Source organism: Petromyzon marinus, chromosome 3 (genome assembly GCF_048934315.1).
Source record: "Petromyzon marinus isolate PM22_M1 ecotype Great Lakes invasive population chromosome 3, UKy_Petmar_22M1.pri1.0, whole genome shotgun sequence".
NCBI lineage: Eukaryota > Metazoa > Chordata > Hyperoartia > Petromyzontiformes > Petromyzontidae > Petromyzon > Petromyzon marinus.
The window spans coordinates 21,110,191-21,236,769 of NC_133669.1; the positions used below are offsets into that span (position 1 = coordinate 21,110,191).

At 45.5% G+C, this 126,579-nt stretch overlaps 9 protein-coding genes and 1 long non-coding RNA gene across 29 annotated transcripts; 7 read left to right on the forward strand and 3 right to left on the reverse strand.

Annotated features, from left to right (window-relative positions):
• Positions 1-10,037: 10,037 nt before the first annotated feature.
• RPS9 (ribosomal protein S9) lies at positions 10,038-14,334 on the reverse strand. 2 transcript variants are annotated; one of them, XM_032978909.2, is made up of 5 exons: positions 14,253-14,334; positions 13,087-13,196; positions 12,472-12,594; positions 11,609-11,795; positions 10,038-10,332 (listed from the first exon to the last, which is right to left on the reverse strand). In XM_032978909.2, the coding sequence occupies exons 2-5, from the start codon at positions 13,181-13,183 to the stop codon at positions 10,155-10,157; spliced, it is 585 nt and encodes a 194-aa protein (XP_032834800.1). In that variant the 5' UTR covers positions 13,184-13,196; positions 14,253-14,334; the 3' UTR covers positions 10,038-10,154. The 2 variants fall into 2 exon arrangements, with proteins under 2 accessions (XP_032834800.1, XP_032834807.1); XM_032978916.2 differs by lacking the exon at positions 14,253-14,334 and adding an exon at positions 14,183-14,242.
• Positions 14,335-14,590: 256 nt separating this feature from the next.
• On the forward strand, positions 14,591-27,444 carry METTL22 (methyltransferase 22, Kin17 lysine). 7 transcript variants are annotated; one of them, XM_032978853.2, is made up of 13 exons: positions 14,591-14,687; positions 15,922-16,016; positions 17,082-17,137; positions 18,743-18,892; positions 19,142-19,507; positions 19,891-19,931; positions 20,239-20,383; positions 21,167-21,238; positions 22,324-22,389; positions 22,935-23,015; positions 23,750-23,852; positions 25,172-25,340; positions 26,721-27,444. In XM_032978853.2, the coding sequence occupies exons 2-13, from the start codon at positions 16,000-16,002 to the stop codon at positions 26,769-26,771; spliced, it is 1,317 nt and encodes a 438-aa protein (XP_032834744.2). In that variant the 5' UTR covers positions 14,591-14,687; positions 15,922-15,999; the 3' UTR covers positions 26,772-27,444. The 7 variants fall into 7 exon arrangements, with proteins under 7 accessions (XP_032834744.2, XP_032834781.2, XP_032834787.2 ...); XM_032978890.2 differs by having other exon boundaries at positions 17,085-17,137; XM_032978896.2 differs by having other exon boundaries at positions 14,642-14,723; positions 17,085-17,137.
• Positions 27,445-28,171: 727 nt separating this feature from the next.
• Positions 28,172-58,890, forward strand: LOC116957014 (mitochondrial Rho GTPase 1-like). Of its 3 annotated transcripts, XM_032978926.2 has the most exons (21): positions 28,172-28,730; positions 31,005-31,063; positions 32,450-32,531; positions 32,849-32,892; positions 33,921-33,974; positions 35,099-35,151; positions 35,819-35,927; positions 36,917-37,018; positions 38,106-38,204; positions 38,582-38,690; positions 39,532-39,652; positions 40,277-40,361; positions 40,724-40,869; positions 41,778-41,878; positions 45,814-45,944; positions 46,612-46,695; positions 47,855-47,977; positions 48,837-49,045; positions 51,404-51,526; positions 54,776-54,907; positions 56,379-58,890. In XM_032978926.2, exons 1-21 carry the CDS (start codon positions 28,688-28,690, stop codon positions 56,497-56,499), a joined length of 2,130 nt encoding a protein of 709 aa, XP_032834817.1. In that variant the 5' UTR covers positions 28,172-28,687; the 3' UTR covers positions 56,500-58,890. The 3 variants fall into 3 exon arrangements, with proteins under 3 accessions (XP_032834817.1, XP_032834826.1, XP_032834835.1); XM_032978935.2 differs by lacking the exon at positions 54,776-54,907 and having other exon boundaries at positions 28,176-28,730; XM_032978944.2 differs by lacking the exons at positions 51,404-51,526; positions 54,776-54,907 and having other exon boundaries at positions 28,178-28,730.
• Positions 58,891-60,857: 1,967 nt separating this feature from the next.
• ETFB (electron transfer flavoprotein subunit beta) lies at positions 60,858-71,061 on the forward strand. Of its 2 annotated transcripts, none has more exons than XM_032978962.2 (7): positions 60,858-60,992; positions 65,835-65,993; positions 67,097-67,255; positions 67,947-68,009; positions 68,529-68,687; positions 69,220-69,404; positions 70,821-71,061. In XM_032978962.2, exons 1-6 carry the CDS (start codon positions 60,939-60,941, stop codon positions 69,388-69,390), a joined length of 765 nt encoding a protein of 254 aa, XP_032834853.1. In that variant the 5' UTR covers positions 60,858-60,938; the 3' UTR covers positions 69,391-69,404; positions 70,821-71,061. The 2 variants fall into 2 exon arrangements, with proteins under 2 accessions (XP_032834853.1, XP_032834846.1); XM_032978955.2 differs by having other exon boundaries at positions 70,851-71,061.
• A 4,885-nt stretch (positions 71,062-75,946) lies between these two features.
• Positions 75,947-92,077, forward strand: USF2 (upstream transcription factor 2, c-fos interacting). Its single transcript, XM_032978973.2, has 10 exons — positions 75,947-77,307; positions 81,223-81,272; positions 81,830-81,948; positions 82,659-82,709; positions 86,515-86,563; positions 87,192-87,279; positions 88,643-88,701; positions 89,572-89,666; positions 89,903-90,031; positions 90,879-92,077. Exons 1-10 carry the CDS (start codon positions 77,273-77,275, stop codon positions 90,966-90,968), a joined length of 765 nt encoding a protein of 254 aa, XP_032834864.1. The 5' UTR covers positions 75,947-77,272; the 3' UTR covers positions 90,969-92,077.
• A 1,962-nt stretch (positions 92,078-94,039) lies between these two features.
• Positions 94,040-97,207, forward strand: LOC116957062 (uncharacterized). Its single transcript, XR_004405080.2, has 3 exons — positions 94,040-94,400; positions 94,979-95,056; positions 95,480-97,207. It is a non-coding gene; the product is annotated as an uncharacterized LOC116957062 (long non-coding RNA).
• On the reverse strand, positions 96,830-102,930 carry ANAPC13 (anaphase promoting complex subunit 13). Of its 3 annotated transcripts, none has more exons than XM_032979074.2 (4): positions 102,780-102,919; positions 102,395-102,498; positions 100,408-100,526; positions 96,830-98,393 (listed from the first exon to the last, which is right to left on the reverse strand). In XM_032979074.2, exons 3-4 carry the CDS (start codon positions 100,504-100,506, stop codon positions 98,265-98,267), a joined length of 228 nt encoding a protein of 75 aa, XP_032834965.1. In that variant the 5' UTR covers positions 100,507-100,526; positions 102,395-102,498; positions 102,780-102,919; the 3' UTR covers positions 96,830-98,264. The 3 variants fall into 3 exon arrangements, with proteins under 3 accessions (XP_032834965.1, XP_032834969.1, XP_032834958.1); XM_032979078.1 differs by having other exon boundaries at positions 102,395-102,489; positions 102,780-102,917; XM_032979067.2 differs by lacking the exon at positions 102,395-102,498 and having other exon boundaries at positions 102,780-102,930.
• An 83-nt stretch (positions 102,931-103,013) lies between these two features.
• LOC116957068 (muscleblind-like protein 1) lies at positions 103,014-109,797 on the forward strand. Of its 6 annotated transcripts, none has more exons than XM_032979032.2 (4): positions 103,014-103,161; positions 106,492-106,610; positions 107,239-107,559; positions 108,120-109,797. In XM_032979032.2, exons 3-4 carry the CDS (start codon positions 107,274-107,276, stop codon positions 109,172-109,174), a joined length of 1,341 nt encoding a protein of 446 aa, XP_032834923.1. In that variant the 5' UTR covers positions 103,014-103,161; positions 106,492-106,610; positions 107,239-107,273; the 3' UTR covers positions 109,175-109,797. The 6 variants fall into 6 exon arrangements, with proteins under 6 accessions (XP_032834923.1, XP_032834913.1, XP_032834884.1 ...); XM_032979022.2 differs by having other exon boundaries at positions 107,242-107,559; positions 108,117-109,797; XM_032978993.2 differs by having other exon boundaries at positions 103,015-103,161; positions 108,117-109,797.
• Positions 109,798-111,956: 2,159 nt separating this feature from the next.
• LOC116957093 (histone H2AX) lies at positions 111,957-114,180 on the forward strand. The gene has a single exon (XM_032979055.2). The coding sequence runs from the start codon at positions 112,071-112,073 to the stop codon at positions 112,494-112,496; it is 426 nt and encodes a 141-aa protein (XP_032834946.1). The 5' UTR covers positions 111,957-112,070; the 3' UTR covers positions 112,497-114,180.
• Positions 114,181-115,093: 913 nt separating this feature from the next.
• On the reverse strand, positions 115,094-121,329 carry LOC116957087 (uncharacterized). 3 transcript variants are annotated; one of them, XM_032979044.2, is made up of 7 exons: positions 120,824-121,329; positions 118,206-118,346; positions 117,719-117,841; positions 117,420-117,565; positions 116,651-116,812; positions 116,078-116,304; positions 115,094-115,957 (listed from the first exon to the last, which is right to left on the reverse strand). In XM_032979044.2, exons 1-7 carry the CDS (start codon positions 120,879-120,881, stop codon positions 115,879-115,881), a joined length of 936 nt encoding a protein of 311 aa, XP_032834935.1. In that variant the 5' UTR covers positions 120,882-121,329; the 3' UTR covers positions 115,094-115,878. The 3 variants fall into 3 exon arrangements, with proteins under 3 accessions (XP_032834935.1, XP_075908839.1, XP_075908843.1); XM_076052724.1 differs by lacking the exon at positions 118,206-118,346; XM_076052728.1 differs by lacking the exon at positions 116,651-116,812 and having other exon boundaries at positions 120,824-121,328.
• Positions 121,330-126,579: the final 5,250 nt, after the last annotated feature.

Sequence of the window (126,579 nt, forward strand, 5' to 3'; positions counted from 1 at the left end):
AGTACTTGGTGGCAAAGCCCTTGTTAGCAATCACAGAGGTCAGATGTTTCTTGTAGTTGGCCACCAAGTTTGCACACATCTCAGGAGGGATTTTGTCCCACTCCTCTTTGCAGATCTTCTCCAAGTCATTAAGGTTTCGGGGCTGACGTTTGGCAACTCGAACCTTCAGCTCCCTCCACAGATTTTCTATGGGATAAAGGTCTGGAGACTGGCTAGGCCACTCCAGGACCTTAATGTACTTCTTCTTGAGCCACTCCTTTGTTGCCTTGGCCGTGTTTTGGGTCATTGTCATGCTGGAATACCCATCCACGACCCATTTTCAATGCCCTGGCTGAGGGAAGGAGGTTCTCACCCAAGATTTGACGGTACATGGCCCCGTCCATCGTCCCTTTGATGCGGTGAAGTTGTCCTGTCCCCTGAGCAGAAAAACACCCCCAAAGCATAATGTTTCCACCTCCTTGTTTGACGGTGGGGATGGTGTTCTTGGGGTCATAGGCAGCATTCCTCCTCCTCCTCCTCCAAACACGGCGAGTTGAGTTGATGCCAAAGAGCTCCATTTTGGTCTCATCTGACCACAACACTTTCACCCAGTTGTCCTCTGAATCATTCAGATGTTCATTGGCAAACTTCAGACGGGCATGTATATGTGCTTTCTTGAGCAGGGGGATCTTACGGGCGCTACAGGATTTCAGTCCTTCACGGCGTAGTGTGTTACCGTTCTCATGATCATTGCAACTCCACGAGATGAGATCTTGCATGGAGCCCCAGGTCGAGGGAGATTGACAGTTCTTTTGTGTTTCTTCCATATGCGAATAATCGCACCAACTGTTGTCACCTTCTCACCAAGCTGCTTGGCAATGGTCTTGTAGCCCATTCCAGCCTTGTGTAGGTCTACAATCTTGTCCCTGACATCCTTGGAGAGCTCTTTGGTCTTGGCCATGGTGGAGAGTTTGGAATCTGATTGATTGATTGCTTCTGTGGACAGGTGTCTCTTATACAGGGATTCAGAGCACTCCCTTTAAGAGTGTGCTCCTAATCTCAGCTCGTTACCTGTATAAAAGACACCTGGGAGCCAGAAATCTTTCTGATTGAGAGGGGGTCAAAAAACGTATTTCCCTCATTAAAATGCAAATCAATTTATAACATTTTTGACATGCGTTTTTCTGGATTTTCTTGTTGTTATTCTGTCTCTCACTGTTCAAATAAACCTACCATTAAAATTATAGACTGATAATTTTGGGCAAACGTGCAAAATCAGCAGGGGATCAAATACCTTTTTCCCTCACTGTACAATTCGAGTACGACGCTTCGCTGGTGATTACGACAACCAGCTTCGCCAGGCGATTTGCCAGAATTGTGAATAAGTCTTCCTATTCCGGTATTAAATAGGGTAAAGGTGATGTCATCACATTTATATTCATGCGATCTAACGCAGAAAAAAAACCCTTTATGGATAATATTGATCGCGAAAGCCGACGTGTTAAGGAGGCGCTTATATATATTGCGTGCGCATCATGCAGCTGTAGCTACACATGATGTAGCCGTACATGCGTTGGGTGCATCTGTACCCGTGTTGGATTGTAACAGGAGCTGTGTGTTGAAGGCGGCTGCACGATGCTGTACACGTGTGAAGCGGTGGAGCAGCAGCAACAGCAGCAGCAGCTGCTGCGTGTATTCATCATAGCCCTTATCTACTTTTGATCTGCAGCTGTTTGACCGTTTTAAAGCAGAAATCCCACGTGATTGAGATGCTCATCTGTGTCTAATTTGGGTTGCCAGTGTGCCTGAACCCCTCCATACTAACCATCGACAACAACTGCCACGGTTTTAAATGAAACACCTAAGACCCTCCAGAAACCTCGCTCGGGAAATGCGGCTTACGGATGTCGCATCCCCACCTCGCGTGAACTAAAGGTCCTTTTGCCCAAAGGGTCGTGAACCGGTGTGCTGGTGCGCGCCTGTTACCCATATCTTTGGGGGCAAGGGTTGGTGGATCGCGTAGAGACTTGCGAAGCTCCCGAAACTGCATTGGCCCTTCAACCGCTTATTTCAACTCGCGCGACGTAGTTCCGTTCACTCGATCGCGTTATAACCAATTCGCATGCGCGTTATATATATCTAAAAAAAACAAATGTGTTCCCTAATACGTTCATCGCGTTTCGTCGAATTCGCGTTATGAAAACATCACGCTTTAGAGCAGTACAGACTGTACTCGGCAACCAACAGAACCGTGGACCGTATGACAACGACTCAATGCCCGATTCACAAACCGGAATGGGAGGCATCGTCGCACAAACGATGCGCTTCGCTACTCCTGGCGCAATCATTTGGCTCAACCACCTGGATGTAAAATTTTAGTTGTCGCTCTACATCAGGGGGTAGGCAACCAAAATAACAAGAAGTGCCATTTTAAAAAGAATTCGGTATAAAAATTCAACGTTCGAGAGCGGCAATTCAATGTGAATACGAGAGACGGTGGTCCTTAATTTTTTTTTTTAAAACGTCACGAAGGAATTCCTTAAAGGGCCGCAGGTTGCTGACCTCTGGTCAACATCAACCATACGAATAAGACTCATCAACTGTGTTATTAATTTTTTTATTTTAAATCGAGCCGGACAGTATAAGGAACTAAAACCCCCCATACAACCAAAACCCTAAATAATAATCGAACATTGACTTTAAATCGTGACAGTGCATCGAATCTCCTGGTGGTGGTGGTGGGATCGGGCGTGTGGAGGCCGAGGGGGACAGGTGTGCTAAAAGTGTTACTTGCCAATTTGTGGAACTCTCTTCGGCCCATCATTCCGTTAACAGTTGGGCAGATAAAGCTGCCCCACTCTCAAACATGCCACGTCGTTGCACGCCCACTCCAAGGTACTCACAAGGCTCGTGTGCGTGTGGTACCATGACACTCACAAGGCTCGTGTGTGTGGATACCAGGGCACTCACAAGGCTCGTGTGTGTGTGTGGCACCATGACACTGCTGCTGTTTGCTCCGAGCTAACAGAAATAACTAACTAGCTGCTGGGCCTGTCTGCCACGCTGAGATTTAAATAAATAAACGGAATACACAAATATCTGTCTCTCAACGTACACGGTAAAACATATCTTAGCCCCATTCGCTTGTGAGCCTTCTGGACAAAATGTTATTCAGCGGCATTTGTTTTTGGACCTTTTGAGGCTATTTGTTTACTTGTTGTGTCTCATCAGCAATCTGGCCTAGATAATGTTGGTTAAAGAGCACCTGGCGCCACGGTGGCAAGCTGTTATCTGCCTCGCCTGGTATACAGGAGGTCGCGGGTTGGATCCCGACCCTGACTATTGCTGCTGCTGTATATTTGGAGTTTGCGTGTCTCTCTCTCTCATCATCAACATCACGGTGGCTAGGAGATGTTAACTACCTCGCCTGGTATACAGCAGGTCGCGGGTTGGATCCCGACCCTGACGCCTGCTGCTGCTGTATATTTGGAGTTTGCGTGTGTCTCTCTCCCCGTGGTCGTGTGGATTTTTATCCGGGTCCTCTTGGTTTTCTCCTCTCCATTTAGAAACACGCCTTTAGATTATTTGGCTGCTATAAATGCCCACGTGATGAGCCACTTCGTTGAGCTATCATTTGTGGTCAGGTCGCCTCTGAAAAAGAGCTACTGTATGTAGATCAGTGGGCCTTACCTGGTGAAATAAATAGTAGAAGGAGTATATAAGCTCATGGACTATTAAATATGGAATTGGCTAAACATTTCAATGTGAGAATGTTCTTTAAAAGCGAGTCTTAAGACTCGTAGGTTGCCAGGTACATAATTGGTGCTGTTGTTATGTGGAGAGAGATGGAGGTATCTCTGTTTATTAATGTTTGTCCACGTAATTATTAAAATTATTTGGCTTTTCACAATTATCATCTGCTGTATGACGAGGAGACCATCGAGACAGCATCTCTATTGTAAACGACACCTGGGGTGCAATGTAAAAAATACAACTCTTGTCAGGATATAAAAACAAACAATTCAGCCATAATGATTTTCGAAGGTTATATAAAACAATTATTGGCGAAATAATGTGCAAAATTAAACATTAAAGCACCGTATAAGTACCGTATACTTTTCCCACGATTACATGTTGGGAGTTGGTGTGCTCTCTAACACCTGGATTTAATGATGTCACTCCAATCGCAAAATGCTTTCGTGTTGAAAGTTCGTACCCATCAAACGTATCTGTCAGCAACCCCTTTATAAGGCTTGGGTCCTCAGTCAAATAGCTTAATGTTTATAGGCACACGCCCCACTGGCTCTTCCAGCTGCAGTTATGCCCTCCAGTATAACTGTAGGTAAATTGGACGATGAGCTTCAGTAACCTTCAACATATTAAAAATATATTTTTATATCACTGCACACGTCTTTTTAGGCTACAGACTAAACCATGGCTGCGTGATGGACATCAGAGGGAAGATCAGTAAAAAAAATTGTTGTACTGTACTTCTATGCTCCGACATCTATGCCTTCTCCAACCCACGCCAGGCAGCGTGACGGACCTACACGACGTGGTGAGGCCCCCATCCAAGCCGTGGATTGGCAGGAGGCACCTGTGCATGCAGCCATCTAAAACCGACTCGCGAACAACCGAGAGGTGTCCAGAGCTTGTCGTACATCACGGCAACGAATAAATGCATTCGTTAAACAACATACGCGTGGGGATTACGTACGCGCCTCGGCTGCAGTATCGCCGAGCACCCCCTCCTCCTCCCCCGAGGGCTGATGCCACTGCGGGTGCGAGTGTGAGTAACGTGCAAAAGGGTAATTGTGCGAAGGGCTTGTCTGCATTCCAGGCGCGACGCGGCATGTCCTCCCCATGGCACTCGAGCCACCACGAGCTGCCTCGTTCAGTTCGCATCAGCCCTGGGCTTTGAGAAACGCGGAAATACAGACAAGCATTGTCGCAACACAAAGGTTTTCCTATAGATGGACTGACCCCTGCCATATCAAATAGAATTTACAAATTTAATCATCCGCCCCCCCCTCCCCCCTCCCCGAATGTGATAAGTTGGCAAGACCCTCCTGAAAATGAGTCGTGAGACTCGGTGAGGCTTTTCTGGGTAAACAGCTGTGAAGACTCTGCTTCCCTTCACGGACAAGACCGCCTCAGCTGTACTTAATTCGGCCCACTTGGTTTCACTAATCAAGGACATATCACTGGCCCCGGATGATTTACTTGTCAGTTTCGATGTTGTCTTTCTCTCCACCAAGGTACCCGTACCTGATACTATTGCAATAATTGGTACTTTCTACAAACAGAATGAAGGTAAATTTTTATTTAAAGCGTTCGTGACTGCAGGGATTCATATTCCTGGTTCTTTCGGTAAAGTCACGTAGAAGGGAAACAATAAAATAATTTAAAAATATAAAACAATAAAATTATCACGACGTTTCGACTGCAACAATAAGAATGAAGGTACCCCAATGGGCTCTCCCCTATCACCAGTGGTAGCGAACATTTTCATGGAGAAATTTGAGACAGATGCCATCCAGACATACACCCGACGTCCTTCCTTGTGGAAGAGATACGTAGATGACACGTTCGTCATCTGTCCACGTGGCCGGATGGCACTACACAGATTTCTCAACCACATCAATTCCATACACCCATCTATCAAATTCACCATGGAAGTTGAAAATGATTGCAAGCTACCATTCCTGGATGTTTTGATCGAGAAGAGACCTGATGGCTCGTTGGGACACTGTCTATAGGAAAGCCACCCACACGGATGCCTATCTAAAGCCTGACTCCCACCACCATCCAGCCCAGAATAATTCCCTCATCAAAACACTACACCATCTCCAACCAGCACCACCTAGCCAGTGAGCTTGAACATGTATGCCAGGCTCTCAGGAGGAATGGATATTCTGACCGCACAATCCGCAAAGCTGCATCCCCAACCATGGGTAGAGAACCATCTGAGGACTCAATCAAAACCATCACCTTAACCATACATACAGTGAGGGAAAAAAGTATTTGATCCCGTGCTGATTTTGTACGTTTGCCCACTGACAAAGAAATGATCAGGCTATAATTTTAATGTTAGTTTTATTTGAAGTGAGAGACAGAATGACAACAACAAAATCCAGAAAAACGCATGTCAAAAATGTTATAAATGTATTTGCATTTTAATGAGGGAAATAAGTATTTAACCCCCTTTCAATCAGAAAGATTTCTGGCTCCCAGGTGTCTTTTATACAGGTGACGAGCTGAGATTAGGAGCACACTCTTAAAGGGAGTGCTCCTAATCTCAGCTTGTTACCTGTATAAGAGACACCTGTCCACAGAAGCAATCAATCAATCAGATTCCAAACTCTCCACCATGGCCAAGACCAAAGAGCTCTCCAAGGATGTCAGGGACAAGATTGTAGACCTACACAAGGCTGGAATGGGCTACATGACCATTGCCAAGCAGCTTGGTGAGAAGGTGACAACAGTTGGTGCGATTATTCGCAAATGGAAGAAACACAAAAGAACTGTAAATCTCCCTCGGCCTGGGGCTCCATGCAAGATCTCACCTCGTGGAGTTGCAATGATCATGAGAACGGTGAGGAATCAGCCCAGAACTGCACGGGAGGATCTTGTCAATGATCTCAAGGCAGCTGTGACCATAGTCACCAAGAAAACAATTGGTAACACACTACGCCGTGAAGGACTGAAATCCTGCAGCGCCCGCAAGGTCCCCCTGCTCAAGAAAGCACATATACATGCCCGTCTGAAGTTTGCCAATGAACATCTGAATGATTCAGAGGACAACTGGGTGAAAGTGTTGTGGTCAGATGAGACCAAAATGGAGGTCTTTGACATCAACTCAACTCGCCGTGTTTGGAGGAGGAGGACTGCTGCCTATGACCATAAGAACACCATCCCCACCGTCAAACATGGAGGTGGAAACATTATGCTTTTGGGGGTGTTTTTCTGCTAAGGGGACAGGACAACTTCACCACATCAAAGGGACGATGGATGGGGCCATGTACCGTTAAATCTTGGGTGAGAACCTCCTTCCCTCAGCCAGGGCATTGAAAATGGGACGTGGATGGGCATTCCAGCATGACAATGATCCAAACACACACGGCCAAGGCAACAAAGGAGTGGCTCAAGAAGAAGTACATTAAGGTCCTGGAGTGGCCTAGCCAGTCTCCAGACCTTAATCCCATAGAAAATCTGTGGAGGGAGCTAAAGGTTCGTGTGGCCAAACGTCAGCCTCGAAACCTTAATGACTTGGAGAAGATCTGCAAAGAGGAGTGGGACAAAATCCCTCCTGAGATGTGTGCAAACCTGTTGGCCAACTACAAGAAACGTCTGACCTCTGTGATTGCCAACAAGGGTTTTGCCACCAAGTACTAAGTTATGTTTTGCAGAGGGGTCAAATACTTATTTCCCTCATTAAAATGCAAATCAATTTATAACATTTTTGACATGCGTTTTTCTGGATTTTTTTTGTTGTTATTCTGTCTCTCACTGTTCAAATAAACCTACCATTAAAATTATAGACTGATAATTTCTTTGTCAGTGGGCAAACGTACAAAATCATCAGGGGATCAAATACTTGTTTCTCTCACTGTAGCAGGGGTCACCAAAAGGATTTCCAAAATCTTAAACAAACTCAAGATCCAAGTTCGGTTCAATACAGTACAGAAAATCCGTGATTTGATCCCATCGGTGAAGGATGCGATTCCCGACATGCAGTGTTCTGGTGTCTATAAACTGAGTTGTGTCTGCGGCAGCAGTTATATTGGTGAAACGAAGCGACGTGTCTCAGACCGGGTTCGCGAACACAAAGCGGATTTAAAACACGGCAGAACCAACTCCTCGGCGGTGGCGGATCATTGTTTCAATGCTGTGGGCACACATGACATTGGTTTCTCCGAGACCAAGGTGCTCTGCAAACCCTCGGGTCACCATTAGAGATTTGTTCATGATGCCATCCAGATATACAAACACAGACAAAACTTCAATCGAGAAGATGGATTCAGATTGAGCAATCATTGGAAGGATGTGATAAATCGCGTCAAGTTTTAACTATTATTTTCACTCGCCCACCTGGTTGTCGTCGTCCGATGACATGTACGACAAGTCCATTTACTTGCTAATTTCTCTAGCCCCACCCGTTCCTGCACACCACAAATCCTTCCCTCCTCTCCACTGTGAACTCCGACAGCCAAACTCCCCCCCCCCCACCTCCCGTACCTATATAAAGCCACAACAGATCTTTTTTTCTCACCTGAAGACGGACGGTTGTGTTGCGACCGAAACGTCGGGTTTTCTTTTTTAAATTATTTTTTCTATCTACGTGACTTAACCGAAAGAACCAGAGAGAGTAAGCATATTCATACTAAACTAATTACAAATTGGGCGTATATATGTCCATAAATGTGGAGCTTGGCCAGGTGGTGGTCGCAGCACATGCACATCTGTGAAATTCCCTCCGTCCTTCGGCGTTGAGGTTATCATCTCTGGACTTGCTAGGGTTTGGCAGTACAGCAAGTGGATGAATTGCCATCTATATTCCATCTGTGCGGGGATTTAATTCCCCCCCCCGGCACTAGTTTTCTTCCCACACGTCTAAACACTCAGGGAGTTGAACAAAAATCCCAATAAAGGCAATTGTTGGCACTGCTTTTGTGCGTTGTATTTTTTTCTTACCCCTGGACTAAAACTGCCAGTAGACATGGGTGATACTTTTTTATATAAAATATTTTTTGTTATTCCACATCCTCCCTCACATCAAACATTGTAACATCCTGATGTTCTGGACGATATTACCATGGATATCAACGTTTCAAGCACACCGGACTCATGAGAGCAGTCGGGGGGGGATGACACTTTTGATGTCCATAACAGTAAATTATTAATTTACAGCACCGTCAATGCACTGCTGGATCAAGGCCACCCCACAGTCGGTCCCCGGGGTTGTTTACCATACGTTGCCGTGCTGGTAACTGTAGGTTGGGGAAAAGTGGGGGCCCAGGTATGACTCACCACTTACGTGAGCCACAGTCGGGAATCGAATATCAGGTCGCTGCGTTCACAACAAAACCATGCTAACCACATTGTCACCACTCCTTTACTTGACCAGGTGATTTCCTGTTGAGGTTGTTGGAGACGGGGAAACCAACTATTCTTCCCCAATTGTGGCTTAATAACCCTGGAATATTTCAGTTTCAATTTATTTGGTATAGTCCTGAGAGCCATTCGGCTATTGAATCGGGTGCAACCGCAACAAAAAACATCTTAAACTGACTGTGGTGGCAAGGCAAGGATTGGGGTCAAAGAGTAGAGCCCTGGACCTGCCCTTGTATATACTTGCATGATCAGTACTGGAGAAACAAACGGCAGGGCAGTGTTGCCCACCGCACTCGCTGATGAGAATGTATCCACATTAGGTGTCAAGTATATATCGCTCAAGGACCATCAACTGCTGTATAAAGCCCTTCCCCACTTCATTGCCATCTCTAATGGCAATCTCACTCTTTCCTTTTGGGTGTTCTCCTTTAATTGCCACTTAAGTACCAGTCTGGTCCATACATGTGAGCAGCCATCATCTCACAACTGTTAAGTTTATAATCGTTCAGTTCTGCAATCCCTACATTAAGTGACATTGGTTAACGGGTTTTTGGTAAACGTTTCACCTCCCATAGGACCCTCATGGTTTTCACGGTATGCATGCCGTTATGCACCGTAGTGCCAATTTCGGCCAATCAGAGCGCTCGTAAATGGGCTGAACATGCCTCAGCTAATCAGCGATGCCCAATTGAGGGTTCAGACCTCGACTGGCTGTTTTACATATTCTGTTTTGGCAGTGGAACAGCTCTCTTGCAGACTCGTATAATTCCTATATACGAGTTATTTCAGTTAACAGTAATTTTCAATGGATTAAAACCCTTAATCGAGGGACTACTATACACTTTTCAGTTTTTCCACATCGTCTGTTTCTGATAAACGTCATTGCTTGGTAGGAATGGACATTTCACACTGTCAAGTCAAACAAGCACAAAGGAACGCGAGCGTGTAATTTGACAGTTTATTGTCGAAGATTTCACGAGACAACAGGCTGACCCCACCCCATCCCCTGATCAGTGCATGCCACACCGCCAATAGAGAAGTGGCAGGTGGTACCATCTCTTTTAATCCTCCTCCTCCTCATCCGCGCCACCAGAGCCACCCTGGCCCTTCTTCATGTTCTTTCTCTTGACGCGGCCAGGACGGCCGCCACCGTACGGCGAGCGCAGGGAGAAGTCGATGTGCTTCTGCGAGTCCAGGCGCACCATGTACGACGGGATGTTCACAACCTGCTTGCGCACACTGTGGTGGTGGGTGGGGCACGGTCAACGGCACAGACAACATGGGGTGAGAAATGCCGGTTGCTGTGTAACACCGAAAATTCAAGTGACAGTCGTGCGACAAATAATTAGGGGGTGGGGGGGGGGCAATGTCGCTTCGTTGAGGATTGCTGCTGGGGTAGAAAGGTTAGAAAGGTAAAAAGGGATTTTTATTTTTACCCAACATGTTTTAGGCAAATAGCCACAAGTCTAAGCTGCCCAATAGGTGGTGGTAAAACAAAGCAGGTTGCAGACCTAATTTTTTTTTTATCTTTTCACTTAATATTCTGGCAGTCAGGGCTTTGGAACAATGAGTCTGAATGGTCATCTATACTGGATGACTCTGACCAAAGACATTTTAATAATACAATTCCTGGACTGACTGTTCAGGGCGAGTTGCATAAACACCTTAAAGTCATGTTTTCTGTTGCTTTACTTTAAATAACAAACTGAAGGGTTTTGCACAACAGGCAAAATGTTTACAGTGGCTTGTGACGATAACTTAATAAGGACTCTTTGGTTCTATTGGGTAAAGTCATGTAGGTGAAAATAAATTTATAAAAAATAATCTATTTTCACCTACGTGACTTTACCCAATAGAACCAAAGAGTATGGATCCTAGCAGTCACGAAAGCTTTAAATCTAGAACTTAATAATGAGTTGCTTGGCCAATATAGATCAATACTGTTTAACACTTAGGCTTTCGCGACCAATATAATCCAGAGGTTTTTGGGTAAAAAGAACGTGACAACCCTTACTAGTTGGCTGTGTCGGATGGTGGCGGGTTTTAATGACACATATTTACACGCTCTAACCCAAAAACCTCTAATATGAATATTTAAATACTTAAACTCAGCCCAAAATTAAGGAGCTTTCACATCAGAAATGCAGCCAGACTGTCTCGGGCTGATCGCCAAGGAGTTTTAATCTTGGTAAGTGAATGACATTAAAATGTCCAGTCAAGTCAATCAATACAGTATGCCAATTTAGTGATGCCACTCATTTTAAATCGTCAATGACAAATAATAAAAATTGCACCTTGAGACAAACATCTACACAAGCTAATTGGCGCTGGGGTGCATTTTTCTTTGAGCGTGCATTATCAGATTTGGTAACAAATACTCACTCCGCGGCGGTGTCATTGCCCTGCCTCCTTGTCAAAGCGGGCCACGAGGCTTCGCGAAAAACGCGCAAGGTATACGACATGCGTCGAATTGACCTTGCCGAACTCGTCAGTCACAGGTGGGCCGTCCCCTCACCGGATGTGGCGCTGGCGAATGAGCACGCGGGCATGGTGGATCGACTTGGCCAGGCCCAGCTTGAACACCTGCGTCTGCAGCCGACGCTCGAGGAAGTCCTCGATCTTCAGGCCGAGCACGTAATCGAGCTTCATCTTGGACTCGTCCAGCACTCCGATGCGCACGAGGCGACGCAGCAGGGCGTTACCTGTGATTGGCACGGGTGCAACACAAGGTGGAATTATATTGAGCCTAAATGCAGCCGTATCTCAAAGATTCTGTACACAAAGGGTATGTAGAAATAATATTACGTAAGGGCAGACCACACACATTAGGATCAACATTTGGCAAGACAGCAGTCCAGAACGTTTAAAAGCTCTGAATGCACCACCAATAAGCGGGTGTCTCACGTGAATGGTGGGTGATGTGCATATCCGTTAGTGACCCTGTCAGATGGGGAAATCCTACACTTCTATGGCAGGGATCAGTGTCTCCATAGAACACCTATTGCTCAGCACTCGTAACTAACCAAAATATGCAACCATGAGTCCAAGAGACCCAGAATGGTGTGTCTTTGGATCAGAATAGATCAGAGCACTATAAAATGACTTTAGGACTGCTTACTAGGATTAAACTCTGCTCAAGGGAAATGGGGGTGACTTAAGTTGCTCCCATACCACTGCATCTGATGTAAGCAACTTCACCACAAATGGTGTTTCGAACGATAACCAAAGTTGTCAAAATACCATTTGTTAAGTCCTCGCCAATCAAACATTCCACATCCAAATCTTTATTGAAACGGGGGGGGGGGGGTAGCTGGAACTTTTGAGGAACCCCCAGTGTAGAGGGGGACGTCGTTTTAGGGTCCACGGGGAGGGGCTCACCCTCGAACAGGCGCCTCGGGTCCTTCTCGTCGAGCGTGAGCAGATCGCGGGCGGCCTTGCGGATCTTGGCCAGGGTGAACTTGACACGCCACACCTCGCGCTTGTTCCTCAGCCCATACTCGCCTGTGCACACACGTAGGCAATGCAATAAGAGGATTAAAGCGCCTCTTAAGTCTATTACCCACAACCCATCATGCCCAGTCTTAACAGAATTAAAGCTCAGCAGCGCTGAGCCTGGAGATAGTGCTTGGATCAGTGAGCACCTCGCACAAACACGTTTATCGCCGACCATCGTGTAGAAGTATGCTGTCGTAATTTGCCGACCCGCCCATACTGGACATCTGTGAAAAAGAGCTTCTTAGCTCATCGGATTCCACCAGTCTAAATAAAGACTACGATGGTCAAATTAAGCCCACAAAGCCCTAATCCAGCAGTGGATGAACAAAACCGCTGTACATCGACTAAAAGGCATGTTTCTTCTGAACATTTTGCACTAACGCGGGTTCATACGAATCGCGAGACACTGGGAGTTGAGGCGAAGAAACGTGAGAAAGTGTGCAAGAGATAATAAGACGATGCTCGCCAGGTATCACGGCGGCCTTGCCGCTTGCTTACCGATGAGCTTAAGCTCCTGGTCCAAGCGAGACTTCTCGAATGGACGGCGAGGAGTGACGTAGGTCTTACTGCACACCCACGACTTGGCCACCGGCATTGTGGCTCAAGTTCTGGAAAAGAACGAAACAGCACGTCGCTTAAGTTGTAAGATACGTAAACATGCATGTGCAGGATTGTATATGCACTCCAGCGCCCTGGAACGTTGACACATACGCAAAACGAAAGCGACCGGAAAAACATTAACCCATGCCGTTTTAAAAATACATTATTAAAGCATTACTGCCGTGAAATTGACGGCCCCGGGATTACACAGTTGAGATTCGTTCAAGTTACGTTACAGTTGTGGCGTTTAGTGGTGCCACCGTTCACTAGGGGTTAGCATCGGTACCGCTGCACGGTAAGGAATCCCCATAAACACATGGCTTCACAAACAGCAACCACCGTGAGAACATGCGGGCGGTCTTAATGCATCGACTGCAGCCGCGTCGAATGATTTCACAACGCCGAGACAAAAACTGCAGCTCGTGATAGAGAACTGTATTAAGTGCCAGTCGAATCAGTTATTCTCCTATAAGAATGTAAATGCGACTATAATCAAGTCACGAAGTAAACGTGGAAGGGCCTTGAGAATATTGTAATAACGCGTCCCCCCCCCCCCCCCCCCCAATAAAGTTTTCTTAAACCGTCTACTCATCCCTTAATTCAGCTCCGGAGCATCTCGATATGTAATGGCTACACAATTACTGTTGATATCACTCTCGGCTCAACGCTCTGCGATTCACAAAAACCCTTGCAGCGGCATACATAACTTGCCAGTTCCATCCCGCGTTTAAATTACAATTTATATCGCCCGACAACATAACTTCGTAACAACAATAGTTATTTTAGCCCTTTGATAACGAATTAAAAGAACATTCACACAATCTCGCAACTCGCAAGCCACGTGTCCCGCGCAAGGCCTTAAAGCCTTAGGCCTACCCGCCTCTACACTCTCAAATAGGCGAACGCAACAAACCCCCTAAAACCAAAACACTCTGGCGGCTCTCTTATTCGGCCGGCAACTTTTGCTTTTACACTAACAAGCGTTCGAACGTGCATTTTGTTTAAAAATTGCGATTATCACGAGCCTCCACCGCGAGCCGCAAAAAAGCCGCCTGCAGCCTCACCGAGACACCCGGAGAGAAAGGAGTCACTTCCGGCGACGCACCGATTATATCGCTCCGCCACCGCGCGCACGCCCCCCCCCACCACTCCAAAGGGACGAGACCGCATCACCGCCTCGTCTAACGTAGCCATGAGCAAAGGGATTGCGTGGGGGGAGGGGGGTGGGTGCGGAATCGTCTGCGTCCGCAGCCAAGAAATAATCCGATACAACATTCGCACTTGCGCTTATTCGTTATTAGACGTATCGTTCTCAAATGGGGAGGAAAAAAATGTGATACTTAATTGACTCATTTTTCTATGTGCACATAACGGTGTTTGAGATTGTTCTTGAAGTGGTTATTGTCGAGAGGGTGCTGGGGGGGGAGGAGCTTATCTTGATTCCGTTCCGGTTGAAAGGTCACGGGGGAGGAGTCGGCGAGTACAGTGCGGTGCACGCTGTAAGTCTGGCTGCGGCGCGCGTGCGTCCGTGAGTCGTAAGAGCGTTGATTTCATAGTCTGTCAACCCACACGTGTTTAACCACGTATTCTTGTTCAGGGGAACCTCTATTATGGATGATGTTGGTCGCGAAAGCCTACGTGTTTAATGTGTACAGGGGAATTTAGTTTTGAGGTCAGTACGGCGTACAGTCGTTTCAATACGGGCACACACAAATGTGCCTTGTGTGTTTCTCCCTTGCTATGGGACTTTGTAGGATGAACGTTGAGATTTATAAGGGGCACACTGGGTGACCAATAATGTCTGAATTGGTCTGTGATAAGGTAGGGCACTGCGCAGGGGTTGACAGGTTTGCGAATTTTTTTTTTGCCAGGAAGGAGAAACACTGCGATCGTGAAAACTTTTGAAAGTGTCACACGTCCGCTTATTTAGACTTCTGGTGAGGGTTATTGTGACGAGAGGACGGGCAACACCACCCCCGCAACCCTGCAACTTCGGGTTTCGTATCTTACAGCACTGATTCAATCAACCCCCGAGCATGGCCCTGTGGAAACAAATTACTTGACTCGTTTAGCTTACATTTAGCCGTGCACTTTGCCAAGCGTGGCGTGGAGGTAGCACCGCCGTGCATAACAGGCGTCACAGGCTACGAGGTGGTGACCAGTGCAAGATCCATAGCTGTGCTGTTACTGTACTGTACCTCCATGCTCCCGCGTCTATGCGCCCTTCTTTCGTATCGCACACCTGTCAACCCGCACGGTTTTTACCCCCGTATTCTGGTGCAGGGAATTTTAGAGTTTTCAGGTCCATACGGCGTACAGCCGTTTCAATACGGACAACAACACAATGTTTGTCTATTTGTGTTTCTTGCGATGGGGACTTCGTAGGCAGGCACTGATGAGGGGTTGACAGGTTTGTCGTATGGCCGATGTAAATGCAGAGCAACGACTACACGCTCACATTCAGGTGGTCAAGCCAGATACCCGGTTCACAAGTAGTGGTATCTCCGTGTTTGTGGTTTGTTGTCCCCACACCCCCCCCCACTCCCGCATCTCCGATTAGCGCAGTTGTTCACGTAGGGTGCGAAAGAAGTTCAACACGCAGTACGTTTATTTTTAAGCACCGTGGATTATACCAACGCAGAGCATCTGCTGCGTTCCTGTGAACGTTGCATGCTTCGTGGATTTGCTGGCTTCTGGCTGGTGCAGCCGAGTGCCGTGTCGCATTTTGCACAGGGGGATGAGTGAGGAATCCCGGTGGCATGGATGGCGTCGTGAAGCAGCGGTGAAGCACGGTGCTTGAGGACTGAACACATGAACGCACCTCGTGGGTCAGTGACCACTTGCAACCTCCACCGCCGCTAGTTTCATCTCACTGCCAGCGCTCGTTAAACGAGCGGTGGTTGGCGCGCTGTCCCGTGAACCCAACTGGACGGAGTTAGATTCCTGCTGACGATAACAGTGGCCAGGGATATCTGAAACCAGTCGCTTTCGTGGTGCAGAACGAAACGAGTCTTGAATCGAACGGGGAGCACAATTTGTCTTCTTGAACTACTTCTGGGTGAATTGTTACAATACTTTTTTTTGTACTTAATTTAAAGTGTCACTTCATCATTAGACCTCCTTTGCCAGTACCAAAATGTAATAATAGGGGTTTTTCCCCTTTTTTTGGCAACAAAACTGAAACCTTTCTTATAAGGATTCATGTCTGCATTAACCACAATACCTGCAGTCAAAATGCAAACAAAAACCATACTATGATAATATATGCATTGTCCTTGAAACTGATTGGTCCACACCAAGGGACGGCTTTCTTTTGAGCCTCGACCCAATTGGTGCTCGACCTTTTGGCGTCATCTGTTCGAGCACCAATTGGGTCGAGGCTCAAAAGAAAGCCGTCCCTTGGTGTGGACCAATCAGTTTCAAGGACAATGCATATATTATCATAGTATGTTTTTTGTTTGCATTTTGACTGCAGGTATTGTGGTTAATGCAGACATGAATCCTCGTAAAAAGGTTTCAGTTTTGTTGCCAGAAAAGAGGGGAAAAACCCTATTATTATATTAAAGTGTCACTCTTAAAGCCAGGACATTGTTGCTGAGAGTATTTTTTCATGACAATAAGATAGATGGGCTGATCTCTCATCGGCAATTAATTTCGTTTAATATATACTACTTCAAGTGAGCAATATAATGTTGTGTGGAAGTAGCCAGCAAAACAGTAATAAAATATTGACAATCATAAGTCAAGGAAATCTCAGATGTCTAGATTACACAACACCTCTAAGGGATGTTTAAGCATGGCGTGCGATGTTTGCACATATTAACTGCTCGTGTGATGGCAATGCTGCGCGTTTGTGAAACGTTTTCCCCTTCTACTTTATGATGTTATTACAGCAGAGCCTTGAATTTGGAGAAACTTAACAACGATGAAGAAGTTTCACAATCCAAGGGTAATCGCCTACTTTAAACAAAACCCAAGAAATGTTCTTCATTTCTTTTACTCTCTTGGCTTTTTCTTTTCAAATTTGCAACTTACTTTTCCTTCCCCCACGAACATCCGTAGCTCTCTCCATTGTGACTCCACTAGGCTGCTCTTCTGCTCATTTTTTTCAATGTTCTTTGGTTTCATAAATGTGATTCTGATGTTACTCTGTCACCATATCTTGCCCTGTGCCATGCATTTGCCTTTTTTAATTTGAAGTTCTTTGTATCAATGTATCCTGGCTACAGCCACATCACACAGAGGTTCAGCAACCCACATTTGTCGAATGTCCCTTTGTCCCACTTCCCCTGATTCCTCGATGCATATACTAACAACCTTACATATCTGAAGAAAAAGCTTTAGCAAATGCAATGAAAAATATACTTAAACAAAATGAGAGTAATCGATGATGTGTTGGCAATAAACTTTAGTCACTTTTACCAAGTTTTAATCACCTGAGCAATATTAAATCATTGCAGAAGTTGCACACCTTGACAAAGCTGCTCAAACACTTTGCTTTGGTGATTTGCTGCACTGTTGGTGATTGAGACATTTCGCCAAAAATCAGTCAAAATGCTGCATTCGCAGATACATTCATCAGATCCTATTGTGATATACCACAGGCAATTATAGCCTTGAAGCGTCCGTCACCTCTAGCCGATCTCTCTACATTACTGAACCCACAAACATCTATTGAGCTTAAATTGGCTTGAAAAGTATGGGTCACCTTCAAATGCCAGTACTGTAGGTGTTTGGTTCGTTTGTGGAATTCTGCTCCCCTGTGGTCAACAATTGACACATTGCAAAACATGACGGCAGGGGGCGCTGTAACTTTTTGAATGACCGTCTCCATACACTGCGGACTACATTTTAATTTTACCATTTCTATTACAACGTGACTGACCACTCTTTCCATCGGTCCGTTAATTTTATTTGCTAAAGCTGCCGTACCTTTCCAGAATGTACAGCTCTTTTGTCAATCCACTGTTGGATGAGGCCCCACCCCCTTCACCATACCTGTGCAGGTCGTGGGAGATTATTTTGCCAACTACACCACGCTGGTCAGTGCGGGTTGGTAAATGTGGGGAGCATAGATCTGGCAATGTAGTACAGTACAATCATGTATTTCGCTGAATTGCCCTCCTTTGTGCACCACATTTCTTTAGAACTGCTTTTTGTGTTTAGTTGTCCTTACCCGCAGTTCCGATTATCACAGTTGACTACGTACGGTGTGAAAGAAGTTCAACATGCATACACCCAGCTCTGCATCTTACAGCACTTTTTTATACTAGCTGGCCTCCAATCCGAGCACAATCCAGACTCAAACCTGCTTAATCTCCTAAATCTGAGGAGATCAAGCACATTCCATGTGAATTGACCACAAACTATACCCCTTCATCATTACAAATGTACAGATGTACATAGCAAAAACGTTGGAGTTTTTTTTTTAACATTAGAATAGAATGCTTGTAAAACACATTGTAAATGTTTATTCCAAGCATCAGCGTGCGAGTGTGAGTGACCTCGGCGCTTGTGTCTGTGGTGCCCCTAACTCGGCCCCTGTCCCTGTCAGATGAGGACGCCTCGCAAGCTTCGACTGACTCCGCCGCCACCACCATGGACACTATCGTCTTCCGCAGTGATCTGGTTCTCTCAGACATCCACGTGCTCATGCCCAGCAGTAGGCGACTCATGGTGCGGCTGAACGCCGTCGGACAGCCTGGTCAGTGTGGCAGCAGTGGCGGTGGTGGTTGTGATGGTGGCGTTGGGATTTTGAGGTGGTGGAGGAGGAGGCTATGGTATGTGTGTTGCTGTTAGTGTCGCACACAGCATCGTACAACTTGTGTGACAGAGTACCGATCCAGTAATATTTAATCGTCGCTCCTTCCCGTATTTCGAAATGAAATGTTGGGAGTATTCACTCATATCGTGCGCGTTCGCGTATTCACACATTGAATAATTCACTTGGCAGTTTACGTGTCCAAGTACAAGATTCTGTGGGGCACTGCCCATGAAGATGGCTGCTTCCCACCACCGACATCAAGCATCTGCTCGGACGACAGCGCTACCATTCCCTCCCAAGCGTGTGAAGAGTGGCGAAGCGAGACGCCCAGTGGTGCCAGCGACGCCAGTGGCCTGCTGGACGAGGACGGAGACCTCCTGGTTGCCCGGAAGCCCCGTGACTCAGCCAGTGTTGTTGGCGAAAGGGCTGGCCGTGCCAATGATCGGCCGCTGAGTCACCCTGTGCTGTTGAGCCAGGCGGAACGCTGGACAGACGAGGAGGCGGATGAGGAGGATGATGAGGAGGGGCAGACTGCCAGTGATACACTGCGAATAGGTATGGTCCCAAAGATCGTTAGACGTCAAGACTATAGTGTTACCGTTATTGGCAGCATCCTTAGCTTAATATAAAATTTGAGAATCACCCATGCCTGAGATGTATTATACTCCATCACAACTGATTGTGAATGATACAATAATAGACAAGGGCATTCTTCCCCATACGAAAATTAAATGAAAATATATCTTCCAAGAATTTGGGACCAATTTTTATAATGTCTCCTTAAATCCTGCTCGAAAACATTGGTTCATAAGGCCCATTGAGTTATACATGGTGAACCAGACCCTCGGATGTTTATTGTTTTATTTAGCATGGCTCAGTTAAAGTACACTATAATCACTGTTTCATTGCTCTTGATATGTTTTCATTCTGCTACACAGAACACACGATGGGAACATGTCTGGATGATGTTGGAAAGCAGGTACATACTTCTCACGAAAATTCTCCTACGAACTTTGTCTGCGGCATTGATAGTGTATCCTCCCCTATTTTTAGCTGCGGGGACATAAATGCCACATTGTGTCTCAAATTAATTTATCAAGGTAACTTTGTCTTCAACGGTAAACACAAAGACACGATGACAAAGAGGGGAACAACGGTGATTCCTCCATTCTGAGTAAATATTCAGATTTCTGACTAAGATTCTGACTTAGACAATAATGTGCGAGTCACCCTTGTTCCCCCCCACCTCCTGTCCCCTCACCACCTGCCCGGCCTTTGCCCTGCAGGTATGGCGCGGCGCCTTCCTGCTCGGCGATTACCTCCTCCAGCACCGGCGTGAGTTCTGCGGGGTCACGGCACTCGAGTTGGGCGCAGGCACCGGCGCCACCAGCATTGTGGCCGCCACATTCGCCCGCACCGTCTACTGCACAGGTCCAAGTTTCCATGCCGCACCGCACTGCACCGCCACGCTGGGACTCGCGTGGCCTCTGACCGTCCATAAGATGACGGATCGTCCAGGGGAGTGCTGGTGGCCATGATGAATGAACCACGGTTATTGGTCGTTTAAAGGTGCACTGATACACACGTGCGAGAATCTGTTCCTTCCAAATGACCTGCGCACGTAATGCTATTGTCATATTAAGGGTGATCGGATTTAGAAATCTGCACGAACAAAACGGAGAAAATTACAAAAAATACAAATGAGTTGTAACGTGGCTGACAACTACTGTCTTGTGATTTGTGTTTAGAGAGTCTGCATGTGTTCCATATGGCCCATATACACACTGTGGTCGATGATGTGGTGCCTGCATAATGTAGTACAGCAAGTAGGTTTATATTAGTTTATCTTCGTAAAATTAATTCAGAGTGTTTACATTTGTGTGTGTATATATATGAGTGGATTTTCACTCGGCACATTAAATATACTCAGCAGGGAACTGGCCAAATAACCCAATGTATGCCTCCTAAAAAGTATCTTGAAATCTCTGTAAAACTTTCCTGGATAAAGATTTTCAATTTTGCTGTATATATATAAAATGCAATATAAAATGTAAATTACAATTGTGCATGAGCACATTCGCCCCAACATCAGCGTTTATATTTAACTAACTATAATTGTGTGCATATGTGCAGCACACCTATACACTTTCTTGCCAAATGTGCCTGTCAATCTCTGAGTGCATACGTTTACAATCAATCTCCGTGTTCATCTAGATGTTGGTGATGATCTTTTGGACAATTGCCAACGGAATGTCAATGCAAACAAGCATTTGTACATGCGCCCTGGTAAGCACATTCAATGTGTGTGTGTGTATGTACGTATGGGGAGTGGTAGTGTAGCAGTTAGTGCACTGTGCTACGAACTTGGCTACCCGAATTCGAATCCTGCTCACGGCCACCACCACCAGTGAGGATTATCTGAACCGGTACTGGGCCTTCCCTAGGTCAACTCAGCCTCAAATGCGTTTCTGGTGCGGTGTGTAAACATCGCCACTCGGGAGACAAAGGTGGCCGGGCATGGTGCTGGCCACCCACCCCCTTGTGTACCGTGCTGGCCTTCATAAGTGCTCTCTAACAGCACCTGCCCTAAAACTATGAAGGCTATACAGGGAATCTTTGTGTTTGCACACATATATACACGCGTGTTTACATGTGTATATATATACACACACAAAGTATATATATACACACACACACCTAGTTTAACATGTAGTCTTTCGCGACCAATATTATCCGTAGGTTTTTTTGGGTGAGATCACGTAAATATAAATGTGTCGTTAAAACCGCCACCACCCGACTACCTGTTAAGTGTTTATATATACAGATAGTCCCCGAGTTACGATGGTCCGACTTACGATATTTCGATCTTACGATGGCGATGGCAATACGACAAAATTGTATGTATGATACGTAGTATTAGCGATTTCATTTTAGGGTTACCACGATATGATACGTTCAATGCATGTAAAACGTTTTTATAGCAGATAGGATTGTTTCCTGAAAAAAACTTTCTATTAAAGTGCAGTTCATATAGGTAGGTTAAGAATTTACCTTGTTTTTTTTACTTAAAATTTTACTGTGCAATACAGTATTGTAATTAATAAATACATGCAGTACATAGTTTATACAGTACGGTACTGTAAATTGCTCTGTTTTGCTAAATTATCACCATTTAAGACTCCTGGGTAGGCTAGGCCATCTTCGACTTACGATATTTTTGACTTACGATGGGGTCGTCGTAATGCATCTCCATCGTAAGTAGAGGACTACCTGTACACCTAACCTGGCACATTTATTATGCGGCATTTGGAGCTTTGTTTTGTTTGTGTCTGTCTGTGTGTTTGTGTGTTCATCCTTATTTAAAATCATAGATGGAGAGGAGGGAGGAGAGGTGAAAGTTAGGACATTGGATTGGCTCAAAAATGACTTTTGTACAGGTAAGTGAAGTTTCATATATATGTAATTATTTAAACAGCCTTTTAAAAATAGTCCGTTGTCAATTGAAAAAAAATGTATTTCCCTTGCAAAGGCATAATAAGGCAATTCAGTAATGGCACATGCAGATTTGTAGACACTTCATCAGTTTATCACCGCACTCAAACAAGAGCTGGCCTGTGCTGTCTGTTGGTCGTCTGGATCCATAATTGGCATTTACACATTTCTATGGTGAAGGCAGTTCTCGATCGGACTACAACCGTTGTCGAGCTTCCAAAACGAAGTGCTTTAACCTCACCAGATCATGTTCATTTAATCAACCTTGGATGAATTGTGATGGCGATAAAGATGATGAAGCTGATTCGACTCTTGCTGGGATTTGAACTTGGGTTTGGAGCCCTTCTACTCCACCAACTAATATACATCCAGACATTGAAAAAACATTACAACCCAAAATATCAAAAGATAAGATTTTGAGAATTCTCAACGTGGCTTGTCTGAAGCGCCATGTACATCTGAAGCTCTGCGTACATCTGTCATCTTGCAGACTCTGAGTGCCGCTTTTCCTGGACAGAGGAAGAGGTGGCACATCTGCACGACAACGCCACCGTGCTTCTCGCGGCCGACGGTAAATACATTTTTATGAAATACATTTTTATCATCGGCCACTTTGTAGAATCAAAGTCACGGTGATTACAACGCAGGCACATTAGGGGAGCCGCAGTTCTATTAAAAATACCTCGGCATTGCGTTCATCACTTGCATCTTATTTAGCCAAGCAAGTCAAAAGTCAGAAATCTTCCTGTTCAAACGAGTGTCAGGGAGTTATCATTCACTGGTGGTCCTTGAACTAGTGGTGGAAACTCCACATTATTGTGGTGGAGGATGGTTTATCCATTGTTTTCCTTCTACAAATTGGCGGTCATTTTATTGACCCTGAAGGAATGATGAACCGATTGGATCCACAAATAGGATATAAACTCGCCATCTTCCAATGGAGAGTGGAGCACTTTGACCGTAATGCCACCTCCAAGCAGTGGTCTTCCAAGTTCCGCCGCGCATGTGGAATGTCTTCCCTCAAGCTTCCACGGGCACGCATTACCGCAGGCATCTTCGGGAGATGGTGCGATCTTCAGGAGATGAAGCAATGCCCGTAGCAGTGCGCGATGAAAGCTTGAGAGAAGAAATGCTTAACACGCGGTCTAACCTGGAAGACCACACTTGGATTGCAAGTGGCTGTGAAAACTACGTACCATAATGCCACTTCCTCAGACATGTTATATCAGGATATTTGTACAAATACACTGTACAGTATATGTATTTTAATCTGTTGATTAATCGCATGTTTGTGCCTGTGTGTAGTTTGCTATGACGATGAGCTCACTGATGGGCTGTTTAGAACTGTCTTCCGCATCATGAACAACCTTCGCAGCACCAGCTCCCTCTACATCGCCATAGAGAAACGGTAATGACATAATCTTACCATTTTTGATTGTTCTCCCACCCAGCAGAAGCTATGTTACAATTTTGTTGAGGTTACACTGTGGGCAGTGCAGCAAAACAAATCCATTGTTGTACTGTACTGCTATTCTACCTGCCTTCAAGTACTATACTAAAATATTATTTTCAGCATAAATTGTCAACCAGAAGTATCATTATTTTGTTTTACATCTTTCACATTATAGTTGAAAATGTGTAAACTACTTCCGTTGGAATGAAACATATAATCGTCGTCAATAACACTGCCTTATACACGAAAATATATAACATAAATATACAGCGCTTTGTCAGTCAATCCACTGCTGGATGAAGGCATCCCCACGATGTATCAGTTATGGTTGTTGTTTAACCGTACTTCACTTTGCTGGTCAGTGTGGGTTGGTGAAGGAGAGGGTGTCCAGGACTGGTTCAGATATCAATCGCTACTGCTATTAGCCTTGGCCAAGAATCGAACTCAGGTTGCTGGGTTAATAGCACAGTGCACTATCAACTGAGCCACTGCACCACCCCCAAATAAAATAGATAGTATCGTAAAATATATCACAGCCTTCTTTGGTTCTTTCGGTAAAGTCACATAGAATGAGAATAAAATAATAAATTGATAAAATAAAATAACACAATAATATGCTCACGACGTTTCGGCCACAACACAAGCGGCCTTCATCAGGTGAAGGGACGAGACTGTCTGGAGGACAGCGCTGGAGTGACTTTACCGAAAGAACCAAAGAAGATGAATCCTTGCAGTCAGGAAAGCTTTAAATCGAAATATCACAGCCTGCTATATTTATGATCTGCTATAAAGCAGCGTTAATGATAATGGTCGTGTGGTGTTTTCAGTCGATGCTTGTACTTGACTGCAAAAAGAGTTCTTAAAGTTATATTGGAATTATCAAGTAAGAGGCAACTGTTAATATGTATGTATCTTGAAATTATGTTGCACCATACGTAGCCAACCGTGATAATCGGAGGTGCGGGGGAAGGACAACAAACTAAACACAAAAAGCAGTTCTTAAGAAATTAGTTTTTAATCTAGATTTAAAAGTACATAGCTCCAGTGGCTTCCAAATACTGGAAGGAAGAGCATTCCAGACGGCCACAGCGCACGATGCGGTGACTGTCTTTGTCTGCTGTTTAACCAAATGCCGCTGCTGCGAAGATGATTAAGAGTTTGCGTGATGGCTTATGCTCCTTGTTATCGCACTCCAAATGACAAACACGTGGACACTAAAGTAATGGGAGTTTTATTGTGTACCTGACGTCAAGAATCGTTTTCGTGCCACACAGCTACAATTTCACATTGCGTGCGCTGGCTGTGACCTGCGACGCGTACGACCACTTCCGCACGTGCCTCGCCGGGCTGGCCGGCATGGAGGGCGAGCGCAGGGTGTTCACCGTGCAGTCGGTGTCTACGGACTTCGCGCAGTCCATCCTGTACGACCGCGTGGAGCAGCTGGTGAGGGCGCGTCCCTTGGCAATACATACACCAAGGAGGGCGTGGCTTCTCCATGTGCCCGCAATGGCACAAGGCATAAGCGTACTAAGGAGAAGCTGAGGTACTCATGTAGTCCAAGGGGCGCTGGATATGTGAAGAAAATATGGGTGCATCAAATATCAACTAAAATTAAAATATATTCTTAGCTCTTGATTTAAAGCTTTCGTGACTGCAGTAATTCATATTCTTAGCTCTTTCGGTAAAGCCACGTTGAAGGGAAACAATAAAATAATAAAATATGTGACTTTACCGAAAGAGCTAAGAATATGAATTACTGCAGCCACGAAAGCTTTCAATCAAAATGTTAAATTAAAAAACTCAGAAAAAACTAATTTACATCAACATCCAATGAATCTCTCTCTTGTCTACATCTCTTTTGTCTCATCTAACTGCAATTTTTTCCAACAATTATCTTATCTCACTACAGCCACTGTATATCAGTTCCACATTCGGCAACCTCAGTAAACATTTCTAAATTATGCTAAGACATCTGGTATCAATTTGAAGGGTGATTATCTGTAATCCTATAATACATGTCCTCTTTACGGAATAAATATCTTTGTCACGCATGAAACCGAATGCACCATCACCATGTCATTGCAGATGGAAAAGTTTGAGTACGTCTGTCACCGCGGTATACTATGATAATTTCTCCCTTATTAAGATAGGTGGAAAAGAATTCCTATCTGAATCCCATTCCTAATTGTTTGGTACACCTAAATTCAAGTGAAAAGCCATTTCTTGATTCCATTATTGATTGTCCGTATCTTTTAAATTGTCTGAAATGTATGGCCAACATTTTGGAATTGCCCAGCGTTTTGTTTCCGTCCATTATGAATGCAGAGATTCATGGAAGCCACGTTGGCAGATGGTGTGTTGTTGGTAATCGTTTGCTGCAAGGTCTACCTGGTCAAATGGAACTAAAAATAACACAACTTTTTCGGATGCTTTTGTGTTTATAGTTATGCGTATAATTTCATTAAACTCTTAAAATGTAAATAAACATTAAAAAATCAGTCACTTTCACACAACTTATGAGTTATCCAAACAATCCCAAAGCAGGACATGAGTCTCAGTGATGCTTTCCTGAATAATTAAAGTTATCTTTAAAATTTACTGCTTTCATTATTTTTATTTTGTTAATTAGGACATGTGCTTTGTTTTAACAAACATTTTCCTACCTATAATTCCCACATGCCCCAAGCCTCCTACATTTTTGCTAGCTTAGGTCTTACCATGCACACATATTGTCTCAATGGGCCCTCACCCGTCTTTAATGGAGGTAACTCTATCCATCCTATCGAACACCAGTAATGCAATATCTTTGTGCTGTTTCTACAGGAGCTTTGGAAGGTCACAGCCACTGATCTTGCCCAGTCTTCTCAGCACTGATGGGCGGAGAGCAGAATTCGTCTTCGAAAATGCCTCTCGCCTTACGTGCATGTGTACACATCCGGAAGACTGAAAGCCTTGTGTTGTGATAACATCTGATTTTACTCGAAGTTAACAAACACAGGCATCTACAGACGCTCAACATAGACAGGGATGTGAGGAATAAACATACATCCAAAAATTAAGAGCGGGTCAAATCTAAGTCCAGTATATACTGGAAATGTGAAACTTCTATCACGAGCTCAGGCCTGCCAAAGGAGATTGGCACTACCCACAGCTGATTTGAGTATGGGAACACATTGACTTCTTTCTAGAAAGATACATGTCTTCAGCCTATGTGGACGTTAACCTTTGGATTTATTTTATTCGTTTTGCTGTGATTTTAGGAAGTAAAGAAATGGGGGAAAACTGGATCATTAATAATGTTGACAATGTGTGGTGTGTCTAAGCAATTAGCATTTAAACTTTTAAATGTTTTATTTTGGAAGCATGAATATTTTAGGTTTTTGTTTTTGGAATCTTCCAGTTGAGTGTTTGCATCTTTTTTTTTAATCATATCATGGAGGATTTATGCACGACTGTATATACCTATCCTACGCTTCAACGTGGCCGACAAGTTCTGTACAATGAAAAGCATTTATGCAAGACATTGTTATAAATATTAAAAGATCAATTGTCTGATTGAGTGATATCTTAACACGACATTGTTCATGATCACAAAAAATGGGAAATGAAACGGTACTTCTGTAAACAAAAAATGTATACTCACGAATTATCTCACAATATCATTCATGTATATTGAATCGTGAAAGCTGTGATTTTGCAATAATACAGATTAATGGCTCTTCGTAATGCCTAACATTTGTTTAGAGTTTGTTTAACATTTACTATCATCTCCTAACGTGTGAGAGTGCGTTGTTCGGGGCCCACGGCTAACAGCGCTCAACACTGACGTTAGCCGTGAGTGCGTTGATTGGGGCCCACGGCTAACATCAACACACGCCACTGACGTTAGCTGTGAGTTCGTTTGCCTGCGACGCACGGCAAACGATCATCGGCGCTCTCTCCGCCGATGAAATTCGCCGTGGCCCGCAAACCCACCTGGCACCCGACGATCCACGTGCGCCACCACCACGTGCGCCACCACCACGTGCGCCACCACCACGTGCGCCACCACCACGTGCGCCACCACCACGTGCGCCACCACCACGTGCGCCACCACCACGTGCGCCACCACCACCACGTGCGTCACCACCACCCACCACTCCGCCACCACCACGTGCGCCACCACCACGTGCACCACCACCACGTGCACCACCACCACTCCGCCACCACCACCCACCACGCCGCCACCACCACGTGCACCACCATCCACCACGCCGCCACCCACCACGCCGCCACCACCACCACGTGCACCACCACCACGTGCCCGCCAGCGCCTCTAGTGGGCCGCCCTTGCCCGGCTCGCCCGTCCGCCCGCTCACCACCGGCAAACCCCGAGCCCTTGAACGGAGGCAATCTGGCGAAACGACAAGATTCTCAAAACCGCGATGTCGCCACAGTCGCACTCTTCGTGAATTGTACTTCAGCCTGCGCCGTATATATATTTTTTAAACTGAAGTTTTCCCAACGAATCTTTGAAGGTTTGGAGTCAAGCCACCGCCGTGGTGGGAAAAGCGGCTGACGGTCTCCGCCGCCGCCTGCCGGGATAGGCGCGCCCCAGGGCGGCCGAGCTTCTAGCCGAGGCGCGGTGTGCAACGCCGCCTGGGGCCTAGCGGCTCGACCTTGGGTCCGTCAAGTTGGCGTTCTTGAAGCACATGCAGTCTGATTTCTGTTGAAAGGGTTGGCGGCGGGGCTGAGGAGGTTGGGGAGGAGCGGGTTGGTTTTGGGAGAATTCGACAGAATCGACGTTTAACATGGGCGTGAGGAAAGACGTGAGGATCCTGCTGCTGGGAGAACGTGAGTTACTGAAATGTTGGCCGGAGTGGTCGATGGGCCTTTTATGTTTGTTATGTCAAGTGTCGCCTGCCCGGCCTGACCTCTCTGCGTTTGGAGGAGTGTTTTAGAACGAACACATTTACGCTTGCATTCAGTATATCCTGCATCTATTAAGGTCGAGAGCGGCGACTCCTCTTAAGCGCGGCTTTTTTTGTGACTATGGAGAGAGTGGATGAACGGAGCGACGGCGGCGGCGGCTTGCTTGATGACAGTGATGCATTGAGGAGGTCGAAGGTGGCTAAAAGAGTGTGATGGGTGAAGATGTTGACGGGTTTGAATGTGGAATCGTAGTTCGGTGTCCTTCCACCGCACCTGCGATCAGCACGGGTGGCTACGTGTACGGTGCGAAAGAAGGTCAAAGTGCCTATCATCGTTACCACCACCACCACAACCACCACAACTTTTGAGGAGCGGTGGGGTTTTCGTAATCATCACCGTTTCTTGTTGGTGGGGGGGGGAGTGGTGAAGATGTGTGATGAGATGATAGGTAGATTCACAGTTGCATACCGTGTCAACCCAGACGGTTTAACCCCGTATTCTTGTACAGGGAAATGTGAGTGTTTTCAGGTCCATACGGCTTACTACAGCCGTTTCAATAATGGCAACGTTTAGTTTTTGTCTATTTGTGTTTTCCCCTTGTGATGGGACTTTTTTTAGGATGAACGTTGAATGTTTATAAGGGGCACGGGGTGACCAATAATGTCTAAATTGATCTGTAATAAGGTGAAGGGAATTAATAAGGGGTTGTTAACCAGTATGCGGTTATCCCATTGTGAGGAGAGGCTATTTGTGGATTCGTAAAAACCTCGGCATTTCTTGTTGAGGAGTTGTAAAGATGCGTAACGTTTAGGTTGAAGGTGAATTCCTAGTAATCTCGTACTTTTCGTTCAGTTGTTTGGTAGCGGTGGTGCGTAAATGAGTTCAAGTTGAGTTTAGACGAGCAGTTCAATAATCTCAGTTTATTATTCTTTAAGTTTCAGTTTATTTATTTTGGTATAGCCCTGTGAGCCATTCGGCTCTTGAATCGGGTGCAACCACAACAAGCAAACAAACAAAAACACGTTGTGTTGCTTGATTGTCTAATCTGCATTTTGACGCGTGATGATTATTGTTTTTATTTTTGGCCGAATGTGGATTCCTAATCGGCCCTGTGTCTTGTTAAATGGTGATGTTAGGTGATCGTTCATGTTGGAGGTGAAGGTTTAATCCGGATTCTTTTTTAGTAAAAAAAATATCACGTTGCATGATTAATTTGTCAGGCAAATGGTCACTTACTAGTTCAGTAATGCCAGCTTCGTGTTGAATAGTGATATTGAGAAGTGATTAATTGGATGAGGCTTAAGGTGGCTGTTAATCAGCCTGGCTTTTTGCACAGAGAGCTATGACCAATCATCCAGGATGCACCCGATCCCTTCCGTTTCCAGAAACCAAGTAGAATTGAGGCCTTAACAGTGCTTGGATGGGCAGACCAACCCAACGTGACACGGGTTGTAGGCTGCTGCGGAGCTGTGTTGAGGACAGCAGAGGATAGTGCAGCAACATCTTTAGTTTTACCGACCTTCTATGCTCCCACATCTATCTATCCTCGTCCTTCAACCCGTACTGACCGACACGGTGAAGTATGGCTCAATAACCCCCCACAACCTTGCAGAGGTTTGGGGGGAGGCCCCTTGTACACCAGCAGGTTAACAAAGAGGGTTGGCTGTATCTGTTCACGCGCGCGTTTAGAGTGATGAACCAACAAGGCTGAGAGCCCTGCTTCCCATGTGAGGAGCGGCGATGTTGAGTGATGGTTCATTGAGTGATGATGCTGGTGCCTTGAATGACTGAGAGTGTTGTACAGAGCTGGGATCACTCTTGTCGTACCAGGGTCGACACGAACGATGACACACGTTGCACTTTGGGTTGTCCATGCGATGCCCGCTGTGATATATGCGGTCGTGTTCCATTGTATGTACAGTATTTTGAAACAAACTTGAGCCGGATAATGTCACACTGTTCGATATGCAAACTTCCCTTTACGGTGATATTGCAGTCACCCACAGGGAAGACAGCTCTGGCCATTGCAGTATATTTCGGGCGTCAACGTGGGTTTGATCACCATTATCTTATGTTCTGTTGGTACTGTACAAAGTTATTGTTGTCGCCTCCGTGGTTTTTATGTGTTTTCTGTCACCTTTCCTTGTCCCTATGAACGCCTTGTCAAAAACCGACTTCTGTGCACCGATGCCCCAGCCAAGGTGGGGAAGACCTCCCTGATTATGACCCTTGTCAGCGAGGAGTTCCCAGAAGAGGTGAGACCTCAATTGACGGGTGGCGTTTAATTTCCACCGCTTAAGCTCGCAAAGTGCTTTGCTCAAGGTCATAAGATACATCTTGTTATTGTAGTTCACGCGATAAAACTTGAAACTATTTGTACGTCTCCTGTTACATAACATTACTCATGTTACTGCCGCTCGGTTTATTCAACCAACCATGTGAAGTCTTTGTTAAACATGGGTACACATTTTTTTGCATGTCGTTATGCTTAGGAGTTTATTATGTACTGGACAATGTACAGTAGTTAGTACTTTCAATCGTATTTATTGGGTTACGATGCATTTGTGCTGTATTTTGTGGATTTTTTTACGACAATGCTACTCCAAGGAAAATAATGGATGAGCAATTTATGAACGACCTCTGGTCTAACACTGTTTGCAACGAGGCTCTTCAGAAAGCTGTCTCTGGTGTGGACCAATCAGTTTCAAAGACAATGCACATACTGTCAGAGCATGTTTTTTTGTTTGCATGTTCACCACAAGTATATGTGGTTAATGTAGACGTGATTCCTTGCAAAAAGGTTTCAGTTTGGTATTTTAACATCTTAACACCTGTTTTATTGCCAGAAAGGGGAAAACACTATTAACAGTGCGTACTGATATTTAGTGTGAATCATTTGGAGAGGTGAAATAGTTTGTAAATTAGTTATTGGTTAAAATGTTCATTTCAAAAATATTATGCAGATTTTTTCTAGTTGTAGAATGCAGTCTTCGGTTAACATGAGTTGCAAATTTCCAACCACACAGTGTGGCTGAAGTGACCCATTCAGTACAGATCTCTGTCCAGGGTCTATTATATTGGCTGCTTTAGTGTTGACCAAGTCTACTTTATCTTGTGCAATAAGAATAAGCTATAAGCGGAGACATTCTAATTTGCTCGCTTATTAATTATGATAAAATATTTATCTTAGTGACTAGTCGTACTTAATCATGACTTTAACTATATTCCTGTGGAGAGACTAGTTTAGACCTTAGAATGTGGAATTGCCACCACTGGCTCAGGACGGCCAATGGAGATGATTGACATATAATACTCTCTTAAGTATTGAGACAGTCCTTTGTGCAGTATATGAATATTGGTTGCCATGAGTACGCATCGAGAGGTGGGCCATAAATCAAGGCTTAATTTCAGTTCGGTCTGTCTGGGTTGGTGAGCCAGAATATATTTCTGCACCCAACACACCATATCCAGTGTACCTCTTGTTATGGCTGTGGCTACTAGTCCCGTGCCTACTCGACTATACCAGCGATCCAGAAAATGTTTAACATGCCTACTCCATTTACCCACGACCCCGAAAATATTCAGCTGGAAATTATACCCTGGCTGGTGCTGTGTGTCGTACGTGATCACGTGTTGCGCAGGTGCCTCATCGAGCGGAGGAGATCACAATACCAGCAGACGTCACGCCGGAAAAGGTCCCCACGCACATTGTGGACTACTCGGGTATGACGGAGTGAATTGACGGAACGTTTTGCACACAGCAAAGAGAAAAAGGCTGAGGGACGGAAGATGAGAAGGCTGGAAAGGAAAAGTGGAAGATGGTGGGGGAACAAAGTTTGAAATATGAGGAAGGAATGGAATAGGAAACGGTGGAAGATGAAGTGACAGGGAGAGAGGGAGTATGGGAGTGTGCGAGAGGGAGAGCATGTACTCTAACCTTTAAACAGAATCAATGTTTATTGTGCAGATTGATGGAAGCATCAATTAGTAAAATGGCGTTGGCCACAAATTGACACGCGTTTGACGCTTACTCTTTACAGACATCGAACAGACTGATGAAGAACTACAGGAGGAGATTCTCCGGGTGAGTGTATTTTTTTGAACTTGCAAGGGAAACCTGTATAAAGCCACATTCAATATATACGTGCACATTGGCTGACACACTTGTCTTCTAGATCTGGGAAATAGGCTCACAAATTAAATGTGTCCTCCTGCCGCAAAGCCATTGAGTATCCTCAAAGCTGTTCCCATGTTTCCTGACTTTCTATAAATATTTGTAGTCAGCTGCTCAATGTCGCACTCCCACACGTTAACTTGGAAAGGGCGGGCAGTGCATTTATTAAACGGGGTGTGGCCAAATACTGTACGGAATTACATTGTGCACGCCGGGGGGTCATAGAGACTTCGCTAAGTTGTACACCGTAAAGTGCTGACAATTGTCCACAAAAGCAAGCAGAACAGGATTGTTTTTGTCAAAGTTCCTTTTTTTCTATTTCAGCAAATTTTTGGTTAAATATAATCTTGTCAAGGGGGTTTCTTTAGTAAAAACAAAGAATTAACCCCTTAGCCTCTGTGCCATCCAGATTAGCATGTCCTAGTGGGATTTGTTTAAAAAAAGTCAATTGTTGCTTTTATCACATACATTTCGTGGGTTAAAAAAACATTTTTTAAAATATTTGTGAGCCTGCAGCTAAATCTTTTCTAGCTGTTTAATGAGCAAATCGCATTAAGTACTTTATTTAGACAGATTAGACTCCAACTTACTGCTGCATTAATCCCACCAAGCTGTGGCCTTTTCCCAAGATTAAATCAAACATTGGCAACGTGCTTCTTTTTAAACATGATATTTAACCGCTGGGTGAAATAACATTCTAGCAATGCAGACCGTAAATATGGAAGTGCTCGCTCCTCTTCTGCCTTCGGCACAGGTTTATTTTTAGCAACTGACTTGAGTTGAATCTTGATTTGAAGCTTTCGTGACTGCAGGAATCCATACTCTTTGGTTCTTTCGGTAAAGTCACGTAGGTATTTAATTTAATTTTTCTACCTACGTGACTTTACCGAAAGAACCAAAGAGTATGAATTGAGTTGATTGCCTCTCTCCGCTTCTAGGCTCACGTGGTGTGCGTGGTCTATGCAGTGGATGACCAAGATTCCATTGAGAAGGTGAATGCCAGCTGTGGAAATTGTGCTAATAATATTGATTTATTATTGTGAACTTGGTGAAACTGGGCTTCAACGAGATGTACGCATGTTACCCTTACCAATTAGCCATGAGCCGCAAAATCCGTGAACATGTGTTTTTTTGCCTTTCTGGCACAAATCTTCCACTGAAAGCTCCATCATGTGAATACTCAACATAAAATTTGAAAATTCTAAACAATGAGATAAATATATGCATATTTGCCTACTATCTATAGTTGTTTAAAAGTTGTGGCTGTGAGTTAGTTGTATGCAAGTGCAAAGAGATGCGTTGTTGAGTTATAGCTTGAATGTAGTAATGGAGTCGAGTGTGCATATTGCTTCAGGGAGGTTCTTCAAGAGGTGTGGTGCTGCAAATGAGAAAGATCTGTCCCCCTGTGGTTTTGTGTTTGGTTTATGGTGGTTGGAGGAGTGTTTGGGTTGAGGAGCAAAGTGATCTGTTGTAAATAAATAACGATGGTTCACTCACAACCAATTTCTTTGTCCACAACAGAGTGAGGTTATATTTGTCTACGGCAACCTATAATCATTGCACTGTTATGCATCTAAAATTAGTGTTTGCAATGGTAAAGTTAAAGCAACTTGAGCTGCCTCGAGAGTGGAAAGATGCTTTACTCAAGTGACTTCATAAGTAGTTGGATAATGTGAACGTTTATTTTGAATCGAGGCAACGTTTCTTTTTAAACTAAACAGTTTATTGTGTTCATATTCTTGATTCTTTCGGTAAAGTCACGTAGAAGGGAAATAATAAAAATAAAACAATAAAATTCTCACGACGTTTCAATTGCAACAAAAGCAATCATCAGTGTGTTGCAATCAAAACGTCGTGAGAAATTAATTGTTTTATTTTTATTATTTCCCTTCTACGTGACTTTACCGAAAGAACCAAGAGAATGAATCCCTGCAGTCACGAAAGCTTTAAATCGAAACTTTATTGTGTTACTTATATTCCATGGATAGGTATGCAGCTATTAGTACTGTTGTGTGTTTTGCGCATCAACGACAAACATAGTTGCGATTCAGACTCGGTGGGGAATCTGCAGACCTCAGTTTCTTCCACAAGACTACTGAAAATCTCTGTGTTGCAGATCACGAGCAAGTGGGTGCCGCTGATAAACGAAACCGTCGGCAAAGATGGAAGGTACCCACCACTGCATTAGGGCCACATCTTTATTGACTCTTCGTTGAGGCTTAATTTTATAAAATTATGAACTGATTTAATCACCTTGCTATCCACTTTGAAGGTGCAACGTGAGATCGGGGGTATTGCAATCGATAGGTTGCGAGTTCAAATCATCCCAAGAAGGCCGCTAAGATAATTACCAATTTGAAGGGAAGTCAACAGCATTCGTGCTATGGATAGACTGGTCCTTGGAAAAGGAATATATAATTTCCACCACTGGCTCAGGACTGTAAATTTGTAAATGAGTGCAGCATCTTTCTCGGTGAAGTGGATTTTTTTATTACTTTTGTTGATTTTTTTTATAACTTGCAATTTTAGTGACTGGCCAATGTTTTGCTTTTTGTAGACTGCTCATGTGAGGTATGTCTCGTGTCGATGGGAGTTTTTTTGCATTGCTGGGTCCTGTTAACACAATCGGAGGTTCGTGCTACAGGTCATGGGCCAGTGGGTGGTTTGTGATGGTGTTTCTGTTTTGGTGGTGCCAAGTGTTGGTAGTGTTTAAATGTTGGTAGGAGGTCAGTGTTGTGGATGTGTGTTGGTGTGCATATGTTGGTTTGTGATGATGTTCATACATTGGTAAAAGGTTTTTATGTGGAGGCATGATGAGGTTGTCACGTGCATGCAGGATACCCATAATCCTAGTGGGCAACAAGACGGACTTGGTGGAGCAGAGCTCAATGGAGGCCATTCTTCCCATCATGAACCAGTACTCCGACATTGAAGCATGTGTGGAGGTACGGACCGCCATCCTTTACCTGGGTTCTTCAGCTGGTGGTCTGTGGGCCAGATGTGAACTGGGAAGGCTTTCAGATACAGATTAGTGAGATGAAAGAAAAGCAAACAAGAAATAGAGATGGGAGAGCTGGAGGCGTGATGTTAGCAGTTGCATGTTTGAACTTTGAGACGTCACAACACCGCGTGACGCCATAATATGCGTACACGTAACGTAAGATGTCATGTGGCTCACTACACGTGCATCAATCGCATGTGCATGAATCGATGTTTTCCCATCTGTCAAATTTGCATGTAATCGGTTCACATCTCCTGGCAGGCACTTAAGGCTTGACCAGTCACCACATACTCTTTGGTTCTATTCGGTAAAGTCACGTAGGTACAAAATAAAACAACAAAAAATCACGACGTTTCGGCCACAACACAAGCGGCCTTCATCAGGTGAAGGGATCGGGCTGTCTCGAGGACAGCGCTGGAGTGGAACAAAGCCACGCGGAAACACCAGCTGTGTTCCACTCCAGCGCTGTCCTCGAGACAGCCTGATCCCTTCACCTGATGAAGGCCGCTTGTGTTGTGGCCGAAACGTCGTGATTTTTTGTTGTTTTATTTTTTACCTACGTGACTTTACCGAATAGAACCAAAGAGTATGGATCCTTGCAGTCACGAAAGCTTTAAATCTAGAAAAGTCACCACATGGTTGAAAAACAATCAATTCAATTTCAATAAAATCACGTCTCTGAAGCTCGATTATTTATTGAATTGCAAGAAGAAGTGGTGAATTGTTAAACTAATTTCTTTAAATAACTACTTTTTGTGTTGAGTTTTTTGTCCTTCCCTCACACCTCCGATTAGCACGGTTGGCTATATACGGTGCGAAAGAAGTTCAACATGCATACGTACACATACGTCACACCTCTTAATCGTGACGCCCTAGTCAAGCAGAGCACATGCGTTGACTGACAGCTGACCGACCGCCTGGCGCATGTTGCAGTGTTCGGCACGGGTGCTGCGCAACATCTCGGAGGTTTTCTACTATGCCCAGAAGGCGGTGCTGCATCCCACGGGGCCCCTGTACTCGCCGGAGGAGAAACAGGTCCAGTGCCGTGCCCACTCAAATATCCGAGCTCCCCACACCCACAGATCCACGCTCTGCAACACTAGATGCGCCTTTGCAGTAGAGACATAATAATTCATCATCCACAACCCTTTTTCGATTCACTGCTGGACGAAGGTTTCCTCACACCATGTCAGACGTGGGAGCTATTTGAACATAGTTCGTCGCACTGGTCAGTGTGGGTCGGTGAAAAATTTGTGCCCAGAACCGGTGAAGATATTACTTTAGACATCGCCGGGAATCAGTCTCATATTGCCAGGTTCAAAGGACAGTGCACGAAAACCACTTAACTACTGCTCCACAGTGCAACCAAATACCCCCACATAAATTACACTCCCCTGTTACCTGCATAATATGTGAACACTGGGTGTTTTGTATTATTTGTCACTTATTTTTAAAGCGCAGTTGTGGAAAATTCAATATAGGGGCCTCTTCTTTGATTTTCCATGGAAAGTTTATTGCATTTCATTTTTTGTTTGTTTAAATTTGTGGTTTCAGACTTTTGCCAATGATAGTCCATTTGTGCTATTGGCATCTTGGCTCAGATTGAAGGACATTTCAAGTTCAGATCCACCTACATACTGTCAGGCCAAACATGGCGTTGCTGAGCAAAACTGAAGTGACATCAGCTATCCTTTAGCAGTCTGTCTCAGTCTCCACACTGCTGCTTCTTCGTATGAGCTCAAGAGTGAACACTTTTCTTTGAGCTTACCCACCTGTTAAAATCAACGCCTGCAATGTGCTCAGTTATTTCTGATCTGGCACGGACCATAAACCCGTTACCCTTGAGAGCCAGTTTTAAATATCAAAATCTAACCCACTCTCTCAGCGGTGCTGGTTGAGTGTTATTGGCGCTGTCATTACACATCCAGCTATTCATTTGTATGCTCATATTTTCTATCCCTTGTAGTCTGTGACCACTGCGACAAATCTGGCTTCTGCTCTAGCTGCCTCAATGCTTTGCCATCCCTAAGTTGCTATGGTCATTTGTTTGTTAACAAATTTAAAAGTGTTTTGTTAGTTGCGATGATTTGTGAATGATGTGTGTGTGTGTGCGCATCTGCAGCTGAGGCCGGGGTGTGTGAAGGCTCTCACCCGAATCTTCAGGATCTCGGACCAGGACAACGATGGGCTGCTCAATGACACGGAGATCAACTACTTCCAGGTCAGAGGGTGTTGTTGTGTCCAGCACATAGGTCGGCACTTCAAATGAACTCCTCCTTTAAGTGACAGTTAGTAGTTGCACATTTAAAAGGCCGTTTCTTAATTCCTAAAAATGAGGTTAAAGAGTAGGACGTCACTCGAAGGAACGATGGCGTTGGAGTCAAGACTAATGACAAGAGTTGCAGCTACGGAGCAACGAAATCATTTGGTATGTAGGTGCTCGGTGGGTTGTTGTATCACTCGACCATGGGAAATGGTGTACACTTGGGTAATCCTTCATCTGGCAGTGGATTGATAATGGCTGATGATGATGTGAATCAAGCGGTGATTCCTGGCTCACTTGCTGCGCTTCACTTGTGCTGCGTTACGCGCTTACAGAAAACCTGCTACAAGTCGCCCCTGGCTCCCCATACGCTGGAGGACGTCAAGAACGTGGTGAGGAAGAACACGACCAACGGCGTGCTGGGTGGCGCCCTCACCTTGGAAGGTGAGGCGTCCCCCGTTTGTTCTTAACAGTCGCGCACCAGCGCACCCTTCACCATCTAAACAATAACTTCATGCCGCTTTCATTCCTTTATTGGGCTCTCATTCAGCAAATGTTAAAAACGCCGCACCTTGTACCAGTTTGGTTTGTGTCTCTGCTTATGTGTTTATGTCTGTGTGTGTAAAGTCTATTAGCACTCCCAAATAACTACCTGAGTTTGATTTTAGGCCACAAATATCATGATTGTAAAATTGTTTCTGTGTATAGTTTTTGGCTTACATGAGGTCAGTTCAGTCATAAATGAGTGATTGAATCAGCATTATGATTAAATTCAGCATGGAACCGGTGCTGGTGTGATCTCATTAATGTACCATAATGACCTTAGTAATAGTTCAGAATCGAAATCTTTATTTATCCTGGTGGAATCTGATAAGCTATGAATCTCTTTTTCCCAGATGTCTAGTAGTTGTTTGCTACCAGCATGTTATGACTCATTTGGTAGAGAATCACGGATCCCAGTCGTTCGACCACGGGATCAGATCCCAGTCAGTCTACTGAGCCTCAATGTCATCATCACCATCGTCTTATGCAAATACTACTCCCCACCATAAAAATGATGCCTTTAATCGCTGGCTCAGGATCATCAATGATTATGAGCACCATCCAGCACTCATTCAAGCAAGAGACCAATTTTACTTCCGAACAGCACTTGCCCTAACAGTCTTATCAGAGCTACAAATAGAGGGGGGACCGTTGTGTTTTTGTGCGGTTATTGCGAACGTGAATGATTCACCGCTCCCTGCCTCTCGTGTCCGGTTCCGTGTCGCATGCCGCTCACCACCAGGCTTCCTGTTCCTGCACACGCTGTTTGTGCAGCGCGGGCGGCACGAGACGACATGGACGGCGCTGCGCCGCTTCGGATACGACGAGGGCCTGGATCTCACTGATGAGTACCTCTACCCGTCGTGAGTGGCCTGCTGAGCCCGCTGCCACCGGGGTGCCGGAGTGGGAGGGGGGGCAGGGCAGGTGGGGGGGGGGGGGCGGTGAGGTGGCGCTGAAAGTTGCTTTTGCAGAAATCTCGTCGAAAATTATTTATATTTAAGCCGAAGTCTTCAACCTAGATTTTATGGTGGGCTGCAACAAGAACTGGCATGTGCTGGTGGGCTACGTGACGTCATGTAATGTAATGTTTGCGCATGTGACCATTAATCAGTGCATCTTGTTAGCAGCTCTCTTTCCTGTTTATCTCGCTTCTGTCTCACTCATCTTAATTTCTCTATAGTTCGGCGTACCATACCTCTCAGTAGGCCACTCCAAGTGCCTTCTGGCCCACGGGCTGCCTGTTGAAGAATCCTCGTTTAAAGACACAATCCAAGAAAAACCCTAACAACTCACTCGTTAAATATGAACGAAAGCCATGTGTCCTGGGATGTCCAACACAAGCGTTGTTAATTAAAGGCATGGTCAAGCACCCTGCCATAGCAGTATAGTGGCAAGACTGCAGTTATGTTGTGTTAAAAATGGACGTCACATTGACGTCACGGTGATTTAATCGTGTCTGGTCTGGTGTCCTCTTTGACCTCGCGCAGGCTCAAGGTTCCTTCCGACTGCACGACCGAGCTCAACCACCACGCCTACAACTTTCTGCAGAGGATCTTTGAAAAGCATGACCTGGTTAGAATGGCACTCCACTTGCCTGCCTTCCATGTGGCATCTGCGTATAGTCTGCATACGTGCGTGCCTATTGAATAGCCATCGCTTGGGCAGGCTGTGCTGTGAGAGCGTGATTGACTCGCAGTTGCAAGTTCTGTGAGTTTGTCGATTGTGGGGGGTCATCTCGGCCAATCTTCCCACTGTAGTTGATCAAATGCATCATGCACACAGTTGAATGAAAGGCATTTTAAAAGTGATTACTTTCTGTCATTCGGTGGTAGAGACAGCTTGTTAGTGGATTGGAAACTGTCAATGTTTTCTTGTTTAACTTCATGATTTTTTGTTTTTTGTATTTATTTCCTGCCCGGTGTGTACGTTGAAAGGACCGCGACGGGGCGTTGAGCCTGGAGGAGCTGAAGGAGCTGTTCGGAGTGTTTCCCTACATGCCCTGGGGGCCCGACGTCAATCACACGGTGCTCACCAACGAGCGAGGATGGATCACCCAGCAGGGATACCTGGCGCAGTGGACGTAAGTGCCCGGCACTCCTGGGGTCGGTTAATTAATCAATAAATTCGTTGATCGATCATCTCATTAAAAAACTACAAGGATGGTGAGGGAGTCGTTCTGCAGGATCAAGCACTCTACTATCAACCTGGTTTGCCCAAGTTTGATTGCCGCCTATTACTAACAGTGCAAGTGATATCTGAGGCAGTGCTGCCACCCCTCCCTTTTACACAACCCGCACTGACTATTGTGGCAAAGTATGGTCTCGCAAACACCCATAACCCATACGGTATGTAGAGGTCTTCATTCAGTATGGTTTGACAAAGGACTTTTTTTCCTGCAAAGAAGTTGAATCGACACCCTAACATGCACAGCTTAACGATGCATGGGCTTGAGGTTACTGAACAAAGACCCTTCAAGTGTGACCTGCAAACACATTTAATGTCCACAACGCGTGTGATAATGCATTTCCCCGTTAGAGATGCATTTAGCATGAATATTGTACATCTTAAATTACTATTATACATTACATCACCCTCGGAGAATGCCAGGTAAAGGTTTCCAGCTTGTTTCTTATCAAATACAGATTTCCACAGGGAAATCTAGAGCAGAAGATAATGCATACTCTGGTTATTTCGGTAAAGTCACGTAGGTAGAAGAAAAAATTCTGACTTTACCGAAAGTACCAAAGAGTATGGATTCCTGCAGTCACGAAAGCTTCAAATCAAGATCAGAAGAGAATGCTTCATTGTGTACTTTCGATACCAGCAGCCGAATTAGAATACACAACTACATGCATTGGAAAACACAATTACAAAACGAGATGATTTTGTCGAGGCTAAGAGGCAGGGCTGTGAAAGTGGGATCGGTGTGACATTAGAGTTATCTCGTTCTGTCCTCCTTCCCTCGTCATCGCGTTGTTTCATGTGCAGGCTCACGGCGTACCTAGACGTGCACCGATGCCTCGAGTATCTGGGACACCTGGGGTACCCGCTCCTCGCCGACCAGCCCTCCCAGGCCTCGGCAATCACAGGTGACCCGACCCTTAACCGTCAACCGCAATCCATCAACTTTTCTTAACATTTACAGTTAACACCTTAACCCTTCCTTGACGATTAATCCTCGGAACTCATCGATGAATTGTCACGATTCAGTTAAAGAATTGTTCCTTGGTTGTCTCGGTTTTATCGTTTATTTTTTAACGTTTCTCGATCTTTCTGCCTCGTTTGTACAATTTTGTCGTCTCCCTTAACATTAGCATCTTATTGACATATTTTGCATGTGTAAATTATTAGTTTTCACGCACATAACTTGTTGCAAATCACAAGAAACGATTTTAATCGACGAGCCGATAAATCGTCACATCCCTAACTTACAAATGACACTTCACCTGCGCAACTCCCACTCTTAGCGCTTACAACGTTAAACTCTACACGCCGCACTCTCATCATCCCTTAAACATCATGGCCATTAAGTAGGGCCTTCGAAGTCAGGTGGTGTGGACTGTGTTGTGCTTGCGTGACCTTGACAAATTAGAGGCAGTGATGTGTTCGAAGTGTGTGGTGGTGGTGGCGGTGGCCTCAGCACAATGTACGTATGTACGTATGTTGAATTTATTTCGCACCGTACATAGCCAACCATGCTAATCGGAGGTGCGCAGGGGGGAAGGACAACAAACTAAATACAAAAGCAGTTCTAGAGAAATGAGGTTTCAATATACAGTAAAACCTTGGATTGCGAGTAACTTGGTCTGCGAGTGTTTTGCAAGATGAGCAAAATTTTTAAATAAATATTAATTTGATAAACGAGCGAGGTCTTGCAATACGAGTAGTACGTATACGCTTTGCCTGCCGAGCGTCACGTGATCACAACTGATATACGAGTGTCTTCTTTGGTTCTTTCGGTAAAGTCACGTAGAATGAGAATAAAATAATAAATTGATAAAATAAAATAACAATAATATTCTCACGACGTTTCGGCCACAACACAAGCGGCCTTCATCAGGTGAAGGGAGCGAGACTGTCTGGTAGGACAGCGCTGGAGTGAGAGAGCCACGTTCAGATCACGGCTTTTAAGCTGTGTGAGAGGAACAAAGAGCCTTGACGAAGGAATTAGCATAAAATTTAGCATTGAAAAGGCTGAATGATTAGCTTGTGACTGGTCACAGAAATAGCTATGTTAAAAGTTAAAGCATACACATCCGCAGAGGCACCCATTGTTAAAAGGAATTAGCATAGAATTTAGCATTGAAATAGCTAAATTAAGGCATTCGCTTGTAACTGCTACAGAAATAGTTACGTTGAAGTCAGAGCATACACATTCACCGAGGCACTTAGTACAAATCAAAACAGGAGAATTTAGCATTGAAATAACTAGGCGAATTTAGCATGGAAATAACTGGGTGATTTGCTAGTGATTGGTCACAGAAATGACTACAAATCTGAGCTATTCACAGTACTATATAGTGAACCACTAAAAACTAAAATATAAATTACCTTCATGTTATCAATAAACTCTATATTCTCCAATCAGCTAAGCTACCAACCATAAGTCGTTATATAACACAATGCTATATGGCGAAAAAATGGGTGGATTCTTACCCTCAAATTTCCGTACCACGGATAGCTACGGGCCCCGTTCAGACGGACGAGTTCGTCCATGGTCGGAACAGAGGAGGGGGAGAGAGACAGCTGCGAAGCCCTAGTATACTCCATGTTGTAAACCATACCATTAACCGTGGTGTGAGAGGTATTAAGAGGCAATGCTGGCGAAAGAGCTGCGGTCTGAAGGTCATCGTAAAATTACAATTAATTAAGAACAGAAATGATTTAACACATCTTTCCAGTGGTTACTGAGCCTGAATCCATCTTCTCGGTTGAAATTGTCTCTGTGCTTGTATATGTGAATGGCCTCATGAACGAATCTCTCATGGTAGCCAGTTGGTTTGCAAAGAACCTCCGTCTTGGAGAAGTCAATGTCATGTGAGCCCACTGAATTGTAACAGTGATCTGCCACGGCAGAGGAGTTCGTCTTACCGTGTTTCAAGTCTGCTTTATGTTCGCGGATGCGATCCGAGATATGTCTTTTGGTTTCTCCAATGTAGCTACTACCACAGAGGCACTTTAGTTTGTAAATCACAAGAAAACGATTTTAATCGACGAGCCGATAAATCGTCACATCCCTAACTTACAAATGACACTTCACCTGCGCAACTCCCACTCTTAGCGCTTACAACGTTAAACTCTACACGCCGCACTCTCATCATCCCTTAAACATCATGGCCATTAAGTAGGGCCTTCGAAGTCAGGTGGTGTGGACTGTGTTGTGCTTTTACAAACTAAAGTGCCTCTGTGGTAGTAGCTACATTGGAGAAACCAAAAGACATATCTCGGATCGCATCCGCGAACATAAAGCAGACTTGAAACACGGTAAGACGAACTCCTCTGCCGTGGCAGATCACTGTTACAATTCAGTGGGCTCACATGACATTGACTTCTCCAAGACGGAGGTTCTTTGCAAACCAACTGGCTACCATGAGAGATTCGTTCATGAGGCCATTCACATATACAAGCACAGAGACAATTTCAACCGAGAAGATGGATTCAGGCTCAGTAACCACTGGAAAGATGTGTTAAATCATTTCTGTTCTTAATTAATTGTAATTTTACGATGACCTTCAGACCGCAGCTCTTTCGCCAGCATTGCCTCTTAATACCTCTCACACCACGGTTAATGGTATGGTTTACAACATGGAGTATACTAGGGCTTCGCAGCTGTCTCTCTCCCCCTCCTCTGTTCCGACCATGGACGAACTCGTCCGTCTGAACGGGGCCCGTAGCTATCCGTGGTACGGAAATTTGAGGGTAAGAATCCACCCATTTTTTCGCCATATAGCATTGTGTTATATAACGACTTATGGTTGGTAGCTTAGCTGATTGGAGAATATAGAGTTTATTGATAACATGAAGGTAATTTATATTTTAGTTTTTAGTGGTTCACTATATAGTACTGTGAATAGCTCAGATTTGTAGTCATTTCTGTGACCAATCACTAGCAAATCACCCAGTTATTTCCATGCTAAATTCGCCTAGTTATTTCAATGCTAAATTCTCCTGTTTTGATTTGTACTAAGTGCCTCGGTGAATGTGTATGCTCTGACTTCAACGTAACTATTTCTGTAGCAGTTACAAGCGAATGCCTTAATTTAGCTATTTCAATGCTAAATTCTATGCTAATTCCTTTTAACAATGGGTGTCTCTGCGGATGTGTATGCTTTAACTTTTAACATAGCTATTTCTGTGACCAGTCACAAGCTAATCATTCAGCCTTTTCAATGCTAAATTTTATGCTAATTCCTTCGTCAAGGCTCTTTGTTCCTCTCACACAGCTTAAAAGCCGTGATCTGAACGTGGCTCTCTCACTCCAGCGCTGTCCTACCAGACAGTCTCGCTCCCTTCACCTGATGAAGGCCGCTTGTGTTGTGGCCGAAACGTCGTGAGAATATTATTGTTATTTTATTTTATCAATTTATTATTTTATTCTCATTCTACGTGACTTTACCGAAAGAACCAAAGAAGATGAATCATTGCAGTCACGAAAGCTTTAAATCGAAATTTAATGATATACGAGTGCTTTGATATACGAGTGCTTTGGATTACAAACACGTTTCCGGAACGAATTATGCTCGCAATCCAAGGTTTTACTGTACATTTGAAAGTGCATAGCTCCAGTGGCTTCCTGATATCGGAAGGAAGAGCGTTTCAGTCGGCCGCAGAAGCATGTCCGAGCGCGCGATGCAGAGTATGTATGTTGAACTTCTTTTGCACCGTACGTAGGCAGCCGTGCTTATCGGAGCAGTGACCGTCTTTGTTTGACGGTTAGCCAAAAGCCGACCCTGCGAGGGTGATCGGAGGTTGCGTGATGAATTCGCCGAGATGACCCGTCCGCCTTGTCGCGCTCGCACTGCAGTGACGCGAGACAAGAAGCTGGATCTGATGAAGAAGCAAACGCAGCGGAACGCGTTCCTGTGCAACGTTTTCGGCGTGCGAGGAGCTGGAAAGAGTGCGTTCCTGCAAGCCTTCCTGGGGAAGAACCTGTCCGTAAGTATTCGTCGATCTGTAAACGTTTCACGATTATTGAAGTCGTAGGAATGTAAAGGAAATATTTAGTTTGGTCGTTTTTTTCACCGCTGAATTCTCCGTATAATAATAGTCCCCTCACTTGGCATGCAACGATCCACCAATTTATTGGTTGAATTTTTTTGTTTTATGCTAGCGATACGTGCAATGAAGTGTGCCTGTAAGAATCTGTTATTTGATATGTATGTGAATTATATGTACATTAAGAATAGCGTTGCGAGCAACATTTTACCAGAATGGTAAACACGAGACAAAAAATTTCAATTAAAATTAATCGTGACCCTGAGTTGTGACAGTTCATAGTGTAGCTGTTTGTGTGAATCGCCGCAGGGCTTGTATGATTGTATGTTGAACTTCTTTCACACCACCGTACATAGCCAACCATGCTAATCAGAGGTGCGGGAGAAGGACAGCAAAACCAAACACAAAAAGCAGCTCAATCCCCATGCCCAGCTGAGCGGTGCGTTGGGCACCATTCTTCTGCAATGGCAGTGCTGACCCAATGGGCAGAATGCAAATTTTTGTAAGGCGAGGGGCCGCCGTCTCACATCACAGGACGATCACCGTTGATGTCTTGCGTTAGCGTGCGCAAAAAACCCAGTCGGCGAATCCCGCCTTTGTCGTTCAGAGGCAGAAGCGAATCCGGGAAGAGCACCGGTCGCTGTACGCCATCAACGCCCTCTCCATCTACGGACACGACAAGTACCTGCTGGTGGGTGTGACTCGGTCAGCCTCGTTTCAATCGCCGTCTGTCCGCTGCCCCCTTATTTTTCCGCAATGATGGGGGTGTGATGATATTATCGGTTGCTTTTAATCTTTTTTCATATGGTTGATGTAGATGCAGAGCAACGGCTACAATTTCACATTCGGGTGGTCAAGCGAGATAACCGCGTTGGGAGCAGCGGAGTGCATCAACGTGATGTCTCCTTCGAATTTTTGGATCGGGCATTGCGATATTGTTTGGTCTGTTCTGGATGACCACAGTCGCACACACTGGAGAGTTTTTTAATTTTCCATTTGTGCATCAGGTATCTGCATCTGCCATGGTATGTGCGGATGCAATTTAGGGTGGACCATGTGCTTTGTGGAAGATCAAATCCAGGGATCTTCTGCTTTTCATAAACTGCCCGTGAAACGGTCACAACAAACCCGAACTCAATTTCTACCAAATTTGGATGATCAGTAGCCTTAAGTGGCATTTTCATTAAACCAAAATCGATTTCAAGAAATCAGTAGTAAATCCTATTGATGCCACCATATCTTATCATCACTTGCTTCTGCTCGGTGTCGTAAAAGCGATAGCCAATTGGCAAGGTCAACAAAAGAAGCAAAATATATTTGACTTGGTCCTATACCTTCCTGTCTACTGTGCCCATCTTTATTTCTACCTCTGTGTGCCTGTTTACCCATTCCCCTATGTGACCAGAGGGGAATGGGCGGTACGGTGACAAGATGTTAACTACCTCGCCCGGTATACAGGAGGTCGTGGGTTTGTTCCCGACGCCTGTATATTTAGATTAATACGTAGGCTTTCGTGACCAATAAAATCAATAATCCAGGTTTTTTGAGTTAGCTTGCGATCGAACCAATTTGTCTCCTTGGAAGCGTGGATTTTTTGCCGAGTCTTCCAGTTTCTCCCTCCACATTTTAGAATCAATGTACGTTTAGAGTGTTTGGCTGCTATAAATTTACACGCGATAATCCACTTCGTTGAGCTATCATTTGTGGTCAGGTCGCATTCTGAAAGAGAGCTATATAGTTCAGTGGGCCTTGTCTTGTAAATTAAAAATAGTTTAAATAGTTTAGTTTTAGTTATCTGCCTGTGCGCCTCGTCTCAATGTCATCCTGTGCTTCCTGCCGCCGCCGCTCAGATGCATGAAATCGACACGGACTCAGAGTTCCTGGCATCGGGCGACGTGCGCTGCGATGTCGCCTGCCTCCTCTACAACGTGGACGATCCCCACTCCTTCGAGTACTGTGCTCGCATCTTCAAGGTTGCCCGCACCGCATGAGCCGTGTCAGCCAGCGACGTGGCCGAGTGTGTTTTCCTGTTCGCCGCTTGTTGCAGAGGTTTCGTGGTTAAGAGGCCCAGCGGGCCTGTGCCCCTGGTTGATGCACTTGCGGGTGTGTTTAGTTTAGATACACCGCCACCTGCTTCGCGGTGGACGAGAAAAAGATCCCGCGACGTTCATCACGGATGCCACATGTGTGCGCGGGCACCACCGTCCACAAATTTGACAAATTTGGAAGTTTACTCCCAAATTACTTATCTTGGTAGCAAAAAAAAGTGTCAGAATCAGACTATTTATGAACACTGGAGGAATCCTATGAGCTATAAAACAGTTTTTAACAGATGTCCAGTAACATTGCCGCCTACTAGCAAACAATACTTGTTTGTGAAACTTAACGCCTTTATGATATCCTTGCGCTATGAGAACGGCACAAATACCAGATGTACCAAATTTAAATGAGTAAACCAGAACGCCACTTTTGTCTGATGTTTTTGACGATACGTTCAGTGAAACTGTGCTCATCTTAAATGTCTCCGTTAAGCTCAATTTGGGAATTCGTTAACATTGTGGTGAATGTAGCGCCTCTCTATTGGCTACCGGGATCCCTTGATCCCATAACGTACAGCATACAGACTGCGAAAACACTCCTTTATAACGCTGCCCATTTGATTAATGCCATCGTGAGCATAAAAAATTAATATAAATTGGATGAAGCGATTCACCTTTCTGTTCCTACTGTTTGGCACTTGCCTTCCGACTCAGCTCGCACGCTCACCGCCTTCTTCCTCATCTGCCCGTACGCACACACACCCACATGCACTCACACATCCACCGTGGTCAGCAACACTTCCTGGACAGCCGCGTGCCGTGCGTGGTGGTGGCCACAAAGTCGGACCTCGGCGCCGTCAAGCAGCTGCACGGGCTGAGCCCCGCCGAGTTCTGCCGCAAGCACCGGCTGCCGCTGCCGGCGCCCTTCACGCCCGGCGTCGGTGACGCCGAAACCCCATGCCGCGACATCTTCCTCAAGCTGCTCACGGTCGCCATCTACCCGTGCGTAGCGTCTGGCTAGCTTGTTGGCACCATGACCCTGTGGGGGGAAAGGGGAGGGGGGGGTTGGAGGGTAGAGGTGTGGTTTGACAGCACTTTAATTAGCACGTTTGGCTACGCTCGGTGCGAAAGAAGTTCAACATATCTACATACAGCACTGTGGAGGCAGCGAAGGTTGGTGGGTCATGCAAATGTTGGGAAGTTCCGTTACTGCGGGCGTCATGAGAATGTATGGAAAACGTGCGGACTAATATTATCTGTCCATTCTCTACGGGAGACAGTGTCACTTCCCTCACTTGTGTGGGTTTCCCCCGGGTGCTTCAGTTTTTTTGCCGCATGTAAACACTCATTAATTGGCTGATAACACCTTCATATGTAGAGGGTCGCAGAGCTTTGAGGTGGGGAGGAAATTTGGCGCACCGGCTCACTACTTGTCGGTGGTTCCTCGTGCCTCTGAGTCGTTTTCTCAATTCGAGAGCTCGCGAATACCGTGCGCGTTACAAATTGGTGCAGCGGAGGTCTGTGGTCCTGGTGTTTTGGTGGTTATTAAAAAAAAATCACGTTTGCTAGGTGAACATTATTCATTGCTATTAACGTTGATCAGGAGTGTGTGAACTGTCCAACTAGTGGGGAGACATGAGAAGCCTAACGTACTTGCGTTTTTCTTTCCATTAAGTTTTTATTGTAACAAGAACACAGGCCCGTTTCAACACTCTAACGTACTTATTTTTAATTCACTAACACGTTGATAAAACCTGTTATAAACAAAACTGAAAAGGTACTTTTTTTTCTGAGAAGGAATTGAAGGTGGTAAATATCGTACGTTATGTACGGTTTTGGTTATGTTGGTAATGTTGAACGATTCTCTAAGTCGATGCCCCTAGGACTTTAATGCAAAGGTGGTGACGTGGTGGCGAGGTGTTATCTTCCCCACCTGGTACGCAGGAGGTCGTGGGTTCGATCCTGACCCTGACTCCTTGTTCTCCCCGTGGTCACGTGGATTTTTCTGCAGGTCCTCTTGTTTTTCTCTTCACATTGAGAAAATTGCAATTGGATTATTTGGCTGCGACTATAAATTCCCACATATGATAAACTATATCGATGAGCTATCAAGTTTTGATTTAAAGCTTTCGTGACTGCAATGATTCATCTTCTTTGGTTCTTTCGGTAAAGTCACGTAGAATGAGAATAAAATAATAAATTGATAAAATAAAATAACACAATAATATTCTCACGACGTTTCAGCGCTGTCCTACCAGACAGTCTCGTCCCTTCACCTGATGAAGGCCGCTTGTGTTGTGGCCGAAACGTCGTGAGAATATTATTGTGTTATTTTATTTTATCAATTTATTATTTTATTCTCATTCTACGTGACTTTACCGAAAGAACCAAAGAAGGAGCTATCAAGTGTCGCCAGGTCTCCTCTGAAAAAGAGCTCATCGCTCAGTGGGCTTTTTGTGTTTATTTAGTTCAGTTAGTTGAGTGTGAGAAGCCAGTGGGAATTCGAGTAAAGTCATTGGTGACAGGTTACAAGTTACTGTGCTGTGTGAGGAGAGAAAAATCGCTGTCCTGTAATGTAGCAACTGCACCGTTAAGTGAGAGCAGATGGCCAAGAGTGAACACAGAGTAATACAATCCGGAGGTAGAAATAAGGCACATGGTTCTTGCGAACAGCAGCCGTGATCGTAGCTGCAGCAAAGAGAGACAGAGAATATGGATGAACGCTGGGATAGTGGCTTCAGTGAATTTGTAAATAGTTCTCCATTCGATAGACAGCTGTACACAGGATTCTGTCTGATTGATCCGGGAATGTTTGTAGAGCTCCATCAGACATTTAACAAAAGTCCAGATCTGACATCACGATTCTGTATTTAATCTTCAAACGTGCGTCAATGGTTGATGTGGTGTTTGGGGAAAGTACTGCGATGTGGTGTTGATGACCCAGGTTTTGAGTTGTGACCATGATGCATAAGACAAGTGGCCGTTTGGTATCTGAACATGGTGTGGGTCACCATCACCCCTGGGTGGTGCAGCGGTGTGTCAGGATGAACCGAATTTGCCCCGACATACCACAAGGTTAATCAACAGTCTCTTGCCTTTTTTTAAACTTACTTTCTTACTTCCTGTGATCTCGTAAAGCGGTCGTGCGTTCCTTATCAATGTTTTTACTGTTTTACTTTGGTTAAAACTGGGTTTTCATGTTTTCATGGTTATAGATCAGAACTTCACTTGGTTTAACACCTTGACTGCTGCCCAAGAATTTCGACATTTCCCCAGAAGCCAACAACTTTTTCCTCCTCTTCTCTGTGTGGGAGCGCGTGCATTTTTGTCTTTTGGTTTTGTCGTTGTGTCTTCCTGCAGCCACTCCCAGTTAGACTGCCTGTGTAACTGCAACAAGTGTACACTCTGCGTGTGTCAAAACCTGCTGGGCTCGGCCCTGCTACGCGGCCTCCGGAGCCGCCTCGTCGCCTCCCTGCGCTCCAGGTCCTCCCTGCACCTGCCCGCTCTACTCGCCCTTCTCTCGCTCTCCCTCCTCCTCCACGCGCACGCACGGCCGCTGCATCCGTGACGCTGCTGCCCTCCTCCTTCTCGTGCCCCCCCCCCCTTCACCCCACTAAATCTTCGCGGTTGCCCCTCACTAAGTAATTAGGCATGTGTGCAATTGATCGATTAAAACTAAACAAAAACTTTTTATTTTACCAGGAAAGGCCCACCGAGCTTATATGGCTCTTTTTCGGAAGTGACCTGGCCACAAATTTATAGCGCAACGAATTAGCTTATGTGGAAATTTAGTGCAGCCAAATATTCTAAACGCATGTTTATAAACGAGGAGGGAAAAATCCGGAGGACCCAGAGAAGCATGCAAACTCCATATATACATGTGTTGGGGTCGGGATCGAACCCACGATCTGTATACCAGGCGAGGGCGTTAACATCTTGCCACCGTGGTGCCTTAAACTCGATTCTTTTGGTCACGATAGATGTATTGAACGATAGGTTGTGTGAATCGATTTTTTTAGTGGTTCATGAAATGCATATGCAAGTTCCATGCTACTATACCGATTGGCTATTAAAATGAACACGACAGAGAGAGACTGACGGTGCAAGTGAGATTTAAAAATGAATGTTATTGAATAGAATTGTGACCCTCAAAGTTTAACAATTCATGTATCATCGGCAAGTGAGGCGCTGAATTGTTACATGCCTAGGAGGGACATAACGTCGCCTTGGTTAAAATGGAATGTTATGCTCGTTTTACGTGTACTGAATTATCCGCTTAAAAATCGATGGTATCAAATTCACATCCTGTATGTTTGTGGTTTTTCTACAACTATAGAATAATTTAGATTCATACCACAATTGCGCTGTAGATTCACACCACTGCAGACACTATTTATACCGCTATATATTCCACATATTTAGCAAGAGGAAACGTTTGTTATTTTTGAGAATTGAATTGTGAATCTGATTTGTGACGATTCGTAGAATAGTGGAGGGGTGCAGCGTTACATCCCTAACTTCTCATCACTGCCTCTTATCTCAATTTCTCATCAGCATCCTTGTCCCATTTTCTTCTTAATCTCACACTCTGTGATTATTAACGAGTTCTGCTTATCTGACGATGTCATTCATCGCTTCCGTAGTGTGTCCTCTATCAAATTCCTGCTCATATATGTAGTCAAGAAGAATCACGTGACAGTCGATCTCTATAATGCCGCATACTTTTAACACTTTAATTGTTTTTCTGTTAACCCATTCCCCACCCTCCCCCCACCCTAAACCTCTCGGATATTCCACTGAGCCTCATTTATGTCAGCCAAACATTCAATGTCCTGCCCATATTGGTGATGACGTTGCTGGGACGTGGCTGTGAAAAACTACTTCTGTGGCGAACGTGGGATGCGGCGATCACAAGCGAGAGCGCTCTCGCTCAGCCGTGCAAGCGGCTGTCAACGTGGAGTGAGTGTGTAGACCGCGTTGCTCCGGAGACCGATGGCCTCATTGGAGCACTGAAACCGAACCTGAAGTCTGGGTTAAAATCCAGCTCTCTCTCAATTATTGCCAAAGCGACTTGTTGCGTCGAGCGAGTTTGATGGTTCCAGCGTGGTCACCCAACTCTGCATGTGTGTTTTTTAAACGTAAGCCTATTCTGGAGTACACTGGGAGTGCACTCTGGAATAGTGTAAACAGGAAGGCTTCTTCGCAATTCTGGCTGATCGCCTGATGAAGCTGGTTGTTGTAATCACCAGTGAAACATCGTACTCGATTTGTAAATGTTCTGGGTTTACTCTCCAACACACCGGTGTGCTGAAGTAGTAACTAATTGGCACATTTTGTTCATGTCACAAAACTTACTAAGTAACTGTGTCGGGTGGTGGCGGATTTAACGACACGTTTATATTTACGCGATCTAACCTAAAAAAACCTTTATTATCGTTTCATGGTGTATCTTCCGTGTCCATTGAGCAATACGACAAAGTGAGTTCACGTGCATGATTACGTCACTGCACATAGATCTGTGTTTATGTATGAATGCTTAAAGTTTGTGGAAACCAAAATAAGATAAAGGTAGAAAAAAAACAGGCAACAGTTACTCTGCAGTTGTGTTAAATTGGTCCGATGTTTGTTAGATTTCTCCACTTTGACCACTATATAAACATGGTTGCGAGTGCTTCGGCTCTCCCCTATCTGCCACTGTTTATTCTTTTCTTTGCCCTTTGTGTCCCCTCTCCTCCGTGTGTCATCAGGCCACTCGTCTCCGCGCATTTCCTCCGGGTTGCTCTCTGCCTCTTTCTGTTGCACATCGCTACGCTCTGTCGTTAAGTGCGAACCGCGCAGGAACCCTAAGCAGCTGTTCTTTCCTCCCCATTCCCCGCGCCCTCCATCGTTGCAGACCCGATGGGGGGCAGGTGTTACACGTGGAAGGATTTTGGTTCTTATCAGACGTAGACTGGCGGCTGTAGATCTTCTGTGGATCAGTAGATGGACGTAGCTCTGGTTTGTCACGAGGGTTGAGCGTCGTGCATTCTGTTTTCTAGCACGGCGAGTTCTCTGTCAATGCTTGGTCATTATCTGTAGATGAACCCTTTTTTCCACCTGTAAAGCTTACCACATGTTGCTTGGAGCCAGCTTAATGTTGCTTGGCAACCTATGGACTTGGGCAACCAATGTTATTTTGACACACCAGGAAAAAACCTCATTGAAATTAATTGGCCGTGTGCATTGATAGGAAAATTATATGCCAACGATGTTTATAACGTTTTGACCTGGTTGCTGAGGGCCATAAGGCAGCAGAAGGCAGCAGGATCTATTAAGAGTTGTTGGAAATATTCACAACGCTTGTTGACCGAGCTGTCGTTCCAGTCTCCGTGCTCTGTGATCTGAACGCAGCTCGGCCCATCAACAACAAGATGACCATTTTAATTTGCAGTTGACTTGAATACAAATGTCACATTTAATGAATGAAAGCCCCCATCGTGTTACAATTAAATCGTTGATTAACACTGAGTGAGAGCTAAATTAAGGCATGCCACTGTTCGGGGAGAGACCGGGCTTAGCGTGTTACCGGAATCACTTTTGTGGGTTACTGGACCTTTCCAAACCCACCCCTTGGCCACCGCCTCTCCCGTACCTACCCTGACCCCCTACCTTTCCCCTCGCCCCTCCCCAAACTAAAACGCCCGAGCTGACCCGGTCGTCTCACCGTGTGGTGCGCGCCGTCACGCCGCCAAGGTTGTGGGATTGTCTGGAGGAGCTGGGAGTGATAGTGCTGTCCAGCGGGGAGCGGCGAGGCCCCCCGCACCAGGTGCACGCTGTCGCGCTAGGTGAGGGGAGCGCCTTCTTGGGAGTGTCACTCCCTCGAAGGTAACCCTCGCCCCCCCGTTCATCAACTCCCCCCCCCCCCCCCAAGCCTCACCTCTCACCCCAACCACAGCCCATTTCCTCACTTCTACACCCCCAATCCCGATCACACCGCCTGCCACATTGTCTAGGGCACGGGAAGGGGTTGGTGTCTCTTGAGCACGTTTGTCAGTTGGATGATCACTGAATGAATTAATTGGGTTGAAATTTAACTGCTGCTACGGACGAATCACTGGATCCACTGTGTGCGTGGAGAGAGTTGGAATAGTGGTAGAGGTCTCGGTGATCTGGGCTCAATTCCTTGCCATAATTCACAACCTGAACTTTGCTCGGTTGGCCTTAGATTGAATCCGCTTTACGTGAGTACCTCGAATTATGGTGGTATAGTGTCCTCCCGTATGCCAAACATTTATGAACGAAATTTCTCAAACATAAAAAAATCAAGGCCCACTCAAGAGTCTTGAGGCTTTCCTGGCCAAATAAAAGGCATTGTTTATTATGATTGTTGTTCCTCTTTAACTATGATAGACAAATACCGTGGTGTTGGTGCTACTATCTCTTAAATCCATGCTAGCATAAACATTCTCACGAAGAACAGTTGTCCTGGTCGTCTAAACAGCTAAAGAGGCACATTTTTACATTTATAGAGAGTGCTAAGCAATATCAATGAGATGCTTGCAGCTTTTGTGTGTACTTGCACTTTGATGTTCCACCGTTTTTCTCACGTTTTCCGCTTTGTTTTCTTGCTTGTGTTGCCGCTTCTTATTTAATGTCTGTGAGGTTTGTTAAATGTATTTTTTTAATTGTTGGAAATAACAGTCAATATTGTTGCTCAGCTAAATTCATTGAGCTCGTGTGTGTGTGTGCAGGGTTGGACTAACTAATAATGAGTCTGTGAACAGAAGGGTACTTTAACTATTAGGCCCCATCCATGTGAAGGTCCTGCTCTGCATTTCGTTTCAAGCATCAGACCCTTCCTGTGCTGGAGCCTCCCCAGTGCCTTTATGTTTCCTTACATTTGGAAGCAAGCAATAGTCACATCCCAGTCACTCGTGATTCTCCAAAAAATTGGTTTTGCACTTAATTTGGCTATATTCCACCTCTGCGAATTACAATATTGGTTAGACTGCCATAAGGTAATCATTACTGTCAGTGGCAGCGCGGATTGGAAAGTGTTGTAGCCGAAGCTGTTTAACAAAGGTCACTTGAATAGGTCTCATAGGTAGCTCTTTGGTATCCACTTCCCCGGGCCATTCTCTAACAGAAAATGTTGCTCTGCTCTGGGATAGATAAGACGAGATTAAAGTAGGAAAATATATAGCCAGGATTAGCTACTCTCTGTTTTATGGTCTGCCTTGTGTCCTGGTTTCTGGCCCAGCACAATTATGGTCTGCTTACAACTAGTCATGAAAAAAGGGCATGCCCATAAGCTAATCTGTGGGCGTGCACATCTGGATGCGTTTTTGTGACGCAGGCACTGGCAAGAGTGCGAGGCGCGGGGCTCGTCCGTGTGGCTTCGCGCCAGCATCGGGGCCGCCATGATCGCGCTGCTCGGCCTGGGTGTTTACCGCGCGCTCGTGCGGACGCAGCGGTGACCAGCGAGCGCTGTGAACACCGCCGGGCGCCCCCCCCTCCACCACACCCTCACCCCCACCACCATGGACCCACTGCGGTCGTAGTTCCGCGAGACACGACCAGAGGCACCTTGGAGGGAGTCTGGACGAGCATCGCCCAATGTCTGGAGTCCTCGTAACCGACGTTACTACACTTACGCTGATGGAAAGTGGGGTCGGGGGGGGATGCACAAAACGACCCCCAGCATGAGTGGGACAAGGACGACAACAGCAAGAAGTGCCTGTGCTTCACAAGTGTCCAAGGGAACAAGCTTAGCTCCGTGGCCCTCTTGGTAAAGTTGGTCACCGTTGTCGGCGGGTAATGGAAGTTTAAACGACCTAATAGGTTTTCTTTATTGCCTGACGTGCTCGTCCCCATCGATTTGTATATTCAGTGATGAGCACGGGGACTTGAGAAAATGCCAAGAGGTTTGGAAGTGGTCTCACCTACAAGGTGCGTGACTGAATGTTGCCCATATCGCACAGGAAATCCGTGAAGAGTGAGTGCCTCGATTGATGAACCCTCTGGTGTCAAGCGAACGAGCATGATAAATTAACTTAAAACGAATGTTAAATTTTTCTTCCGTACATTTTCATTTTAAACGTTACTCTGGAAATCCCTTGTGTTATTTTTGTTGTAAAATGCATTTCTCTATTTCGCCACAAGTGGTCTCTCCTCACTTGATGTGGCATATATTGCACTGTAATGGAAGTGCTTTAAGACATCGTTACTGATTATGCTTTTTAGTGACGCCACACCGTGAAAAATGAAACGTCCATCGACTCGAGTTGCTTACGATTATAGCGTGTTGTGTTCGAGGGACACGTTTGTGTGCATTTCGAACGACGAAGGCTTCCGTTAGGGAGCTGCGATGAAGACATGCTGCAGTCAGGCAGGCGGTTGCTAGCAGTGGAGAATTGTTTACGTTTGCTGGTAGTGCACTAATGGTCAAAGCATATTTTATTTTTATTTGAAGATGCCAAAGTCACTTTTTAAGATATTTATGTTCACAACAGGAGTGCATTTCTTCAAATAACTTTAAAACCACACCACTGATTGGAGGTTGATTTGTGTTTGCGTGCCAGAAAATTGTAATTGGCATGGGTGAAAATAATAATCGGGTTGCTTGGCACATAATAATTTTTAGTTTAGCATTTTCTTCACTTGAAATGAAGTCTTTAACAGCAATAATCCCCCTGATACCTCAACACACTAGTGTTGTCTCATTGTGTACACAGGGCACCACTGAGAGAGGGGTGGTTCTCTCTGGTACTGCACAGCTTTACACTGCTACAGATTTGGAAGTATGGCAAAACCACAACTAAGATGAAATCGAGGCTGGAATTGAGGGTAATGTCCTTCGTCAAGCGATGGGCTACACGGAGTACCGATTTGACAACTGCTGAGTGAGCGATTCAGTCTTGAGCTTGAGCAGCTGATGCTCATTCTCTCTTGCTTGCCATGCTCACGTGGTTGGCCAAAATATGATAATTGTGAGTGCAATGGCCCACCCTACGGTCGGTCACGATAATTTATTTTGAATACAAACGATGTCCTACATTATAATGTTTGGTGTGCTGCCCGAGCAAACAAACTAAATATCGAGTAACTTCATTTTACTCAGCCGCAGGTGATTTATTTGAAACACTAATCACGTGTATTTATACTTTTTTTTCAACGAACTATACACCGCTTCTGTTTTACACTCACATTTCACAACCAGAGACATCTTTGAAAGAGTGAGAGGTTGAGGCCATGCCAGGCATGTAGATATATATCGGTGGTGGCTGTAAAATATTTATCCGGCGCTGTGGCTCAGCGGTAGTGCTATCGGCTCGCACTCGCAAAGATGCGAGTTTAAATTCTGGTTGGAGCTTGGCTCGGCCCATCATTATCCATCCAGGGTCGATAAAAAGAGTACCACTGTGGGGAGGTCAACAGTGGTTGTCCTATGGATAGACTCGCCCCCACCATAGGAACATGGAATTTCCACCACTGACTCAGGGCTGTAAATGAGAGGTGAGCACCACCTCATTGCTCATTTGAGCAAGAATCACTTTGACTTTGATCACTGGTGACTGTCAAATATCTACCTACAAATTTAAGTACAGTGTTTGGTCTTTTTATGTTGAAGGGTGTTCTAATCACTTTACAGTTATTTGTGGACTTCCCACACAAGTGTGACGCAGATCTTTCATTTTATATTTCTCTGCGAAGAAAAAAAAGTTTCACCTCAGTAATGTATCTGCATTTATTTGAGTATTTCTTGAAATATTATGTATGCTGTAAGATATTCTCACAGATTTTGGTGTGTATTGTTTTTGTCTGGAAAGCCGTCACAACACATCAATAAAAATATATATGTAAACAAATCAATAGCTGTCCCTGAATCACAATTTAACCTGACCCACGCCTGTTTTTGTAAATGGTCGGTACGTTTTCTCACTCGTAAGGGCAGTTTCATAGATTTTTGTTTTCATTTTTTGTTCGTATTTTTTTTTTAATCCAGGACAAAGAGCACTAAAAACGAATCGGCGTTCTGATGGGTCACGCTAAGCGAGGTCGGTCTATATATGTAGAGTACGGGTGGGGTCTCGCCGTCTGTGTATTTGGAGTTTGCGTGTTTCTCTCCCCGTGGTCGCGTGGGGGGTTTTATTTTTTCCCCCGTCCTCCGGTATTTCCCTCCACATTTAGAAACATCCATTTATATTATAATAATAGGGGTTTCCCCTTTTTTTCTGGCAACAAAACTGAAACCTTTTTTTACGAGGATTCATGTCACTGCATTAACCACAATACCTGCAGTCAAAATGCAAACAAAAACCATACTATGATAATATATGCATTGTCCTTGAAGCTGATTGGTCCACACCAAGGGACGGCTTTCTTTTGAGCCTCGACCCAATTGGTGCTCGACCTTTTGGTGTCAGCTGGTCGAGCACCAATTGGGTCGAGGCTCAAAACAAAGCCGTCCCTTGGTGTGGACCAATCAGTTTCAAGGACAATGCATATATTATCATAGTATGTTTTTTGTTTGCATTTTGACTGCAGGTATTGTGGTTAATGCAGACATGAATCCTTGTAAAAAAGTTTCAGTTTTGTTGCCAGAAAAAAGGGGAAAAAACCCCTATTATTACATTTTGGTACTGGCAAAGGAGGTCTAATGGATGCATTTATATTATTTTGCTGCTGTAAATATCCACATGATATGCCACTTTGTTGTTGAGCTATCATTTGTGTCCAGGTCGCTTCTGAAAAATAAGTTAATAGTTCAGTGGGCTTTGCCTGATAGGATAAAAAATTGTTATGTTTTATCTGTACAGTATATTTTAAACATTCTGACCCGCCCCCTACTGGACATCTGTAACAAAAATAGCTTTATAGCTCATCGGATTCATCCAGTAAAAATAAATACAATGACTCCTCTACTTACAAACGAGTTATATTCCAGAAGTCCGGAAGTTCATTTGTTCAACTTTACTGCTGTCGATTCCAAACGTGTTTTACAGCATGTACACTAAACACGGGGAATGGCTTTAAAAGTTGTATAATCGCCTGTAGATGTAGATGCCACTGGTTCTTCACGTTCTGCAAATGTAGATGACACTGGTTCTTTATTTTTACATTATGAGACCTCCTTTGCCAGTAACAAGATATAGGAATAGGTTTTACCCTTTTAACTGGCACAAAAACTGACACCTTTATTCAAGGCATCATGTTTGCAATAACCACAACACAAGTAGTCAAAATGCAAACAAAAAAGACAACTCTGATAATAATAATAGAGCCTAGTCTCGGGTGTGGACCAATCAAATTCAAGGACAGTGCATATTATTATCAGAGTTGTCTTTTTTGTTTGCATTTTGACTGCTTGTGTTGTGGTTATTGCAAACATGATGCCTTGAATAAAGGTGTAAGTTTTTGTGCCAGTTAAAAGGGTAAAACCTATTCCTATAACTGGTTCTTTATGTTCTGCCGAGGCAGAAATGCTGGGTAATGACACCGAACAACCACCGCCATCTATTGCGCGGCGGATGAACTTACGACTCTCGGTGCCCCGGACATACAAATGGCCTTAACGTAGCAGGTTTGTTCGTATCTCTGAAAGCTCGCAAGTCGGACGTTCGTAAGTAGAGGAGTCCCCGCATTCCGATCGTCTCAGCGTATTGGGCGAGGGGGGGTGGAGGGGGTCGGTGGGTGGAGGGGGTCGGTGGGTGGAGGGGGTCGGTGGGTGGAGGGGGTCGGTGGGTGGAGGGGGTCGGTGGGTGGAGGGGGTCGGTGGGTGGAGGGGGTCGGTGGGTGGAGGGGGTCGGTGGGTGGAGGGGGTCGGTGGGTGGAGGGGGGCGTGTCTATAACAGGAAGTGACGTAACTGGGTCAAAGTCCGCACGCGCTGCTGTCAGGAGGAGCGGCAACTTCGTCATGGCGTTGCGCGTCCTGGTCGGGGTGAAGAGAGTCATTGACTACGCCGTCAAGGTACCCGGCGGGACTTTTGACGCGGTGGCGTTTCCGCCCCCTCCCCCCGCCGCTCTCCAGGCGAGAGGAGCCGCGGAGACCAAGAGGAGGAGGGGAGGGTGTCGAGGTCGAATCATGGTTGGGGGATCTCGGGGTGTGTGTGGGGGGGTAGGGGAGACGCGGCTACCCCACTTTGCCCAGAAGACCGGCACGTCCCCTGACCTTCACTGCGGGCCCGGGCTGGAGAGGGAGAAACCCGGGAGGGCCCCGACCCAGACCCACGAGAGGATAGGATCGGAGCCCGAGGATACCCCTAGGGTCATGATCTCAACCCCTCCCTGGACTGTTGGCTCTTCTCCGGTCTTACCCAGGGTCCTGATCCCTCTTCTGAGGGTTGTATGGTTTTTTTGGTGTTTAGGTCCCTCTCCTATCTAGCTCAATCCCAGCTTTGGGTTTCTGGTTCATAGTATTGTATGAAGGTACCGGGTCTCTCCTCAGCTTTCTAGTTTCTCTCCTGACCATGGTCTGAGGGCCCTCCAAAGGTCATAGGGGCTGCCCGCTGTCTCTATGGCCCCGGGATTCCGAGGTTGACCCTCACCTGCGGGAGTTGTCTAGCGTCACCTGAATCCGAATGATGTATTTATACTCAAGGAATCCGATGAGCCGTAAAGCTCTTTTTTTCACATGTCCAGTCGGGACTGGTCCGGAATGTAACAACAACAAACAAGGCAAAAAAAAACCCCACGATAGGAGTTCAAAGTATAGGACAGGTAAACAAATCACGAATAAATATACTATTCAAATAAAGCGAAACTGTTATATATTACTCGGTGAAAGCCCACTTAGCGATTAGCTTATTTGTCAGAAATGATAGCTCTACGAAGTGGCTTATCACGTGGAAATGTCTAGAAGCGAAATAATCGAAACAATCGAAACGCGCGTTTATAAATGTGGAGGGGAAAACAGGAGGAGGACTCGTGCCGGGCAGCGGTGGATATGGGGATGATCGGTGGTATCCACACGAAGGTTGTGTGTGGAAGGGTTGTGTGTGGAAGGATTGTTTGTTGAGACAGAGTGATTGTTACGTACGGCATTGTCAATGGGTACGTGTGGGGGGGAGGGGAGCGGTAGTGCATGGGGGATGTTAGCGCGCTGCGCTACGAACCCGCCGATCCGAGTTTGATTCCCGCTCACGGCCACCAACACCGGTGACGATTATCTGAAACGGTCCTGGGCCTCCCCTCGGTCGACTCGGCCTCAAATGAGTACCTGGTGCGGTGTGTAAAAACATCGCCACTGAGGAGACAAAGGCGGTCGGGCGTGGTGTTGGCCAACCACCCCCCACCCCCTCGTGTACCATGCCGGCCTTCATAGGTGATCGCAAACAGCACTTGCCCCAACAGTCTGTAAAGGCTATATTGTATGTGGAAATTCGTTTTATGAGCGCGAGAGTGTGTGTGTGACTACTGTATATGTTTGTGAATGAGAGTTCAGAGAGCAAGTGTGCGTGTGTGAGGGCATGCGAGTGTGTATGAGAATGCGAGAGTGAGTATTAATGCGAGAGTTTATAAATGGTTCGTGCACTACGCGAGCCAGAGCCAACATCAGTGGCGAGTTTTATCAGCAACAACCAACCCTAACAAAGTGGTGGTGATGTCACCACGACGGTTGTGCCAGGCTATGTGCACTTTAAGGCCATGTGAAGTTGTCGAAGGCCCGTTGGTAGGCGGAGGTCGCAGGACAGACCCAGGTGCCATGGGTTGACTGACCGAGATCACTGGAAGATGCATTAGCCGTGCCCCCTAGGTTTTATCAGAACCTGTTCTGAGGCTCACTTAGGTCGACTCAGCCTTAAATAAGTACCTGGTGCGGGGTGGAAGCACTGATAAAACAATAAAATCAGCCCGCCGTGGTTCTGGCCACACCGACCTCTAAATAAGTGCTTACCAGCAGCATTCGTCTCAACAGTTTTTTTAAGGCTAAACGTGCAATATGGGGTTTGTTGGCCCTGCCGCTGCACAAAAGTGGTTAAAAAAAGCAAATATAATATATGGAGCTAAATGTGCCACATCACGCAATGCTGTACTAAATAGATATATTATTCGTTTCGACCCTTTGAGTCACATCAGAAGCAACCATTACTCGATTTCCGACATACTGTACTTCTCGGACACTTTAAAATTCATATATTTGTGAAGTGGCGTTTTGGGAATATTATTCTCAACCAATGAGAACTGTCATGCTGATAGAAGTAAGTTGTCCACCCATCTTGGTTAGGGATAATTGCTCAGAAAATACCATGGCATTCAGATGTACTCAGGCAATTTTCATCAACGCTGAGATGATGATGCATTCTGTTTTATGTGCATGCAAAACCATCGACTCATTCCAGAAACGAGCCGTACCTTCTAAAATATAGTTTCCTTATAAATAACATCACACATGTAGGACTATGGTTACTTTAAAACTGACTGAAGTTGCGTAATTTGTCTAACTGCCCATCTCTGGATCACGTTCCTGCACTTGGCACTGGTAGCAACTACGTACTGGGTAGCTGGCGAGGACAAGAGTTGCCAGGCCTAGAGGACACGACAGGGGCAGCAGCGCACACTGTTTGAGAGCTGCTGCATCCGCGCTGCACCTGCTGAATCGTAGATGCCATTATCGGCATTTTAACGTCGAACCTGGCTGAGGCTCACTTAGGTCGACTCAGCCTTAAATAAGTACCTGGTGTGGGGTGGAAGCACTGATAAAACAATAAAATCAGCCCGCCGTGGTTCTGGCCACACCGACCTCTAAATAAGTGCTTACCAGCAGCATTCGTCTCAACAGTTTTTTTAAGGCTAAACGTGCAATATGGGGTTTGTTGGCCCTGCCGCTGTACAAAAGTGGTTAAAAAAAGCAAATATAATATATGGAGCTAAATGTGCCACATCACGCAATGCTGTACTAAATAGATATATTATTCGTTTCGACCCTTTGAGTCACATCAGAAGCAACCATTACTCGATTTCCGACATACTGTACTTCTCGGACACTTTAAAATTCATATATTTGTGAAGTGGCGTTTTGGGAATATTATTCTCAACCAATGAGAACTGTCATGCTGATAGAAGTAAGTTGTCCACCCATCTTGGTTAGGGATAATTGCTCAGAAAATACCATGGCATTCAGATGTACTCAGGCAATTTTCATCAACGCTGAGATGATGATGCATTCTGTTTTATGTGCATGCAAAACCATCGACTCATTCCAGAAACGAGCCGTACCTTCTAAAATATAGTTTCCTTATAAATAACATCACACATGTAGGACTATGGTTACTTTAAAACTGACTGAAGTTGCGTAATTTGTCTAACTGCCCATCTCTGGATCACGTTCCTGCACTTGGCACTGGTAGCAACTACGTACTGGGTAGCTGGCGAGGACAAGAGTTGCCAGGCCTAGAGGACACGACAGGGGCAGCAGCGCACACTGTTTGAGAGCTGCTGCATCCGCGCTGCACCTGCTGAATCGTAGATGCCATTATCGGCATTTTAACGTCGAACCTGGCTTGCTAAACTTGTCACTATACCTGTCAATGTGGTCATGTTTCAATGAAAGTATTAACTTAATGTCTGGGCATTTACAATCTATGTTGAACTTTTTTCGCACTGTACTTAGGCAACCGTGCTAATCGGTGTTAGGGACGGACAACAAACTAAAATTTCAGTGCTGATGCTTCACCATGCACGGGGCCACCTTCATTCGTTCACTGTTGTAGTTTTTTCATGCAAAGTAAGTCACCGCATGTTGTAATCATTCTCGTGATGATTTGCAATTATGGATACTTAAATTGTGGTGGAGCATGAGGATTGGTGTCGGAGAGAATCTTGAATCACCTTGTTGTATTGGGTATCTGCGTACAGATCACAGGCGCTGAGCATATGCTCTTAAGTAAATGCGACCTATTTACGGTGTGCTGTTTAAACCCTGCCTTAGGTCAGCTGCCGTTTATAAACATGAACACAAATACTATTAACATGGAAATCCAGTGAGTGTATACCCTATCTTCCCCTCTATAACTCGAATCTTCCTTTCACTTGTGAGTTTACAAAAAAACAACACAAGTAAAAAATACAATTTATCGGGGGGAAAAACATTAATCTTTAAAGAATATTCTACAATCAGGTGCAAAAGCTAAGGGGCCATCCATTTAGTACGTACGCAAAAATCTGTCATAACCTGACCCCTGCCCACCTCCATGTACGCACCCGTACTTTTTACACCCCCACCTGCGTATGTACGCTTGACACACCCCCCCGCCCCCCCGAATCCTATAGAACGACCGATATTTAATCCACGCAGAAACGATCAAGGATTAATAATATTAACGTGTTTAAACAAACAGATGGTCCACCGCCGGACTATCTAACTCATTTGAAGGCCAATGTAGACAAATATCGAGGCTTCATTCCCCCCTCCCCCCTCCATGCGTACGTACTAAATGGATGGCCCTAATGTAGCAATCCTGAAGTGGAATTGTCAGCTTTGACGTTAATCCAGCTGATGAAAATCATGACGATTGCTGCACAGTTAGTGCGACTCCTATGAAAGGTTTTGGGCTAAAGGGCCTTCACAGCTTCATCCTACAACAGCTGTGGTGGCCATTTTCGGTTTGTCGCGATACGTGTTTTGAGTTGCAAAATTCAAACATTGGTGTTTAACTTATGTCTATTTAGCATATTTTCCAAATATCCGTTGTACTTACCACATACTACATTTGTCGGTCATTTATAACCATTAGTGGGCCCTGTCAATGATGAGTGGCCGGTGTGGACCCTCTATAAGCCGTGTGTGCAACCTGCTGCCACGCTTCGCCAGATCCGCGTGAAGCCCGACAAGACCGGCGTGGTGACAGATGGCGTGAAGCACTCCATGAACCCATTCTGCGAGATCGCCATGGAGGAGGCCGTCCGCCTCAAGGAGAAGAAATTGGCCAAGGAGATCGTGGCCGTGAGCTGTGGTCCCCAGCAGTGCCAGGTACGGAAGCCGCGATGGTGCCGCCAACCCCCACCCCACATGCGGTCGTGACACATGCACTTCGCAGGGGATGCAAGTGCTGTGAACGCCGAAGCTTAAAAGCTAACAGTGGAACGGGACCCTTCCGATACAACAGGAACAGGGGTATGGTCAGTGAGAGGGATAGTAACAATGGCGGGCTGCTGATTGGTTAGGAGTAGGGTTATACTGGTAGGAACCTCCTGGTTACACCAGCCCACAGGGGATTATTGTGTATGTCCGTTGTGCATCCAAAAATGGGAGGGGTGGGGCTGGGTGGAGAGGGGAGGGTCGGGAGGGGCTGGGTGGGGAGGGGAGGGTAGGGAGGGGCTGGATGGGGTGGGGCTGGGTGGGGAGGGGCTGGGTGGGGAGGGTGGGGAGGGGCTGGGTGGGGAGGGGCTGGTCACTCCGTGGTGCCCTTATAAAACTCAACTTTTAACCTAGTCACGCCGGCTTGTGCCCGCCCTCACAGTCAAACATATTTGCGGAATACACCACGCCGCCGTTGACCCTGGCCATTGACCGAGCAACCCAACGTTCCTACCAGCTCCCTCCGCAGGAATGTGTTAGTAAATGAGAGAGTTAGTACTTGTCGCCGATTCGCTGGTTCATACGGGTTCGGGGTAGGGCTTGCGATTTGTTGGCGAGCGTGCTGTTTGCTCCCCCTCCACAGTGGAACATATTATCTGTTCATTTTGTGGATGCTTTTCGATTTTGGTGTTGATATTGTTTTTGGTGGTGGATGAAAACCTTGGAAAAAGGCTTCATGGTTTGGTGGAAATTATACATTAACTCATGCAATGTAAGATTCGTGCTCTCGACCGGCGCAGCTCCTCTTTCCGAGTGTAATCCACTACTAAATGAAAGCCTCCTCATGCCATGGGGGTTGACCATACTCCACTACCCTAGTCAGCGTGGATCGGTAAACGAGGCCTGAAGGGTCAGTTCAGACAATTCGCCGCTGACGTTAGCCATAGCCGTGAATGAAACTCGTTGCTGGGCTCAATTTCCGCTCCTCCGCTGCGCTCTTACCAGGCGAACTGGGTTTAATAGGCGACGCCGGGTTGCGCGTGCGAGTTGCCCAGGAGACGATTCGCACGGCGTTGGCCATGGGCGCCGACCGGGGCATCCACGTGAACGTGTCGGGCAAGGAGTACGAGGCCATGGGGCCCCTGCAGGTCTCCAAGATCTTGGCGGCGCTCGCCAAAAAGGAGGACGTCAATCTCGTGATCCTCGGTAAACAGGTGCGTGGAGGCGGCATGAGGTAGGATGATGGAGTGGCTTGCGTTCATTGTACCTGTGTGGCGGTCGTACAGGAGTTTGAAGTGAAACATTGCAGCGCTCTTGTATTCTGTCTGCGGAGGTCGGATATATCACTTGTCAGTTGCAACCTAAAGTGATAAATTCTACGTGTTTAAAAAAATAAACGTACAGTCCAAAGTCAATTGAACTGCTGGATGAACGTTTCTCCGCACTGTTGGTTGCAGCAGTCCATTGACCATACTTGACCAGTCGTTACCGATGGGAGTGATAGCAGGAATCAAACTCATTTTTCTTGCACTAAACACTGCGCAACTGCTCCACCCCCCATTCCCCCTCCACTGTTTGTTTCATAAAAGTGAATTGTGTAATGTTTAAAATAAGTGTATAATTGCACAATTTACTTTTGTCTATTAATTAAAATCCATACCAACGGAGTTTTGTTATCTCAAGTGATACACCTAAAGTTTGGCCTCCTCAAATGGTGCCAGTTTTTGCTGTGCTCCATGGTCTAAAAATGTTGTCGCTGCTGTTGATGGAAGATCCGTGGTGGTGTTGCATGAGTTGTGTATTATGTAATATGGCCGCGGGAAGAGCTGTTATACTGGTGTTAAGTCATTTGTGTGTTTATGGAATTCAGTCGCTCAAGTCAGCATAATCGTGTCTGCTCCACAGGCTATTGACGACGACTGTAATGAGACAGGTCAGATGACTGCAGCTCTGTTGGACTGGCCTCAGGTACTGCAACCTCGATGTCGCGTCAGTGCTGTCTCTGAGTGCATGTCATTAATTAACAAAAATGTGATAACATTACATTATATGCATACCTACATTTTATATTTTCCACCAATTTTTTTTTTAATTTATGCAATGTTATCAAACTGTTTTGAAACAGTAATGATGTTGGGATTTCAAGTCTCTCTGAAGAGATGAGAACAAAGGAAAGATGATAGTAACCAGTTAGAATGTTTAATTTCCCTGGTGAATCGATTAATTGTCGTGATTCAGGGTCCCACTTTGATAAAAAAAAATATTCTATTTCACACTGAAGAATGCCTGCACCTCGAGTAGCTGCAGTGGTAACCCAATACACTTGTTAAATTATGGGTGCATTACAAATGCAAGTAGATGTTGGTTGTTACGTACAGCTTATTATACGGATAAACACTCAGTCAATTCGTGTACTGTGAGCTTAATTAATCAGTCGTTCCACCCTCGCCGTAACCCCAGCACCCATGTTGCTCTTGCTATCTGCAGGGCACGTTTGCGTCTGAAATCCACCTGGAGGGTGACAAGCTGAAGGTAGTACGCGAGATTGACGGTGGGCTGGAGACGATCGTGATCAACATGCCGGCGGTGATCACAGCGGACCTGAGGCTCAACGAACCGCGCTACGCCACCCTGCCCAACATCATGGTAATCTCGCTCTGGCGAAAGCAACCTGCTGAGGCCTGCCATCATTATACTGCTTCTTGTCAGTTTCAATTGTAAAATAGTGAAATAGGCAGATGATTCACCGCCCCATCACCACCCACTCCACGTGATTCAATAAATTGTCGTGATTGGCGGTTTAAAATAATTTATCCTTTTTTATCTGTCTTTACTGTCTCGTTTGTATTATTTCTTATGGTTTGGTCTCATCAGTTTTGTTCACTCTTCTAAATGTAACATGAGAATATCATTTTTGTAAATTCTACTCGATTGGATGTGCTCATCTTGAGTGGAACAACCACTTTTAGTCTATTAATCAATAAATCGTTATATACCTACTGTAAAACATAAAAAAAAACCCATTGCTTACAAATGAGAACATACGACTTCGCGAAGAAAATTTAGTTTTAGCGTAGGCTGTGGTTCCCGAGGATTTTAACCTCAGAACTAACGTGTACTAAATTGGCATTCAGAAGCAATCCTTAAACGTATCTCTGGCTTTTTCCCGTGCTCACAGAAAGCGAAAAAGAAGAAGATTGACATGGTCACCCCGAAGGATCTAGGTGTGGACATGGCATCGCGGGTGGAAATTTTGTCCGTAGAGGACCCACCCCAGCGGCAGGCCGGCATCAAGGTGGAGACCACCGAGCAGCTGGTGGCCAAGCTGCGAGAAATCGGACGGATATGAGCGACGACGCCATGGTTTGTCGCACTTCATACCCTCCACACACCGCTGTCCCTGTATGTAACCTCTGCAACTGCAGTGGGATTTTCATAGTTTGGTTCGGTTACTTTATTTGACATAAGAGTGGAAAGCCTTTTGAGATGGAATGGTGTCCACGCTCATCCATTGTGTTATTTTGAAACGGGACTCGTGTCAACTTGCTAGGATTTTGTAAATGGTATGCTGAATAACCAGCACCCAGGGCCAGTAAACCAAAACTGATTGTCAGAGGTACATGAATTGGGAATTTTGACCTTGGCCGTGGGCCCCTTGTTGTGTAGACAAGGTGAGAATGGTTAAGCAATATAGGTGGCTGTTATTGACAGAATGCCACCGCCCCCAAAAATATCACATTGTGAGTGAAATCCCAATCCGTTGTCTATTTGCATTTGATAAAATTGGTTCAATATTTTAGGACATTAATAGTGGTTGTCTTATGGAGATACTGGTTTTGTCATAGGTATGTGACATTTAAGCCACTTTCTCAGGGCCACCAATGAACTTTAATATGGTTCACAGAACTTTTATTATCATTTTGAGGTGCATGTCTCTTTTTCAAGGAATGTTACGATAAATTACATGATTGAAATGTCTTAAATACCCGTTCTTTCCTGGTTAATATTTTAAATCATTACAAGTACAATTTACTTTTGACCAGAACTTACATTAGCGATTTAATTTAACCTGTATGTCAAGCAACAATTTGTGCAGGCACTTCGCTTGGCAGGTAATAGGTCATATCACATTGTTGAATCATTGCAGTCTCATCTTGGATCTAATCTACTGTCACTTCATAGCTTGAGTGTTTTTCCATCAATTGTGCAGGTCATTGATAAAATTGTGACGTTTAAATAAAATAAAAATTATCATTTTCAATATGCATTTAGTAATGTGCCTCAGATGTTTTGGCTTGGATTTGTTTTTCTCTATAAGGAATTTAAATAAATCCGTGAATGAACAGATGTCAGGACCATCTTTGCCATTGACTTGGATTTTAAAGGTGCCACGTTTTTATGACTTAGTTCAGAATAAATCGTGTTATTACCATAACGCACTTTGTAGAGTAATTTTCTCACATTTAAATTAGCACATCATTTATTGGTTGTCCAATATTTTTTTGTATTTGTTTGTCCCAGTCTACCTTGCTAAAGCAGTACTGTTCCTCAAATGGGTCCCCCCAATTGGTTATAAACAGGAAGGCACTCATCAGGGGAAAAGACCCAAAAGAGTTTAAGGTACTGTATATAATTCCAAATGCTTTGTCGTCGTTTCCTTGCCACAAATTTCCAACTAATATATTTCTTTTTTTCAGGAGCCAGTATTGTCAATATTGCTCAACATTTAATGACCCTAGTACCCATTGGCGGGTGTTTTTTTTCTGCTGTGCCCAACAGAAATGTTGAACGTTGTCCTCTGCTTGACAGGAGCGATGGCGAGTGCTTACCAACACACGGACTGAGGATCCGATTCCCACAGCAGCTGTTTGGGGCTACTGGGCCTAAAACGTGCCTTGGCTCCAGCAGACACTAAGCAACCACCCACAGTGCTGTTAGTCACTTTGGTTTTTTTGTGGTCTGATGCCATTATTTGTAATCGGATGTTGTCATTTAGACAAATAAAGTTGATGCGATAATATACCCTGCATTGGATTCACAGTCCATATGAATCTTTATTAGCATTGAGCGTATATCTACCGCACAGTTGAATCATATAGAATGGTTTACGTTCCCCTTTTGTGCATTGATTGCCACTCATACTCATTTGCACCATTAGTTTTCCTCGATTGGCAGCGTATAAGTTAAAATCTCTGCCAAATTACAATCCAGTACTCTACATTAAAGCCACCAAATGGGCTACTCTGGCATGTTTCAGCTGTTCCTTTTCATTTGAGTTGAGTGTGCACATTGCTCTTGATTTGTTCGAGCATATCAAGATGACGAGACACAAAAACCCTTCATCGTTAAGTTCACTTGCATAACCAAAAGCCGATGCTCAAAATGTTCGCGCAGTGTTACTTTTGCCAAAATATTCCATGAATAACAAAGATCTCTCAATATTTCTTATCATCTGCAACATACGTTGCAATCTATGTTTAGCGTTGCCATTATCCTTGAGTTTATATTAAAATGCAACGTGTTTAAAGATCACAAATGTGTATCTTTTTAGTACTGACCAACTTGAAGCATGTAACTCGTAACAGCTCTCAGTAACAAATATTCGGATACCAGCACCCTTCTTGCCCAGCAAGTGATGAGAGCCTTTTAAGATGTGACATTTTTTGTCAATGAAACAAAATGCCTTTCACATTTTTGACTGGTAGCATCTACACAGCATTTTTAGGCAAGGGCTTCAGATGTGATGCATTTTAAGATAGGCCCTCCATCTTTTAGCCAGCAAAAAACATCGTGTCTGTTTCATTATATCAAAACATTTTGTCAATCTCCCATGTGTTTTCAGTTTGCTGTTTAAATGCTGTTGGAAAACATTGGTTCAGACTCAATAATTTTAAAATAGAGTTTGACTGCTTTGCATCATCCTTTATTTACCACAGCATCGCATAATAAATTACGTGCAATGTCGTGGAATATTCTGAAACAAGAATGCAAGTGGATTTTCTCCTGAACAGTGCGAGGTAAAAATGTGGTCATGCTGGCAAAAATCACGAGGACTTTGACAGTGATATAGCCTCCGCACCCACCACCAAACCTTTCAGCCACCACCGCTTATCCAGTCCCTGAAGGCAGCCAGTGAATTGTTGGCAAAGTGTATTGTGTTGGTGGTGTCAGGCTAATTTCCAGTTCGGATTGGGAGTTGTAACCATTAAGCTGGTTTACCTTACAGATCATTTGTATACGTTAATTTTGTAGAGGCTATGCTCCCAACGTGAGATCCCTACTGCGGGCTGAGGACTAACAATTATTGGGAGTTAATTAGCAGCATGAGGTACAATTTAGTAGTTAAAATTTAGTAGTTAAAAAACAGTAATTTGGTCGTGTTGTTGACTAAACTACATACAATTATCACAAGGGGAGGGGGGGTAAAAAAAAACATACCCATCGCGGGAGCATTCTGTAAAATTGTTCGTGAGATGCATGCGTGGTTTAAACTCGAATTGTCATGATGTAACCCTGTTGCCGAATTGGTGCGAAGAGGCGAGAGTTTGAGGCTGACCTGTCGCATTCCTCACAAAGAGGGAACTGTAACAAAGTGGAACATTTCACTTAAAGAGTGTTTAAATGCAATCATGTACGGTGACCTTAAACACTTAGGTTCTGTACTCGGTTTACCTCTTTGAAAAGGCAGAGAGAAAATCCATTCGAAGTGCTTTGTGTTAGGCAGACCATACGATTGTGAACTCGAACCTGAAGAGAATGAATGCGTCAATCATACCCGTCAACCCCTTATCAGTGCCCTCGCCTTATTACAGACCAATTCAGACCTTATTGGTCACCCCGTGCCCCCTTATAAATCTTCCAACATTCATCCTACAAAGTCCCATTACAATGGGAAAAAAAACACAAAGTTTTTGCCCGTATTGAAACGGCTGTCCGCCGTGTGGACCTGAGAACGCAATTTCCCCTCTACAACAATACGGTAAAACCGAATGCGTTGACAGGTATGGGATAATCCGTGGATTAAAATATAAGAGAATTGAAAAACGCATTTCAAATAATCTGCGGGAAAACCGACGACGACAAAACCTCGACTCGAGTGGCCGCATTCGTGCAGGCGATCACACAACCACCGTCTTTGCTTCGTGAGGGAATTCCACACCTGGGTCGACAGACGCAACCTTAAAGAAGAAAATAAAAGCAGCCGTAGATTGTGAGTGGTCTGTACATTTTAATGAACAGTTAACGATTAAGGCGATAACTCGTACCAGAGGTATTTTTTCCCGCGCTTTCTCATTCCGGACGTCCCCCAGTTTTTTTGTTGTTAAGGACTGTACAGTTATTCCAAGGCTTTTGTTCGTTATCGTCAATTGCGTTTCACTCTTTAGATACGCGCCGTTAATATCTCAAAAACAAATGTAACATTTGTTTTGTTTTAATTCTCTCCCGGGGGCCTTGTTGCGCAGTGCGCGCGGGGTGCACGGCGCAGCCCGCCGAGCCGCATCACCGCCCCCGCCGAGCCGCATCACCGCCCCCCAGCGCCATTTGCGTCTCGCGGCCGCGCTCGTTGGACTTCCGTAACGCCGTCAAACTGACTAACGCGACCGCGAACAGGTCCAGAGTGAATTTGAGCGCTTGATGATGATTCTTCTTCGCCGGCGAAATTATACGGAGCATATATGTTTGTGTGGTTTTTAAAAAATATATATTTCTCCCGAGAGAAATAAACGCTGGCTTTAAGCGCGCGCGCGCGGGCCTTCGGGGAAAAGCAAACGAAACGCGTGCGCGGAGACAAAATAGTCCGCGCGTTGACGGCGAGCAGAAAAACGCGGAGCGGATTCTTGTAACTGGAGCCAGAAATCTTAGGACTGGAGCAAGAAATCCTTAATATACCAGGTCAAAGACAATATAATCACTTCTCGCTGCATACTCTTTGGTTCTATTGGGTAAAGTCACGTAGCTAAAAAATAAAATAACAAAAATCACTCGCTGCATGTCGGTCTCCGTAAAATAAGAAGTTTTTTTGTCTTTTTTAACACATCCCATCAGCTTGTATACACAAATGCTCGTGAAATGATGCACCCCCAGAAGGGCACAATGTGGGGAGACGGGTTACTGCGGATAAATCGGTTACCAGTTTTTAAATCGTTTTTCATATGTCATATGTTTGTGTTGATTAGCATAAATAACAATTTGCGTTTTTAAAAATACATTTATAAATGCATATACGACCATAAGAACACCGTTATGTCTACGTAAATAAAACATTGTAAGCGCATCGCATTGTTCCCAGTAGACGTGTAAGATTGGGAGCTAATAATGTTGTTGGCTCAGCGTTTACTAGGGGGTCGGCTTTAACAGATCAACATTTCTCGAACCTGAAAATCCACAAGTGTGAATTATACATCTATCCTGGATTACAAAATATGTGCTGAGACAACGGAGGTCTGTTTCCTTCGTTGTTGGATACCCAACATCGCACGTCGAGTTATTTTTGTTAAAGTTTGGGGTGCGTATAAATTAATAATAATTTTTAAAACTACGGGTAATCCTCGCATTGAATGCCACCCTGCTATTTTATTTATACAACCCCCCCCCCATAACCTTTGGTTATTTCGGTAAAGTCACGTTGGTAGAAAAAGAAAATAAAACAAAAATTATATATCACGACGTTTCGATCGCAACACAAGCGGTCGTCCTCGGGCAAATCATCCAGCAGTGGAAACTGCTGAACCAGCGAGAGAGCTGTGACAACAAGAGGTTATTTATGTGGCGATGGGCAAGCAAGCGGGGTCTGAGCTGGAAAGCCCGAGGACGACCGCTTGTGTTGCGATCGAAACGTCGTGATCTATAATTTTTGTTTTATTACAATTTTTCTACCTACGTGACTTTACCGAAAGAACCAAAGAGTATGGATTCCTGCAGTCACGAAAGTTTCAAATCAAGATTGACCCCCCCTCCCCATACTCTACCCTCTAAATTAGGGGTCCTTAACCTGGGACGCACGCATCCCCTGGTGGTGCCAGATGCCCTCTCTGGGGGTCCCCAGTCATGGCCAGACTTTGTTTATCTTCTTTGTTCTTTCGGTAAAGTCACGTAGAATGAGAATAAAACGATAAGACAAAATAAGACAATAAAATTCTCACGACGTTTCGACCACGACACAAGTAGCCTTCTTCGGGTGAAGGAACAGAACTGTCGGGACGACAGCGCTTCAAATGATTTTGTTTAACAACGTAAATAATCGACCACACAAATTAAGCACGGGCCACGTAAGTTTAATAAAATCCGATGTATTTATTAGCGTTATACAATTATTTTACGATTGAGAATTGCAAGGTTGCAGTAAAGGTTTAAGAACCACCGCTCTAAATTGAACGCAAGATAATACTTGACAATCATGGGGACACTGTTGCGTTCTTAAATAACATCGTTGTGACCTTAAAATGAACAAAAATATAATATGCGACGTTTCGGGACATCTCTTCTTCATAACACATCAAATGTGCAATAAAAAGACAAGTGTCCGAAACGCCACCTAATTGCATCGATTTTTTTGTTCCCTTTAAAGTCCACGGTGTGTTTATAATTGCACGAAAAAAAATCGGAACAAGTTTTTTTTTTCCTTTAAACAATTGTCATCTGTGTTGAACCTATACAAATGTACTTGCTTTCAATACAAATAGCCTCGTCTCACGCAAAACCGTCAACATCAAAAAAATTCAATCCATTCCGTCGCGCGGAACACAAAACGAAAACTCCCGCTCCGCACTTTCCCTCTCACCACGCCACCCCTCCCCGACCGCCCTCGCGGAGAAGCCGGGGGAGGGGACGGCGATCGACGGCGGTAGCGGCGGCGGCAGCGACGCCAGTGGCGGGGAGGAGGAAGGGGAAGGGAGAAGGCAGCAGGGAGCAGGAGGGAGGAGGAGGAAGGAGGAGGAAGGGGGTCCGCGCGTCGTCGTCGTCTCCCCGCCCCTCCTCACGTGGCCATATTGGCGCTGGTGGTGGTGGCGGGCGGGCGTCTCCGCTCACATGACCCCGTGTTGTGTCCGCGTGATCAACGCCGCGAGGAGGAACGCGATTCAAAAGCCCGGCCCGGGCCGGGGCCGCGCGGGACGGGGCCGCCTACCCCCGTGGCTCGCCGCTAACAACAACAACGCCGCCGCTGCCGCCTCCTCCTCCTCCTCTCTTCCACCGCCTCTGTGACCGCGACCAGCGGCAGTCCTTCTTCTCCCCTCCAAGCATCCCCGACCACCAGCCTTCTCACCGAGCTTGGCGCGACAGACGCGCGCCGCGGTGCTGGCTTGCGCGTTAGCCCGCGTGCGCTTCTCTCTACCCCCGACCCCGACCCACGGACTCGGCCTCACCTTGCTCCCGTCTCACCTGGCCTCGTCTTACCCCCGACCTGGCCCTCTTTTTACCCTCACCTCGGCTTCCCCTTTCCCCCCCCTGATTGCCCGTCGCCGGCTTTCACCTGACCTGCCTTGAGGGATTACATTTGGCCTGACATAATTTACCCAGTGACCTAATTTACTCCGGCCTCGTTCGCTTTGTGACGTTTGTGCTTTGCTGTCTGACCTCCTCCCCCCCCACAACCACCCCTGCTAACCTTGTTCTGCTCGACACAGTCTCGGCTGCTGTGACCCTGTCAAGTCACCCTTGCCCGCCGCTACTTACCCCTGACTAACCTCAACCCGCTCTATTTTTTCTTACCCCGCTCTCCCTTCCCCCCCCCACCAAACCTATAAGCTCTATAAATTTACCCCACTGTAACCCTATCCCCGTTCTTCGCCGTCCTTTAAAACGCCAATCCCGAACCCGACGTCGCCCGTCGCGACTCGGGCCTTGCCCGGCCCCGACTCGCGCGGCCCCGACTCGGCTACCGGCCGCCTGCCCGGCCCGGGACCTTCTCCCCTAGCCCGCCTCAGGGCCACCAAATTCGTCGCTACCCGCACCGTCACCTCGACCCGGACCTCGGGAGTACTTTACTCGGGGCCCTCCTGTCAGCAGGGCCCAACCCGCAGCACCGGCCTCGCCTGGACGCCCTACCCGGCACACGCGGGCTACGTGCCCGGCTTGTCTACCCCCTACCCTTACACCTCTCGCTATCACAACAACAAAAAACTCCTCCAACCCTCCCTTAACCGACCCTAACCGGGCCCGGCGCGGCCCGGCGCCGTTAGACCGGGCCTTCTCCTTTTCAAAGTCGATATTTGCCGGGGCTCCGGAGCCGCATGGAGATGTTGGAGCAAGGCATGGAGGCGAGCGGGTGAGTGAGAGCCGCGAGTGGGCGCCTCCTCCCACAGCGAGAGGCGAGGAGCACGTGTGTGCGTGATGACTGCGGTGTGTGGCCACACAAACCACGGGGTTTTAGGGGGGAGGCTGAGTGACGGCGCAATATATTATGGGCTAACGGTACAGCGTACAGACGCGCACATACACCGATGGGGTACGCGTTAAATAGATCTTGGCGTGGGTTTACGGGACAGGTTTTGGCTAATGTCAATCTGCTGAGAGTCTTATTGGTTTGGGAAATGCTCGACTCGCCTGTAATCAAATATTAAACCACTGCGTAAACCATGGCTGGCCCTTGTGCAGACTTGGTCTTCAGTATATGCTGCAGTCGTAATACCTACCTAAAGATATCCAACAGAGATAAATTGCGAAAGATTAATTATCTACATTTGCCAAAAATGTATACCAACATTTGCTCCAGAGATACGCTGGGGAAATATCTACACAGATTCTCTCCAGAGATATTTCGAGAAAAGTATACTGCAGTGTAGGGAATAGACTACAGGGTTATCCCTGCAAATAGATACGCCAGGGATATCTTACATGAACCCTATAGGTATATGATTACACACTAATTATAAACTACCTGCCTACACTGTACAGTTCTACTGTGGATGTGACTAGAGAATAAACTGGAGAAAATAAACCCCATGGGTACATCTCTCTTGACTCAAGGGACACATTACAGGGATGCCCACTGGATTATTCTATATATACAGGGCTGTCGGAATGGACAAACTGCCGGAGCCGTCTCTTGAGTGAATGCTTTGCATGAATAAACTAGGCATAGCACGGCATCTGACAAGGTCGTGAGCTTGGTTAGTGTTCGGATTGATGATCATGTATAACATATTTCATAGGCAATAGGGCTATGTAGTGTGCAGCAGAGGGCAGTGCGGCAAAACCCACGTGTACGTCTATGCTTCCACGTCTGTGCTCTCAGCAATAACCAGTATGGTGAAATAATCCCCCCATGATCTGCATGGTGTGAGGCACTCGTCCAGCATTGGTTTGACAGGGCTATGTTATGTAGATCTGCATAGGTGAACTGACATGTGTGCATTCGAGGCTATAACCGTCACGTTTTGGCCAATGGATATAGCCACACTAAGCAGCCACGACCATTATTATGTGTTTGGCAAATGCACGACTTGTCTGTAACCAAAGATTAAACATCAAACCTCTATGCAGCCTTGCGGCCTTTGTGCAGACTTGGTCTGTAATTGTGCTGCTCAACTGATAAGCACACAGTATGTGCATACATTTTATATACAAACACACACTTGGCACTAAATTACATGTGAAATGTTTAACAGACTAGTCCTATCTGAGAGTCTGACTTATTAATTTCGAGCTTAGTTGATTGTTTAAAAGCCCTGTTGGCCTCACTGCTTTGCTGCAATGAAGAGATGGTGTTCCAGCGACATTGTAATGATATTGATTTCTGCCTTGGCCAAACACATGGGTAGTTTATGTAAATCGGCCTTGACTTCTAAACCCAACTCCATCATCACAATAATCCTGACCCAAACAAGGTAGGCCCATACCCTGACTAAAGTAATTTAAATCCTAATATTATTAATAGTCAATGGATTTACGTTAAAACCACATCACATCAATCTCCCACGTGTAGTTGAGCACTTACTGTTTTTTAGGGCTTGGCGATATAACATTTCTTCTGCCTGCATGTACCTAGTGGATTAATGATATGTTTCTTCATGAGATGTTTAAGCGTAATGTTTGTTGAAGTTTATATTTGTGACTGCGTTTATTGTGATATTTAAATAGCAGTACTGTGCAAAAAAATCTACTCTTCGATAAACTCATGAATGACCTTTTTTATGTAAACGAGTGGATTCCAAATCCGTATTGGAATCTCATGAAAAGGGAGGCATTTCGAGGTTATAGTCATCATTGGTGACGTGCACTTGGAAATTCCTGCCGTGTTAGAGGTGGATGGCTGGCTTTGGCACTAATAAGGTGGCATTGTTAGGACATGGCAGATCTTGAGACTCCTTAATTATACCCAAAATGCAATTAGGATCCCACGAGTTGCTAGCTTAATGGTCCCCCCCCATCACCAATGACTGCTTAAAAAAGCACCTAACATTTTTTTGCAGATCAGTCGGGCCCATCTGTGAGGGTTCATTAAAAACATAGGCACGAATCTAACCCCTAGTTTACCTAGTGGTACATTTAGCAAATGAGTTGTCCCTTGAAGGATGTCATGGTTATGGCCCATAAGTGTCACTGCTGGCTTATTACAGAAGAAGTACAGAAGTTTATTTCCCCGAGTAAAACCCATTGAGCTAAGAAGCGATTTTTTAAGGGCAACGCAAAGTGAAAAATTCCCGTGTTATTGTTGAGATTCCCAAATAATAAAATGGCTTTGTAAGAAGTTCTCGAATACAAATGGAATTGTTTTTTGTTGGTATATAATTGGTGCAGAATGGAAAACTAGAACAACAAAAAAGCCTGATAGGCTTTGCGTGCAAACTCCGCAGACCAAGCTGTTAACCCCCTCGGTCACATCACCACAGTCCACCGTGTTGGTCAAACTGTAGAGCCATGCCAAAAGCAACAGGAGTGTTGTTTTGGTTATGGATTTTTCCTGACAACTCTTATCGCCCGCTTTATGCCTAGTACTAGCAGCAAGCCTATAGGACCGCCTATCCAAAACTTTGCTTAGTGGTGTCTGATGATCAATGTTTGCCGATACGGTCGGTTGTTACTTCTTAAAGAAGGGGTGAGAGGGTAGAGCTTAGCGGTCAAGTTGGCATGATTTGGTAGCACCTTGGATCCCGTTATATTCATCTTTTTGTAGACGTTTTATCCAAGTTTACATAAATGTTTCCACCGAGAAGACTTCACAACTCATCTTCACGCTTGCCCAGCCTCAGTAGGAGAATTTTTTTTGCAGAAACAGCTGCTGCAGACATTTTTTACATATTTCAGAAATGTACGCTTTGACTTCACTCTCAAGTGGTCAACTTTTGCAAAATATTTTATTGGAATTCCAACTTCTGCAATGTGGCTCACTGCTTCGGTGATTTTGTTTTGCAGCGTTAAGGGATGCTGGCTGAATATGAACTGTCAGGATTGACAAATCTGGGTTCCACAGGAAGTGACCAATGTTGAATCCACCCGGCCATAACTTGAAGCGTTACTCTTGGCATTGTCTCTCCTTTTTATTATGTTTTTATTTAAATTGCCCGTATTTCTCTATAATTGCCACTGACTTGGCACGTTGAGCTCTTGGGTATGTTCACATTACATTGCATGTAAAACTGCCGCATTGTTAAAAAAGAGAAAGATACACATTTACAAATTCGCTCAACGACGTGTCACGACACACAAAACTTCGAAAAAAAATATGACATTAAAAATATAAATGTGACATTCGTCCTAGTTTCTGGAATACACGATGTTCTCTGGCACAACTATTACAATTTGAATGTACAGAACAGACGTGTATGGATAAAATAAATACAAAGTTGAACGAGTTTTGGGTGTCTGCATGGCAAGTGAATTTATGAGATTTGAAGTCACATGATTGCAACATCTTCCAGTCTGCAATGCAGCCCCTGGCGACTTCGATAGCGTCACATGGCACGGCTTTGGGAAGCTGCTGTTTACCACATTACTTAAAGCGTGCGTAGTTTTTCAGAAACTGTATTTTCTTCGTGAGTGAGTGGCGACAGTTTTGAAACAAATGAAACGTTTAAAATTGAGTTTAAAGCGCAAGCTGTTTCTTGATGAAGTATTCGTGTAAATGGGACGTCATTTTTATTCTATGTGAAATCTACGGTAACTCGCTGTGGGAAGATGTTGATGGCAATTCTGGTGAGATTGTGTGGTGGTTGGTGACTTGTGTTACATGTTTTTGCAGTCAGGAGAAAAGTCACGACGGAGACGAAGGATCTTTGCAAATGCAGGAGGGTAAGGCTTCTCTGGTTTACCTAACGTCTCTGCATGACTGAAATAATGCTGCATGCACGAAAAACGTGACTCAACTTTCCGTGCAAATCACGAAGAGTGTTTGTGTTGCAGCTAAATAGTCGATTGAAGCCACGATTGAAGTGTGCACATGTTGTGGTGGGAGGGTGGGGGTTTGCAATTCCCACGAGACTGCTGTGGTCCCTAAACGTTCAGGTCGACCCTGACCTTGAGCTCAAGGATTTAGGCAAGCAGGGTGGGGGGGGGAGTGAGCACATGCAACGACACTACTCGTTCTGTGGGTGGCAGAGGTGGTGATCCATCATTACTTGGCACAGTAGGGGGCATAGGTGGTGCATCGGCCAGTCATCTCAGCCAAGCCATGGCACCTGGGTCTGTCTCGTGACCTGCCAGTGGGCGACACTTCACGTGGCGTTGAAGGGCACATACCGAGGCAAAAGCGGCGTGGTGACGTCACCGCCACTTAGTGGCGAATGGCGGCGGCTGTTGCTGTTGTTGGTGGTGCATCATCTGATGGGCATGTGCGTGGACGAGCGCAGGAGACGGATCGGGCGCCGACGATCATACGGCTGTGGCGATCGCGAGTGTGCAACAGGCCACTGCGTTCAACGACCCCAGCATACAGTACCAGTTCCGCACTGAGAGCAGCGATGGCCAGGTGAGGGGCGCGCGTCCACGCGTGCACGCTGCGTGTTTAGTTGTGTACAGGTGCAGCCCTTTGATCCATCCACTGCTGGACGAGGGCCTCCCCACCGCTTACGGGGCATGGGAGTTAATTTGACCGTACTTCACCAAGCTAATCAGTGCGGGTTAGTGAAGGTGAGCAGTAAAGACAGAGTTTAGATGCACAATATCACAATGGATGTTGCTGCACTGCTCTCTGCTGCTCGGAACTTAAACAGCAATGCAGCCACCTATGACCGCCTGGAGTTTTGAGTCATACAACGTATAAATGTTATCTGCCGCTAATTTTCAACTTCGCTTTATATCCGTGGTGGTGGTGAATTTGAATGTTTCGTGTTAATAGTAGTTTTGGTCTTGTTTCCAGAAATATACAATAGTCATGGTTTACATAAAGGACAGTAAACCAATTTTGTTGAACTGCTTTTGCACAACCTGTTAATGTAAAACCAATTAATTTTTCAAAACTTTGAAAATTATAACCAATCGCATCGGTCAATGATGTTGCAGTAAATAATTAACATTTCTTACTCAAAACACTAAGCAACCCGAAGTGTGAAAGGCGAAGCAAGCGTTATGAAGTATCAAATGAAACGTGAAAGCATTTTTAAACCCAAATAGTTTGCTGCGTTCGCTGTATCGCACGTGACAATTTGCGTTGGCGCTTTTCCGCTTTGACGTTCGCAGGTGACGTACCGTGTGGTGCAGGTAGACAGCCAAGGGGAGGGCCAGACGACGGTAAGTTGGCTCTGGCAGAGCTGAGACACGCGGACACACACACGCGGTGGAGTGAATCTCGTGCCCTTGGTTATAGGGGCCGTTTTGATCGGAAGCATTTCCATGTTTAACACCGGTGTGTGTGTGTGTATACACTTGAGCAATTTTAACATTTGCAAAGGGATTACAAGGGACGTGTCGATTCACCTGTTGAGGACTGGCTTATCAGGGATTGGTGATTCTACAGATTCTAGATTTGAAGCTTTCGTGACTGCAAGGATCCATACTGTTTGGTTTTATTCGGTAAAATCACGTAGGTAAAAAATAAAATAACAAAAAATCTCGACGTTTTGGCCACAACACAAGTGGCCTTCATCAGGTGAAGGGACCGGACTGTCCAGAGGACAGCGCTGGAGTGAACACAGCCAAGCCCAGACCGCGTCCTTTAAGCTGTGTGGGAGGAAACACAGCGCCTTGACAAAGGAGTTCCGCATAAAAATTAGCATTTAATTGGCGGATTCTGCATGATGCACGACGACGAAGAGGGAACATGTTCAGACCGGCGAGGGGGCAGGGGGAGTTTACGTAATGTTGGTGTGAAGGGAAAATAAGCAGCTGCGGAAGTTTGGGATACCACTACTTGAAAAAATATACTGTACCATTGAAAATTAGTTTAATGTTTGGTTTGATTTAGAACATCGTTCCAGTGATTGCTTAATTTGAAACCATCCTCTCGGATTTTGTGTACTGTATTAAACCGGACCAGGATCTTGTGTTTGTTTAGAATTTTGGAGATCTTTTTAGTAACGCCTGCTATGTATGGTAGTGTGATGGTTTTAATCGGAGTATCAAGTGGTTGTTTCTGTATGGAGGGAGAAACAGCTTGGCGGATGGTACGGTCAGAGTATCCGTTCCTCTTGAGGGCCAGATGTACGTGTTTTAATTCACTGGCCAGGTGGTGTTGGTCCGAAATGCAATGAGCCCTGTGGTATAACGTTTTGATGAGATAATTCTTTTAAGTCGGGTGGTGGTGGGAATCAGGTTTCAAGTAGGAATCTGTGTGGGTGGGTTTCCTGTAGACAGAATGTCCCAATGAGCCATCAGGTCTCCTCTCAAACAAAACATCCAAGAATGGCAGCCTGCCATCTTTCTCCACTTCCATGGTGAATTTGATGGCGGGGTGTCTGGAATTGATGTGGTCTAGGAAAAGGTTGAAAGCTGGGAGGCCATGTGGCCAAATGACGAAAGTATCGTCTACATATCTCTTCCACAGGGAAGGTCTGAGGGCGGAAGTCTGGATGGCGTCTGATTCAAATTTCTCCATGAAAACATTGGCTATCACTGGTGACAAGGGAGAACCCATGGGGGTACCCTCATTTTGTTTGTAAAAGGTGCCATTCCAAGTAAAGTAGGTGTTGGTGAGGCAGTGCCTAACCAGCGCAGGTGTATCGGGGTCTAGTCCATGTTGGACCAAATTTTCAATTATTTCAATGGTATCAGGTACTGGGACCTTGGTGAACAGACAGACCACATCGAAGCTGACAAGGATATCGTCAGGGGACAGTACAACGTCTTTGACCATAGAGAGCAATTTGGGTGAGTTAAGTACTGCTGAGGTGGTCTTGCCAGTGAAAGGCAGCAAGGTATCTGACAGAAAACGGGCTAGCCTGTAGGTAGGGGAGTTGATTGTGGATACGATGGGTCGTAGTGGGGTGCCTTCTTTATGAATCTTGGGAAGACCATAGAATCTAGGGGGTCTTGCAGCAGAAGGTTTTAGGGAGGGACGTTTAGTTCATCACAAGTTCGACCTCACCAACACCTACTTTACTTGGATTGGCACCTTTTACAAACAAAATGAGGGTACCCCCATGGGTTCCCCCTTGTCACCAGTGATAGCCAATGTTTTCATGGAGAAATTTGAATCAGACACCATCCAGACTTCCGCCCTCAGACCTTCCCTGTGGAAGAGATATGTAGACGATACTTTTGTCAGTTGGTCACATGGCCTCCCAGCTTTTAACCTTTTCCTAGACCACATCAATTCCAGACACCCCGCCATCAAATTCACCATGGAAGATGGCAAGCTGCCATTCTTGGATGTTTTGTTTGAGAGGAGACCTGATGGCTCATTGGGACATTCTGTCTACAGGAAACCCACCCACACAGATTCCTACTTGAAACCTGATTCCCACCACCACCCGATTCAAAATAATTATCTCTTCAAAACGTTATACCACAGGGCTCATTGCATTTCGGACCAACACCACCTGGTCAGTGAATTAAAACACGTACATCTGGCCCTCAAGAGGAACGGATACTATGACCGTACCATCCGCCAAGCTGTTTCTCCCTCCATACAGAAACAACCACTTGATACTCTGATCAAAACCATAACACTACCATACATAGCAGGCGTTACTAAAAAGATCTCCAAAATTCTAAACAAACACAAGATCCTGGTCCGGTTCAATACAGTACACAAAATCCGTGACCTGATCCCATCCGTAAAGGATGTCATTCCTGACTTACAGTACCCCGGGGTTTACAAATTGAGCTGCACCTGTGGTCACTGCTATATCGGGGAGACGAAACGACATATCTCTGACCGAATTCGCGAGCACAAATCAGATTTGAAACACGGCAGAACGAATTCTTCTGCCGTAGCTGATCACTGTTACAACGCTGTGGGTGATCACAATATAGTTTTCTCCGATACCAAGGTTCTCTGCAAACCTACCGGTTTTTATCAGAGATTTGTCCACGAGGGAATTCAGATTTACAAACACAGACACAATTTCAACCGAGAGGATGGTTTCAAATTAAGCAATCACTGGAACGATGTTCTAAATCAAACCAAACATTAAACTAATTTTCAATGGTACAGTATATTTTTTCAAGTAGTGGTATCCCAAACTTCCGCAGCTGCTTATTTTCCCTTCACACCAACACTATGTGAACTTCCCCTGCCCCCTCGCCGGTCTGAACATGTTCCCTCTTCGTCGTCGTGCATGATGCAGAATCCGCCAATTAAATGCAAATTTGTATGCGGAACTCCTTTGTCAAGGCGCTCTGTTTCCTCCCACACAGCTTAAAGGACGCGGTCTGGGCTTCGCTGTGTTCACTCCAGTGCTGTCCTCTGGACAGTCCGGTCCCTTCACCTGATGAAGGCCACTTGTGTTGTGGCCGAAACGTCGTGATTTTTTGTTATTTTATTTTTTTTACCTACCTGACTTTACCGAATAAAACCAAAGAGTATGATTCTACAGATGTCGCAAAGTGATGCATTTTAATGGTTACTTTGTTATACATAGGGACAAGATAGGTAATTGTTATGGTAACAGTTCAATATAAGCAAAACGGAATTAAGAAAGCAAAAATGGTATGAAGCAATAATGGCATAAATGAAACTATTAAAAGTAATTATGTTATTATTAACCGCAATTTTCAAAAGAGTATCTTTCTTCAGTGAACCTTATAGTGGAACTCCAGCTGTAATTTAATATGTAATCCGTTTATATATACTTATAAAACCAAAGTCTGTGTGTGTGTTGGTATGGATGTAGCACAATTGTGGGTGTGTGTGCACGTGTAATAGATGTGTGGCTTTGTACACTGCATGGGTTGGAATCCCGTGCAGGTAATTTACACACGTTCGCATGTGTGTAAATCGTCTTGGAATGCGGTCGCATTTAGATACCGCATTGGTTAATTTTTGTTGTGTGCGTACGTAGCATGCGGCGCGCGTGTATTTGCGTGGATCAATTGAAAGCTGCCTGCCCCTTCGTGCGAGGCGTTGTCGTAACAGTTGTGCCCTCTCTCCCTGCAGGCCGTGATCCAGAGTCCCTTCGGTGGAGCCGGCAGCCCAGCCTCCGATGGTATCGTGCACTTGGCTTTTCCATTGTCTTGAGACGTTACTTGCTCACGCTTCCCTGTATCAACATGTTCATGTAAACATTGTGCCCTTGTTTAGGAAGTGCATTAAGAGTGCAGTCCTGTATCAGGTCACTGTCTGATGAAGGCCTCTTCATGTGGCATCTGTCACAGGGGTTTTTGAAAATACTTAACCAAGCTGGTCAGTGTGGGTTTGATTAATTGAGTGCCAAGACCATTTCAGATGACTCTCGTCACTTATGTTAGTTGACAGAATGAGGAACGCACGGTTAAGAGAACAAAATGGGAAGTGGACATTGAAAAGTAAGTTGACTTGGGCAATTTCCATCACTAGGGTAGGATGATGGCCGATGGACGAGATTGGTTATAGAATGCAAGCCAAAAGAGAGTGTAGGCCTTAGAGGAGAACCACCGTGGAGAGGCATCGATGAGATCAGCTCATGTGCAGGAGCGAGATGGATTATTGCATCGCAGGACCACGAGGGATGGCGACGTCGTGGGGAGGCCTTCAACCAGCAGTGGATCGATAATTTTAATGGATGTTGGATGATTCGAGAACAGTGCCATGAAGGCTGTTTATGCTTTGTTTAACAAACCTTGTTTCTGTTTAAGGCCAATTCTACGTGATGATGGCACCGCAGGATGTTCTGCAGGGAGGGGCTCAAAGACCCATCGCTCCCCGTACTCACCCATACACCCCGTACGAGTCTCACTTCTCACATATGTGCGCATCAGGCCGATTGTCGAAGAGCCCCCATGTTAATTGTAACAGTTAACTGGTGGTATATATTTATTGCTGATATGTACAGAAGTCACGATTGGAATTACACTTCAGAACTCTTAAACCGTTTTTCGTATGGCGACGTTATCCGCCGCGATGGCGAGATGTTCACTACCTCGCCTGGTACAGAGGAGGTACCCCACACTTGTGGCTTTTATGTACATTTTCTCTTAGACATGTATCTTCTTTTGATTTAAAGCTTTCGTGACTGCAGGGATTCATATTCTTGGTACTTTCGGTAAAGTCACGTAGAAGTGAAACAATAAAATAATAAAAAATAAAACAATAAAATTCTCACGACGTTTCGACTGCAACACAAGCAATCATCATCAGGTGTGAAAACCACAGCACTAATTTTTTTTCACATTTTCTTGCTGTGGTTTTCACACCTGATGATGGTTGCTTGTGTTGGTTGCAGTCGAAACGTGATAATTTTATTGTTTTATATTTTTTACTATTTGATTGTTTCCCTTCTACGTGACTTTACTGAAAGAACCAAGAATATGTATCTTCTTGTGCATTATTACAGGTATTTTTTTATAGAACCCCTCAAATAGAAAATTACACTCACGAAGCTACAAAAATTGAATTGCGTGCAAAGCAATGCTGACTTGTTAGCTGATCTCCACGCCGCACAGAAACATCACGCGTTGGGCAGTCCCAGTTTTGTGCTGCACGGTAACTCCTGTGGCATTGAATTGTGCATTGCAGAATTTTTTTTTTTACTTTTTACATGGATTTATATTTTTTAAACATAAAAAAATATATAAATTGGTAATTTTCTTTATGAAAATAATGGAGCTTTATTATGAAAACATGTTAACAATTTTACTACTATATTTTACCAGGAAAGGTCCACTGAGCTACATAGCTCTTTTTTAGCAGCGACCTGGCCACAAATCATAGCCCAATAAAGTGGCTTATTACATGGAAATTTATAGCAGCCAAATACTCTAAACGCATATTTCTAAATGTGGAGGGAAAAACCGGAGGACCTGGACAAAAATCCACGCCACCACTGGTAGAGAGACATAAAAACTATAAATTTACAGGTCAGGGTCGGGATCGAACCCACAACCTCCTGCATACCAGGCAAGGGAGTTAACATCTCGCCACCGCTGCGTCCCAGATACACCGGGGGCACCCCACCCCTGGTTTAGCCCGGTATTTAGGGGATACGCCATCATGATGTGTAAATATAAGTGCCGTCGCTGCAAGCAGAGCCCGGCTCTATATTCGTCTATTAATGGACTTTACTTACTGTGGATTGCTTCACTTTCAGGAAGCTCGAGGGGCCACGCACACCCAGGGATGAGCGGCGGCGAGCGCAACACAATGAAGGTGCCCGTCCCACCTCGCTCCAACCAGGCATCACAACAGCCTTTCTTTTTCTCCACCACCCACTCATTCACCCAACCAATCGGCCAGCCACCATAGCAGTCAGAAACCAGATGATTCACCAGAAAACCAGGCCGCTTGTCCCTGATCCAGTTATATATTTAAATAACATGTAGTTCTTTTACTCCTTCTGGTGATCCACTACTGAACGAAGGACACGCCGTGTCAGTCTTTGGGGTTGTTTGACCATACATCACCATACTGGTCCGTGTGAGTTTGCAAACACGGGATACATTCAGGAATCGCTAGCTGTCGATGTTAGCCGTAAGCCAGTAATTAAACTTTGGTCGCTTTGTTCATAGTGCAGTGCGCTGACCACTGTTACTATGCCAACCCCATTTTTGTGCAGTTTAAGAATGATATTTATAATTGTGCATTGGTTGTTAAAGCATTGGTAAGTAATGTTTGTATCCCACAATCGATAGTCACCTTTGTAGAGCACAGCTTGTATTCCACAGTGTTGGTGTATGACCAATAGTCTTCAAGATTGCAATCATCATGTGTGCAGATGAGAAAGTTATTTACTCTGATTCTGTCTGCCTGGCAAGCTCTGATATGGGCTCAAGTAAAAACCTGTACTTACAAATGTTTTTGTTCAATAAATGGTCGTTGGGCTAAGAGCATCAGACTGTTTTAGAATGTAGGATTTACATCAAGTGTGGGAAATCGAACCCATTTTCTCAATAGTCATAGCTCCCTGTTTCTATGCAGGAAATCTAAGTTTTTTGACCAACTCGACAACTGGTGTTGAGAATATTCACATCACTTGCATTCTGCGAACGTCCAATATTTAATTTGTTTGTCTTTTTACAGTGGAGAGGCGAAGAAGAGACAAAATCAATAACTGGATCGTAGAACTTTCCAAGTACATCCCTGATTGCGCCAATGACCACACGAAGTCCGTACAGGTAGAATTTCCAAACCCAGCACCGTCTTTCATTCCCATTTTTTCCTTCCGTTACAAACCAGCGGCGCTCTCGCAATACGAGTGGCGCCATGGGAGGTTTTGCAGCGTGACTGTAAAATCGTGCGATTGGTGGCACTTTTTACCCCGGCAAACGTAATCGACGCTCAGGCGAGCGCGCGAATTGGAGAGCCTATCGCCGTGACTGATATTCCGGCTCCGCTACGTGCAAACCCACAGAGCAAGGGTGGAGTCCTGTCAAAGGCGTGCGAGTACATACAAGAGCTGCGGCAGACGAACCAGCGCATGGAGGAGGAGCTCAAGGAGGCCGAGAGGACTCAGTTGGAGCACGAGCTGCTGATGCAACAGGTTGGGCAGAAGTTTGCGCATCGAGCTTCTGCATGCATGGGGGGTGTGTGCGTGTACAACCAGAGATAGTGTGTCTGTGTGCGTGCGCATGTGGGGAGTGGTAGTGTAGCGGTTAGTGCGCTGTGCTACGAACCTGGCCGACCTGAATTCGACTCCCGCTCGCGGCCAACACCAGTGACGATTATTTGAACCGGTCCTGTGCCTCCCCTCGGTCGACTCAGTCTTAAATGAGTACCGCATGCGGAGTGTAAACATCGCCACTGGAGAGACAAAGGCGGCCGGGTGCGGTGCTGGCCACCCACCCCACCTCGTGTACCATGCTGGCTTTCATTAACAGCACTTGCCCCAACAGTCTGTTAAGGCTTTACAGGGGAACCTTTGTCTTTTTTTGTCTTCGTGCACATTTGAGCATCAGCACGAGAGAGGCAAAGGTGGAGGGGGTGCATGCAGTGTTGCTCGTCCCCACCCATAGCCTTATGCGCAGCACCGGCCTCATGCGAGGCGTGCAGATAGCACTTGCACAAAGAAATCCGACCTTGCTGAAAGGGAGGATTTTTGGTAAACTGTTAATCTAATTTTTATGATGGCCCACTCTGATTGTGATAGGTCATTGTCGTGATTTAATCATGTGTAATTATAATTTGTCATTAAGATCGTAAATTTTTGTTGCACTTATCTATAACTCCGTTTTAAATTATCCAATCACAGCACATTTCTCACACCACTCCTCGATCGTGAGCAAGTGAATACTACTTGCTTGGTGTCCATCTTCTTCCCAAGAGGGATGAGGAATCCCCAACGGCGTGTCGCACAGATGAATGACGCCCTGATTGTTGCGTGTGTTCAGTTCGAGGAGCTGAAGAATGAGAGCGCCTTGCTACGAACCCAGCTGCAGCAGCACGGCATCGAGGTGGTGGGCTCTGTGCCAGGGCAGTGATGCGCACAGCCAGCCCCAGCCTGCGGTCCATCCAGTCGCATCCCGTGGGCCTACCCTGCGGAAGCAGCATAGGAGAAGCGCAAGCTGCCCCCTGAATTGTACAACAGCTCAAGGGGAAGACTTTCTTTCGTGCGCCGTTTGTCCTCTAACTCGGGCGAGGGCTCCTCGGGCCTTGCTGGTGGATCACGGATGTCCAGAACGTCCCAACACCATTCTTCTTCTGCATCGTCGTGTTCTGCCATGCTGCGACGCAATTTGCGTGGATATCCTTAAAACATTTTTTTGAGTTCTTTTTTTTTCAAAGATTTCATTTAAAGATGTTAAGGGTTCAGCGGAAGGTGGTTCAGAGACGCAAGCATTTGTTGGGCATCCTGTGCACTGACAGTGATGGGCGGAGGCTGGTAATTATATATTGTCAATGAAATTTTTTAAAGTAGCTTGTATTTTTTGCTTTATTGTGGAATATTTTAAGTCCATATCTGTTTAAGATGTGTTTATTTTTTATTTTATATTGTAAAAGTAGTTTCCAGTCACAATTGGAATTATTAATGACCTTTCACACTCGTACATTAATTTCATTTTCTCCGTTGAATATAATATGTAGTCTCGTCTTACTTCAGGTTTATTTACCGAGATTAGCCCAGTTGGCTTGCGTACGGTGCGAAATAAGTTCGACATACATAACACACGTGCATTTCGCACTTTGTATTAACTGAGCGTGGTTGTGTACAAAGGATTGACAAATGCCTTTTTTTTTCCTTCTGAAGGATGTATGCTTGCATGCCCTGCGTTTGCTAAAACAAATTACACTTGTTCCATGTTCAATTAGCATTGCTTTAATAAAATAAAATATATATATAATACTTTTTGAACATGTTCTTGTGTCTAAATTGATTTCTGTAGCCCACCCCCATGTGAGTCAATTGAAGAGGCACCGACACAATCCACAAGGGCAGGCCATGCTCACCCTGCTTTAGCCCAAATCTCAAAATGAAAAAATTAATGGCTGTGCTGTAAAAATCCCCATTTTAAAACATTTGTTTGTCAAAGTCTGCCTTCCAAACACGATCGCGAGACACCACGTGGTTGAATAAAAGCGTTCAGCAGTACTGGATTACATTTATGACTTCTTGGTGTTGGCATTTCATGTAACGTGACTTTCTGTCAGTGCTACTTTGTAAATATGCTTTACGTGGGCGGAAGCAGATTGCATTCCGAGTGATATGAATGCTTGTGCAGGAGGTCAACAACATTTCCAAAAATCTGAGTCTTTTTCTCGGAAATCATTTTCCCATAAGAGACGTGTCATGTCAACAAGGGGCTTCTCTTGCCCAATCATTGTCTTATGCCATTGTGGGTTCTGAACATCATTGCTTCCTAATCATCTATTATCTGCAACTATTGGCTTTTGAGTCATTCCACTGTTGGCCGTTATGAACCCTTGTGTAATGCCGGTATATCCCATCATTCGGGTAATCAAGGGAGCGAGCTTGCTGGGAGGTGCCAGGAGTGGGGTGTAGCCAGAGGGCGTTGGGGAAGGCCACGCTAGGGGGATTAAAGGGCAGCGTAGGGACAGTAAAGGGTCGTATTTGTGGGTAACCCTTGGTGGGTCGGGTCACGTCGTCGGGTTGGAATCTTAGTCTTGCGTGTAAAGGGTTACACAGTGTTACATAGTGTCACACAGTGTAACATAGTGTTACACTGTGTAACAGTGTTACACCGTGTTACATAGTGTTACACAGTGATACATAGTGTTACACAGTGTTACATAGTGTTACACAGTGTTATACAGTGATATATAGTGTTATACAGTGATATATAGTGTTACACAGTGTTACACAGCGATAGATACGTCTACACCTATTATAGAACCTGTCCCGTAAGGGAAGTGTTCATAAACGAATCGCCTTAACTCAAGTAGTGTGTGTCTTTATTTGAAGCACTACACTTGTATAAAACTGATCCTCGTGAGCCACATCTATCAGTGCTAGGTGTGCCACCTTTTCCTCTAGCCAAAACCAGACATGTATCATTCAGCCCAGGTCTGAAACAAAGCAATTTCTGCCATCCAAACACGTACCACTTCCTGGACTGTGCAGGTCAAACGCCTACAGGGTGGCAACGATAATCGAGGCTTCAGAAAGCAGGTTTTTGCAGATACATTTTGCTGAACTGTTGGTGATGAGTTTGCAACTTCAGTCGTGATGAAATATACCGTCCATGAGCGGAAGTTCAACGACTCGCCAAGCTGCGAATGCGGTGAGGTGCAAAATATTGAGCGAATATCACTGATGACTTTTTAATACAACACGTGGAACAAGCGGATTCCACTCAGCTACCACCCTGGATCCCGTGGTATAGCTAACACAACAATAACTTCTGTAGCTTGTTGCTGTTTTCAAACGCCACGTGAATAATAAGGACTTTTATAATGCTCCGGTGACATCAATCCTGTGAAGTCCCCTATGACTGCACAAAAAAACATTACATTTGGATCCACTCTTTGGCTAAGTTTGAGTTCTGAAACAAATATTGCTTTGACTGTCATGCAACAGTCTCGTAATAGAGTACAGCAAAGTATAACCCCTCGTGCATGTGTAAAGGATAAATAGGCCACTTAAAGGATGTTTTTAATTGGAATAAGTCCTATGAAATAAATATATTTCACAGCCATTCTTTGACAAGTGGGGTACCCTGCTCAGATTTCCTCAGGGGTTATATTTATCATGACATTATTGATATGACAATTGCAATCAATTGGGAAAATAAGTACACGCATGGAGGCCTAACGCACATCAGATAGCCTGGGAAACAGCTTAGGTAAGAATTTACAAGATTAAGAGTTAATTTGGATTGCGTCTTCCTGTTATCTAGCCCCAGGCGAACGCCAATGCGCTATCAATAAATCCAAATAATGACTCGTGATCGTTGGGTTTTACGGTATATTCCTTTCCGGGAAGGTAAAAGAAACCGATTAAAGGTTGTGTAATCATTCACATTGACCTCAGGAGCGGGCGCTCTTTTTCACGTGCAATCTAATTTTGTGTGTGAACAGTGATTGGGTAAGGGAATGGGTTACCGCTCACCCACGTGTGTTGGGGAGACAGGATAAATGGAGCGTGTGGACTCGCGAGGGACCACGCCACAGGACATTAGGAAGCAACTGGCAGCTGTGCACTTTTAAATCACAGATTGAAAACGTATTTCTTTAGAATTACTTTGTTTTGGGTTTCGTTTGTTGTTCTTCCCTCGCACCTCTGATTAGCACGGTTGGCTACGTACGGTGCTCACGAAGTTCAACATTACATACATAGACATACAGGAGGGCTCCTTAATTCTTTTTTTGACAGCGGCAGAAGAATGGCTCGCCAGGCACTGTGTGGACTTCTTCTCATCCTCTGCGTCTCATCGCTCTTGCGGATGACCGACCAGGTATTTATTGCCTAGCTCCTTTAAACCCCGGTTAAGTAACACTTAACCAATTCTTCATCTGCTCTTGCTTCATATTAAAATAAATATGGATACACGCTGTACGTTATATGTGTATATATATAAAAAAATTATGCCAAATGCTCTACTCATTAATGGAATTGGCCAACCTCCAGTGGCGTCTGGAAAAGGACTCATTAGACTAGGTCTAGGTGAGACTTTGCTGGGTGAAGGGCATCATTGAAATTGAAGGTAACTCATTACATTATAAATTTTAACTCGTTTTTTCAAACACTCGGCTATTTTAACTTGTATCTATTTTTATTTTACCCAAATCACCCCCTCCCCCACCTCCCCGTTACCAATATTTTGGTGTCTCAATAGGAGCTCAACTGGTGATAAATGCCACATGATAGTGTATACGGCGGTTTGAGTCTTGCAGGTGATGCACAACACCAGTTGCACTATGGATCTGAACCTATTTTTTTTACCTCCACCCCCTAAGTCAACTCAGGATAACGTGAGTATCTGGTGCTGTGCGGTCATTAACACAAACGTTCTACTTTCTGTTTGCAAATAAGGCGAAGATTGCAGCAAAAATTACAACCGCTGGAGAGGTGGCACTCCCGGCCGTGGATGTCAACATCGCGCAGGCATTGGTAACTTCTTCACCTGAACGGTCTTAATAATTCCTCGACTGACATCACACTGCCACAGGCAAACCTTAGGAGTTGTCATTACTCCTGAGCTCCCATTCTCTTATCCAGAAATATCACCATTTCTCTCATTCGCCACTTTCTTACCCTGTCTGCCAAAGCCTTCATCACATCCCTACTCGACTATTGTAACTCTCTGCAGCCTCCATAAATGCGTCATTATGATCGATATTGGACAGGAAAGCCAATACACTTAAATCGCTTTATCCATGCAAATGTGCGAATGAAAGCTCGGTTCTAGCTACACCAGGCTCCCATGCTCCCTGCTAGCATTCGCAGACGCTTGCCAACAGTACTTGCCCCAACATTGTGTGTAAGCTACATGTGAGATATTTGCCTTTGTATGTGTGTTGCCTGTGAAAGCAGGGCTGGGCAAGGAATCGCACACGCAGACACTCCCCGCTCTCACTCTGCTGCTTCTGCTGCTCGTTCTGCAAGAAATGTGGATTTTGCTGCCGCACCTGAGCACGGGAGACCGGGGTACGGGAGAATGAGGCAGGACCCTTGGAAAGTGGGGAATCTGAGAAGAGCATCTGGGAAGTTGGGATCTGTGTATACAGCAACTGTCCCCAGATGTATCTGCAGATGAGCATAATTATTGTCGCCTATGTACTTGATCAATCCACTGCTGGACGAGGGCAGTACCGGTTGAATTTTATTATGTGGGGGCAGGGGAAGTTTAAATAGTTGTTTTGCGTAGACTGTAAACACACCTAATAATATTTGGGTGTGTTGTTTACATTTAAAGGAGCAATTAAAAGTGAGGCTGATGAACATAATCGCAAAAAATAGACACATGAACCTTATGGCGGGACCCCAAAATCCCATAAGCCCCCAGCTCTCGCATAAACATTAGATTATAATGTAAACAAAAACGTATCTTTTTCAACAATGGGTTTGAAGGATGGTGGCAAGTGTTGTCTTGTTAAACTGCCTTTAAAACTGAAAACTACTTACCTGCAGTACCTCTATTTAATTACACTATAATAATTTACACCCCTCTGTCAATCATCGTGTTTCTCAGTGTGAATTTTTGAACACGCTTTGTAAACAGTACATAAATTAGTACGCGTTTTCAATGCGCTGTTCATATTGTAACAAGCGTTTATACCAATGTTACTCTACATAGTGGGTTGCCACTCCTCTTATACGCATTGATACGAGCGGTATGTGGGGACGATGGCTTAACCGCAACAAAAAAAACCCATCTGCACAGATGCATACGGACAACAGAAGTATTATCAAACAGGAGGAATTAACGGTGCAAAGCATCTCATCTGTTAAATATCTGCAGGTAATATAGGATTGTCATCGATTGATCCAGGCTGCAGACATTGGTAGATCACAAATAATAATGACGATAAGAGAGCAGTTTCAGTGTATTATGCATACCGTTATCACAAATAAAGGACTTAAGTCGTGTAGGCAGTTTGAGCAGCCTTGGATAAGACTTATGATTCTGCCCATACCCGAGCATGGAGTGCATTCGCTTGTTCAGCTCTTCTGCGCATTCGTCTTCGCTGCGCTTGGACGACAACAGACTGATCCGTGTCAGGTGGGTCGCGGCGTTTATGTGCGCGGTGACGCGGAGTCGCCAAAAATAAATACATTCTTTAATTACGATTTTTACTTCCCGGGGTCCCGCCATAAGATTCACTCACATAAGGTTGTCAGTATAAAAGTACTTGTGCAGATTGTAAACACACACATACCGTAGGCTATTTACGTTATGTTTATTGTAAATAACGCGTATGTTTCAATAAGCAGCGAGCAAATTTAAGTATAAAAACATAAATACTAGAAGGTATTCAGGTTATGGCCACTTATGTTACGACACATAAGATAAAAATGTTCTGTTACCTGAATTCCATTGTTATGCTCATTCACCAAGGTAACATTGTCCTTGACACATTTTATATTTAGTGTATGAAGCATACGTATTATTTTTTTAAATCTTAGAGCCATAAGTTGTCAATTTAAAGTACTCGTTACATATCTGCTGCAGTTAATGTGCCACTGTACACTATTGCATAACGTGTTGACATGCACCTAACTACAGCATTTGTATTCTTAATAAAATGTTAAATACTGTTTCGACACTTTTATCCGTTTTCATTACAATGCCTGGTCGCTTTTGTTGAATTGTAAACAATGAAATCGTGTCTACGGTTGTCAGCCAAATCGGACCCATTTTTAATTCCTAATCGAGCCAAATATTAAACTTCGATAGCTTTAAACCCAATTACACTGTATACCATGCTCTGCTGCAAATCCACTTTTTAGGTCCTTGCATTGTGGAGGGTGGACCTGGCCCATAACACTTGGCGACCGCGAAGCATTGGTTCAACAAATGCGACTGGAGAAAATTACTCTGGAAGTACTTATCAGTGCTCTGTTGGCAGCTGCATTCCCGTGTACCTTTATTCTGCATTACAGGTATCAAATAATCTGACGTGAAAATAACCCATCCAGTTACACAATAAAACAAAGGGATTGCTATACTCTTTGGTTCTATTCGGTAAAGTCACATAGGTAACCAAAGAGTATGGATCCTTGCAGTCACGAAAGCTTCAAATCTAGAAAGGGATTGCTATTGATGCAGTTGTTGCAAAGCCGAAAGCTCGCCATTTCATGTACTTAGTTATGATTAAACTATTGATTTATTAACATAAATGCTTATGCTCATGAAAAATGCAGTGGAGTTAACCATGCATGTGAGAATCTATTATTTTACAATTCACACACATGATAAAGATGTGCACATTTCAACTTCAGGCTAACGTAATGACACTACAGATGAGAGAGAAAAAAAAATCAAGCAAAACTAAATATCTACTTCTCATTCGAATTGTCGCCACTCGTTCAATCTTGGGGGGAGGGGCAGTCGGAATCGTTATCTACTCACTCTGGTTCAGCGATTCTCAACTGCAGTCCTCACGACCCCCCAATGGTTAAAAAACAATCAGATGTTGGCAGCCTGCAGTGGCTTAAATGCATACGAACAGCAATGATTGCAATCACAAAAAGGCGGTATCGTGGGGGACCTTGTGAACCACTGGAGTTGAGAAACAACGCTCTAGAAAACATGGCCAGAATCACCGATCCGAGCAATTGCTTGAGTTTGGAGATCTTTTACGGAGCCCCGACTTGGTCAGTTGGCCGCAGACTGGGGCATGCTTTCGTGCAGGTTCTGCAGGGCCAGGTCGGTCCACTTCATCTCCTGCTCCCGCACGGACTCCGTCACGTGACCGTTGTCTTGGTCAGGCTCCGGCAACTCCATCTGCATAGGCAGAACATATCGCAAACACACACACACACATGCGTAGCACAGCGCAGGTTAAAAGTCCATTCGTTACACCTCCACTTGTAAATGAGCGTAAACCGTTGGCAAGATAAATTAACTTCCTTCTGTTATTTAAAATAATTAATTTATTCGAGATTCCATTGAGATGGTAATATTACATTTAGGTGGAAATCAGTAGGTTTTTAAACCAGACAGAAGTTCATCAAGAATATGAATCTCTAGCAAGGGAGACTCACTAATTATTCAGTTTAGTTGTGAAAAAAACATACCAAAATGGGAATGAATTGATATGCTTGCAGACAATGGTCTACTGCTGAAAATTTCGTAGGTCTTTAACATCCTCTTGACTGCATTGATAGATACGTATTGGTTTTCACACCTGATGATGATTGCTTGTGTTGCAGTCGAAACGTCGTGATAATTTTATTTTATATTTTTATTATTTTGTTTCCCTTCTACATGACTTTACCGAAAGAACCAAGAATATGAATCCCTGCAGTCACGAAAGCTTTAAATAAAAATTTGGATAATGCTGTTTGTTGCCGATCCCCTTTGGCTTTTTGCACCTTTGAGCCCGTGCTTATCAATCTTTTTTTTTAACTGCAACTTTCTGCAGCTTCAAAAATCTGTATGGTTATTTGACTGGAAAATGCTCTTTGCCCTAGAGATCAACAAGGTCAAATTTTCATCTGATAATACAAGCCCTGCATCATACAGTCTTACGGTAACTGTACGGTACTTGGACAGGAAGCAAGCAATGTTCCTCCCCCTGAGGTGCAGCTGTGCCCGTTCAAGCCTTTCCCAGCTTTGCAAGATTATTAAGGACACAGGCAGCACCACGGGGATAGAAACTGAACTACCTTCCCACCAAATGGGGTGAACAATACACATTAGCCCCTCACTAAAATCCCTTTTGGGCAGAGGGGTCCAAAAACATGCCTTGCTTAATCATAATGGTGAGTGATGGTCGATCGCATAATCTAACAATGCCCCCCATCACCGATTAGCGGAAACAATCACTAATGTCCACCAAGCCTCCAAAGAGGTAATTAAATGGCTTAACATCCATACACACGTTACAAATTTTACCTTGCCATACAAAAGTATATTTCCATTGGTAACAACGTATGTATCATTAATGTATTTACTCACATAATCAGACAGATCCTATTTCTGAGGTGGATCCGAGGCAAAAAAAACGAACCAGCGTGCTCGGCAAGTGTTAACCTTCGCTGCCTAATGTCCTGTCCCCACGGCTATAGCAGCCCTCTGTTTCCCACTAGTCCCCCCTCCTCATGTAAATTAGTGACACCGACCACAACAGGGAACGAAGGCACTGTGACGGTGGAGTAGCTATTGTGGGTTTGCGATGTATGTGTCAGGTGACACCATTAAAAACGAGATGTTCCATTAAGGATTTTTTTCCTGGTGAGATATAATAAATACATTTTAAATAAAAGACCACTTAGAGGAGTGGATGTTGTTTAGGGTGTTGCCTTATTTGATTCCTTGCACCAAGGGCTCATGCTAACCATGCAACGCTACATCAGTGCGATGAACGATTGGGAACTATTTTAATCTTGCGTACGATAATATGTGCAGGAGCTATATGCCAATGTCGAGGTCTTCTAGCCATGTAAAGGCTTCGGGACAGAGTTCACTGAAGGAGCACAGACAACAGTGGTTTACTATTTGGTCCATAGTTTGGGTTGCATGGCCACAATGACACTACTGACGGCTTGTGCCTGAAATTCTCCATTTATGAAGGAGATTTGTGCATCGGTCTGTTGATGATGTCCTGATGAGGGTTGATGGACATCTGTGCAGAACGAGATTTATTGCTCATCGGATTCCTCCAGTATAAACATTCTGATGATTCTGATGGTTCCACGACCAGTATCTTCGAGGCAGAATGTCAGAGCCAGAAGGAACGATCGGGAACTGTGCGGCTGGGGGAAGGGTATGGGGGTGCGGGGTGGACGCAGGTCACCAGGGGCACATCCACGTCCTCTTGCGGAAGGAGGTCCTCTCTCCAGTCCTCGTCCACCAGCTCCAGGAGGCGCCCGTCCCGAGCCAGCTCGCTGTCCATCCTCGCGGCTCAATCCTTCCCTGTGGATGAAACGAATGTCAAGCCTCTCGGGGGTCACCCAACCTTTGTGATTGCTCAAACTTCGATTGGACGTCTCGGCTAAAAATTACAACTTCCTCATGAAGCTTCCAGCACATGGAGGAAAACGTCGGACATCATGCAGAACAATACACAGTAGGATCAGGTCGAATGATAATGGCTCAGTGGGCCTTACCTGGTAAGATACAAAGTTTTGTTTTATTTCTATATATTTTAAGCGATTAGTTTACCTTTCAAAAAGATAAAAGTTTAGTTTTATTTCTATACATTTTTCAAGTGATTTGTTTACCTTTCCTATACTTTGCACTCTGATCGTGTTTTTGTATTGTTTGTTGTAACGTTCTGGTTTGCTCCCTACTAGACATCTGTGAAAAAGAGATCATCGGATTCCTCCAGTATAAATATTCTGAAAGCACATCGGAATGACCTCAGCTCGTACATCAACTGCTAGTAGTGACGATGGTAGTGGTGGTGGTGATGGTAGTGGCGATGATGTTAGCGAAGATAATGATGTTTGGTGATGCTAGTGGTGGTGGTAATAACCAGGTGATTGTGGTCATGTTGATGGTAGTGACAGTGATGCTAGGTTATAATAGAGATTATGGTGGTAATGATGATTTTCATGATAGTGGTGATCATGACAGTGAAAACACTGATGACCATGTGAAGACGGTGTTGCTGTTGTTGGTGATAATGGTGCATTTATCGTAGTGTAGTGACACAGCACCGACTGTTGTACAGCACCTGCAACTGCAGGTGGGCACTTAGCGCACACGCCATTGAGCATATACACGGTGCGTGTGTGCCGGCAGGGCGGAGGAACTGGGGCAAGGGTCACGGTAGACCTCGTGGGGAGGCCCCTGAAACCTCTGGCGGGTTCGAGAAGAGAGGCGCGGGCGGCTAGGACGGAGCCAAGCCACGCCGAGGTGAATAAACGCAGTGGAGAGCGAAAGCTCCGGGCTGCCGGTTCTGGGATTGGACTCGTCTCGTCGTCGCCGTCGATCGCTGCCCTCGTCACCGCCGCCTTCGCCCGATCGTTACGCGGCCGGACAGCGGTTGGCTGTCCCGGTCGACGCCGTCGGTGCAACGCGGACAGGGCCGTGTCTGGGACGGGGCCGTGTCTGGGACGGGGCCGTGTCTGGGACAGGGTCCTTTCTGGGACAGGGTCGTGTCTGGGACGGGACAGGGTTGTGTCTGGGACGGGGCCGTGTCTGGGACGGGCCGTGTCTGGGACAGAGCTGTGTCTGGGACAGAGCCGTGTCTGGGACAGGGCCGTGTCTGGGACAGGTCGTGCGGCAGCGTGGTCGTGAGAGAGAGGGGGCCCGAGTTGGTGGCGTGAACACAATAAAAGAGAGACGGTGCCTCCTGCGACTACCTCGTCTCCGACTGAGTGTGTGTGCGACGCACGTCACACAAGCCTCGAGCAAGAAACGCACGACACTACAGTAGCAATGATGGTGAGTTTGATAATGTGACATCAATAATGATGAGGTTGGTAAGTTTACAGTGATGATGTTGTTGCTGGTACTGGCCATGATGATGCTTTGGTAACAGAGGTGATGGTGGTGGTCGTAATAAAGACAGTGGTGATTGATTGAACGTGCTTGATAGCCATGCCATTAGCTGGTTGTCCATAAAGCTGCCGACGATCTCAAATGTGATGACGGTGCCGATAACTATTCGACTGCAAAATCACTTCAAACAAAACTCCTCAGAAGCACGGCAGACAGCAGCTGCCAAGTGCTCAACAACATCACCCACTACTTCCAACGCCATATCCTCTTGGTGTGATCTCACCCTTTCAAACGACGTGGAACAATTAAGAGGCGGAGAAGAAGAAGCGGCTCACCCTTATTGCACGTCGATATTCTACAAACGCTGAAGAACGCTTTGACAAGAAGAACTGAAGGACACCGAAGCTCGCCCTTATTTCACGTCCATATCCTACAAACACTGAAGAAATGAACGCTGAACACAGATGATGAAGCGGCTCAGCTTATTTCACGTCGAATTCCACAAACACTTAAGAAGAACCGAAGAACACAGAAAAAACGGCTCGCCCTTATTTCGCGTCGATATTCTACAAACATTTTAAGCACACTTTAGAACACTGATGAAGAAGCGGCCCACATTATTTCACGTCGAATTCTACAAAACGCCGAACGAGAAGAACTGAAGAACACTGAACAACAACAAACAACAACAATAAGAAGACGATGATGATGCGGCCTCACCTTATTTTTCACGTCGAATTCCAAACGCGGCGAGGCAAACTCCTTCCCCGCTCGCCGACCGGCGGCGTGGGTCGAATGGCTTTGGGTGCCCTGAACCACGACCACGATGGTGGTGGTTGTTGTTTTGTTCACGCGTCGGGGTCTCGTTTCGCGAGGCAAAGACGCCCCTGGAGCGGGCCCTTCACGCACGCCTCGGCGCCTCCCTCGCTCTCTCCGCGGCCCCCGGGGCGTTTTGTTCGCGCGATTGCTTTGGGGGTCGGCGCGGTGAGGGAAGAGAAGGAACCCTTCCTCCCCCACCACCACCACACACACACAGACACACAAAAAGGAACCCTCCCCATCTTCTCTCCGTCTCTCATTTTCTGCCTCGCTGCGAGGAAAGGTTTGAAGCCTCACCACTTGGGGGGTGGTGGATGGTGGTGGTGTGCTCGCGTGAGAGAGTGGAGTAGTTAGTAGTCGTGTATGTGTGTGTATGTGTGTGATAGCGAAGAGAGTGTTTCGCGTGAGAGAGGCGTGCGTGTCGTAGAGAGAGAGAGAGAGCCGCGCCGTCAACGGGCTGGGGGCCCTTTCACGGCAAGTCGAGACCCGTCCCGTAACATCGAATTACTTCCCTTCGTCATCCCCCTTGTCGTTGTGTGTCTCTGTGTACGTAGCGAGCGAGCGAGCAGACGGCGTTTTGTGTCGTTGACGATTTGTTTTAGATCGAGTCGCGACGGCGGATTTTGTTTTAATTTCGCTCTCGATGGGCGGGGGGAGGCTCCTCGTGCTTGTTGCGGGCGGACGGCCGCGGCCGCTTATCCGCGCTACGGTTTTTAAATGGGACCCCTCCCCCCCCACCACCCGTTCCCGTGCGCATCCGCGGTGCGAATTGAAATCTCGCGTGCGCGTGTGTGCTATGGTTTTCAACTCGGCCGCGTTTTCACAAAATATAAATCTTATCACTAAAACCTACAACAACAAAAAACGTTACATTCGTTGATAAGGGTACGTGCGGTGTGTGTGATAGGCGACGTTTCGGACGATGACCACCACCACCACCACCCCCCCCCCATCTCTCTCCCATTGCTCCGCCGTGACGCTTCGGGCTCACGGCCTTAACGCGGAGCCAAGACGGAAGGGGGCTGCGAAACGTCGTCTCGTTAATACCTTGAAGGCGATTCCCAGGCGGGAAAGAACGACGTCGTACGAGATCGCGCTGCTCGCCAACGCCGTTTTGCTGGGAGACGCCCGCCCGAGTTGCTTTCACCTCCGCATCTTTCGAAGGCCCAGATCCCAACCCCGAGAAGAGAGAGAGACCACCTTTTTATTATCCCGCCATATCGTTACTTGTTTCGCTTGGTTTATTGTTGTTGTTGCTGTTCTAACGCGAGGGCCTTGCTATTGACGAGTTGTGTTGGGACCGTTGTTCTCATTTGTGCCCGGTCTGCAACTGTGTGTACGCGTGTGTTTTAAATTGAGAGTGCTTGTGGTTACGACCGAGTGTAATTTCTGCCGTACAGTGGCGTGCATGGCATTGTAGGTGCTCGCTTAACACTCCCGTCCAAGGCCATACGGAGAGATTGTTTTGCCTGTTGTATCGCACCCTGCAACATCTATATATGTTGCAAACAGTGCAATGTATGCATGTGTGCGTGTGTGTATATATATGAACCACCAGTATTGTATGTAATAAGATATGCGTTTGCCATGCTCAGCACGTCAACTCGCTCGCAGGCCGTGGTGTCACCAACACTGCTGGAGTGAAATTCATCACGCCGTTGTCCGATCATAATGGGGTGGGAGGATTGTGTGACCATACTTCACCACGCCGGTCAGTGCGGCTTGGCTTAAGAGGACGTCCGTTAAGCGTTATATAACCTGAAAGGACTATGCTAGCTTTTATAAATCAAAAGAATCGTCATTTTTCAATGCGTATATACGGTCCTTACTATTGCATTCAGCAAAAAGATGTCACAATGCAGTGGTTTTATATCCGAGGGTTTTTTTTATGGGGGCTTTTTCGTAATAATTAGAATGCAAAGATAGGATTAAGTCTGGCTAGTGCAGTACTTGGACGGCTGGCCACTTGGTACGAGATAGAACTTTGTATTATTGGTGGAATCGCTGAGTGTCAAACCCTCTGCATTCCTCCCATTTGACTACAAACACTTAAAATAAGGAATTGGCCAAACGTTCCTATGCAGATTTTGCTCATCGGGTCTTTTCTGGAAAAATAATTGCCATTTTTATATGTACATACAATGAAATCTTCCTGCCAAGTAGGAGCATTGTTCAAAACATTCCACTCGGTTCTCTGCTCCAATGCCCTGTTCTTATTTGTTCAAGTTCCTTCCACTCTGATTTTGTGATTTCCTCTTCCTATCGTAATGCCCCTTTCACCACGTAGAGCATGTGTCTTCTCCTTCCTTCCTGTTGGCCTCTTTCACAACTTCCTTGTACAGCTTCCTTCAGCAAGCCATCCCTAGTGACCGTATGCCCAATCCAGGTGTTTTGCTTTCTATAAAGTGTTCCTATTAGATATATGTACTCCTGAAACCACTAACACTTCCTCATTACTCGGTTTCCGCCAAATTGAGACAATCTTTATATTTGACATCCCATTTACACCTGATATGTTCACATTATTCTGTATGTATGTATGCTGAACTTATTTCACACCATACGTAGCCAACCACACTAATCTGTTGGCTTCATGTCTTTACCGAATATAACGCGTCGCTCCATGCGACGATGTGTACACCGTATTTCCTTCAATTACCTGTTCGTCTATCTTCTACACAGCTTTTGAAATATATAAGAGGTTTCCCTTGCTTTATGCGATAGGTGCGTTTCAAGAAAAGTGGCGCACAAAGCAAAACCAAACAAGAGTAGCACATGTAGTACTCTCAATGTTGTTCCACGACCGACCGCATATCCACACGTGACTGGATTAAAACCACATCGTGAATTTTGGGTAGAAATTAGGGAGTCACACATACGTGAAATCGTACAAACCGAACCGATGCTGCAGTTCGCATGATCTTAGTCGAGTATCTGCCGACTTTCCACATATTTGAACTCTCAACTGCTTGGGCTATTGTTCAACCACATTGATATTTAGCCTACTTCCATTTTTCTGTGATTTTTCATAGCTTATGCTTTCTGGATAGTTCTCATTTGACAATACAGCGCCAGCCTCTGTTATTTCTCTTCAGAACTGACCATGAGAGCTTGTCATCAAACCTGAAAATGTTTGTCAATTTTATATATATACTTCTGCTATATGGCAGTGGTGATGCCTTGAGTAAGTATTTTCTTTGATAACGGAAGGCAAGTTATATAACCAATTTATATACAGCAATGCGCGTTTTATTTAAGATTTTAACAAAAGGTTCCGTACCATGTGGAAAAAGGTTCCCAGCGTTCAATGGTAGCCATTTAAAGAATTGTATTTCCAGGTTTATTAGGAGGGAAAATTCAGTGGTTTACCAGTTCTTTAGAATAATTTATTTAGTCTCTGTGATTGTGGCAAATGCCCTCTTCAGGATAGGATGTACGTGTACGTTATATTTATCAGAGAGATCTAAACGTAACTGGGATTAATTTGTAAGTGTGTGAATTAATACTTAGATCAAATATCATACGCACATTTTAGCTGTTCTAAATATCATGGATGAAGTCACATTTGCCTCGGATGGTATCTTATTAAATTTGTGTGTTGTATGTGACTCAGACGTGGACAATTTGTCTTAAATTGGAGGAAGAATTTTCGACGGTGAGGAGACGTTCAGATTTTCGGAGCCGACTGTCAACTGCTGCTGGGGGAAAGAGCTTGCAGTGCAGCAGAAGCCGGTAAAGCTCACAGCTAGGCCTTTAACATTATATTGTAACCTATTTGTACATGATGTTGATGATATATTAATGATATTGGGCTGGAGTGGTGGCACACATGCACCTTCACATATACATTTATAAACGGACAAATTCTATACGTACGGAGACCTGAAACGCATGAGAAGACATGTACAAGGCTTTACGGTGATAGATGAGAGACGTACAATGATAGACATGAGATACACGAATAGAGTGAGACACGAGAGGACAATGAGAGTGTTACACGAGGGGAGAGAGGTATGAGGACTAGGAGACACCAGGACAGACACGCATGGTTTTGTATTGAGTGAGGAAGTAGAAGTAATTGTGACATCAGGTGAAAACCCAGAGAAAATGTCAGGATAGGTCAGAGACTCGCCAGGGGTTAATGTAGCATTAGCCGATTACACTGTTACTTGAGGTGAGGGATAGTGGTAATTTGATGGAGGTTTATTCCCAAGTAGCATTATTTACACCAATGCAGAATCGGTGTATGTGCATGCAGATAAGACAAGAGGTGCTTGTATTAGAAAGCTTGATTATTAAAAAATGATATATTTGTTATAAATTACTTGAATGCTTACAAATAGTCGGTGCATCCTTACAGCAGTACCCAGTGTGGGCGCTCACCTCGAAGGACTCATGTACAGCGACGAGAACAACATGGATTCTGTTAGCCTGGCGTCCCGCGACACCAACTGGCTGCTGCTGGAGGTGTGCCGCGAGTTCCAGAGGAGCTCGTGCTCGCGCACGGCGGAGGAATGCCGCTACGCGCATCCACCGCAGCACGTGAACATCTCCAACGGGCGCGTCATAGCCTGCTTCGACTTCCTCAAGGGGCGCTGCTCGCGCGAGAACTGCAAGTATCTCCATGCGCCGCCTCACCTCGCAACGCCGGCCGGTGCAGGAGGACCTCACCATTCAGCAGGTTATTCCGATTAGTTCTTAACACTTTTCGACCAAGGTTTAATGCTTTCGCTCTTGTCTATATGTCTGTCTTTCTGTAATTTGGGGTCATGGCAATGCCCATGAAGATGATTTAATATAATATACATTTTAGTATGAAGTGTTGCGATAACGGACTTGCCCTATAGAAAACTGGCAAAATAGCTAAAAGGGTTGCCTGTGCCTCTTTCCAATGGAGCCACTATTTGAGCCTCAATACATTATTATTGTCTAATTGAGGCACTTTTTAAGAGACAAGAAAAGAGACACGAGGAGAGAGTTTGCACACTTCCTTTGGGTCAAAGGAAGATGTGGGAATGGTGATGCAGAGAGGAGATCACCAGGCATTATTGTAGCATTAGCCAAATAACTGCTCGTTTGTGAAAGTGAGGGAAAGTCAGAATGTATTGTTTCTTCTCAACAGCATAATATACCTTAGATGCAGAATTAGTTATTGGATATATTGGCAAGACTTCCCTTTATTACAATAATAAAAAAATAAAATATTTAAAATATTTGCAATATTTTTTCTCTTAACAGTAGGAGGCACCAAGAGGGCTCAACTCCCAATAGGAGGGAGCGGGGCTGGTCTCTTCGAAGAAGGGAGCATGAACAGTGACGTGGCGCTGGCGGTCACCGTCTCGAACCAGGCTGGCTCCCGCGACAACAACTGGCTCATGCTGGAGGTGTGCCGCGACTTCCAGAGGGGCACGTGCTCGCGCACGGAGGACGAGTGCCGCTACGCACACCCACCCAAACACGTCACCGCCCCCCACGGCCGCGTCATAGCCTGCTTCGACTTCGTCAAGGGGCGCTGCACACGCGAGAACTGCAAGTATTTCCACCCGCCCAAGCATTTCAAGATGCAGCTCGAGATCAGTGGAAAAAATCATGGGATCCAACAAAAGAATGTCACGGCGATTTCGCAAATGCAGATGACGGCTCCCTCCATGCTCGCCCCCGTGCACCCGTACCCGCAGCTGAGTGCGCAACCCCAGGCTGCGTCTTCTTTGTCCTATGGGAATTACCTTGCTTCTTCGCTGACCCCGGCGGTGACCTATCCCTCGCCGGAAATCCTGGCCAAAGCGGCCGGGGTCCCTACTGCCTATGCCACGCTCGTGATGAACGCAATGCAAGCAGCTGCATCCCTGCAGCTCGGCACGCAGACCCCACTCCGTCCTGACAAGCTGGAAGTGTGCACGGAATTCTTGCGTGGCAGCTGCCCGCTGTTGAACACCAGCTGTCGGCTGGCACACCCCCCCGAGCTGAAGCTGATGGATCCAGTTGATGGTCGAGTCACTGTGTGCATGGACTTCGTCATGGCCCGTTGCATGCGCCCAAAGTGCCGATACTTCCATCCGCCGCTGCACCTGCAGGCCATGGTCAAAGCGTTGCATCACCAGGCCAACCAAGCAGCTGCTGCCGCCGCCAATGCAGCAACCCCAACTGCGGCGAAATCCTTAAAAAGACCTCACGACGCTGCTCAGAATGCAGAGGAGGAGGAGGTGGTGGAGGAAGAGCAACTGGAAGAGAGGAAGAAGCGGTTTGGGGTGGTGAATGAGTCTTCGGCTGTTGCTGCTGATGATACGGAGACTTAGAAGCGAAAGAGAGCAGACCGTTTTGCATTGCATAAACGTGTGCAGTTTGTACCCTTCTATTTCATACTCTAACTTTTAAGGTAAAGGAAGGGGTGATGCATTTTTCCAATAAAATCCATTCAGTTGCATTGGCACACATTGTCCTGTGTGTTGCTTTCTACGGATGAAGTAATGCAGCCATTGGAAGCGTTTGAAATTGTCACATTTGTATGTGGGCTATTTTTTATTCGTACACAAGATATTGTGTCCACGCGTGGAGATATAAATTAGTAATGTTTAAGGAAATAGCTAACACTGTTTCCAGCTAGTTGGACAAATGACTTCACTTAGACATTTTTCTTGCCAAGTGCATTTAAAATAAGGACAGGTACATATTTTCCCTGGTTCTAAGTGATCATTTTAAAGTTGGTACAATGTTTTGTACTTTTATTTTCCAAAACACGAACAACTTATTCGAGCATTGGAAATCGACTTTGTCTAACCACGTGTTTTATTTCAATACAGTAATTATCCATGTTTATCATGTGAACTTGGTTATTCTGCGGAACTGTAATGTGTGAGTTCATTTGTATCGTTCATTTAAAAAGTAAGCTGGTGATTGATAAATAAACATGTCAAATGAGTCAGCTGTGCTGAATTGCCAAATGCTTTCAAGCTTTACGCTGGCCCTTTATAGTGAAACGGCATCTGCATTTCCAACTGCACATACGCTGCGGCCCTTCTGCTGTGCCTCCCCATTGACTTCAGCAGCCCAGTTCGACCAATGGAGAGTAGAGTTCATCGCATCACTGAGGTAGAGCCGGAATATCTAATTGTTTAAGGAATTGATTACCGTTGATCGGTTCGGTTTTACTTAACTCATCGAATAACGCGGAAGTGGTTGGGGAAAAAAAATCATGCCTCTATTCGCACGTGTGCCGCTGGATGGGGAGGTGATGAAGTGAGGCTTGTCTTTTGGAGGCAGGATTTTCGGTTTTGCCAGCATTTTTAAAGACACCTGAATAATTGACTTTAAAAAAGTTGACAATATTGAGTCGATTAATAGACTTTATTGACGAATCGTTCCACTTGCAATGCGGATTGCGGAGGCCGTTACACACTTGTGTAGAGTCCATGGATATGGACTGCAACGTGGGTGGTCTTGAACTCCTGGGTGCTACCCTACTCCAAGACGGTATGGGGCAGAGAGGTACAAGGCTGTTCTCTTTATGTTAGGGTTTTACGTCGGTCTGCCATTGAAAATTTTTAATATAAATACCCAAGCAATAGATGCTAATCAAAGTAGCCGATTGGATTAATTCGAACATTTCTTACAATCTGGGGAGTATTTTGACGTGCGAGGGTAAATGCTTTGGAGATAAATTTAAGGATTGCTCTAGGCAAATTGGCTTTTGGCAAAACATTTTCGACCAAAGCAGGATGCTATTTTAAGATCCAGCCAGGTGGTTTGTGAAGGTTGCAAGTTAAAATCCTTGTTGGGGGATGCCAGCCCATCATCCTTCTGGGTTCGGTAAAATAGATAACTACTTTGTGGGGAAGTCGGCAAATGGTCCCGTAGTTAGACTCACCCCCGCCACATGAATGTGGAATGTAACACCACTGGCTCAGGGCTGTAAATGGATTAGCACCGCCTCAATAATTTGTTGCAGGAAATCGTAAAGGTTTTTTTTTGTATAAAAATTCTGAAGAAACTTTTAAAGGCCTTTGGATTTTGAGCCATTGCCCAAAGGTAAGTCAATATACGTGTGTCCACGACGGACGTGATGAGAATTTGTGTTTGTGCACCACTGCTAAAATGAATGAATGCACTCGAGATGTGGACCACGTGGAAGGAAGACGTCGGACCTCGGTTGTGAGTGTGGTTGAGATGGTGACGGAAAAAGGAACTGTACCGAGGTTATTATGGAGCTGGTATAAATTGGTTCGGAATAATAAAGTGAAAGGAAAAAATCTGTATCTTGGTTCGACACTTTTATAGGACGTGGTATGATTAAAAAAAATGTTACTGCACGAGGATTGAATGAGATCACCCTGAGAAATGCAAGGTCACATGGAACGGACACAAACACATTTGATTTCTGTATCTGCATTTAGGCAAATTCTTGATTGTAATTGGTTAATTAAAGTCGTGGGAGTTTTTAGTTTGATAAAAAAAAACTATCCCTCTTATTGAACGGCTTGCAATTTAATTAAAAACATCTTAAAATGTAGTCATGTGCAGAGTACTTGGTTCAGTGTGGTTTAACAAGATCCTAACATTACTGTACAGTACTGCGATTAGCACTGTTGGCTTCGTACGGTGCGAAAGAAGTTCAACACGACACGTTTAGTCCCTCAAGAGGTTGTTTCAACCTTTTAATTGAAACTATTTGGAGCGAAAATACAGTAGTAATGCGGCATCGATATTTTGTTGCTATTTCTTAACCAAATTGTTAGCACAGTGCAAGCATTGAGGCGGAAACGTACTGTAGAGAAATTACAGAATACAGTACTTAAGTGCTTTTTTTTAGGAAGTCTATGGGCACAAGTGTACTTTGTAAAGCGCTTTTTTTTCTTTTATAACTTCACCGCAGTGCCGTTAATTCTCTGAAAAAAATGTTTCGTCGGTTTCATTAAACGACATGAGAACATTTTTTTTTGGCGCCAAAACGCAACGATCGCTGGCGCGCGCCCCCCCCCGCTCCCACGACGCGAGGGGGTGCGGGGAGCCGACACCCGCGCTCCCATTGGTGGCTCGACGAGCGAGGTCACGCCCACTCCCCAAAATCTATATAAACACGAGCATTTGGCGGGCTTGGTTCACTCCACGCCACTTCGCGATACGACTCATCGGCGGGCGTCGCTCAGCTGCAGCAACAGCGGCCGGCCAGCGAGACAAAAGAAAAACCCACAAGCCATGTCTGGACGAGGCAAGACCGGTGGCAAAGCCCGCGCCAAGGCCAAGTCGCGTTCTTCCCGCGCGGGCCTGCAGTTCCCCGTGGGTCGCGTTCACCGCCTCCTGCGCAAGGGCAACTACGCGGAGCGGGTGGGCGCCGGCGCACCCGTCTACCTGGCCGCCGTGCTCGAGTACCTGTCGGCCGAGATCCTCGAGTTGGCGGGAAACGCCGCACGCGACAACAAGAAGACGCGCATCATCCCCCGACATCTGCAGCTCGCCATCCGCAACGACGAGGAGCTCAACAAGCTTCTGGGCGGCGTGACCATAGCGCAGGGCGGCGTACTGCCCAACATCCAAGCCGTGCTGCTGCCCAAGAAGACGGGCCAGGCGGCGAGCAGCGGCGGCAAGGCCGGCAAGAAGTCCTCGCAGTCGCAGGAGTACTGAGCGCGTTTCCTCCCTGCGCATGCCCCCCCCTCACCTTCTCTATGACCGCCTCCATTCTCTACGACAAAACGACCTCTTCTGCCGCCTTTCTCTACGACAACGCAGCCCGACTTCGCACCGCTCCATCGCTGCCCCCACCACCACATGAACTGGGCAGCGTGGTGGGATGATGAGCAGAGAAGATCCCGTGGTCCCTGCCACTGTTCACCTACAAGCTTCGGGGGTGGGGGGGTGATGGTTGGCATCGCGGGGGCTGGTGATGCTCTGTGGGCTTGGGGTTAACGATGGGAAATCCGTTTTTAAGGGTGGGAGGTGATGCGAATTAACGGAGTTTGATGTTGACGAGGTCCAGGAGATATCGGGATTAGTGGCGTTAATTATAAGTTGGTGATGTTAAGAGTTAATTGCTGTGCCCCCCGCCCCCCCTCCTTTCCCCCACGTGCCGTGCTTGTGTGCGTACCACTTGGGCTTTCGTTGCGTGCAACAGCGGTGACTGCGCGTGCTTGCTTAACCGCGGTTGATTTTGTTTTCAAAATGACGATTGTTCTGCGTTTCAACTTGACGACAACGCCCGGGTGGGTTCACCGCTCGGGTGGCCCCAACATGGGGAAGGGGAGACGCAGTTTCTATGGGGAAAATGGCGTGCGCCTAAAACAGCGGGCAAGATGTCGCCACGCTTTAAAAGCAAAGGTGTGTGGGGGGGGTGGTTTGTGTGGAGGGAAATTGCATAAAGTAGCGAGGTTTGCCTACATAGCGGGGGGCTTAACGATGGTAAAAGATGAAGCCAATTTCTCGGGTGTGCAGTTTTGTTATCGTTGCTGATGGGTACATTGCCGTGTAGTCTCGCGTGAGCGGCTGCCATGCGAGACCCGTGTTGTCTTTTGAGCAAAGCGGAACGCGATTGGCTGGTGGAGTAGATGTGGGCCGAGGTGGTGGTGTGGTTGGTTTGCTGCGGGTTGCTCATTGAGCCAGACAATCGCCTAACCCTGTGCCGAAAGGGGGGGCCCCCAGCGCCCACCCATCCCACGCCGCGCGCGTTGCCTTCACCAAAGGCTGCTCGTTCATTCTCTTTATTTCGCCACAACTCTCCCACGTGCCTGCTCCCCTCCCCCGAGGTACACCCAATATTTTTCTAGAAAGTAGCCTGTGAGTAAATCACTTTAGCAATGCGATGCCTATGGCTTTTGGGGCTCACATTGGCGGGACGGCTATTTAGTTTAATGGAGCCGCTGTTTCTTGAGTTGGAAGTTTAGCGCTATTTCTCCAGCCTCTTCACCTTCGAAACAATTGTATGTGACCTCCTCCCACCCATCTTCCCGAAGCTATTTCTTAAGATTTGTTCGTTTGTGGGGGGGATAGGCCGGGCTCCTATCCATAATGTAGGTTTCTAGAAAGTTTGGCCACGTGGGTTGGGGGATGGGAGTTTTTGGGGGCGGGGGGGGGGTTAACGTGTACCAGTCCACACCAGCATAAATTCTGAACTTGTTGACAGCAACAACTTAGTTATTGGTCCAGGCAATGTTGACGTTCTGTGCTTTGCTGCAGTTTTTTGTTTCACACAACTGGTATTTTTAACCACAGTTCCAAGTTTTTCTGAACGTTTTTGAGCGTTGGTGTCTATTTACATCTGGTTTTTATAATTACGTTTTAGTTGATATTCAAAATAAAAACATTTGAAGCATAATCTGATTTTGAACTGACCCTTGATTTTTGTGTGTCCAATTGTGTTCTACATCAAACTGGCATATGGTCAAGACTAAAAAAGCAGGTCCTCTGGGATTCAAGAAGTGGGAAATGCGATGCTGCAGAGTTCTGATAGGAAAAGACATTCAACGGTAATTTTTCCAGTGGTGGCTGCGGTGCAGGTTTTGTGCTCCGTTCTTGGAAGCTGCTTTGGAAATCGGGTATGTTTACAAGTGTTAAGTTATGGCGTTTGGTGGCTTTTGCAAGGGCAGACCTATGTTTACATACAAAATCTGGAGCCCTAAGTCAATAGTGTATGATAACTGCCTGTCGCCAATCCTGGGTGTCTAAAGTATATCACTGGGTGCAGTACTGCAATCGATGGGACAAATAAAAGATTGAAAAGCATCCCCACCCTCTGGACTTTCAAAACATTTTGTGTAGTATATTCTTTGGGTTTTTTGGTAAACAAAATGAAGTGTTAATAAAAATATCGCAAATATATTTTTCACTTTATTTTCATTTAATGTTTTTTTTTTTCTATCTACGTGACTTTGCCGATAAACCCAGAGAATATGAATTCCTGCAGTCACGAAAGCTGTAAGTCAAGACTTTGTGTACTTTACAGCGGAATAAATCTTGTCATGAAGCATGGTAGACAATCCTAATTCCATTGGCTTTTTGAAAGCAAGTTCTTTTAAAATTGCGTGACTAACTAAATAGTTTCCCAGCCCGAGGTTTTGACTTAACATTGTGAAAAAATACCTTCATAGCCTAGCAGTGGCTTAAAGATTAATTGTTCATGAGTCGGCATTGCTGGAACCATGAATATATTAAGAGTTCAATGTAGTTTTGTTTTCAAAATCCCAGTTTACAGGTTAAAGGTGAACTTAGAAGTAATTCCTGCAGAGCCGTTTTCAAACGAAACCACTTTAATCCGCAATTCATTAGGATTTCCTAAAGTGAATAAAGCAATATATGTTAAGGCACACTTAATACATTTCAATGTTAATATAGGTGATAAACTACTCAATATTAAAATGTTACAAAAAATTTGAATGGCACATTTCAATACAAGTAAAGGTTGTGCTTGAATGCATGGAAACTTCAAAATAGTTCATTGAAACAAAGGTACATGACATTCAGATAATATATGCAACAGGCATCTAGCGCCACCTAGTTTGTGCACTCGCCAAATCATGAACAGGGTCGTACGGATGTCTTTGTGACCCACACTTAATTGACCGCTAACGTGTTTCCTTTGCATATTCATTTGTTTTAAATAAACCTTACTTTAAAATATTAAATTTTAGAGCATTAAATTGCGGTCACGACATCTGGATCACCCTATGCAACGTGTGCATGGCATAGATGTTGGCTTGAGTATTAGATTATAGCAGTCCATGCTGATTAGATTGGATTTGTGCAAATATTTTTTTATAGGAACGACTTGAAAAAAAATCCCAAAGCAAAACTAACACTTGGGCAACTTCACACGTAGAGGATTATGAACAACACCATTAAATTAAAGCACCATCACTAAAGTGCCAAAATCGTGAATATTTAGACTTTAGTAGTCTTTACAGTTAATACATTTTTTTGTAATGTTACATTAAAACAATTATTGCATTTAACTGCCAACACATTTAAATAGTGGATATTTGGTAGGACTTATTCCACACACCGCAACATTAAGCTGTTACAGTTGGCTAAGCTTTCGTTCCACTTCCAGGAGGCAGGGCTGCAGCTCACTGTTGATGGTGCACACACTCTCGAACCTGGAATGGGGGAAAAATGGGATTACGTCTCAAAATTCCGACACTTGCAATTGATCGAATGACTAATCCAATATGAAAGCACTTCTCTTTTGAGATTAACTGTATGGTGTTGTTAATCACCTCTTCCGTAAACGGGTATATCCTTCCCTCTCGAAGGTGCTTTTGCTCAGCGCAGACATGCACTGCATGGTGAGCGTTCGGAAGCAGCGCTGCTTGACTGCGTTGTGGGCAACGTTATCCCAGTCGGGAAGAGCTGCGACAGTGGAGCAAGCGAGGAGGGAGTAGTCCAGCATGGCCTCGTGAAACTGACTCTGAAGCAGAATCTTCCCTTGCTCCTGGCATGTGATCTGTCAATAAATCCAAAGCTTCCTTCAGCAAAAATATAAAATACCTCATGCACACCTCTGATTAACCCGTTCTCAAGAGTAGTGGGCTGGTGGTTTGTCTAGTCACGAATGCATTAGTTTTTTCACACAATTTGGCTAAATTCATGCTTTAATAAACTTTAGTTTGATTGACATGTGATGGACACTGCTTGTGGGGCATGTAACATTGTGATGCTCGTTTGCATAAAATAGGCCTATTGGAGTGATCTAGTTATGCTTTAATGTGATAAAAAGAAAACTGTGCGTTGAGTTGTCCATGATGGAAGCTGGTGATGTTAGTCATATAACTTTCAAGGACAAAGCTCACTCTGAAAGCCTGCAGGTGAGAAATTACTCTTCTGTAGCAGAAGGAATCACGGTGGGACCCAGACCGTGAGCTGGGGAAAGATTTGTAGATAGTTTTCTTCAGGCTCTCAAGATTTTCTATCAGAGGGGTCACATCTGGCGTTGGGATGAGGCTCCTCAGTTCCTGCAAATGAAATGTCAAGTTATTGCTGGTTTGCCGTGGCTTAAGAGTGCCATCACTAACACTCAAGGGTGATTGGTGACATTGCAAGCATACAGCTGATAACTACTATGAGTGCTGTTCTGATGTTCACAAAACTGTTTAAGCATGTGGACTTGTAAAGTCTTGAGCAAAGGGAGTTAAGCTCACGTTTGACAAACAGATAACTTTTCACAACGGAAATCGGTGCAGGTTTTTACAAACTTGGTAACGATTGAACTATTTAAAATTATAGAAGGTAAGGCCCACTGAGCGATATAGCTATTAGCAGAAGCGACCTGGCCACATGATAACAGCCTTATGTAGAATTTAATAGCCAAATACTCGTCTGGTTATACCAGACGGTTCCTCTAGGGGGCAGTACATCAAGCAGGTTGCAGACTCCTTGCATGCGTGGGATTTCCCCCGACAGTTTTCGATGTTTCCTCACTAAAGACACAACAACAAAAATCAGTTTCCAACAAATTTCCAAGCAATATCCACTCAAAGTGTTTGACATCAATGAGGGCTTATCTGGATTGAGATTTTCAGTCACGGGAGAAATACCACAGCTTCGCCGTATCACACTCACCCCTTCTCGCTCCGGGTGTCTTTCGAGAAATGAGCCAATGAGCGACACCAGCTGATCCCTGCTCAGCGCGGCCAGTATTGTCTGCAGCTGCGGTCGCTCCGTCATCTCCTCGGTGCTGGGAATCCTCTTTTTCTTGATCGTCAGGCCTGCAAAAACTCTAGAATTCAAGCACAACTGCGCACAGTCTTGCAGGCAACAGAAACTCAGCTGTTTTTATTCTTTCAGCTGCTGCACAAGATTCTGACATGCATGCAATGGCCGATGCCAACAAAGGTGAGGATGGGGTTTTGGTGGGTCACCTGTTGTTGCAGAGCACCTGCAAGGGGTCTCGTCAGCAATGAAGGGCTTCTTTTGAGAAGGGACGAGTCTCTTCCGCTGGGATGAACAGGGAGGTGTCTCATACAAGACGCCCTGGTCTGTTTCTGCATACAGGCAATACAAAAACAGTGGGTTGGTTGACTTTGTTATGGTTTCTGTACGACTGTCTAAAGCAGTGTTCTTGATTGCAAGGCCCGCGGGCCACTTGGTGGCCCCTGGTGTCCTTCAGTGCAGCCCCTGACAATACACAAATGTGACAAAAAAAGCCCCATTGGTCTGTCAAACCCCAATGGTTTCAAATGTGTGGTGGCCCTCCAACTGATGATGTCTTATCGGCAAAAGTGGCCCCCCTCTGCAATTTAGTGAAGAACATTGCTCTGAAGAGTAATTTGCACTTTTGGACATGGTACACCATGGTACTGCTCTGAACGCCTTATACCTGATTATAATGCGCTCAGCGCAGTTTACCTGCGTTTGGAACGCACGCCACGGGCTCGTCTCTTGGTTTACAGGGGGTAATTTTTGACCGACGTTGCCGATTTAGTGAGTTGGGCGTCATAGGAGATCCCGTCGGGTCCAGGAGATCTTCATATAAGCGTCTTTGCGTCTCTGAAATGGACCACGCAAAACACTTCTTTAGCGGGGCTATGCCTCAGGCTTATTTAGAGTATAATCACATACTAAATGCGTGTATATAGATGTACAAATACAACCATTTTGTCAGCTCAACATACAACCGAACTATACTCTTTGGTTCTATTGGGTAAAGTCACGTAGGTGAAAATAAAATAACAAAAAGTCACGTAGGTGAAAATAAAATAACAAAAAATCAAGTGATTTTTTGTTATTTTATTTTCACCTACGTGACTTTACCCAATAGAACCAAAGAGCATGGATCCTAGCAGTCACGAAAGCTTTAAATCTAGAATACAACCGAACTGCTAGATGAGATGTGGGGGCAAGGGGACGAGGGACACTGGGACACAAATCGTTGTCTTTATTTACACTGGAGGAATCCGATGAGCTATGAAACTCTTTTTCAGAGACGTCCAGTAGCGGCGGGTCGTACATTTACAACGAACAAACAATAAAAAAAAACATGTGGCACAAATAAACCAGAGAAACCAGATGGACAAGCAGAGGTGCATGCGATCACGGAAACGAGGACAATACAATGGTAACAATGGGGGCGAGACGGGAGAGGCAAGGCGTGGGAGACACAAGGGGATGAGGAGACACTGGGGGATGAGGAGACACTGGGGGATGAGGAGACACCGGGGGATGAGGAGACACCGGGGGATGAGGAGACACCGGGGGATGAGGAGACACCGGGGGATGAGGAGACACCGGGGGATGAGGAGACACAAGGGGATGAGGAGACCAATAGGACAAGGAGAGAAAGGGGATGAGGAGACACTGGGGGATGAGGTGAGACTGGGGGATGAGGAGACCAATAGGACAATGAGAGAAAGGGGATGAGACACTGGGGGATGAGGAGACCAATAGGACAAGGAGAGAAAGGGGATGAGGAGACACTGGGGGATGAGGAGACACCGGGGGATGAGGAGACACCGGGGGATGAGGAGACACCGGGGGATGAGGAGACACTGGGAGATGAGGATACACCGGGGCATGAGGAAACACCGGGGAGCAGACACTGGGGGATGAGGAGACACAGGGGGATGAGGAGACACCGGGGGATGAGGAGACACCAGGGGATGAGGAGACACCGGGGGATGAGGAGACACTGGGGGATGAGGAGACACCGGGGGATGAGGATACACCAGGGGATGAGGAGACACCGGGGGATGAGGAGACACAAGGGGATGAGGAGACCAATAGGACAAGGAGAGAAAGGGGATGAGGAGACACTGGGGGATGAGGTGAGACTGGGGGATGAGGAGACCAATAGGACAAGGAGAGAAAGGGGATGAGGAGACACCGGGGGATGACGAGACACCGGGGGATGAGGAGACACTGGGGGATGAGGAGACACCGGGGGATGACGAGACACCGGGGGATGAGGAGACACCGGGGGATGAGGAGACCAATAGGACAATGAGAGAAAGGGGATGAGGAGACACTGGGGGATGAGGAGACCAATAGGACAAGGAGAGAAAGGGGATGAGGAGACACTGGGGGATGAGACACTGGGGGATGAGGAGACACCGGGGGATGAGGAGACACCGGGGGGTGAGGAGACACCGGGGGATGAGGAGACACTGGGGGATGAGACACCGGGGGATGAGGAGACACCGGGGGATGAGGAGACAACGGGGGATGAGGAGACACTGGGGGATGAGGAGACACCGGGGGATGAGGAGACACCGGGGGATGAGGAGACACCGGGGGATGAGGAGACACTGGGAGATGAGGAGACACCGGGGCATGAGGAGACACCGGGGAGCAGACACTCGGGGATGAGGAGACACAGGGGGATGAGGAGACACCGGGGGATGAGGAGACACCGGGGGATGAGGAGACACTGGGGGATGAGGAGACACCGGGGGATGAGGATACACCGGGGGATGAGGAGACACCGGGGGATGAGGAGACACCGGGGGATGAGGAGACACTGAGACACTGGGGGATGAGGAGACACTGAGACACTGGGGGATGAGGAGACACCGGGGGATGAGGAGACACTGGGAGATGAGGAGACACCGGGGCATGAGGAGACACCGGGGAGCAGACACTGGGGGATGAGGAGACACTGGGGGATGAGGAGACACTGGGGGATGAGGAGACACTGGGGGATGAGGAGACACCGGGGGATGAGGAGACACCGGGGGATGAGGAGACACCGGGGGATGAGGATACACCGGGGGATGAGGAGACACCGGGGGATGAGGAGACACCGGAGGATGAGGAGACACTGAGACACTGGGGGATGAGGAGACACTGAGACACTGGGGGATGAGGAGACAATGAGACACTGGGGGATGAGGAGACACTGAGACACTGGGGGATGAGGAGACAATGAGACACTGGGGGATGAGGAGACAATGAGACACTGGGGGATGAGGAGACACTGGGGGATGAGGAGACAATGAGACACTGGGGGATGAGGGGAGGACGTGTGACACCTTGGATCTGGGGGTTGGAAATGTCGCTCAGCGCCTGACGTCCGGACGCCGCTGCCATCGCGCACCTCCCTCCTCCACGTATTAAAAATGTGGATATTTAAAACATGTAAATCAATAACCGCGGCCTCTCGGAGGCTCTGTGTTACTTTTAACAAGCAAAAAAAGTAACGTCTGACTTCGTAACGTTGCTTAATCCCCTCAGAGAATAAATACCCTTTTGTAGCCGGTCCTTAAAACCACACGAGAATCAATTACTGCGGATATTATGAATAAATAAATGCAGTATCTTTTACACGGCGGTATTATGGTCGCTACACACTGCTGTTACTTTGTTGGATTGTTTAATGTCATGTTTGTTGTTTTTTGGGGGTCTCGGCGATGTTATCGCTGACTCGAAGCGCGGGAAACCGAGGCTCGCGCGCGCCGGGTTCGCGCCAACCTCCGCGCCCTCCCATTGGACAATTTGGACGTTGGCTCCGCCCACACGGCGCGCTCCGATTGGGATACACCCCCACACCATACCCCCACCAAATCCCCCCCCACCATACCCCCCACAAATCCCCCCCACTACACCCCGCCCCCACCATACCGCTCCCCACCACACACCCCCCCACTATACCCCCCACCAAATCCCCCCCACCACACTCCCCCCACCACACCCCCCCCACTATACCCCCGACCAAATCCCTCCCCACCACACTCCCCCCTCCCCCCACCATACCGCCCCCCACCACACCCCTCCCACCAACCCCCCCCCCCCCCCACTTTACCCCCCACCAAACCCCCCCCACTATACCCCCCACCAAATCCCCCCCCACCACACTCCCCCCACCATATCCCCCCACCACACCCCCCCCCACCATACCGCCCCCCACCACACCCCCCACTATACCCCCGACTAAATCCCCCTCACCACACTCCCCCCCCACCATAACGCCCCCACCATACCCCCACCAAACCCCCCCACCATACCGCCCCCCACCACACCCCTCCCACCAACCCCCCCCCCCACTATACCCCCCACCAAATCCCCCCCCCCCACCATACCGCCCCCACCACCCCCCCCCCACCACCACCCCACGCCACCTATTTGCTTTCAAGAATCAGAATATTTATGTCACGTAGACAGAAAATTCAAATAAAATTAATAATTAAATTAAAAGCAAAAAAAAACCCACGACGTTTCGATCGCAACACAAGCGGTCTTCATCAGAATATTTATTTAACACTGCAGGAATCCGATGAGCCATGAAGCCGATTGTATTCACAGATGTGAAAGTGGCACACCGGCACAGCGGAGGGATGCGACTAAGTTGAATTTGTTGTTATATGCGTTGCGGAGACAGTGGATTGACAATGGGAAAGGAGTTCAATATAGGTCCTGCCCGCCACCTGGTGGGTGTCTGTATATGGGACGATGGGTTGAGTTGATCCATAAATTGGTATTTAAACTCGAACGCATGGAGAGCCGGGTGAATTGTGTCAACGTGAATTGTTCGTGAGTTCACATCACGACCAGCGTATGCTCTTGAAGTTAGACGCAGTGTTTGTGCACGGTCATTTATCAGTTTACCTCTGGATGAAGGAATCTCTTCCACGCCGTGTCGGTCATAGGTGTTTGGCAATGATATAACTTGACGATGCTGGTCCGTGCGGGTTGATGAACCAGACTAGCCCAGGACCGGCTCAGGTATCTCTTGATATTATAAATGATACATAAATTCCAGCGTTGCATGAGGCCCTCCCTACGCTGATGTATTCCCGAATCTGCCAGTGAGACGCAGAGTTTTCTTGCGTAGAGAAATAGCATTGGTTTATGAAGCCAATAAGCTAATGGGAAAAGATGCTTTATTTGTAGGGTATGTGGGAGACGATACAATTATCTTGTACAGTACTGCAGTGTATGCACGAGACCATTAAAAAAGCTATATTGGATTTATCCACTTGGGGGCAGTGTGGCTGCATGAGATGGTTCGCTTACACGGTTGTTAAAAAATTCGTATTTGCATGATGTTGAAAAACTAAATAAACCTATTTAAACGTTGCTATGTATGGATGCTCATACTGTAATACGAATAATGAGGGCCTTTTTAATCCAGGAAAGTCTCACTGAGTCTCAAGACATTTTTCAGGAAGGTCCCTGCACAATAGAATGCTTTTGATAATTCCATTAATGCGTCTTACGACACGTGGGAGGTAACCGGAGTACCTGCAGAAAGCTCATACAGTACTATGTTAACATACACACACGCAGTAGTTTATATGAAGCAGCACTGGATACACTCTTACGGTACAGTTTCACCATAATTTGTATTATTGCATAGGAGACTTGGCTGAATGTGGTCTCACCTCATTGTAATAACATTTCACTCATCAATTAACCATCCCCAATGAAGGAGACACCAGTATTACATTTATCTTGGGGATTGTTTTATTATTATCACGAATTTAAATAAATGCTTTCTCAGGAAGGTGGCTGAAACCTGGCTTCAATGCACACACACAGTGTAGTCGAGAAGGAATGGCAGGTATTTGTTTTCCCATTATAAGGTGACCCAAAGATGAAAATACTGGCATTCGATTATTATATTCACCTCTGAAAATATTCGAATATTACACTCTCATATGCATGGGTTTTATCTTGTTAATATGGTTTACTCCCACATGCCAAACACTCACTGTATTTATTTAAAACGCTAATAATCCGAATATAGGACCCTCCTAAAAAGTCTTGAGGCTGTTCTGGCTAAAGAAAGGACATTATTGGTAAAATGCAACAAACCACGGTCTGCACCAATGAGATTATTTAAAAGAGAGGAAGAGCATGCATACATAATTTAGTTACTTATTTTTTTATACGTGGATGTTTTGATGAAATAAAAAACTGCATCGTGCATGCGTATTCTGATGACCATTGTTGCTATCCAATGTTCGTTTGAAGTTTGGCATTTTTGGCCGATGGCAAGATCACCCTGAATATGCCTGATTTCAGAAGCTAAGTGTGCTTGAACATATACTTTGATGTGTTACCATCAATTAATTATTAGTATTAAAGGCAAGACCGTGGGCTGTATGGACAGCAGAGGGCAGTGCATGAATAATCATATTTTGTACTGTACTTCTATTCTCCAACATGTGCTCCCCACCTTCACCCCAAACCTTACTGACCAGCGTGGTGATCAAATAATCCTCACGACCCGCACGCTGTGGGGAGGCCCTCGTCCAGTAGTGGATTGTAAAGGGGTCAAATATAGACCCACACAATTTTTGTATGATGATAATAATGATAACTTCTCAAGCGGTCTCCTGAAACCACCATATTAATGGGGACCCTGCTAACCTCTGGCCACTATAAAGCCCGTGGCTTGCACGTGACAATGACAGACGAGCCCGCCGCATTGTGAGCACGTCATTTCTGTTTTGTTGAACCGTCTTATTTATTTCTTCGCGTCTCACCGCAGGGAGCGAATTTCTGCTGTCGACGGCACTCGCACGCAGAACGGCCCGGGGAGGCCACGCGCACACCACGCTGTGTCGGTAATGCCCGATTGGCTCTCGTCGAGGCAGCTGTTTTTAAACACAACAAATTCTCAAGTGTTTGATTGTTTTTGTTCTCAGTGCTGGATTTTGTACCACGCATGTTTGTGTTCTTGCGTTTTGTTGTAGATGTCGCTTGCAGAAGATGGTTTCTGTGACAATGCGTTCTCTGTCTCTCTCCTGCTTTTAAAAACATTTAATTTAATTGTGTCAGAATGCATATTTGATGTTCCATGTGACTTTTCTGGGATGGATCAATTTCTATGACCACCCTGTAAAGATTCACTGAGAATCGTCATGCCTGTCCAAACTCAAGAACAAGGTATGGCCAGATTTGAAGTGATGTGTGTAGTCTATGCTTGAAGAAGCAGCATTTTCATTGTCATGTAAAATTGTGTTCTAAATGCACATGAATTGGAAACTGCCTTCATGCATTTTATCTGGCAAAATCTGTTGCAGTTTTAAATTCGAATTCAAACTGGTCACAACAGTCACATGCAATTGATGGAAATTCACTTCATTGTCCTTAACTAGCATTTGCAATGGATACATACGCGCGCCATATCTCTTGTGTTTAAAAAAAATCTGATGCTATATACAGCATTAGATCATGTTAAAATTGAGGATTCTGAGTAATAACACCGGCACGCAGTGAATTGTCCTTTTGTATGATGCCACAGGGTCTTTTACATTCTCACGTCGGGAGTTGGCATCACATGCTATTTCCCTGCAGAAATGTTAGTTTGATAGTGTATAATTCCTATTCTGTGTTTTTAATTCATGTATGTATGTATGTACAATATATAAACATTTAAATAAGATGCAATGATATGGTCTTTGTGAAAATGAAGTCACACTGCACTATTGAATAACCTGTCAAAACCACACAGATTTCTGGAATCTAGTCACTTGCCAATTTGGCATAAAGTTAATTAACAGTTGAACTGATTATTTGTCTAATGCAGTGGTTCTTAACCTTTACTGTAGCCTTGCACCCCTTTGGTTTTTCAATCGTTATTTTTTTTACAAGTTAATAAATACATTGCTTTTATGAAACAAAGTAGCTGCACTTATGTGCCCGTGCTCAATTTGTGTTTCGATGTTTACCTTCTAAACAAAAAATGGCATGTCTCGCACACTCAGAAAGGGCACCCCCCACTCCCAGGGGGTGCGTGCACCCCAAGTTAAGAACCACTGGTCTAATGTATGGATTTTTGTCATTGTGTTTGTATATATGGTACTACAGCATACAACAAATATAATGATGAGCCCATTGTTCATTCCCACAAGCTTCTCCCACACGTTTTGTGCATCTTCTATATTACAGCAGCTAAAGACATATTTATGTTTAGATCTTTTACATAGCCACGTTGTATTATATAAAACATATATAGTAATTAACTATACTGTACAAATATATTGTATAGGAATATTATACAAATGTGATAATGTCCTCATCATATCATGGTGTATTTTACGATATTAGACGATCGTGCCATCGCGATATTATTGTGGGAAAGAGAGACCACAGGGGCTGGAGGATGAAAGTGGAGGTCCTGTGTAATCCTTTAAGTCATAGCCGTGTGAACGGGTCGGAGAAAGTTTCCGACTCACGGGCTGTGACGAGGTCAGAGAAAGTGGTGTCAGGTAGGAGTTACCCATTAAACTCTTTTTAAAAAAAGGAAGGGGAAAAAAACACAAAACTTGTTTTCTCTTCTCGATTTCATCTCCGCGGGAGAGAGCTGGCATATAATTAGTCGGCCAAGCCGCCCGGCTGCCACCCAGCTGTGCCCGCCGCTCGTAATTTTGGATGTAGCCATTACACGGTCATTTCCCCTCGCCCAGGAAGGGGCATTTTCGTCTAAATTGGCCCACAGAGCGAGCGGCAATAACAGGGTGTGAAAGCATGGCTGTGGCTGAAAAGGAGAAAGGGGGCCAGAGGGTGGAGGCATGCTGGGAGATGAATTTAATCTTTCACTGAGTGGATGTCGGTGGGGTAGGGGGTGGTGTTTGGCAATGGGGCTGGTTTGGTTTGGGATGCGTGCAGTTGGGAGGGGGTCTAAGGGAGTGAGAGTGGGGGGGGGGGGGGGTGAAAGTGGTTTAGATTGGCCTGCTGTACAGGAAAATATCTATCAAGTAATACACGTTTGAATGACATATATTCATACACAGGGAAAAAAGTCAAACAAATTGGATTGCACGTTTATTGGGTGCATATG

Coding starts and splice junctions, on each gene's coding strand:
- RPS9 (XM_032978909.2), bottom strand. CDS start 13,183: ATGCCGGTGGCCAAGTCGTGGGTGTGCAGTAAGACCTACGTCACTCCT. Junction 12,595..13,086: donor CCAGGAGCTTAAGCTCATCG/GTAAGCAAGCGG, acceptor GTGTGTGCACAG/GCGAGTATGGGCTGAGGAAC. Junction 11,796..12,471: donor CCCGAGGCGCCTGTTCGAGG/GTGAGCCCCTCC, acceptor TGCCAATCACAG/GTAACGCCCTGCTGCGTCGC.
- METTL22 (XM_032978853.2), top strand. Junction 18,893..19,141: donor GAACGCCGTCGGACAGCCTG/GTCAGTGTGGCA, acceptor TTCACTTGGCAG/TTTACGTGTCCAAGTACAAG. Junction 19,932..20,238: donor TGGATGATGTTGGAAAGCAG/GTACATACTTCT, acceptor TTTGCCCTGCAG/GTATGGCGCGGCGCCTTCCT.
- LOC116957014 (XM_032978926.2), top strand. CDS start 28,688: ATGGGCGTGAGGAAAGACGTGAGGATCCTGCTGCTGGGAGAAC. Junction 28,731..31,004: donor GATCCTGCTGCTGGGAGAAC/GTGAGTTACTGA, acceptor CCGATGCCCCAG/CCAAGGTGGGGAAGACCTCC. Junction 32,532..32,848: donor GCACATTGTGGACTACTCGG/GTATGACGGAGT, acceptor TACTCTTTACAG/ACATCGAACAGACTGATGAA.
- ETFB (XM_032978962.2), top strand. CDS start 60,939: ATGGCGTTGCGCGTCCTGGTCGGGGTGAAGAGAGTCATTGACTACGCC. Junction 65,994..67,096: donor GTGGTCCCCAGCAGTGCCAG/GTACGGAAGCCG, acceptor CGAGTTGCCCAG/GAGACGATTCGCACGGCGTT. Junction 68,010..68,528: donor CTCTGTTGGACTGGCCTCAG/GTACTGCAACCT, acceptor TGCTATCTGCAG/GGCACGTTTGCGTCTGAAAT.
- USF2 (XM_032978973.2), top strand. CDS start 77,273: ATGGAGATGTTGGAGCAAGGCATGGAGGCGAGCGG. Junction 86,564..87,191: donor CGGCAGCCCAGCCTCCGATG/GTATCGTGCACT, acceptor TTTCTGTTTAAG/GCCAATTCTACGTGATGATG. Junction 89,667..89,902: donor ACCACACGAAGTCCGTACAG/GTAGAATTTCCA, acceptor GCAAACCCACAG/AGCAAGGGTGGAGTCCTGTC.
- ANAPC13 (XM_032979067.2), bottom strand. CDS start 100,506: ATGGACAGCGAGCTGGCTCGGGACGGGCGCCTCCTGGAGCTGGTGGAC. Junction 98,394..100,407: donor AGGACGTGGATGTGCCCCTG/GTGACCTGCGTC, acceptor CTGCCTATGCAG/ATGGAGTTGCCGGAGCCTGA.
- LOC116957068 (XM_032979022.2), top strand. CDS start 107,274: ATGTACAGCGACGAGAACAACATGGATTCTGTTAGCCTGGCGTCCCGC. Junction 107,560..108,116: donor AGGACCTCACCATTCAGCAG/GTTATTCCGATT, acceptor TTCTCTTAACAG/TAGGAGGCACCAAGAGGGCT.
- LOC116957093 (XM_032979055.2), top strand. CDS start 112,071: ATGTCTGGACGAGGCAAGACCGGTGGCAAAGCCCGCGCCAAGGCCAAG.
- LOC116957087 (XM_032979044.2), bottom strand. CDS start 120,881: ATGGCAGCGGCGTCCGGACGTCAGGCGCTGAGCGACATTTCCAACCCC. Junction 116,813..117,419: donor GACACCCGGAGCGAGAAGGG/GTGAGTGTGATA, acceptor TTTCATTTGCAG/GAACTGAGGAGCCTCATCCC. Junction 116,305..116,650: donor CTCACCTGCAGGCTTTCAGA/GTGAGCTTTGTC, acceptor ATTTATTGACAG/ATCACATGCCAGGAGCAAGG.